Here is a 109,688-nt window from a genome sequence, read left to right on the forward strand (position 1 = left end):
AGCCATTTTTACTTAGGCCTTATTGATAAGAAGTTTGGAAGATCTCTCAGGTCTTTCTGTTGCTTGAGAAAGACCTGAGACAACAGAAGACCTAAGAGAGAAGAAATAATGCGATAAAGATTAATTCCAGCATAATAATTTAAGAATAAATGAAGTTTATACTCATATTGTAAATAAAAAATTGTGTGTTAAAGTATTGGGAGAAAATTCATCTGATGATAATATTGCTGGAGAAATCCTTTTTACCCCTTCCGCTCCATGCATGTAGGTTCCGAATAATTTCGATTGAGACATAGCCCACCTACTTTTAAATACTTCATCAATACATATACGTTGTGTGTTACGTTAGAAGAAGGAAAAAAATAAGTAAATTATTAAGAAATTGAGTCCAAGTAATGAATGCTTCTGTTACCAAAAATTTAGGAAATTTACCATGATAAACTCATTGTGACAAATCGAGCATTTGCAATAGCAAATAACCTCTTATTATGAGACCATAATTCAGAATTAATTAATGTGTACTAAACAAACATAGTGATTAGTACTTTGATTTGATGAGAATAATAATGCTGATATAAACGATCGCTGCAAGCATAAATTGCATAACTGATGATAGCCGGCTAAACACCTATCAAATTTACCTCTGAATTCAGCATTTGAGTTTCATGCTAAGATGTCACTCGGAAATTTTCAGTTTTGAAATTAATATTTAATAATTCTTGGAAATAAAAAATTTCAAATAAATGCTTAGAAAACAATGTAACGGTATAGGCAATGATATCTACTCCTTGCAATAATTATGATTATAATAGATTAAGTAATGGGCCTCATGGCAACCGTTATCTAAGATCTTTATCGCTTTGTATCTGATAATGATCAATTCGGCTCGAACAAGCGTGGGCTGGGGGGAAAGAGAACAAAGTTCTCAGCAAACTCACCATTTCTTGTTTTCGTAATTGCAGATTACATGATATGAGAAACACTATAGTGATATGAACAGAATATCAGAAGATTTTTCTAGTTTATTTTTCTTATTCAAAATACTGCAGCTCTAAATTACAATAATTCAAATCGGTTCATTAATCTTTCCAGTAATGAACACTGTAACCATGAAATTTACCTAGTTAATTTCGATAAAAATTAGTTCATGATCATGAAGCAATGATTTAGTATCTTGAGATTATGCAATTTCATTTTACTGTGACCTTATCAATATCAATGATTTTGAATCTACAATGATAATATGAATCCCATAGTTTCATTTAGAAAATAAATCTGAAATAGCTGGTCAGAATGCACGTGTAAAGAAATATTACGGATAATAACAGATAAGTGCAGAGGAAGGAACAAATTTCAATATACAGAACCTGACTAAACGATTATCTACATTCTTGTTAATCATGTTATCAAATAATAAGCTTTTCAGGAAAACTATTCAGTAGAACATGCACCTATACTGCAACATTTAAGTAGTATATGTATAACCTGGTGTAAAAGTTCAAGTATTATTGCTGTTTCTGCGAGCAGTATGAAAAAAAGCGTTGAAATTGTAATATACAATTGTATAACTGATGCAATATGATCTGTTGTGAAAGCGACGACTTAGCGTTATCTTTACGTACATCAACAGCTGTCCGTATCATGACTACTGAGAACGACTGCTCACTGCAAACCAAGTGGAGAGGCGGCCTCATCATGTTGCACATGTAATGTAGTATGCATCAAATTTCGGACATGGAGGCAGCTAGAGAAGCTAATTTACAAGTTAGGGCATGAAGGCAGCAGTGTGTCTACAACTGTATTGAAATCCACCATTGTATTGAAATCCAATGAAAGTGGAAAAATGCCGATTCGAAAGGATCTTACACCAAAAGAGTTTTATCACTGACAACTTTGACGATATAAAAGAAAATCGAATCAAGACTGCCTATACGGGAAACGCGGTCTGCGGTGGGATTTATGAGGAGTTCTCTTTTCAACTCACGACGGGAAGATTTGAAACCTTTCTGGAAGTTGACAAGAGCTTTCTGTCTAATTGTGAAAAGATTTTTTCATTAAGTTCTATATTTCCTAATTGTAGTAATGTAAGGACCGTGATTAGCTAACAACTCTCTCAGACACACAATAACATATTGTAATTTTGATTTCTTCGAAGTAAATATTTCTGAAACAATCACAAAGAACGAATATGCAATCGGCCAAAAACAGCAGCAATTCCTTTCCTTGGTCGAGTATATTTAAGGTTGAAGTTTCAGTTGGAAACTTTTAATACACGGGCGAGCTCACGATCTTATTGGGAATAATTTACTTGCTTGCTTTCAAGTGACTGCATATGGTACTGAATAGCAATCGAAAGGCATTTAAAGATATTTGTTGATATGCATATTCATTTCTAAAAGTCTGTTTCTAAAGAATAAACCTGACACCTGGGAAATTCAAACAGCCACTTTCAGTTATGAAGTGAACAAATTCATTGCGTTAAATGAAATTCCGAGATAAATCACGAGATATACCGTGAAACTCAATTCTAAATTGAATGAATTGTTATCGATGAAATTCGTACAGACACTGCACATTTGTGAAGCGAATGTATAAATGTATAATAAAAATAACAAGCGTTTTAAAACGGCTGAACTGACACTCGTAAAATTCATAACATAACATAACATAGTGATCTCGGCGCTGAAGCGTAGGCCTGATGTGGCCTGTCGCCGATTCTTTTCCTTTTCGTGCCTTGTTCACAGAAGATCTAATATCGTGTTATTTGACCGGATCTTTTCATGACTGACGATAGTTTGAAGTAGCTACTAGACTTCCACCGGGTTCGATATGGTGCTAGGCATTTCAAATCTGAACATATATTTTTCCATAGCTTTATCTATATAGTCTGTCTATGCATATGTATATATAGTCAATGCGCAATACGGAAATAAAAGAACGCCTCAAGTTGGATGAAACATCGAATTTAATTTCAACAGATGCTATTGGAGAACAAATTTTTAAACGACAGATCTGACACGCGTGAAATTCATACAAATATTACGCACATTAGTAAAATGAACGAATTCACTAATCAAGTCCACCTGCGAGCTAAATCGCGAAAGGTAATGTCGTAAAATCCAATTCAAAACCAATGTAACGACTTCCATACGGAATTCATGCAACCAGAGGGCAGTTGTAAATTGAATGAATTCTTATAAGAAGGGAACTTACGATCGACTAAATTAAGATATTATCCTACAACCCGTTTCCCTATAATCATCTAACTGATATTTAGGAACTGGATTACAGTTGTGAACTGAATAAATTTCGTGAATCGGTGAAACACCGTATTGAATCACTGTCAGAAAACTCAACTCTGATAGAAAATCGACTGTTAAATCGACTCTCGTGCATGGATTTAATGCAGCTGCTCCTCAGTAGTAAAGCAAATGAGTTTCTGGAGTTAAGTAGCTTAACGAGTTGGATTGCAAATATAATTGGACAACTGAAATTTGAAACGACTGAACTAACACCGACGAAATTAACACAGCCAATTCTCGAACCAAACAACGGACGCCCGTGAATTTCATATAATTATTTTGCAGCATGTAAAGGCCATAGATATTAAGGCAATTTTTCGGGAGATTTAGGCCATCTTCCGAAGTTAATCACGAATATATACCTAATTCTGAAAGTAATTAACCTGAGAATGTATTGCAGTAATAGATAAATTGATGATTTGTGATCTTCTGAAGTCACCACGTGGAGTACAAAACATTGTGGAGGCAAAGTGCAAAGGAAATTTTTATGATCTTCGAAGTTATACTATAATAGTCAATTCAATTTCATTCTGGTCACCAACTTCTATCTATTTCTAACCTATTTTTTGGTATACATAAAAATCTAACCTATACATAAAAATGAGTCGTAATACATCAAAGGAAATGAATTTACAAGAAAGTTTTTTGTATTTAATAGCTAGCTTGTTTTTTTTTGTATGTAATAGCTTTTTTAATTTTAAAAATTGATAAAATTAAAATTAGGTAATCAATCGACTCGGGTCAACAACTGGCCATGACCAAAACGTGTTCACTGATGTCGCTAGATCTTAATCAGCTCTTATCGCTGATAAAGATCTCGCCACTCGATGTCAAGTCCACTTATGATACCAAGTATGAGGCCACGTAATGAGACCGTGCAACTTTAATCATCAGGTGGTTACATGACGAATTGATTAAGATAAACTTTTCTCAGAGACTCGCTTTATCTTGCACGACAGGTAATTCCCAGACACAGAGCCTGATGGTGCCATGCTCTATACCTTGCTTTTTGAACCATATCTCGTTATTTATTGCATCGTCTGATCATAATGATCGTATATTGCACATTTGTGCTTTCTATCTATTCGATACGAGCCAATATTAACATAAGGTTAATGCTGTGGCTTGCCATAAATAAATTATCAAATTGGAAACAGCTTTCGTGTAATTACCGGCGACTAATGGCCGATGCGTTTGATCACTGTGAAATAAATGAGCTAATTGCAGTTGATCTGGAGTCTACGAAATAAATTTGTTGTAAATGTTGACCCGTGAAAAGCGCAGCCAATTATTGGCTACTCAATTAACAAAAGGCGAAATATTAAGTGAAAAATATTAATATGATGTAACAAGCTCATTACAATTTTCAAACTCTTCTCGTGCTATATCATCTGTCTTATTACAACACTTCTCTTTAACTTCACTTCTTGTTGTTTGTCTGTCTGCAACAAATCTTGTAATCGATATTTAACACGCTTCTACCTGTCCAATCGATCTGCAATTTGGCACACTTGCACAAAGTTGGAGACAATGCATGAACCAATTGACAGAATAAATGATTTTAAAATTGAAAAATAATTTTATTCAATATTTAAAAAAATTAAAAATAATTTTGTCAGCTACAAATCTTATTATCGATATTTGACACACTTCTACCTGTCCAATCGATCTGAAATTTTGCACACTTGCGTAAAGTTGGAGACAATGCATGAACCAATTGACAGAATAAATGATTTTAAAATTAAAAAATATTTGTATTCAAGTTAAAAAAAAAATAAAAATAATTTTGTTAGCTACAAGTCTTATTATCGATATTTGACACACTTATACCTGTTCAATCGATCTGAAATTTTTGCACACTTGCGTCAAGTTAGAGACAATGCATGAATCAATTGACAGAATAAATAATTTTATAAATTAAAATTCTTTTCATTATTGAAAAAAATGTAAAAATAATTTCGTCTGCCACAAATATTATAATCCATACATGACACAATTTGACCTGTCCAATCGATCTGAAATGTTGCACAATTACTTAAGTCAGAGACAATGCATGGATCAGTTGAAAGAATAAATATTTTTGAAAATTTACAAAATTTTGATGTCTAAAAAAAATTGAAAAATATTTTTTTTTAATATTTGAAAATAAAAATAGAAATTCACAGTACATGTGATGATGTGCAACATCCAAGACACTGGATTCTTCAGAAGTGTTGTCTCTAAAAAGTAATTTTTAAACGCATATTATTTTTTACGATTATATTGCAATAAAATATCAGTCACGTCCGAGCGTTTAATGAGGAGAGTTTTTGAATATTTTCCGTGCAGTTAACCATGAAAAAGCAGGTAATCTTTGCTCGTTTTTTATGACCCATAACAAAAAACTTACGAGGATGAACTCATCTATCTACTCAGGTCGCCATCAATTTTGCAGTAGTTAGTTTAATATTTTATAATAATATTTATCGACGGTAAATCTGTCTACTCACGCACAACAAATATCTCTAGTAAAATAAAATGAATACAAAGATACGCCGGTGTTCGGGAGAAGTATAATTCATTGAAAAGTTCTGTCCTTCAATGCTCGACTCCTGCATTCATACCGACTAGCCGAGCAGATTTGCATGAGGGAAATTCACGTAGCTCGAAGACGCATAGTAGTTTTTTAACCGTTGACAGCAAATAAATAGGCGTCGTATGACTAACATATTCAGTAAACTTAAAATACCAAAACCTAAATTTTGAATTTCAAAACTAATATTGCTGCACGAAAAGTGTGCAAGCTGATCAGTCTTAATGCAATGAATTGAAAAAAACGTTTAAAAAGCACTTAGCTTTTTTTCAAATGATCTAATTTTGAAAAACTGTTAATCAGAAGTTATTTCAAATTGAAAGCAATGAATGGACACTTCGATGAATCTCTTCAAGATGGACGTGATGAATAGGATAGTTCAACCATAATGAATAGGTGGTGTCTCGCTCAGGAACTTGCAATCGAGATGGCTTTGCTTACCATAGATAAATTTGTTCGAGTATGAGTCGATGTCCTTTGAAATAAAAAAATATAACTCAGTACTCACTGCAGTGAGTGACAAAGAGCGCATTTACTCGTCGACGAAAACGTGAAGTCAAGGACAGACCGACGGACGGACGGACATGACGAGAACAATAGCGTCTTTTTTCAATAAATGAGAAAATGCGCTAAAAATTAGTACTTGCAGATCCAGCTTCTTGTTTAAGTACGACACTTTGGGCACCAACACCTTAAATTAAAACAACTTTGTTACCAGGGAACGTAAAAAAAAGAAGAAAAAACTAAAAAATATATGCGGGAGGGGAGTAAGTGCTTCAAAGTGAAAATGTTTAAGATGTGTAAAAATGCATGTGGCAAGTTAGAGCCAGCTCAAAAATTATAAATGTGCCTAAATTTTACGGAAAAAATTATATTCGCTGAAAATGCTCGTAAAACTGAAAATGAAATGAGGAATTCGTTGTAAAAATCATACAGACACGATTAATGTGACAACTTTATACGACCAAAAATTCGATGGTAAACTTAGACAACTAGACATACTTGATGCTCATACATAATATTGTGAGTATGTAGATACTGCCCGCGTTTTCTCATGAATCAAATGATAGAAACAAACTCTTACGAAGTAAAATCGTCCTCTGCACAGGAAGCATGTACCTCATGCACCCGTCAATAATTTAAAAGGTTATTTTGAAAATTATTATAATCCAATGAAAATGCAGGAAAACTGAAAGCAACAGCTTCCTTTTTCATATAGAAATAAATTAATACTCGGCCACTAACCTTTTACTGAACCAGTTTTTCACGCAGGATAGGAAGAAGAGGGAGTCAAGAGAACAAATCGCAATCCGTCAAATCACAAATTCATTATCCTCATCAAATTTCGAGTTACAGCATGCATCACAGCCTTCAGATTCATCTTGGTAGCAGAAAAAATCTTCAAAATTGTCGATATCGAGAAATCTAGACCACAATCTACTGAATCTGTGGCACATAACAATCACCACATTCCACACGTTCCCTCTGTAGAGCTTGAAGATTATTCTGAACCTTCTGCTCCATATGCCTCAAGGATCGCGTTACATCTATGAGCTAATTGCGATTTCTGAAGTTTATTGGCCATCTCATTGATGTACATTGAAATATTCTGAGAAGTCTAGTTATATTCATTGATCAATGGGCCACACGTCTTGATGTTCAATGCTTTATCTACAATGAACCTCATCATCATCAACGCCATATCCACAACTGCAAAAGTGAAGCTGAAGTCTAATCCTTGCAACAGGGTACATGTTTTCTTGAATTTATTGTGTATTTTACGATAGAAAGAGCAGGTTTCAACAAGCTTTGAAACCTTGATTCCTTACTCTGATGAAAGATATATAGAATACAGACGAGTGAAGCACGGTAGTAGTTTCGCCTGAGCAACTTAGAAAATTTGTCTCATATCTGATAGCTGTTAGTTTATTGAAGGTTCAGTAGAATTGTGCAGAATTAATTATTATTGTATTATAAATTAATGCTTAAGTAAAATCACAGCTATATTGATCTTGAAAACGCAAACGAGCGGGGGGTGAAAAGAAACACGGCATCGAATCAAAGTTAAATTATTTATAGATCCCCGCAGTTTCCAGCGCACCCCGAAGCAGCGGCAAAATTCCTGCGAGAGCGTCGGGAGGGAGTGTCGGAGTGCTGCCGCCGAACCGCGCGCGGCTGACAAGAAGTGACTGCCTGCAAATATGGAAATTAAATTTGAGAAAATGATATGAAATCATGCCAGAGCCAGAGTTCTGGATGCTGTAAAATTAATTCAATTATTTGAACAATATTGCGCACGACAATCGCCTTTTTAAAGTTCACGAGTGGTAAAAGCATAAGTGATCATAACGTGTGGGTATAGACCTATGAAACTGAAAGAAAGATGGTCGACCGGCATGTCACTCTAAACAGTGCACTGCATTCCACCTCTACCGCACTAGGCTTCTATAGAGTCCCGCCGACGACGTGAAGGGATCAGCAGAAGACGTAATCAGCCCGCCGTCGGGTGCACACGGGTCCACGGAGTGCCACATCACTGACGGTGTCGTCCGTTGAGAAGCTAGCCGATCTCCATCTCACGATCGAACCAACTACGGAGTAATCCGTACACGAAGAGAAGGAAAGGCGTCTGCATATGGTGGTGGTTGGCGATGAACTGAACTGGGCCGGCTGGCACTGGCAGGGCTGAAATCTCGAGGTTGCGGGTTAACCTCTATATGGCGAGATATGGTGGGTGCAGTTCGACACGTTAAATGGAGATAATACCGCCGGAATGGATTTAAATTTAGATACAGGTAAACATTGTGATAACTTAGGGCTTTACTATAAAATGGAATTACTGACCTTAGTTTTCAACAATTGATTCAGGCATAAATATTAATTGATTTTCAGGTACATGGTCTTCTACACGGCTAATCTCCAACCATCTGTTGCAAGCACCAATGTTAATTACATGTCACGGTGTGGAAATATAAAAAAATATGTTTATGCATATTTGTGCATTTATCTGGCTAGACGATAATTAGCCAAATTGAACACGCTAATTTTTTTCTTTCTGTTGAAAAATGTTAACACTTTTCTTTTCCTGTGTTTGATTACATTGTCACTTTTTCCTTTTTAGCGCATTTTCTCATTTATGGAAAAAATGCACTATTGTGCTCGCCATGTCCGTCTGTCTGTCGTCTGTCATTCCGTTCGTGACCTCAAGTTTTCGTCGACGAGAAAATGCGCTCTCTGTCACTCACTGCAGTGAGTACTGAGTTATATATTTTTTTTTATCACATTGTGGCACTTCTTCCCCTTCGCTCAACATGAGCAAGCCACGGAAACAGGTCATCTTCCTTTTGCTTATTTTCGTACATGCTTGCATATTGCATTTATCTAACATTTCGGGTGTGATTACTTGTTGCGGCTGAGCAGATAGCTTTTGGTCCGAATAACTGACTCCAGTACCTTAGATGAAATTTTATTTCGTTTTGATTGTTTTTCACATAGGTGACTTGTGAAAACACTCGCTCCACGAATGCAATGGAGTAGGCAGCCAGTTCCATGTATGGATAATGATTTTCAAGATCAGTAAAATATTGAATGGCAACTCGGAATTCAAGTGGCACTCTTGAATTCGCAACCACCAAACAAAAACAGCAAAGATTGCGTCGCAGAGATAGGTTCGACAATCTCACTCGTCCTTGGCTGTATCCTCCCTGATCAGTAATCAATCAAAAATTATCTTTCTCTTGCCTATATTGCACTAAGCACTTTTGTTAAATGTTGACAAGTAGATTGAGGTTATTTCATCTAGCGGGAATATCGCGGTTCCAAAAATGGCGGGAAACCTCTAGTCGCGCCGCTCTGAAGGTGATCTATATAATCCACGACTACGCTGGTGGAAGTTCAAACTTCAAAGGCGAAAGTTAATGCAGCAAATTTGCAGTAAGTCAGAAAATACCAGATTTAGGCTCATATACCTGATCTAAAATATTCATACCAGACATCGTCTGAAAATACCAGATTTGTGAAATATGGTATAGAAATATACCAGTTGGCAACGCTGCTGAGAGTGATATGGGATTTATGAAATGAGGTGCTTGTGGTCAGGGTCAGGAAAGCTGCTTCCCGATTTGATTTTATTTTACTTACGTGTCTAGACATGTCTGGAGAAATTTTTAATGCGTGTATATTTCGAGTATCTCGGGGAAGAAAAGCTACAAATCTAGGTCCTTGTTTAAGATTCAACTCGGTAGTTGGCCACCTTCGTGCCCGGGCACTACGCTTGTAGTGCCCGGACAATATTTGCTTAAATACAGCAACATAATTTCACGCTTTATTGAGCGACAAAAATAAAAGAATGACGTTGAGTCATATCAGAAAAAAAATTCTGAGCTAGTTCTGGTGTAGCTAGTCATAGCACAAATGGTGGAAGAGATGTAACTCTTCGAAACCACATACACGCATGCGAAGCATCTAGGGGGCGATGAATCTTCGTTTTTGCGATCTTGGTATTAGGAATGATTCAGAAAAACGTATTAGCTCTTTTTTTATATAATAGTGATTTTTGTGATGTTCAGATATATATTTACCGTCAGCCGCAGAGTTACTTACCATGCGGATTTTAATAACCAAACCATTTTATCATTCAAAATTTTAAGAAATTTTGTCATTTCTTAAATATTTTTCATATTATGGAAACAGCTGAAGGTTGGGTCAATATAACAGACAACACAACAAACGAAATTTACTCTATTCTCTCAATAATCAATAGCTTTCCCTACAAGTAACTGATTAGATTGTGAGCAGCGCATATTGTCTTTCGCACAACGATGCATTGCGGCCTGTGTAGCCGGTATTTTCATGCTTATAGAGCAGTTACATGTTCTAAAGTGTGGTTTAGCTGTTGGCAAGAGTGTGTTTTTACAAATTTTACGAGGCATTCAGATTCCTTGTAGGCATTTAGCACGCCAAGATAAATAGTTAATTTAATATATGATATGAAGATGATATAGAAATAGCCCATCAATCCAACTACAGCACCATTAATCTCCGTGTTAAAGTCCATGAAGTTTTATTTAGGATAGACAACCTCAAGTGAAGGTTATTATCTTATTAAAAATGTGGTGGGTTTGGTGTCATCAACGAACGACAAAATATGCCCGATATTGACAGAAATGAAATTCCTATTTCTTCTCCAAGTTTGGAATGAGGAATACAAGCGTCATCACCTACACCACCACCATTATCAGTATCATTACAACCAGTCTCATCACCTATTATTTTCGAAAACAGAAGGGTAAGACTTCAGAGAATCTCTGGTTGAGAGGAAGAGACAATATGTTCGGAAGTTTATTTATACTAAAGTTATCACTTAAAAGTTAAAACAGATATACATTAGGACAACTAATTTTTATTGCATTTAATTTTATGGAAAATCTTAGAGTGACCATGAGCATCGAATTATTTTCCCCGATTATCTCCCAAAACGTTTCCCAACGTTCATCGCTGTACAATTTCATAGTTTTAATTTCTATACAATGTGATTTCCCAGCATTCATTTATGTACTAGTTAATTTCCCGACATGCACCACTCTTCCAGGTAATTTCCCAGCATTACTGCTTGAAGAATTTTTCAATATTCGTAACCTAACTTGACAAATTTTCAGAAGTCACATGGTGGATACATTTCATTCTGGCTATGTAGAAGTGGTAGTCCAAGTATCACGGACCGACCTGAGAACTTTTTGTGAGTAACCCATCATAACATGAATTTTTTTTAACGTAGAACAAGTTTCAGGTAATTTAATTAACGATCTAAATTCATGGGTTTTATGCAATTCAATTATACATAGTGAAAGCTCGTAAATTAAGATTGCATTCTAAAAATTAGTCTATATATAAAGGATTGGGGGCTGTTACTGCATGTTTTATTCACGGTTACAAACGTGATGCTATGTAAAACCCACACCTAAAAATTATTACCAAAGTTCTGAATTATGAATGAAAAATATTTATTGGAATACGAGATGATGTGTATGATAACCAAGATCTTAATTGTAATGGCATAGACAATATTCGCTTTAAATAATACTATTGAATAAAATAAATATATTATGCAACTGAATAAATATTATTGATTATTATATATTGTAGTATAGATATAGGTCTCTATACTTCCCGATCTCGGGATATTATTTTAGACGTGGAGCTGCCTTGCTGTGAGAACACGCTGATGAGGTCAGTTCTGATGAGCCGTCAATACGGCTGCTGCTGCTTTTTACGGTTTTACCCAGGAGGCATTTGACGTTGAAAAAACGTTGATTATTGGTTGATTTCCGATTGAAATGTTGAATAACCAGAGTTAAACGTCAAATCAACGTCGAAATATGACCGACAGTAGAAGAGCATAAAAAACTTATTTCAATGTTGAAATAACGTCGATATTGGTACGTGTAATGTTGATTTCAGGTTGAAATGTTGAACAATCCAAATTAAACGTCCAATCAACGTCGAAATCTGACCAAAACCAGAAGAGGCTATGTACTGTTAAGAATTCAGGATTGATTTTGACTGAAGACCCAAAAAACTTGGTAACAGGGGCAGTTCTACATCTGAATTCTATTTTTTTTAAGTTCATGTTCTCGTTCCTTAATTCTTGTTCAGTGTCTATCCTCAACTTTTCTAGCTCTCTGTCTCTTAGCTACACACGTCAATAAATTCTCCTACATCAATAAACTTGCCTACATCAATGAATTCACCTACAACAAATTCTCCGACATTAAGAAATTCACCTACATTCCTACAACAATAAATTAACCGGCATCAATTAATTTTCCGACATCAATAAATTTAGCCACATCAGTAAATTACATTACATCAATAAATTCCCCTACATCAACAAATTCACCTACATCAAAAAATTCACCGACATCATTTAACTCGCCTACATCAGTAAATTCGTCAACATTGGATTCACTGACAGCAATAAATTCTACATCCATACATTCACATACGTCAATAAACTCGCCTTCATCCATAATTCATCGATATCAATAAATTCACCATCAGCAAAAAGTTCGCCTTCATATATAAATCCACCTACATCGATACATTCGCTTACGTCAATAAATTTATCTACATCAATAAATTTACATACATCGACAAATTTACCTACATCAATAAATTCGCCTACATCAATATATTAATTAAATTAATTATAAGGGAAATGTAATTAACGAAGGATAAATATGAAATGCAAAACAAACCTACAACCCTAAAACACTAACCATAACCGAGCGTTTTGACACGCCACTACTTTGCATATGACTATAATCGTATTTCAAATTGATTGCCCAATGTGTCATTGTATTTTAACAACATTTTTGTGTGCAGTGAGACCCTGCCTGAACATGTAAAAAATTTCAGTGCTGTACTCAGAGCTGGGCAGCGCTACTTGGAAATGTAGCGGCGCTACCGCTACCGCTACCGCTACATGCTCTAAATGGAGCGGGCGCTACCGCTACCGCTACACCCACTAGATTGTAACGGGCGCTACCGCTACCGCTACAGTAAAATGTAGCGCGCTACATTAGCCGCTACACTGGCCAAAATTATTGAAAATCTCTAAATATTTATTGTTCTGCTATTGGGATTTACTCATTAACATTTAATGATAATAAAACATTTTTAAAACATATCGATGCAACTTTATTGCAATTAACCTAACCGAACTAGTATGGGTTACCCCAGGGTTAGATACAGTAAAAAAAGTTAGTTATTTTTATGTTTTACCTTCCCTACATGAATGTGAACTTTAATCTACCAATCTAAGAAATTATCCACATATACATATACAAATCAGTCTTTTTTTGTATATATATGTGGATTATATTTGAGATTGGTAGATTAAAGTAGACATCCATGTAGGGAAGGTGAAACATAAAAATAACTGTGTAAAAATAACTGTAAGCAAACTGAGAGATGAAAAAACCTGTAAGAATGAAACTGTACGAAAGATTTCGGTGTAATGTTGTCAACCTCAGCCTGTTACTAGTGTCAATATGTTAGTTGTTACTTTTTAAGTTGTTACCAGTTGACAACATTACACCGAAATCTTTCGTACAGTTTTATTCTGTAATTTATATTATGTATGTATCATGCTGGTTTTTAAATAATATTTAATACTATTAAGGGGACCGGCTACCCTAAAAATCGGAAATTTTGGCTTTACCGTTTTCTTGACTCATTTTGTAAGAAGCCTTTTTTTAATATGTGCATGGTTTGACTTATATATGGGAGGGGGAGGAAGGTGGGGGGTAAAAATGTGAAAAAAAATGGGAAGAACGCGCAAAAAAAAAAAAAAACAATGAGAAAAATAAAAAATCGGGGCTCTACAGTCGCTAGATATTGCTGTTACAAATCGAATGATATGTGTCTCGACATTGTAGCATGTGATTTGCAAAAGTTATAAACTTTTTAGAGTACCAGTTATATGCCGTTTTCTATTAATTCCTCGTTTTCTTTCATTTTTTTAATTTTACATGAACAAAAAGGTCTTAGATTTCTGTTTTACATATGTGTACCAAGTTTCAAAACGATCCGTCTGTAAAGAGAAAAGTTTTGTTGGAGGGTAGCCGGTCCCCTAAGGAAAATCTAAAGGCTTTATCTATAAATGTAGCGGTAGCGCTGTAGCGGCAAAACCTCGTATCGCTACTTAAATATGTAGCGGGCGCTACCGCTACTGCTACATTGCCTTAAATGTAGAGGCGCTACCGCTACCGCTACTGAAAATGTAGCGGCCGCTAGTAGCGGCCGCTACATGTAGCGCGCTACTGCCCACCTCTGGCTGTACTTCTTACACTTTAGGCTTATAATTTGTCCGCAAAACCGTCCAAATGTTGTTTTTGTGTGACTAACATTTAATGATTATTTAGGCAACAAACAAACTACTACGACCACTGGACAGCAAATTTGAAGCTATAATGAACATGGGCGACGAAAAACGAAGAAAATGTTTAAATACTTCCTCGGAATGATTTCATTCTATCATCGATTCGTTAGACTTTTCCAATTTCACTGGCCCTCTTATGGATTGGCTGAGGTAAGATGTATAAGAACCTCTGCATTGGTCAAGCGAAACGGAATCACGTTTCGAACAGCTCTTACTTTTAAGCCTGTACTGAAATTATCAAAACCAACCAGGCCTTCCGCTGTACCTACCAAAACTTCTAATAATTCAGTTGGTTGCGTACTTCTTCATTATCGTGATGACATCCCTCACCCAACATTCTACAGTAGCAGGACGCTATTGGATAGAGAAAAACGCGACTCGAAATTAGAGTGAGAATGACTGTCTGTTGTGTCCGGTATCAATAAGTTCAAATACTACCTGTTAGGTAGCTCATTAATTCTCTAAGTTGATCACAATCCATTGATCTATTCAAATAAACAAAAAGGCAGTAACGCCTGTCCGGTGTACTGAACTCTCATCCTTCAACCTTATAAATTTCGTTCAGTCCATATCCCAGGGGCCAAGGATCTTGGAGCTTTCATGTTTAATAGGCTAGAAAAGTAAGAAACCCTAGCGAATGTTTCGCTAGTGTGATTGTTAGATTTTGTATTTTCCGTGTTGTAGTCGATTTTCTCGATGTATTTCTGCTAAGCATGCATGGATTATCCATGTTGGGTCAGTATTTTGATGGAGCGCCATTCATTTATCACCGCTTTAAAGTTAGATAGTCAGGTGCGTTGATTATAATTATTAATTATTTTTTTGCGAAATAATTATGAGCAGGACATCAGTAAGGTAATTGATGTGTCGCAGTATACGCCATATATCAAGCAAGCCCATCCTTTAGTTGTAAGCAAAGCCAAGAAAGGCGTGGAGGCAGTAGACATCTCTCATGATCACGCTGATTTGAATTAAGGGTAGCTGTTAAGCCCTGATCAAGCCGCCTGCCCTCCAGAGACCTTTGCAGTGATTTCGATAATCCTATATAATTTCCGAATTTGTGAATAACATCAGCATACTTTCCCTATGTAATCAAGATTCCCATTTTTCTATAAGAAGCACTGACATCATCGCCTTTTCATTTCATTTTTTCATCATCGCCTTTTCATTCATTCAAGCACTGACACATCGCCTTTTCGAGGTTGGACGAGATCGTCCAACCTCGTAGCAAATGCCAAACAGACCTACGGTTCTGCGAAGCCGCTTGCTCTTTTAAGCCCCTATATACATATATATACATACAGGTTTCATTGAAGACCAGAGAGTATTTCTTATTGACAATTTTCTTATTTTTCTCGATTCGGCGAATTAGGCTCTTGATAGGAAGTGAAAATCCAAATATCAGGTTTCCAAGGGACATTTTATTATAATTTTACGACGTTTCGAATGCAACTTCATTCATTATCAAGTAGAGGACGAGTTTTGCAACAAGTGACCTTTGTGGAGTGACCAGCGCGTCATTTATCCTCGTAGAGTTTTGTTAAGGGACCTAAAACCCGCCTCCCTTTGAGGAGCTGTCACAAAGTCATTTTTCGACGTACAGGGACGATACTTATACCGTTCGATGCGCAAGAAAACAACCTTTAAGATGAGATAAGCATCTCATCTATCATGAATCTTATTTCTATGTAAAAAAAATCCAGTTTGGAGACATCGTGAAGCATGTTGAAGATGTTGCAGCCTGTACTGCGCCGGCGAGCTGTAGCCGCGCTGCTGCTGGTGGTTGCCGTGTATACGCTTCTGCTGCTCAGAGTTGATCTCCAGCGTCCGCTTTACCCATTAGGTCTGCAGAGTATTGCCTTGATATGCTGTTTGATGTGTGACCATGCAAATGTAACTTTGTCCTGACATAATGTAGCTTACTAAAACTGAATTCAATTAAATATGTTGTGATTCAGATATTACCAAAGGCTAATTGTAAAAGGCTAGGTGATGAACATCAAGCTAGGAATGATCATGTACAGCAAATAATTGTACAACTATTCACGAATCGCCCAATACATAAAGTGGAAAATGTTGCCAAGGTTATTTTATAATTAGCAATAAAAAATAGTCAATTAAGTGGAGAACAATATCTATAGCGTATATGCTTCATTCGAGTATTATTGAAATGTTGCTGCAAGTCAAACTTTTTTTAGGAACGAAATAACGTGTTTATGACTGTGTCCATATACATTTGATTGTGAATTACATGCTTGTAATTCTTCAATCAGAATCACGCAATGACCTGAAAATATCGTCGGAGTTGAAGATTCTGATTGTGGTGTGCAACAGTGAGTACTTATTGAACGCTCGTGCAATAATGAATCAAGGAATTCAATCTTCAATATTTTAGACATAGTCAGATACATAAGCATTGTACTAATTTTCGCAGTATTTTTCTGTAATTGATATTCTTGCACACAAGATCAAAGTAGACCGTGTTTTTAAAAATAATTGTTTTGTGTTTTCATTCTGATACTGATGTAGGACGGTAAAAAATATACCCGTATCCAAGTGATTAGAATTATGTAGAAATGAACTTCAATGGACATATCAACCCAATCACGACTTATTTTGCCCCAATTGTTTGCAATTGAGGGTCAACCCATAGATGCATTGAGGATCGTTTCAAATTCATACCATCAAAATATTTTGTGTCATCAGAATTATTCCAAAACTATGGACTATAAATTTTTCTGAACGATTCAAGAATATAACTAGAGAAGACTGACGGAAAATTCATGAGTCGATCGATCTGCATGGCCTGAACATGTAATTTTCTTCATCAGGCGACTCAAAGGCTCTACTAGACTCATCGGACAGGCAGTTACAGCAAGCCAAAGTCTCCATGAAAGCGGCAGTTTTTCTGTCACGCAGGCGTATTAGGTGAGTCTATAAGTGAAAAGAATGAGTTGCATCAATTCTACAGATTGATTAGTCATTTAATTATGCAATCATGATCTACGATGTATGGACGAGTAACTCATAACAAAATATCTTGTTGACAACGCTGTGCTGCACGATCAAGGAACATTTCTTCAAACTTACACCACCTTATTCGCAGGATTTGTTACATTCCTTTTTCATCTTTTCCCTGGTGTTGGTGTCAAGGAATTTCATTCATTTACTAGATAGAGTGCCATAATTTGGAGTAAAACACTTCTAAAGTCCCAATAATTGTACGGCGCTGACTCCAGTACGAATGGTCCTCAGGTTCCATATCGTGAGCGATTCGCAAGCCGTCTTCGACGAGCTCGTCGCTGCCGCTGAGGCCTGGCCAACGGCCTACAGAGAGAAAACCTCGTTCCAGGTGAGGTTTTGTGTATTAATTCAAAATTATTTATCGTGATTTAATAATTCATTTCATTATATACTTAGGTTTAAAGATATCTCGTAATTCCATACTCATTACTTATTGAAAATTTAATTAAGTTAAGACCTGTGCTCCCTCTACGACATTTAAACGTAAAAGGTGAGAAAAAATATTGGCAGTCAAATTGATTTCATTCTCCGTTCCTTTTTAGTAGATCACCTTGATAAAGCAACTGTATTGATGCTTTTTGTTGGACGAAACATGCCAGTAAACTTATTAAGTTGAACCCCTGCAAAGGAATCGACATACGGAGAAGCTGCAATGGACAATTTATATATTATAGTGGGTGCAAAAAGCATCCAACAAAAAGGGAAAACCTAATTTAATTAAGCTTATTCAACAAAATACCATAAATAAACACTATTCCAACGTAAATTTACATGGGAAATACAAATATCCTAACCAAACAACAATATCATTAAATAATGACTTGATTACGTTTGAAAAGATGATTGACAAGTGATTGCAAAAATATATATATATTTATTAAGTTCAACCTGTAAGTTTCAAAGCCTATCGGGATTTTATTACCACGTTTTTCTTAGCTCGCTTTCGTGTCCCTCTGTCTGTGATGATCAAATCTTGCAATCGATATTTCACCAACTTTCCCGCTAGCTAGCGCTCTGAAACTTTTAGGGAAGCTCAGCTACCGGTAACAATACAGTAATCAATGATTTGTTGCGCGTTTCCAGGCGTATTTTTACCGAACCTTTTTTTTACAGCATCGCACCCAGATAAATACGGGAACAACAATGTATCCCCTCGAATACTATTTTCTTCAGAACTTTGAAAAGAATTTTCTTTTGTGCATTTGCGTGGCCAACTGAAATGAAATGAATATTATGTAGGATGGTTGACCTTTGTGCACTAGTTATAAACTCTAAAGGAACTCACAAGCAGGGGTTGGGAACCTTTAATGCACGTCATCCTCGAGAGGATATTCGTCTTTAGACTGCGTATATCGATGATACGCTTCGTATCATCGATACGTACGTCGAGTCAAGTAAATTGGCTCGCAACAACGTTTTTCATGTGTAGCAACGGACTAAAAAGGAGAAAATAAAATACTTAAAAAGTAAAAAGTAGAAAATAAAATGTATAAAAAAATTTTTTAAAGACCACGTTTTTCATGTGGACTCAAAAGTAGAAAATAATTTTTCGGCAGCTACTGATCTCTGTTTGCTTTCATTCTCTTGGTCTTTTGTATTTCAGTTAAAATATTTTACAACATCTAAAACGAAAAACGTGGGGGCGCATATATATTTAATTGTTTGGTGATTACTTGATATGATGAATATGATGGTTCATTGAACATTTGATAAGTGTATTGCTGATATAATTCGAAATAGTGGTTGAATTCAAAATTGAAATTAAGGCATGCCTAAATGAAGATGCGCCCCACGTTTTTCGTTTTAGATGTTGTAAAATATTTTAACTGAAATACAAAAGACCAAGAGAATGAAAGCAAACAGAGATCAGTAGCTGCCGAAAAATTATTTTCTACTTTTGAGTCCACATGAAAAACGTGGTCTTTAAAAATTTTTTTATACATTTTATTTACAACTGTATGAACTTTCACTCGATCTGTCTTTTGACTTCGACAACGTGCTTCTCGGAATCAATCCGAGATCCTACTCCTCTCGGTTGAGTTTTATTAAAATTGTCTAATGTCAGGTTGGTTATTAAAGTTCCCAAAGTTCCGAGTGGTTTAATAAGGACATGCAGAAGGTTCTCTAGTCTGAATCAATGACAAATTGACAAGGGAGGATTTAGAAACGACACACGAAAATATTTCAAAACTTATATACTTAAGGAAATTAACTATCCCAATACAAAACTTTGACACGAGGATACGATTTCATCCCAATTTACGGGCACTGTCTAGCACAAGTTGGGAACAAATTTATGACAAGGCAAGCTGTCCTTTTACAGGGCTATTCCGTTTTAATCAGCCTACTTATTACTGCATATGGGATATTAATGCATGGCAATTGACAAGATCTACGTCCTAAGCTGGAATCTAGGTGAGTGGCACGACGTACCAAGGAAATGATCACGCTAATAGCAGATTGATTCTCTATCCAATAATAACTCTGCCCCCAGTAAATTCCCGACTAGTACTTCACCGAGCTCGGGACGCAGGGAGGTAGTGGTCGGGACGGTGCTTGACGTGGACCATCGGCTTTCTCTTTGTCGGGGGCACCTCTAAGGCAGTGGTCAGAAGGAAGGACATTAAACGAATACAGTTTAAACACTTTACTTATGAACGAGAACTAAGATACTAACATTAATCAAAGGAAGAACAACTTCTGAACAATACAAAGGGCAGGTGAATTACCTCTAAATATAGACACGTGAGCGTGCCTAAGCAAACTAGATAGAAGTAACGACGTGAAGCGTCAACTCTCAACAATACCATGGGTCCTCGTCGGCTTCCTAAAAGCTCACACCAAACACACGGCAGGAGGCACACCTTCGTGCCCCACTCAACTTAGGAAGTTCAAAATTCCCGTGGTAGAGATGGCCGTGGAGGATACCGTGGCGAAGCCCCACGAGGAAAGTAGTAGGCACGTAGTGCTACTAGATGCTAGTTCGACTAGACAGAAGAAATGGCTCCGGAGGTGACATGGTCAGTGACACCATGCAGGCCCACCGGCGTACCTTAACAAAAGGGACATGTTCAATGTCAGGCTGTAGGTGCTGCAGCGCCAGGGCGTTTAAGCGAGCAGACCGTTGGGGCACTGACACTATCAACAAATGAGAATAAAATGTATAAAAAAAAATTTTAAAGACCACGTTTTTCATGTGGACTCAAAAGTAGAAAATAATTTTTCGGCAGCTACTGATCTCTGTTTGCTTTCATTCTCTTGGTCTTTTGTATTTCAGTTAAAATATTTTACAACATCTAAAAACGAAAAACGTGGGGCGAGCATGTTAGGCGGCGGCTCAAAGTCGTGCTGGTCAAACCAATGTAATTTACGTTCTGGAGAAGTCTACAACCTTCTTTGTGGCAGGAATATTTGTTCTGCGTCTTCAATGAAACCTGCATTAAAGAACAGCTTCTGCCAAACTTCACAAATATATACATACATACACGTGAGTTCCAACGTGTATTTCTCACAAGAACAATACTTTAATTTGAAAATTGGGAGCGGCATTTTGGCCAACAATATTGGTAACGGGTTTCGCAAATATCAGGGCTATGTTTCTCGAGTTTGTGCACAACTCATGGTATTTTCTAACTCTATGCATCTATGATCGTTTGATTACAACCCAACGTGAACTTTTTCAGGGAACTAAATTCCCTGATATTATTCATTATTGATAAATCGACTAGGAAATTCACGTTCTTTAAAAATTTCTTAATATGAGTGAGGTAAAAACGAGCTTATTTTGCATTCCCCATTCGAAAAAAATGTATAAAAAAAAATTTTAAAGACCACGTTTTTCATGTAGACTCAGAAGTAGAAAATAATTTTTCGGCAGCTGCTGATCTCTGTTTGCTTTCATTCTCTTGGTCTTTTGTATTTCAGTTAAAATATTTTACAACATCTAAAACTACCGGCTCTTACGGGACAGCTACCTGGAGGGCATTACATATTAAGCCCTGCCCCTTGCATATTACGCCCTGCCCCATATACCGGCTATGAATCCGGCATTTCAACCGGCTTGGCGTTTCCGGGACTTCCGGCCCTTTAACCGGCTATGTGAGAACGGGGCATAAAAGTTTCAGAGCGCTAGCTAGCGGGAAAGTTGGTGAAATATCGATTGCAAGATTTGATCATCACAGACAGAGGGACACGAAAGCGAGCTTAGAAAAACGTGGTAAAAACATGAAATATTGCAACTAGCAATCAACATATTGCTCGCGCAAATACATTTCAGAAGCCTACAAAGGCCAGACCTAGCCGCAAGTGAAAACGCCAGGCGATTAAAATCACATCCACAATTATTTAAGCAACCCTTCCTAATTTTATATTTACCTTAATAATTAAAAAAAATCTAGGCGAATGACTGAACGCGATAATAAACAGAAATTATAACACCAGAGCTAACAAGCTTTTTAGTCTTACGCAACTTACCGGCTAAACAGCAAAACGAGGAGCGGCAAGTGCGCGTTCCTCCACGACTGAGATAGCAGAGCGGCAAGTTTGCCGGCACGCATGACGTGACGTGTAAGTTTAGCGGAAAGTAAATTTATAGCGAGCTTTCCCTCACACTCTTCTGCAGATCGGCGTTGTTTCGTTCCCTGGCAACGGTGCAGATTGGCGTCGTTCCGCCCTTTTTCTCCGAGCTTGTGACCGTAAAAATGTGACCGGGAATGTAGGTTGTCGTGCTTCTTCCGAAGACGATGAAAGCTCTCCTTGTCGGCGTATCGGTTTCTCCGCTGTACAGGGTGTCCCAAAAAAAACGATACCCAACTTTGAATGGCTGTAACTCGAAAAGTAATAGAGTTAAAAAAATTTGAAAGGGCAGAATTTGTTCCCTATGTTCTTCTCCATCTCTCCACCAAAAATCAGACAGACCGATGTAGCCATAAGCGTTTGATAGAACTTTCAGTGACATGTGCTAAAATCGTGCTTGCGCAAAGTTTTAGTAAGATCATTATGCATAATCATTACGTTGTCTTGGCATGTTTTCTTTTCGCTGTTTTATTTTTTAGCGCATTTTCTCATTTATGAAAAAATGCACTATTGTGCTGGCCATGTCCGTCTGTCCGTCCGTCATTCTGCCCGTCTGTCTGTCCGTCCGTGACTTCATGTTTTCGTCGACGAGAAAATGCGCTCTCTGTCACTCACTGCAGTGAGTACTGAGTTACATTATTGGTATCTTTGGTGAGACAAAAACAAGGCAATCTTTGGTTAGAGACAATCTTTGGTTTTGAAATTCTCTCTCACCAAAGATTGCCATGATTGTCTCTCACCAAAGATTGCCATGATTGTCTCTCACCAAAGATTGCCATGATTGTGTCTCACCAAAGATTGCCATGATTGTGTCTCACCAAAGATTGTCATGATTGCCTCTCACCAAAGATTGCCATGATTGTCTCTCACCAAAGATTGTCATAATTGTGTCTCACCAAAGATTGTCATGATTGCTTCTCACCAAAGATTGTCATGATTGCCTCTCACCAAAGATTGCCATGTTTCTGTCTCACCAAAGATACAAAAACTGGAACTCGGTACTCACTGCAGTGAGTGACAGAGAGCGCATTTTCTCGCCGACGAAAACATGAAGTCACGGACGGACAGACAGACGGACAGACGGGCGGACAGACAGACGGACATGGCGAGCACAATAGTGCATTTTTTTCATAAATGAGAAAATGAACTAAAAATCAAACAGCGAAAAGAAAACATGTCAAGACAACGTAATGAGTATGCAAAATGATCTTACTAAAACTTTGCGCAAGCACGATTTTGGCACGTCACTGAAAGTTCTATCAAACGCTTATGGCTACATCGATCTGTCTGATTTTTGGTGGAGAGATGCAGAAAAACATAGGAAACAAATCCTGACCTTCCAAAATTTTTTAACTCAATTACTTTTCGAGTTACAGCCATTCAAAGTTGGGTATCGTTTTTTTTGGGACACCCTGTATATGCGCTCAAATATGACGTTCGGTTTTCTTCTTTGTTGCTAATTCCATAGATGTACGTATATCGATTTCTTCTCTGTAGTTATTCCCTCAATACTTATATATATATATATATATAATTCTTCACCGTCACTGTCCTTTACACTCCACTGCTTATGACCACCAACTTGATCACTCAACCGTTAATCTTCAAATCAACCACACTTGAGAGCCTCGAACACGAGACTTCCTCACAAGACGTCGCTGCCGGTACTCACTACTCACTCACCACTCTCTCTCACTCCCTGATTGAATCTGAACGCCGCTAGCTCCTACCTCGTCCCTTATATAGCCCAGTTCGCAACCCGCGTGAGGCGTCGCTTGCTTTTTCCCTGGACGACCCGAGTTTTTCCCCTATTCCCTACTCGTCGTACATACTATTATCACATCCTTTAATATCCTATCACATTATCCTACAGCTCGACCGTAATGACCACGTTGCTCTTTATCAATATATTATTTTCCCCACATCTCTACCCAATGCGACCTAGGCTTTATGTATATTATCTACGGATATATATAATCTTATTCCTAATCAGACTTCAAAATTGCAATTTTGTAAAAGTGAAGGTTCGAAAAGTATCCATCATATAGTAAACAAATTTACTCAATGCTTCGTCATGTGACCTTTTGCAGTCAAAACTGCTTATAACTGATTGGAATACTTGTTGACAAGATTAACAAATATGCTAATAGGAATTTTAGCTCCCTCTTCCTTGCATATTTCTTTCAATTGGATAAGATTTCTTGCATCTCTCACTTGTACCTTCAATTTCCATTCCCGCCACAGATTTGCAATCGGATTGAGGTGATTGGCTTGGCCATTCCAATAACTCAGCATTTCCCTCCCCTTAAACTATGCTAGAGTTTCCCTAGCCGTGTGCATTTGGGTCATTGTCTTGATGGAATATCCAAACTCTAAGTAGGTTCAATTATTCGGCTGGCTTCACGAGACATCTCTCAAGAATGCCCCGTTACACATCGGAGTTCATCCTTCCTTCTGTAGTTTCCAATTCCCAGGGCCTGCAAAAGAGAAACAACCCCAAAGCATTATGCTGCCACCACCAAACTTCACTGTTGGCACGGTATTCTTCGGCTGAAGCACAGAGTAGATCCCAAAAATGAGATGATTCCACTCACGGTCACCAAGAAAAACCCCTCTCTCGAAGGAAATTTATGTAAAGAACCGCCGGAACTTTGCTAAAGAACACGTGAGTGAACTTTCAAGCTTTCAGTTCCGACCAAACAACTCAATTTTAGTCTCATCTGAGAGATGAGACTAAAATTGAGTTGTTTGGTCGGAACTGTGTCAGTCGTATTTGGAGACAGAAGAACTCTGCGTTTCATCCGTAAAATACCGTCCCAACAGTGAAGTATCGGGGCATTCTTGAGAGATGTCTCGTAAAGTCAGCCGAAAAATTGAACCTTCCTCGAGGTTGGATATTCCAACAAAACAATGACCCTAAGCACACGGCAACTCTATCAAAATTTTGCGGGTAGTTAGCTTCTGAATTAAAGACGCCTTCAGCTCGCCCAGCACGTAAATTAGCGGCTCTTATATGTCTGCATTACGCTCTTGTTGTAAGAGTGAAATAAGCGTCCGATTAGAATCCGGTCTCAGTCCGAGTGAGGTTGGAGTTTTCGTAGGGCGCGCGCATTTGGCACCTGAGAGCTTCGGCAGAGACACGGCCGAATCAGAAAAGTGCTTTAAAAAATGCCCCTCTCTTCCCCCCCCACCCAATTGGGGGTGATGGAGGGGGCATTTGATCCCTCATGTAATGGGAGAAAGGGAGGGGACATTTGAATCGCTGTACGCGTACGTTTTATGTATGTGCAGACCCGACTGAAACATAAAAAATGTATCACCGTGGCACAATGAAGCAAATGGCAAGAAAACACGAATTTGAACCGGGAGAAATATCACTTAATACAACTTTCAACCCAGTATGGAATTATAGAGGGATATTAAACTAACCAGTAGAAATAGCCTATTGGAAAGCAGGACCTGAAAGCTTGGAAAGGCCAGGAATTTTCTACTTTCAGTTCATTATATACATATCTTATTCCTTTCCAGCTGTGATTGGTTGATGGGATTGTGATGTGATCTCCTTTCCAGCTGTGATTGGTTGATGGGATTGTGATGTCATCCTTTCCAGCTGTGGTTGGTTGTGTCCAAAAGCCCCGCCCCAAATATGGTATGTTTACACCAGTACTGGTTAACTTAATACTTAAAGTAACTTGACTTAATACTTGACTTAATCATTATTCATTACAATTAAAAGGCCTGGAAAATGTTTAAAAAATCTATTGCAAAGAAAAATAAAAAAAATCAATCAAACAAGATACAACTAAATAATTCCATAACAAATCTGAGGTACTACTCCATTGAAACAGTTTGTCCACTTTTGATCCCCTTTGCCTTTATGTTAAGTCACCTGGCAGAGCTTCCCACCTTGGGGTGGAAAGTTTTTTATAAATGAACTTCTATTCCTAGAATTCCACCCTGTTTAAATTTCAACCCCACGTTTCCACATTACCCACAACAATCTCTAATATTTACCAGAAGACAAGATTCTACTACATTGCCCAAACAAAACAATCTTCAACATTCACTAGCACTCGACAATCAACATTCTCCAATATTCAACACCGCTCAATATTATCCCACATCGAAACATTCTAACACATTCACCGGCAGAGCAAAACATTCTCTCACCGTACCCAGTATTAACTACATCACTAAACATATTTTGATGAGCATTCTTCCGCAATAATCATTTAAATAAGTCCTAAACGTTATCCCAAAATATTTGCAAACAATAGACTAGTGTATCTACAGGAACCAGACGGATGAAACCATTTGTAAAATTTTAACCATTTCAACATAGCGCAAATTCAAAATGGTAGCTAATTTCTGTGTTTCTACTTACGAAATACATAAAATTTTATTACTTGTTCACGATAATGCAATTCAAGGCGAGACGACACCCGCGTGCATTCACATACTGTGTAATTTGCCATCGATTAGTTTTCTTACGGCACGTCACTCGTATGTCCGGTCTATCGAACTGATTTGCACGACACTATAAACTTCTGCCTACAGTGGTAGTAAAGAAGAAGAGATCAATTGCTACCGTCGAAATTCCACTTGGAATTTGTGATCTTCCTAACATTGCCATGTTCAATGGAAAGTTCGGAAATTTATCCTATATCAATATATATAATTTTTCGAAAATAACCAATTCATAATACTTCGATTTCACTCTGGTACCAAGCCCGATGATACAACGAAAAAAGCATATAATTGCAAAAAACGAGCAACTTGGTTGGAGCGTGGGTCGACCTTGCCCCGAAACAGCCACAGTACCAGTGTGGTCCGCTGCGGTCTCTTAGTTACTTACGAGTTATTCGTTGTATTTTTTTTTTTGTACGCATTTTTTCGCAACGGCTCTGTGACTGCCTGACGGGTGAAGACTAAACCCAACCATGCAGTCGAACTCTTGACTGAACTGGCATTTCCACATAAGGATCCAGCTTTTTAGATGAATTAGAAATTAGAGCCTGAAGTATTTGGACACGAGCAGCTAAAATAACACGCTATACTTCAGGATAAAAATTTCCATTACTGCCAGCTCCCAAATCTTTGAAGCTCAACTGAGTTGTCTAGAATACCGGCATCATGGCGCCATGCCGACTATTCACGCGGTGCCGGTGTCATGATTTTCATTGAACTCCACTTAAGAACCATTGTAGAGGAAAACTAAGAAATTTGTAGTTTCAAACAATATTCAGCTTATAAAATCTTTTATTTTTAAGTCTAATACTTCACAAGATCACTTTTCCCACTACGATTACATGATTGAAATGAGCAACGTTCGCCGTTCAACATGTGATCATCACTATAGTACCACTAGCGAAGTGCCGCGGGGCGGCGGCCGCCGGCGAAACAAACGAAATTACGAACGTCTAGCGTCTTGTACGCGTCAACTCACTCCCTCTAGCTGCATCGCATTGAACAGGAATAATATTTAAACATTTAACGAATCTAGCAACAAATTTTGCCCTGCGAACACGATCGAGTAACTATGGGGAACACGAACCGTAAAGTATGGACCAGTTTGTCATCGATGTCGTTTGAACTAATGACTAAACTTTTTTTTAATTCGTTCAAAAAGTAGTCAGGTGCCTGAACAGAGTTGGAAATTTTGCATGACACTCACGCCCAGTAACGCCCAGTAACGGCCATTGAATAAAACGATCATAATTCGCTGGTGGAATTATTTAAACCGCAGCAAAATATGATACAATTTTGAACCTCACCTGAAAATATTGAAATTTTGGAGACCTTATTTGAAGAATCGAAAGTACATGGTTCAATAACTGTCATCAGGTAATGCACTGTCACCACAATATCAAGCAGTTTCATCCCAAATCATAGCGACCTGAACATTTAATAAAAGACTTCTATGGCCCTGAATGAAAAAGCCGAACGTTCATCTGTTGCTTCTCTGACAATTACCAGCTTATATATGTATTAGTTAACTGTGTTATGATATGGATTTGAAATTTATCTATTGGAGCTACAAGCATTAATTTTTTACTGTCACGTACTTATCAAGTATTTTTCTCCTCTAGCACCCCTAAATCACATATTCTAAATCACATATTTTTAAATATAGCAAAATAAATTGAGATATTTTTGTCCTATAATTAATGAAATTACTATCTAACTGCTACGTAAGCTCAAAAAATTGATAAAGTCAATTCTGATTTCGTATCATCGTATGCTGTAACTAACGTACGCGTGTACGTACATCGACGCCATTCCATGAGCGGGTGAAGGTCATGGTTCGCTCAAATACTAGCGTCTGACATGAGACAGCCTGGCTAGCTGCTCATTTTAGTTATGTTACGCAGATTCAGCCCAACAAGCAATCGACTCTCGCAATTAGCTCCTAATTTCGAGCCTAATAAGGTAGATGGCCGATTTGCATCTGATTCTAAGTCGATTCTATGGAATCCCTAGCGACCCTGCATGGAATCTAAAATTAGACTGGGTTAAGGGCAACTCATGCGTGGTTTCAGGAGAGAGAGATTGAGTTATTGGAATGACAAAGCCAATCACCTGACCTCAATCCAATTGAAAATCTGCGGCGGAAATTTAAACTGAGGGTTTAGAGGAGATCGAGAGATTCAGGAAATTTTATTCAATTGAAAGAAATATGCAAGGAAGAATGGGCTCAAATTCATATTAGCATATGTTTTAATCTTATGAACATGTATTCCAATCGGTTAGAAGCAGTTTTGTCTGCTAAAGGTCATACAACAAAGTATTGAGTAATTTTGTTTACTCTGAGTTGGATACTTTTTGAACCTCGACTTTTGCACAATTACAATCATTAAGTCAACATATAATGATATTTTTATTTTGATATAATATTCGTATTTCCCGTGTAAATTTAGATTAGAATAGTGTTTGTTTATGTTATTTTTTTAATAATCTTTATTTAAATAAGGTTTTCCCTTTGTGTCCGTTACTTTTTTCACCCACTGTACATCATAACCAAACATTTTCAGTTCGTGGCTTCGTGGTACCCGCCGGAGCACGAGGACATGAAAGGCCTCTTCCGCCCCTGTTCGTCTCAGCGACTCTTCCTGCTGCACCTGCTGCCGGAGGAGTCCGCCGTCCTCTACATGGACAGCGATGTCATCTTCCTGCGCCCGCCTGAAGAGTTCTGGCAAATTTTTCACGAGTTCGACGAGAAACAGTTTGCTGCGGCTGCTGTCTATGTCGGTTCTTACCATCACATACCAAAGGTTGCGTACATATGAAAATAGTCATTAATATTTATAACATTTTCACTACGCCAAAATGCTTAAGGAACGAGTTTTTCCCTTCATGCGAAAGCGTGCACAGATTCTACAATTTTGTGTGTAATCGAATGTGTGTAAAATCGATACGATAATTTTGTCTGAGTTGTTGAACTTTGGAGACAATTTAGGAACGTGTGTAGATGTGCCTGAACTTCCCGGTGCAAATATCAGAAATATAACGTGGAAGAATCTACTTAAAAACACGATATGATAAATTATAGCCAACAGTACAATATTATTTCATAACTTTTATGATTGAGCTAATTCGTCCTTCCGAATTTCCCTTCAAAATAAATTGTGAGCAACAAGGCATAACACTTGTGTGAACTTGTCACAGCAACATAAACACTTGTGATTAATATGACAAGGGCTGCTTATCCTTTTCATGAAACACAGGACGTGCGTTACAGCGATGTGGGGTTCAACGCGGGTTTGATGTTGTATAACCTCACCCGCATGAGGCAGTTCCCGGCGGGCTGGGAGGACCAAGTGCTCAACATCACGGCCGAGTACCACAGTAAATTCAAGTACGGCGATCAAGATATACTCAACATCTTTTTCGGCAAGGTGAAGTTCACAAATAATGATGATTTTAGGTTAAGATTTATCGATAATGCCAAGTGGTGTGATATTATGCATCAGGAAAATGCAGAACATTAGTGACATCACTGACATGAATGTGGATTCGTGATTATGAATGAAAAATACGAGTTATGATAATTATCTATGTTACATGGGAATGGAGCGCATTTTCCAGTCACGGCGCAATTCGTTGTACACTTCCTGATACGAAGTTTCACATCATCTATTTGATGATGGTGTGAGTTATATTATAGGAAGGCGTGTAGTGAGACACTGCGCTGATAGCTATTTACGGGTTAGTGAGCAAAAACATAATTAAAACTTCTGCATATACCTCCGGAGCTTTTAAATTATGATTTTTACTAAGTATGTCATCGTCTGGAATCTAAGTCATTCAGAATAATTGTTGCAATACAGTTCAGGTCTCACTTTCGCCCCTTGGGATGTGAATGGAACTTACGAAGTTTTTACTGCAAATTGGACATCATTCCCGTCTGCCCTGAAATGTTGAACTGTGGTGCAAAGGCGGTCCACGGAACAGCGGCATCATTTTACTCGCCCGGAAAATTGATGGTGAGCTCAAGACTTTATCTACTTCAAGTTTTATAGTTATAAGTTGATCCAATGATGAAATGAGGCAACAATACACAGTAATAAAGCAGCAAATTATTCTAATTCCAGGATTTACTTGATTAAATTCACGAATGAATCAACTCTTTCAGAATGGGAATAATTCCGTGTTTATATATAAAAATTGTAATTTCAATAGAATTCAGAGAGATTAGGCGTCATTTATTCGAAGAATGTTTTTTCTCGTATAACGGTAATTCTTTTAAATAAAAAGGTTAGGTTTTTTGCGTTTGTCTTGCGAGGAGAGACAACCGCACACTATATAGCGGTTGTTTCAGCAACAAAGGGTCTATTGGCAGACGCTTAATTTATAATAGCATAATAACATCTGTTGTCTTGGATCTATAAAGAGAACGTTATTCAACTGCATATTTAGGCACCATTTTAATAATTATCGCAGTTGTCGGAATTTTTTTCGGAGATTTTTTTGATAATCTGTTGATATTTATTTTATAATCTTTCCCATTGTTGACAATTTAATTAGACAAATCATGTTACCAGTTTAATATAAAACATTCAAGAATATCTTGATTAGAAGATTAATGACTATTCGTGATTATCGTTTTAACCTTTTATCATTTACAGACATTCTTCGAAACGTGGAAGGCGATGAAAATGACGCAGTCCATCGCTGAATTCCAAGCAGAATTGAGAACAAATTTGGCCGCCACAAAACCTAAAGATAAATTTGGCTGTCACGGACGTGACTACATCGACCGAATTCTTTCACAACAACTAATTTCGAATGATGTTTCTTAGACGGATAATCGCTAGCAGCGAACGCTCAGATATTCACCCATGATTATAAACAAACGGATTATTAACAAGCAGTATACTTAATACACTTCACATTGTGCGTTATAGGAGCTGAAAGATTGCTTGATCTACTTCCCCTTTATCCGTAGCCGAATAAAGTCAACTGAACGATTCGCAATTTTCACTTTAAACGTTCAATGATTATACCTTTGTATTCTTATCCTAACCGGTTTGAAGCAGGTTATTGGCCATATAATTACTTATATAGAACTTAAATATCTTACGAATATCAGAAATCAACATTATGAAACAATTGTTTGATGTGTTAAAAAGAAGTTATCGTTGATGTGGGAGCGCAGCCGTGCACCACCAATTTTGTGCAGCAATAAGCCCTGAATCGAACGCCTTGGATCTCTCCGGACATCCACCAATCAGCCGTGAACCACTCGGCTTTGTCCTCCGGCCTTGCATAGAACCTGCCGTGCACCACCAGGTCGTGGATCGAATATGACTCCCGGGCATCGTTAAATAACGTAATTTTACGTTCACCGCATCTGAGGTTAGATGTCAGATAGCATAGTTCTGTTGCAAAATTCATCGTCCTGCAACAAGTGGCCCTTCGACCGAGGGCTGGTTCGACGCACGGCCTAGATACGGACGGCTTGAAGTGATGAATTAAGGCTACGTTCCGGAAGGCAGGAATCATGATGGTCCATTACATCCAGGGCAGTGGTGGTCTTTGACAGGCGACCCAGTGATGTTTTCCTTCAACCTTCTATTTGCGGAGTGATTATTGTGTAAAACTTGTTTCGATTGATTTATACAAAAGATTACTGTATTTGTTTGTTGGTGTTAGAAATTATTACTAGTACAGCAAGCCTTAAGGTTGATAGTCAAGTCAACAGCTAAAAACGACAGCTACTCATAAATAGGCTGTGAAAAAACCAACCGTAATTTGTACCTCACTGATATGTGAGAGTAAACGATAGGTAGCAAAGCCCAGGGATAATTATTATGATAAATAACGGAGAAATTTAAAATCAAGTTGTGGACCACATCTCGATCTGTGTGACGCTTGGCACTTGCCGGGAGGACGATTTGAAATTTAATCGATTTTTATTTGTGCGAGGCTAATAACATATTTATATCGTCCGGTGTATCATTAGTTTCATATACCTCGACCTGCATGTTTTGTTACAAAGCTAAGTAGCATAGATAGAAGATTACATAAATAATTCATCCCTTCAGTGATTTGATGAAATTCATTGCATGATATTTTTTACGCAAGTATTTTCACTAATTACGTCTTTTCGTTTAAAGTAAACTGCATGATATTAGTTCAACCACAGCTTGCGTAAAGTTTCATTTAATTTTGTTTTCCAATTTAATTTGGAAAACATAAATTTTCAACGAAGAGTTTGATTTTTAGGATTCCGCTTGAGAAAAGAATTAATATTTGCTCCGTTATTAAGTCTAACTGCCTAGTGATGACATCTGCCAAATTTCGGACCGGTTCAATATCATATTTTTATAACACCGTTTAATGTCTGTGAAGCGCACTTGAATTTAAGATGATAATTTAGTGCCTAGAATAACTTTTTTGAGAGTTTGACTAAGAAATATTTCATCTGATATTTCCTAAATTTGAATCGCCATCGAGGAACTGTATTTATCAATGAATAGCTTAAAAGCAGTTGTCTGAAAACGTTTCTTTTTCTTACAAAATGTCTGATGTTATTTTTTTTATTAGCTATGACATTCAGTGGCTGTATAATCCAAGGGAATTTAAAGCGCGCATGAATGGTGTGTACAATTTGTAATCACTGAAATAATTTTTGAAATGAAAAACTAGTAATCGTCTACACGACGAAAGTGGCGATGGATTTAAAACTTGATGTCAGTAACTCATTTGCTTCTCACGTTTCATTGAATTCTGAGTATAAATGAGAAGGAACCAGGCTCCTCTCAGCAAGTTTAACTTTGTCGCTGAATTTGAAACAATTGCACGCACATTTTCTGACGAATATGAATTAAGTTAATGACGTGATAAGGACTGACGTCATTAAAAAAGAGCCCTTGATTTTTAGCTGGCAATTTCATAAAGGAGAAATCGTTCTGGATATTTCGATATGCGTTAAATGCCGGCTCAATTATAATTGCACCTGCTCCACCTTTTTATCCTAGTAAATTATCACAAAATTTCTATCATTGCCGAGTTCTAACCGATTAAAATTTATTCACATTTGTGAATACGCGTGTAGAGCAGAGTAGGTCGTGAGGCACATTAGCCGCCATCTAGTTTTATTTCTTGTGTTCGGAAGTGATGTTCTTCGACCGTAAAGTTCGATGCGATCCTGAAATTGTTTTACATCTCAGGGGCGACTGAGAAAATAAATAAGGTATAATTCAAAATAAAATCACCCCTCAAACATTTTAATTCCATTAGATGGCCGGGAGTGCATTAATTCAATAAATTAAGTAAAAGTTTCATGATTCATAGAAATTAACTAGGAGTCGCTTCATAAGCTTTTGATCGTGCATTGAAACAGAATTTTCCGTGCTCATTTATTAAGCGCTACCTGAAGATCGGGATACGTGACTAAGGTCGTGACTCATGAAGGATAAGTAAGACACAGCTGTCTAGATAACATATCTGGATATACCGGGTGGTCATATAAAAGCGTTACGATACAGGTAGAAGCTACGGCGTCGACCGTAAAATCGGAGAACTCAACCGACGCGTTGCTCTAACTAGGGTTCCCAGACCTTATATGGACTTCGGCTTCCGCCCACAACTAAGGTCATGATCGCGTGATCTGTCACGTGATGTCTTCCAGATGCTGACTCGTTTCTAGTACTGTTCCATCAATCTCTATCAGGTCAAGTGAATAATACGTCCCAATTACATATGATCTAATCATATAATATAATTATAATGATATAATGAGACGCCAGATTCACAGCGGACACCCCCCCCCCCAGCAGGCATTCGGCGGTTGAATCAACTACCTATTACGACGTTGAGATCGGGGTTAAAGGAGGTTTAGAATGAAAATTGAAGCAACATCTTTCATTAAACGTCGTACTGACGTTACAATGCAACGTTGAATCAATGTTGCTACTACGACGTTGCTGCAACGTTGAATTCTATGGTTGAATCGACGTTGAAAAACCTATCTATTACGACGTTGAGATCGCGGTGAAAAGAGGTTTAAAATGAAAATTTAAGCAACGTCTCTCATGAAACGTCGTACTGACGTTACAATGCAACGTTGAATCAATGTTACTACTACGACATTGCTGCAGTTGAAGTGTTCATTGCTGCAGTGAAGTTGAATCAACGTTGAAGAACCAACCTGTTTTTCGTCCGTAGCAGGATTCGAGCCCGGGATCGCTGGAGACTGCGCGACGCCATATATAGCAACCTTGACCGCGGCAGCTCGCGTGCATGAGCAGTAAAATAAGCTAAAGAATTGTTCGACTCCTTGAAAATTGAAATGCATTCTCTGGTCATTAATCGTTCGCTTATATATATGTATTTTATTCATTGTCGGTGTGATAACAATAGTTCCATGCTGGTAAATAGCTAAACATTAAACGTACCGATATCGACCATTTTTCAACATTGAAATAAGATTGTTTTACGTCCGTTCTAGCTTTGGTCAAATTTCGACGTTGATCGGACGCTTAACAATAAATAAACATTCAACGTACCAATATCGACGTTGTTTCAACGTTGAAATAAGGCTGTTTTACGTCTGTTCTAATTTTGGTCAGATTTCGACGTTGATATGACGTTTAATTTTGGTTGTTCAACATTTCAACCCGAAATCAACCAATAATCAACGTTGTTTCAACGTCAGATGCCTGCTGGGCCTTTTTCTGGAAGATCGTCCCCTATCATATATGGACACAAAATCAAGTAAACACCTTATTCAATACCTCCGGTCAGAGTCTTATCTCATACCTTGAAAATACAGTTATGAAGGTTGTAACAGTAATATAAGGATAACGGTTCCTTAATTCACTTAATAGTATTAAAAAAAATGGAGTATGGCACTTTTAAGAGACAAGAACAAGTCCATATCCAACGCAATTTGAAAGAAATCCCAACTGGTAATATTGCAAACACCTTGTGGTATATAACGCCGCGTTCCTCCATTCATCGGATTATTGTCCTCGTGACACATAAGCTGATTAATCTGCCGACTCAGCGTCTAAAGCAAGCTCTCAGTGACACCGTGGACTCATAGCTAAGTAGGTCTGCTTGTAAACAAAGTTATGAATTATTAAATTCATACGCCATCAACGCAGTTGAAAGTTGTTATGACTTTGTATTACTCCTATCTTGATCATTCATTCCCTCTCTCTCTCTAGAGAAAATTATTACAACAATTTCCATTGTAAAATTTACACACTGAATACATTAGCGTACGGCGGGAATGCAATTATAATCCATACCTACCTTCGAATATCAAAATAATGAGAGCATCATAAATCTTGAATTCAGATTGTAACACTAAATGATAAGGATTAACGCGTTTACAGAGTATTGGAAGAAATATAGATAACCGAATTTTCACCTCAATAGAAACATTTTAAATTGATAATGAAAATTAGATCCACATACTAGGATTGATTCATTCGCTAACACCGAGTCACTTCAATTAGATGCATTAACTTCGAATGAAACACATTTATAACATATTTATTATTGGTGATCTTTCATTAAATCACAGAGAAAATTGCTTGTACAAAAGTCATCATATTTCTCAAAATCTTCAAATAATAATGATATAAACGCATCACAGAAATCAATATTAACATAGGTCTTTTTCATTAATTTTATTACATTGCTAATGCAAATGCCAGCAAAGTAGCAGACATTTTAAATTGACTGATCAATTTGCTACTGCTAATCTAATCGGGATGCTTATTGATTTATAATTAAAAAAAATTCTAAAAATTCTAATCGGGATGCTTATTGATTTATAAGTTAATAACCAGTTAATCATCACTTTTTAACTTGAAATGCAACTCAAATAAAAAAAAACTCAAATCATAAAGTGCAAAACATTAAACATCGTTTATCGTGTAAACGGTGCAAAATTCGATATAAAATCATTTACGATTTAATACAGTTAAAATGAAACTGTTTAATTAAAATAAGAATTATGCGTTCAAATGACGACAACATGTTAATTTCAACCGTGTGAAATATTACATTCGAGTGGTAAACACAGTAATTGTATCAAACCATTTGTCATTCGCAGCGCTTAATTCAAATACAATATAATATTTTTGAACAAACAACATCTCATAAATATTCAACATCGTTCGAATTAGTGGCAAAATGTAGATACATACATGAGCAATTATAGTTACTTTAACAGTAAAGTTGTCAAATTTTAACTTCGATTCGTCACACTTGAATGACCTCAGTGACAAAAATCACCTCTGTCCGATAATGTCACAGTATATCCCAAATAAAATTTAAGGGTGGTGCACCGATGATTAAAGGTGGCGATAGTAGTTTATAGGTGGCGTAACGGTGAGTGGCCAGGTTTGCCAAAAATCGACAATAAAACATCAATAAATCGAAAGGGTGGCGAGTAAAGGTGGCAGTCATCTATGAATCATCGCTGATTTGTAATGTCTGAATAATCGATAGCACATTGCAGGCAAATCTCTTTTAAGCCACTGAAAACCGTTTGCCTACACAATGCACGAAGGTATTTGCCACAGTAATTTATCCAACGTAGAAAGGTGTTATTGGATTGCGGGTCATTCGAGATCAAGACGAAACCATGACTTCGTTTTGTGTGCTTGGCTTTTAAGAATTAGTTATGTTAAGAAAATTTTGCGTGAATTAGGTAGTCACCAATAAAGCTGAGAGAAGCAAGGTGTTCACAAAGTTATTGAACCAAAGTGGAGCCACTGGGCATGTATCAGACTGTTCCTGATATAATTGTCCGAGGAACAATGAAAAAATTTGATTGCAATATATACAGTTTTTCCATACATGACGGCGAATCCAATTTTTCATGTTCACCTGAAATGTTGCGTAAATTTATTAAGAATTTTGCGTATGCACCAACTGGCTGTGTTGGAAATATTGCGATCAATTGAGACTACTTAGTCTATTATTAAGTATAAATTGTATGGGTCGATTAAGTGTGTTCCATTATATTTACAATATTCTCAAGTTGCCCCATTTATCTAAACTCAAAAGGCACGTTGACGTAGTCAACAGCGGCTCCTCTTCCTTGTAAAGCACAGCGGCTCGGCATCATGGGCAGAGAGCGAGAGAGCGACGTGTGAGTAAGCACACGTTCATACCGGTTGGCTTGACGCGCGTCGACGTTGAGCTTCCAACTAATCTTTACCTAGTCGCTAGTCCTGCTTGAAACGTGCTTTCCGGGTAATTTGCTTGTCACAAAAGTATCCTTTTTACGCAGAGGATACGAGTAAAAATTCGGTTATCCATCCTGACTTCGATTGTGAAATTTAATATACAGTCAGATAATTCTTTAGATTTTAGATTAAAGACTAAAATTCTTTAGACTAAAGATTAAGCTATAGAAAAATTGTGACTAGAAGTGGTGCAGGTAGTTCACGTCTGATATTTCAAATAATCGTGTAATATCAATTCCTTACTTCACGTCAGAATATTCTTGGTGAAAATATATCGAATTAAGCCGCTGTCAAAATTGGTGTAATGTTGACATTATGAACTTCGATACTTATAGCATTTTCCCGTAGCCTTTACTCTGAGCTGAACCATCGTTCGTTACGGATAAATGAAGTTTCTTTCAGCGAGTGTTTACTCGAATGTAGTAGCATGTTCAAATAAAATTGGTGATGAAGCCATCTAATCATCACGGTGGTAGCATTAACTTTGCTCATTTGATGAAATTAATATTTGCAATACTTCAGTTAGATCTTTTAAAATTACTCGACTGCCATGGCCTCTCCGATGGCGCAACGGTAGAGGCTCTGCTTCGCGTGTGGGAGACCGGAGTTCGAATCCTGCAGGCAGGGACTTCTTCAAGTCGATTTCTCACGAGGTATGTGTATGATACTCTGATTATATGTTCCTGCTACATGTCTGACATTGTTACGTGTACTGCCATGGTAGATTTGCACACGTAGCACTTAGAATGGTGATTGAGTGATGCAATATCAGTAAATGCAGAAGCATCGGATTTGAAACTAAAGGAAAATTTTTTATTGAATTCATTTTAAAGGTGGCCACTGGTGGCCCATTGATGCGCCACCGGTGCCAATGGGTAGTTATTGATGTACGAAGAGCTTTACGGGTGTGGTGGCCATTGGCAGGTTATAGGTGTGGGATAGGTGGTGCACGCCACCCTTAATTCACTGTATAAATCATATAAGCTCCACCTATGGGGTCCGCCGATAGCCACCATAAAAACATAGGTGCTCCACTCTCAATTTTTATTTGGGATCTTGCATTGACAAGTCTCATCAAGATTGAACTGCATGAATCGCCTTATTGCTATGTATTTTAATTATATCGCTTGTCTAATTTGGAGATCTCACTAATGCCATCGCTGAACATGAAGTCATTTTGCTTACGGACTTTGCGCAAGCTCAGCAAACATTGCTTGCATCGTCATTGAATTCTATGAGCTTAAAGCAATAAGATTCCCGGTAAATTGCGGTCGAATTCTTTAAGTGAATTATGAGATCATTATTCGGCATTAATTCTAAGCAATATGAAATTATCCGAATAGAACATTTCGCACGACATGATAGAGCGCTAGAAAAGTTAATTTATAACTTAACACATTTATCATAATTCCAGATAGATTTATATTCAACTCAAAATAGTCTAACTTTAACAGGTTACTCCAATTGAATCGAAAGGTCATCCATAAATGTTACACTCATCACCAGGGTCGACGAGCAAGCTGCAGCCGTCTCGAACGATGGCGAGCAAATGACCAGATAGCGCCTTAATTCTTCCAGACTAGTGATCTCGCCTTTCAGAGAACCCCTGGCACCAGAAACTCTATAGCAGTGCTGGTAAATGGGAAACTAACAGACTGATATTAACTAACGAGTCCACCACATTTGGCTGTGTGCATTCACGCAGACGAAACGCTCCAATAGCCGATAATGAATTTAGACATTTTAGCTCCCACTTTTGGTGCTTCCGAATTGAGTATTTTATAATCCTTGCATATTTTTGAACAGAGGCTATGCTTGAATGCAACCTTTAGCTCTTATTCAATTGGAATTTTAGATAGATTTTGCTTTTTAGCTTTGTTTTTGTTTGTAAGTTTAGGTTCGAACTTCTATGTTTTTTTTAATTTCGACTCCCAAACGAAAGCAGGATTCCGAAACGTTTTTTTTTTAAGAAATCAGGTAATTTTTGTGAAATTTTCCTTGCTTTTGAGTTTCTAGGAACAGATTTGAGATGGCACTATAGGAAGCCAATCTGGTCATCCCTCGTGATAAGCAGGATCAACGATAATCGACTTCACTCGATCGATATTGTTACCGAGCCAATAATGACTTGACTCAATCGTGTAGCAGTCTAAAGTGTGGTTTAGCTGTTGGCAGGAGTGTATTTTTACTAATTTTACGAGGCTTTCAGATTCCCTGTAGGTAGGTGTTTAGCTCATCCAGAAAAAAAATAATTTTAATATATTATAACAATGATATTATTGAAATAGCCATCCACACAACTAAAGCATCAGTATTCTGCGTGTTGAAAACCATTAAGTTTTATTTAGGATAGACAACCTCAAGTGATGATTGTTATCTTATTAAAAATTTGGCGGGCTAAGCGTAATCAACGAACACCAAAATATGCCCGATATTAATAGAAATAAAATTTCTATTTCTTCTCCAAATTTGGATGAGGAAAACAAGCGTCATCACCTGCACCACCACCATTATCAGGATCATTACAACAAGTCTCATCAACTATTATTTTCGAAAACAGAAGAGTAAGACTTGAGAGAATCTCTGGTTGAGAGGAAGAGACACTATATATCCCGAAAATTTAATTTATACTAAAGTTATCATTTAAAAGTTGAAATAGGTATACATTAGGAAACCTTGTTTTTATTGCATCTTATTTATTCATTTTTTTTGAAAACCTAAATGTGATCATGAACATCAAATTAAATTCCCCAATTAACTCCCAAAAGTTCCCCAGCATTCATCGCTGTACTAGGCAATTTTCCAGCATTCATTTCGGTACTAGTAAATTTCCCAACATGCACCACTCTTCCAGGTAATTTCCTAGCATTATTGCTTGAAGTAATTTTCAGTATTGGTCCCCTTGAAAATATTTCAGACGTCACTTTGTGGACAACTTTCATTCTAGTTTTAGAAGTGACAGTCCAAGTGTAACGCACCGCCTGAGAAGTTATCTGTGAGTAACCTAACATAAGAGGGATTTTTTGTAGAATAAGTTTCAGATAATTTAATTGCCGATCTACCTTTATGGGTATTTGTAATTCTATTATACATACTGATAGCGCGTCAATTATGACTGCTTTTTAAAATTTAGTATTAATATGATGGATTGAGGGGCTGTTACTTCATGTTTTATGCACGGTTACCAACGTGATACTCTGTGAAACTCACACCAAATAATTATAACGGAAGTGCTGCATTATATTTTTATGAATGAAAAATATTTAATGGAGTACAAGATGATGTACATGATAATCAATTCATTAATTTTAGAGGAACATTTAGTCAATATTCGTTTAAATTTATATTATTAATGAATATATAACAATTTATGACAATTTATGATATCTGTCTCTATACTTCCCGATATTATTTTAGACTCGTAGCTGCCTTACGGTGAGAACACAAACACGCTGATGAGGTCAGTTCTGATGAGCCGGCAATGCGGCCGAGCAAGTGCGTCGTTGCTGCTGCTGCTTATGGTGGTCTTATATTTTCTGCTCACGCCGAACTTGCGGCTACCTTTTCTTGAGAACACTCTTGGTAAGGTCATAGAAATTCGTCTCTATCATAAGTTTTAACATGCAGGACCCTTGATATTGTAATTTTGGAATAATATATTAAAGATATTTAGTCAATGAGATGAGACAATTTTTTTCATAGCTGCTGTGTATCATTTCAACTTATGAATATCGGATCAAATTAATAAATTGCCTCAATCTCGATTCATATAATTTTTACTGGCTCTCAATAATTTAAAGTTCCTCACAGGCTTTTTGGAAGAACCAAACACAGAAACTTACAGTTTCTGCATCATATTGCACTGTGTAATCGATTGTTCTCTGACAACAATTATTTTCAGGTATTAGTTGAGTCTCTGTTAAGATAATTAAGATAGTTCAACTATTGATTCTAACGTTGAACTCACATCCAGCCTGTGATACATTTTTCATTCGTTCAGCCAAAGTTCGTTTTTTCCCATACAAAAGGAGCTTGAATACTCAACGCTTCAACAATGAACTATTCGCGTTTTCTGGACGTCCAAAGCAATGCAGGTTTTTCAGCAAATTAGGGAAAATTAATATACTTTACCGTTCAAATTTTCACTGACACCTGAAGAACATTTGTATTTTTCTATCAGAACCACGCGGAGGACAGCAAATTCAAGAGGAGATCAATATAATCCTGGTTATTTGCCGCAGTGAGTATTGCATTTTTGAACTGGTGACTTGACAAACTTTTTATTGTGCATTTACAATACAGTTAAAAAATATTTTTAATTCCAATATCTAGATCTCATTCATGTACAAATAATATTTTGTTCACAGGCAACTCAAAGAATCTGTTGAATTCCATTGATAGACAATTACTGCAAGCAAGCGTGGCCATCAAAGCAGCCGCGTATCTCTCCCTTCAACGCATCAGGTGAGAGTTGTAAGGCATGGTTATCTCCACATGGTGTTAACCTTGACAGTCTCGTTCATAGGCTGTTGAAAAATAGGGGTTAATAATCCTGCGTCTATGATAAAGAAATTGATAAGCATGAGTCTAATGCTTTCTCAACCGCCTGCTGCTGTACGTTAACTCGGTAAAGGTAAAATAGTCCTTCACTATATTCCCTTTGATGCCCCCAGTATCTATAACGAATTTTGATAACGTCTTGGCTTCTGCCAGGGATTCGCTAAACTAGACTTATGTTATTCTGGGTATTTTTATATCGAAATAATTTTCTGGTAATATAATTTTCTTATATCCGACTTTATTGTCTTCCAAGAGTACGATAAGATTTGGCTGACGCCGAGTCATACAAAGCTAGCAGGCTTCTTAGATGCTGAACTTCAATCCGTGCCACAGGTTGTATGGAGCGGCTGATTTACTTGTTCCCTGTGTTCTAGAAGACACCTGCTGTGAAGTCGGCTCGCATCCAAATTTCATTATCCTACTCCACAATGAATGGTTAAAGTTTACCAAATAGGCGACTTATTCGGCATGGTATTGTGTGTTGTTTCTATTTCTATGTACTGTGTGTCTGTGTCCCATTTTCAACGGTTAAATTCCGTTCGTCCGCATCTCCGAATGTCTCTGACGGTATTTATGAAATATTCCTTCATTCTATTGTCTCATAGTTCAGCTTTTGCTGTGGTCGACAGAGATTGGCTCAAGCATTTGGTGCCTTTCACAATTAAATCACATGGTGCTTTTAACAGTTAAATCACATGGTGCTTTTAACAGTTAAATCACATGGTGCTTTTAACAGTTGAATCACATGGTGTCTTTCACAGTTAAATGGGGATTGAGTTGTGGTGGGCAGGTTGCGAGTACCTGGGAATCATATAAAGAAAACGAAGTAATTGTTTCCAGTCTGTAGGTCATGATGCTTTTGCGACAAAATATTTGTGCACCATAAAAACGACGAGTTTCTAATTCAAGTTCTGACTGTGCTAATTTGCTTTGGGCTAACGAAAGTAAAATTTAATTGGAAATTATTTTCAGATTCTTAATCGTGAGCGACTCCCAGGATGTCTTCAACGAACTGGTAGCTCTGACTCAAGCCTGGCCAACGGCCTACAAAGAAAGAATCTCTTTTAAGGTGACACTTCTCGTGTCCATATAAGGCGTATCTTGATTTGAATTTAAAATCGAAATAATCTCGGCACTAATTAATGCTATTGTTTGCAAGTTTTTCAATAACATTAAAAGTTTTAGAAGTTGCAGTTCATGTAGAAGTTATGTGAAAGTAAGAATTTGAATGCTACGAGCGGTTGGATTGACAGTCGAATTTTCAGTAAACAAGTACCTATAGAATTGATGTTAGTTTTCAAATTTGTAGTGGTAGAAGATGATTAATAATTTATATCCGAGTTATCTTCAGGTATGAGATTCATTGATATATTATGTATTTCATTCTAGAAGGTTAATGAGTTAGCTGAATCAATAAAATTATATATGTTTATTTCTACCTTAGAAATTGCGCACTTTTCATTAGAAACGTTCAGTACTCCGTCAAACTGTAAATTGGACAGATTAAAGCAGAAATTTGTGTATAGTTAGTTATGCTATTCATAATCAATTTGTTAATATTTTTTTGTTGATTTATTTATATAGTAATCGAGAGGTCACTAGTTTTTTATGAATAGAGACGAATAATTCTATGGCCTACACAAGTTATCGTGCAGAATATCCTTTAGTTGTGCATATAGTGCAGATTTCACGTTACTTCAAATCATGTAAATCGGAAACACGCATAGATGAATTCAACGTCAAGAATTAGTGGACACTTCAATTGTGAATACACGCTGCCACCATCCATATCGCTGAAAAATAAATTCTAAACACCATATTTACGTAAAATAAATCGGTAATTTTAGGCTCTCAGATAATTTATTATTTAATATAACCATTTTGAAACTTTTAGTTCTTGGCCTCGTGGTACCCACCGGAGCACGAGGACATGAAAGGCCTCTTCCGCCCCTGCTCGTCTCAAAGACTCTTCCTGCTGCGCCTGCTGCCGGAGGAGTCCGCCGTCCTCTACATGGACAGCGATGTCATCTTCCTGCGCCCGCCTGAAGAGCTCTGGCAAATTTTCAACGAGTTCGACGAACGCCAGTTTGCCGCCGCGGCTCTTGACAAGCGAGATTATAATTATATACCGAAGGTGAATGAGCTTAGTATAGAAAGCATATTGCATATTTTCTTTTGCTAACTGTACGCATCCGTATGATATTTCAGAGAGTGAGTCAATTTTGAAAATTAGGCTCCTAATTATGCTAAATTGCCATAAATGTACATGGTTTCTAACAATCTCATTCAAGAATGGCTCTGAAATTTCGCATTCACAAATGTTTATTTAAGTCAAGTTTATTTCGATTTGCAAAGCTCTCCTCTAATATAAACGGCTATATATACATATTTTTAATGTTGTAGCTGCTTGTAACAAATAATGAAAAACTAATGAAATAATGACATACTTATCTTCGGTTGGAGTTCCATCTTTTCTCCATGAGTGTAAAAACATGATAAACAAATGTTTGCGAAATTAATTTTAATTTCTTTGTACCCTCAAAGAGTGTAGAGGTGTTTCTCATGGGAATATACATCAAGCTGACCGCCTGAATTGCTTCTCATTTTTGCAGGAGGTTCGGATGACAGATATGGGGTTTAACGCAGGTTTGATTCTGATGAATTTAACCCGCATGAGGCAGTTCCCGGGAGGCTGGGAGGACCAAGTGCTCAACATCACGGCTACATACAGCGATCATTTTCAATTTGGCGATCAAGATATACTCAACATCTTCTTCGCCAAGGTAAGTCGACGTCCCATGACGCATGACAGTTTAACACGCTAAACACGTTCGATTAAAATTTCAAAAAAATTATCGCTTCTTACCCGGAATTTTTTAGTTTTTTATTATGGTAAATTGGCGATTTAATAAAACTGACCACATGAATAATGGTCCTTTCATCACTAGATGAAACCATAACGGTCGCTCAAGAAACGTTTTTTACAAGCAGTGCGAAGTGTTGTTTGTTTCAATTATTGTTGTAAGCCGCTTTTGCTCAGCGGTTAGCCCCACTGGTCATAAGTTCCGTGGTCACTACTAGCCCATTATCCATAATTTCGACCTTTTATGAAACACTATCTGCTGGAGGCTACCGCTGCCTTTTCATTGCCCTACTTCGAAAATTTGATATTACAACACTTCTCTTTAACTTCACTTCTTGTTGTTTGTTTGTCTGTCTGTCTGTCTGTCTGCTACAAATCTTATAATCGATATTTAACACACTTCTACCTGTCCAATCGATCTGAAATTTTGCACACTTGCGTAAAGTTGGAGACAATGCATGAATCAATTGACAGAATAAATAATTTTACGAACTAAAAATTTTTTTTCATTAATAAAAAACATTTAAATATAATTTCGTCTGCTACAAATCTCTTAATCCATATATGACGCAATTTGACCTGTCGAATCGATGTGAATTTTTGCACCATTGCATAAAGTCGGAGACAATGCATGAATCAGTTGACAGAATAAATAATTTTGATAATTTACAAAATATAAAAAAATGTGAAAAATAATTTTTTTCAATATATGAAAATAAAATTAAAAATTCATTGTACATGTGTAACATCCAAGACACAGGATTTTTCAGAAGTATTGTCTTTAAAAAGTAATTTTTAAACGCATATTATTTCTTATTGGTGTCACAGGACTAGTGTTTCTGAGTGTGAGGGCCACAATTAACAAGTCTCGCTACTCTAATATTTTATTACTTATCACCACTCTAATATTTCCTTACTTCTAGAGATTTATGATGAATACAAACCTCTTTATCCATACAATGCCATCAATGTTCCGTAGATAATGCAGTTTCTCATCAATATGACATGGAATATTCATGTTCTAACGAACGAAGACTTATATGTATATGGTCTACGGGTGGCGTGACCAATATGTTAGAGTCTTTCAATGACTAAGCCGGGATTCTACATACCTCGTGATTTTTCATTACAGTTCAAGTCTCATTTCTACCCACTTGGATGCGAGTGGATGGGGCGAGCTTTTTACTGTGAAAGGAAAAAACTTCGCGCCTGTCCTAAAATGATGAACGAAGGGTCGAAGACAGTCCATGGAGCCGGGGGGAGCTTCTATACTAGAGGAAAATTCAAAGTGAGTTGAAATCTATTTTAAACATAAAATAAATCTTAGAATGTATTTTTTATCTAGCAAAATAGTTAAAAACTTTAATATGAATTGACTAGTAATTAAAGTTAAAGATCTCTCTCGTGACAACACAACTCATCACTCATCAAACCAATCAAGTCTGCCATTTACATTTAGAAGTTAAATATGGATTTAATTTGAATAGGAAAAGGAAAAATGCGATATTCGATAAAACTGAAGTCTTTTTTCTCCCTAAATGATTATTGAAACTTACACCGTCATCTATCTTAAAAACTTATACCAACAAGCCAAATATGTTGAAGCAAAATTTTGGCAGACATGACATGTGATTCAGGAAAATACGGATTCTTTTTCTGTGGAGTGATTGCACGGTTATGCACCTTAATATACGTCCATTTTCACGTACCTACCTTATTTTCCTGAAAAAATTCAAATGTATTTTGAACCTAATCTTATCAACATTTGAAGACAAAGTGGCTCATAGCTTCATGTTTTTAGCGCATTTTCTCATTTATGGAAAAAATGCCCTATTGAGCGTCATGTCAGCCTGTCCGTCCGTGACTTCACGTTTTCGTCGACGAGAAAATGCGCTCTCTGTCACTCACTGCAGCACTGAGTGAGTACTGAGTTATATTTTTTTAACTTGATTATGCAGTATGCACAAGAGCGCAGGAAAACTTGGTATGCCTATAGATTACGTAGCGTGCCCGTATTTTTATTATATTTTCTGAAGGAATTACCGATGTGTTTAAGCATTCCTACTCAAGTAAAGGCCCATTGCGTCACGATGAGCCGGTGATGCAAGGACCGTACGTGGGCTAGCTAAATGTTAACTCTTGCACTACATCCCTAACAAAATTCGGGGTATGCTTCAGCCTCTGCCCCAGAGTTGCTATGTTCGCGTTAGAGTTATTCTGGGTCAGTTGGCCACCTGATCGCAATCAGCGACTAGTCAGAACCTCCTTGCCGACTTTATTGTGTCCTGAGAGTAGGGCAAGAGTTAGCAGCATAAGGACCAGGCGCTTGTAGCTGTCTGATTCGGGGACCGGAATGTAGACCAAAAAGCGGACAGTGAGAAGCTGATTTACATTCGGTCCGAGTCCTAGGCGGTTCCTAATTCAGGGTGGCCACCAACTAAAAATTTTGATAGGGATATTCCCTTTTTGTTTCAAATTTGTCTAGGGTTCTATTAAACGTCGTCGACGTCAATGGTATTCTAAGTATATTTTTATCGTCAGAAAACAAAGGATTTGTCTTTGCTTTAATTACCAATGTATACAGGTGGAATAACTGTCATCAATGTTATTCGTCTTTGCGAGGAATATATAAGTAATAATTCTCGTGTTTTGTTCAATGTGTTGAACATGTCATTTTCTAACGGGTGGTAAAATTTATTATTAATTACAAATCTTGAAGAGCCTCCAACAATAAACATTGAATATTGCCGTGATAATTCAATTATTTATTGACAGCTATTAAGCATGATGTTAATATTTCTATACTTTTCAGGCTTTTTATAAAGCGTGGCAAGAACTGAACATGACGCAGCACGTCAATGAATTCCAGGCAAATTTGAGAAAAAATTTGTCTACAGCTCAAAAGGATAAACATTGCGTAGAACATGAATACATTGACCGGATTCTCTCACAACAACTTGTTCCAAGTGAAAACTCTTCGGCTAGGTATCGGTAGTTAGTATAAAATTAAGCGTGGAGACGATGCATAATTGCTTTTAACTTAAGTCTAAAAAATTTTTTCGTCAGTTTATGCTTTTATGAAATTAATATAAATTGGTTTAAATCTTGTAACAGTTTTTTTAGTTTGTAGTGAAATGTAAATTCACGTTTCCATAGTTTTCGTGCGAATTTTGCACAATCATTTAAACGATTAAAATTATGCTTCCTGCACCGAGTTATAGTCAGATAATTCTACAATAAATAAATTAACCCAACAAATTATCTTTTTCACGTGAAAGACGAATATTAAATTTGTTTGAGCAGATCTCAAAATTCATTCATTTTTGCATCTCATCAGTTGGGTTTCTTTTAAGAACTATTCTACGAGATTTAAACTGATTTTAATACCTAATTTCTGTTGTAATCACACAATGAATAGAGAGAAATAATTCACCGTTTCGTCATTGTGACGTAGATGATGAATGATTTATAGGAATTAAAATAACGAGCCAAGCAATGTTTTTTTATTTTTATATAAATAGTTTCTTAATCTTCTAATTGTCTTTAAGGCATTATACTTCCTTACGAGGTGCGTAATAAATTATGAGTATTATATTTTTGGAAATGTTTAATTTCTAACTTGTTAGATGTGATTTTGTTTACGCTTGATATTTGCACTGAGAGAAATGGAAGAGTCTGGATGACCAATTTAGATGAGTCAACCGCTGTCCAATTAGCGATGCACTTTGCTGACTCACTTGACCGTAACAAAATTGTAAAATATATTATGAAATTCATTTACTCTTTGTTTATTCTTTAGTATTATTATTTTAGGTATCGTCGGTTCTTTCGGCCATTTCCCGTAATGAAATGCGCGGTTAGGAAGTGAACGAATTTCTCAAATTAAGTGAAATTCGGTGCCGAATCATCGTTGTTATCACCCGTAATCACAAATTCTGAAATGGTTGAACTACTCTTCCTGCTGCGCCTGCTGCCGGAGGAGTCCGCCGTCCTAGCTCTACATGGACAGCGATGTCATTTTCCTGCGCCCGCCTGAAGAGGTCTGGCAAATTTTCAATTAGTCCAATGAGTCGAGCAGTTTGCCGCGGCAACTGTCTATGTCGCGGGTTACCATTATTTACCAAAGGTGAAATAAATTAACATGTAGGAATAATTATTTATTATTTATGAGTTATATAAATAGCAGTTCTGGAATCCGCTTTATTTTATGACAGCACAGCAACTTCTTATTTCACACTGAAATATTCGCACCTTAGTATCCTTATAGTATGCGTTTCGGACGCAGCAGTCCGAGGCAGAGCTGGAGCGACTCCTCTGCATTCAACAGCTTTCAGCTTCAGCAGGCAAGTCATCTTAGCCGCTAAGGTTAATATGGCCAGTTTGTAATAACCGCACTTAAGGCTTCAGTTGGGCCAGTAAAAGCACGATTTTACTGGTCATGAGCGCATCTCTGGAGGAGAGGGACGCAGGTGAAATTCTGAGATACACCAAAAATTTCACTAGGTTGCTCAAGGTAAACCGATATATGCTATTTTCTGTGAGTATAAACATATAAGGCTTTCGCTACGTGTACAATGTATTTACCTACTATGTAGCCAAAAGTCACCTAATGTTTGATGGCCACTCTGTCTTGGATCGAGCAGCTTCCTTTCAATCGAGTCTAGGAATGATATTGAATCGCCTGAAGAAACAATTAATAATTGTTATATGTTTATTGATTAAACATTCATGGGTTGAGTAACTACAAAAATTTTCGTTTTGTAACAGAAGTTGGTTGTATTAAATGAAGTGTCGAGCAGAACGAATTTCCATCAGTGATTTATATATTTGAACAGATGTATACCGAGAGAAATAAAACATCAAAATGTGCATTGTTCTACGAAACTGAATTCTAGTCCCATAAAAGAGAAATACTCTCCTACGATTCTAAATTATTCAACTATAATCAACTCCCATTCAACATTTAACCATCGAAAAAAGGCCGTTAATGACGTATTAATATAATGATGAAAATGCTGGAAAATCATTAACAAATAAATTGCGGTTATTAATTGATATATACTATCGCTAGCAATAAACAATACGTACACACTAAACCGCTTATATAAGCAGCAGTATAGAAGCAGTAATACTCACTGCGACAAAGCACCATCACTATTTTGATCGCCTCTTGGTCTTCGCGCAGTTCTGCTAAGAAAATAACGCTCGTCAATGAAACGTGGGAAGCAGAAACTGACGTCAGAAATATTTCCTCATACATCGAGAATCCGTTCAAAATTTCTAAATATATTGATTAGGCACAATCTATTATAGTTAATTATAATCCTCATATATAAGTTTAGGTTTCAATTCCGTTCTCTCATATGTTGCATTCTTATGAATGGTAATCTTAATGTTATCATTGTAAAAATGGGAGACCAAAAAATGGAAGCTTGGAACCATGGTATGGAAAAACCAACTGATTATTGTCAACCTAATGATTAAACTTTTCTCTGGTGTACATGAAATATCAATAGGTGCACCTAATACCAATTAAGTACACTCAAATGTTGCCATTAAAATGTGAAAAAAAAACTTGTAGACTTGACTTTTCGACCAGCAAGGTTTTAAGCAACCTTATAAGCAGAGAGCTTCCAACGAGGTACCTACGGATTTTGCGATGCTACTGGCAAAAGATGGATGCCACATAGTAATGTGGCATCTCTTATATGAAGTTTTTTAATTTAAATTAATATACGATGAAAGGTTCTGTTATCGAGGAACTAGCCCGCATAACTCGTTTTGATTCTGTTTCAATGCACGATCGAAAGCTTATGAAACGACTTGTAGCTAATTTCTTTGAATCATGAAACTTCTACTTAAGTTAATGAATCAATGCGCTGTTAAATTCTACATAATTGAGTGAATCAACGCACTCTTAACTTCTACTTTATTTAATGAATCAATGCACTCCCGGTCATCTAATGGAACTAATATGTTTGAGGGCTGATTTTATTTTGAATTTTACCTTATTTATTTTCGCAGTTGCATCTACGACGTAAAAAAATTTAACTCAGTACTCACTGCAGTGAGTGACAGAGGACACATTTTCTCGTCGACGAAAACGTGAAGTCACGGACGGACAGACAGACGAACATGACGAGCACAATAGTGCATTTTTTCCATAAATGAGAAATGCGCTAAAAAGGCAGTGCCGCAAAACTTTACTGTCGAAGTACGTCAGCCTTCCGTACACAAGCATCCAAATTAAATGGTCCCTAATCTGCCTCACGACCTACTCTGCCATACACTCATATTGCCCAAGCTAAATAAGTTGGAATCGTTAAAAATTCTGCACTGAAACAAATGTTGTGATAATTTACTATGATAAAAAGTTAGAGCAGGTGCAATTATAACTGAGCCGGCATTTGTCGTACATCGAAATATCCAAGACGATTCTTCTTATATGAAATTGCCAGCTAAAAATCAAGGGTGCATTTTTAGAGAATTTTCTCATTTATGGAAAAAATGCACTATTGTGCTCGCCATGTCCGTCCGTCCGTCTGTGTCTGTCTGTCTGTACGTCCGTGACTTCACGTTATCGTCGACGAGAAATGCGCTACCTGTCTCACTGCACTGAGTACTGAGTTATATTTTTTGATTAACGTCAGTCCATAACACGTCATTAACGTCATTCTTATTCGTCAGACAATGTGTATGCAATTGTTTTCAATTACGCGGCAAAGTTCAACTTGCTGAGAGAAGCCTGGTTCCTCCTCATTTATTGTCAGAATTCAATGAAACGTGAGAAGCAAATGAGTTACTGACATATAATTTCAAATCAATCTCCAATTTCGTCGTGTAGATAATAATAAGTTTTTCGTTTGAAAAAATGATTTTAGGGATTGAAAATCATTTGCGCCATTCATGCAAGCTTTAAGTTCCCTTGGATTATAAAGCCACTGCAAGTCATAGCTAATAAAAAAATAACAACAGACATTTTGTAAGAAAAAGAAACACGATTCTAAAATAACACTGCTTCTTTGACAACAGATAATTTATTCTAGGCACGAAAAAAAATCTTGAATCAAAGTTCGTTTCATAGACATTAGACGATATAATAATAAAAATATGATATTGAACCGGTCCGAAATAATCTTTATGTCATCACTAGATAACTAGGGAAAATAACGGAGAAAATATAAATTCTTTGCTTTAGCATAATCCTAGAAATGTAACTCTCGATTGAAAATCGAGAGATAACTAGTAAATTGAAATTTGCCAGAGTTCTTCAGGCGGGCGCAGGAAGATGACATCGCTGTCCATGTAGAGGACGGCGGACTCCTCCGGCAGCAGGCGCAGCAGGAAGAGTCGCTGAGACGCGCTGGGGCGGAAGAGGCCTCTCATGTCCTCGTGCTCCGGCGGGTACCACGAGGCCACGATGGCTGTGCAGAGAGGCAATGCAGCTAGCATTCTAACGGCGGTCAGAGAAAAGTTCGACGTGGGCCCGCTCCTCGCTCGCGTCACAGCTCAGTGACCCTCGGAGTCGGTGTAGGCCACCATCAGAGGCGTTAAGGTCGGGGCCCTGATCATTGACCTGAAACCATTCCCTGTTTTTAATTAATAAAATCAATTCCTTTTTTTTTGTTGGAATGGTGAGTGTGGGAGGCCTTTAAAAAAAAAAAATTACAAAAAATCCTAAACATCTTTCTCGCAGTTATTCTATAACAGATAAGACAACCTGAACGTTCACTTAAATCACAAGCGGCTGAAGGCTTTAATTAATAAGAAGGATCAACGAATGACCATAGACGCTTCCAATATTTGGGTCGACGTTGCTAGAACATTTCTTACGAAACTCTTAAAGCTAAAAATCCTTACATTAGGGTTACTTAATATCAATGTTTTTATTAAGGGTCTAAATGAATTACATAATTAAAACCAGACATGAAACAGAAAATAAATTACATTGAAAGAGTGGCTTGCAGAAGCCGGGAAACAGTAAATAGCAAGCAACATGAAGAATCTATATTAGTAATACTCCTTTGCTTCTCAAGTTTTCTCGTGGATATTTATTTAAGTTAGTGACATTAAAATCAATCAAGCATCTTGGTGGCTGTTAATATATGCTGAATGCAATTAAGTATTATGACGTTGTTCTTTTAATGGTTGGGAAAGATATATTTGATTTAGTATCAACTTGGATTTTGAAATAGGGTGCCAGGATAGCTGCTCCCCGATTTTGTCTAGACATGTCTGGAGAAATGTTTAATGCGTGTAAATTTCCAGTGCCTCAGATAAGAAAAACTACAAATCTTAGTTCTTTTTTACAAAATTAACTTGAAAGTTGACCATCTTCGTATTTGCTAAATTAATATTTAGCAAATATTATACAATATAGTATTTGCTTAAATACAATGACATCATTTCAATCTTTAATGATTGAAAAATAAAATAATGATGTTGAGTACCACATCATAAAATAAAATTCTAACCTGGTTCTTGTGTCGCAAACCATATCACAAATGGTGGAGTAGATGTAACTTTTCGAAACCATTTCAGAAAAACGAATTAGCTCTTTGTTTTCTATGTAAAATTGATTTTTTGTGAGGTTTAGATGTATTTACACAGTCTGCAGCAAAGTGACTTGCCATAACGATTTTAATAATCAAATCATTGTATCATTTAAAATTTTAAGAAATTCGGTCATTTCTCTACATTTTTCCCATATTATAAAAACAGCTCAAGGTTGAGCCAATGTAACAGACAATATTATCTCAACAAACGAAGTTTACTCTCTTCTCTCAATAATCAATAGTTTTCCCGTGACTGATTAGATTGTGAGCAGTACATTGTCATTCGCACAACAATCGATGCCAACGATCGTGTAGCTGCTGTTTTCATGCTCATAGAGCAGTTACATATTCTAAAGTGAGGTTTAGCTGTTGGAACGAGTGTATTTGTACTAATATTGCGAAGCATTCAGATTCCCTGTAGGTGTTTAGCTCATCCAGGAAAAATAGTAATTTTGATATATTATAACAATCATAGTATTGAAATAGCCCATCAACGCAACTAAAGCACCAGTATTCTCCGTTTTGAAGTCCATGAAGTTTTATTTAGGACCGACAACCTCAAGTGATGATTGTTATCTTACTAAAAATGTGGTGGGATTGGTGTCATCAACGAAGATGCCCGATGTTGTTATAAATGAAATTTTTATTTTATCTCTAAGCTTGGATGGGGAATACAAGCGTCATCACCTACACCACCACCATTATCAGGATCATTACAACCAGTCTCATCACCTATTATTTTTGAAAACGGAAGGGCAAGAATTGAGAGAATCCGTGGTTGCGAGGAAGAGACAATATATTCCGAAAAGTTAATACATACTAAAGTTAAAAATTAAAAGTTAAAAAAGGAAACATTAGGCATAGCCTTGTTTTTATGCATCTAATTTATGGAAAACCTTAGTGTGGCAATGAACATCGGATTTAATTCCCTAATTAACTCCCAAAAGTTTCCCGACGTTCATCGCTGTAGTAGACAATTTCATTGTTTTCATTACTGTACAACTTGATTTCCCAGCATTCATTTCGTTACTAGTTAATTTCCCAACATGCACCACTCTTCCAGGTAATTTCCTAACATTAATGCTTGACGTAATTTTCAGTATTAGTTACCTTAAAAAATTTTCAGACGTCGACATAGTGGATAAATTTCATTCTAGCTTAAGAAGTGACAGTCCAAATATCACGCACCGACCTGAAAAGTTCTCTGTGGGGAATTAACCTACCATAGGAGGGATTTTTTTTGTGGATCGATTTTCAGATAATATAATTGACGATATAAATTTAGGGGTTTTATGTAATTCTATTATACATACTGATAGCGCGTCAATTATGATTGCTTCTTAAAATAAGTTTTGGTATGTTGGATTGGGGGGCTGTTACTTTGCGGTATATACAGGGTTACCAACGTGAAACTCTGTGAAACTCACACTTACTAATAATTATTGCCGAAGTGATGCATTGTGAATGAAAAATGTTTAATGGAGTACGAAATGAAGTGTATGATATTCAATTTATTAATTTTAGAGGCACATTTATTAATATTCGTTTAAATTATTATTATTAATTGGAATTAAATAATTTATGAAGATATATTATACACTATACTTTCCGATGTCGGGATATTATTTAAGACTTGTAGCTGCCTTACGTTGAGAACACGTTGATGAGGTCAATTCGAATGAGCCGGCAATGCGGCCGAGCGGCTACGCTGTTGCTCCTGCTTATGATGGCCTTGTATGTGCTGCTCACGCCGAACATAAAGCGACCCTTTCTTGAGAACAACCTTGGTAAGCTCATAGCAATTCATCGCTATCATAAGTCTTAACATGCAGAACCCGTGATATTGTAATTTTGAAATAATATATTAAAGAAATTTAGTCAATGAGAAGAGACAAAATTGTTTTTATGTCTGCTGTGTTTCATCTCAACTTATGGATATCGGTACACATGAATAAATTGCCTCAATCTCGATTCATCTAATTTTTATTGGCTCTCAATAATTTAAAGTTACTCACACGCTTTTTGGATGAACCAACTACAGAAATGTAAAATTTTTGCATCAAATTGCCCTGTGTGATCGTTTGTTCTTTGACAATAAACATTTTCAGGTATTAATTGAGTCTCTGTTGAGATAATTATTAGAGTTCAACTATTGATTCTAACGTTGAACTCACATCCAGACTGTGATACGTTTTTACGTGTTCAGCCAAAGCTCGCCCTTTCCCATAAAAAATGAACTTGTATACTCAAAGCTTCAACAATGAACCATGCGCGCTTTCTGGTCGTCCAAAACAATGCAGATTTTTCAGCAAATTTGGGAAATTTAATATAATTTACTGATCAAAGATAAAATTTTCACTGACACCTATAGAACATTGATATTTTTCTATCAGAACCACGCGGAAGACAGCAAATTCAGGAGGAGATCAATATAATCCTGGTTATTTGCCGCAGTGAGTATAGCATTTTTGAACTGGTGATTTGACAAACTTTTTATTGTGTATTTACAATACAATTAAAAATATTTTAATTCCAATATCTAAATCTCATTCATGCATAAATAATATTTTATTCGCAGGCAAATCAAAGAAATTGTTGAATTCCATTGATAGACAATTACTGCAAGCAAGCGTGGCCATCAAATCAGCAGTATATCTCTCCCTTCAACGCATCAGGTGGGAGTTGTAGAGCATGGTTATCTCTACATGGTGTTTGCGTTGAAAGTCTCGTTCATAGACCTTCGAATAGGTGTTAACGTTGACAGTCTCGTTCGTAGGCCTTTGAATAGGGGTTTAGGTTGGCAGTTAGCAAGTATCTGGAAAGTTAATCCCAAATGCAACTGTCAGAGCAAGCATCCGGAAACCTATCCCCAAATCCAAGGCAGTTTCGTTCATAGACCTTCGAATAGGTGTTTACGTTGAAAGTCTCGTTCATATGCCTTTGAATAGAGGTTTAGGTTGACAGTCACGTTCATAGACCTTTGAATAGGGGTTTAGGTTGACAGTTTCGTTCATAGACCTTTGAATAGGGGTTTAGGTTGACAGTCTCGTTCATAGGCCTTCGAATAAGGGTTTAGGTTGACAGTCTCGTTCATAGACCATTGAATAGGATTAGGATTTTAGGTTGACCGTCTCTTTCCTAGGCCTTTGAATAAAGGTTTAGGATGAGTCTAGTTCATAGGCCTTTGAATAGGGGGTTTAGGTTGACAGTTTCGTTCATGGACCTTTGAATAGAGGTTTAGATTGACAGTCACGTTCATAGACCTTTGAATAGGGGGTTAGGTTGACAGTCTCGTGTAAAAGGCCTTTGAATAGAGGTTTAGGTTGACAGTTTCGTTCATAGACCTTTGAATAGGGGTTTAGGTTGACAGTCTCGTTCATTGGCCTTTTATTAGGGGTTTAGGTTGACAGTTTCGTTTACAGGCCTTTGAAAAATAGGGGACTCACAGCCAAGGAGTCGCTACACTAGGATAATAGTTATTCTGTTTTTTTGCCATTCGATCGAAATAATTTTCTGATAGATATCTTATATCCGACCTTATAGTCTCCTGAGAGTACGATAAAGGTTGGCTTATGCCGTGTCATACAGAGCTAGCAAGCTGCTTAGATGCTGAACTTCAATCGGTGTCACAGGTTGTACGTGTGTAGCGGCTGCTTTATTTGTTCCCTGAGTTCTATTGTAGACACCTGCTGTGGAGTAGTCTCGCATCCAAATTTCATTATCCTACTCCCCAATAAATGGTTGAAGTTAACCAACTAGACGACTTATTCGGCATGGTATTGTGTTTTGTTTCTATTTCAATGGACAATGTGTCTGCGTCTCATTTTTAACGGTTAAATTCCGTTCGGCCACATCTCCGAATGTCTCAGACGGTATTTATGAAATATTCAGTCATACTGTTTTCTCCATAATTCAGCTTTTGCTGTGGCCGACAAAGATTGGCTCAAGCATTTGGTGCCTTTCACAGTTAAATCACATGGTGCTTTTAACAGTTAAATCACATGGTGCTTTTAACAGTTAAATGAGGATTGAGTTGGGGATTGAGTTGTGGTGGGCAGATTATGAGTACGTGCGAATCATTCCGATTCATTCAAAGAAACGAAATAATTCTTTTCACTCTGTAGGTCATGACGCTTTGGAAAACACATATTTGTGCACTATAAAAACGACAAGTTTCTAATTCCAGTTCTAACTGAGCTAATTTGCTTTATATTGACAAAAGTTGAATTTAATTGTGAATTATTTTCAGATTCTTAATCGTGAGCGACTCCCAGGACGTCTTCAACGAACTGGTAGCTCTGACTCAAGCCTGGCCAACGGCCTACAAAGAAAGAATCTCTTTTAAGGTGACACTTCTCGTGTACATATAAGGCATATATTGATTTGAATTTATAATCGAGATAATCTCGGCACTAATTAATGCTATAGTAGCAAGTTTATCAATAACAGTAAGAGTTTTAGAAGTTGCAGTTCATGTAGAAGTTATGTAGAAGTAAGAATTTGAATGCTACGAGCGGTTGGATTGACAGTCGAATTTTCAGTAGAAGAACCTATAGAATTGATGTTAGTTTTCAAAGTTGTAGTGGTTGAAGATGATTAATAATTGAAATCCGAGTTATCTTCAGGTATGAGATTCATTGATTTATTATGCATTTCATTCTAGAAGGTTAATGAGCTAGCCGAATCAATGAAATTATACATCTTTATTGCTACCAATCTTTAACGCGTGAAAAGTAATCTTTGCAAGTCATGAGGCAGTTTGACATTTAACCTGTCTAATTTCGTCTTTAAACACATATCAATCAATACTTCTTCATATTCAATTTGTAAAGATATTATTTGTTGATTTATTTATATAGTAATCTAGAGGAAATTATATAGTTAATTATATAACTATACTAGAAACTATATATTATATAGTTTCTAGAGAAAAACTAGAATCACTAGTTTTTATGAATAGGGACGAATAATTGTACGGCCTACACAAGTTATCGTGCAGAATATCCTTCAGTTGTGCATAGTGTAGATTTCACGTTACTTCAAATCATGTAAATCAGAAACACTGTAGCGGGAGAATTGCGCCCCATACACGACGTTACTGGATCTCTGCCTACGGGCCCTAGCGTACGAGGATTAATCAAAGTGGCTCAGCGAATCTTCACAGGACACAAGGTATATTTATATTTCACGGAGAACTCGCAGCCACGACATAGGACTACAAACTTAATTCATTCAAGTTTACAAGTACGGACATTATACAGACAATTAGACACAGATATTTACAGACACTACAAAGTGTAGTGGCTCGGGCAAAAGTCGGCTGCCTACTCGTAATCAGCTTCTTTCTTTTCTTTCTTATTTATTCTTATAGGAGCACTGGAAACTAGACCACAAAGCCCCTTGCCTAAACTGGGTTTAATTAGTACCTAACTGTTTAACAGCTCTGAAAGTGAAAACCTGAAACAACTCCTAATCAGCTACTTCTCTAGAACACCATCTACTCATACTTTTTCTCATCAGTCTTTGTCAGAGAGGTGCGGCGGCTGAATAAAACTAACAGCGTTTTAAGCGTGGCCAAGGCTGGCCCGCTACAACACGCATAGTTGAATTTTAGGTCAAGAATTAGTAGACACTTCAATCAATCGAGAATACTCGCTGCCTCACATATCGCTGTAAAATAAATTCTTAGCACCGTATCTATGTAATTTTAGGCTCCCAGATAATTTATTATTAAAGATAACCATTTTAAAACTTTCAGTTCGTGGCCTCGTGGTACCCGCCGGAGCACGAGGACATGAGAGGCCTCTTCCGTCCCTGCTCGTCTCAGCAACTCTTCCTGCTGCGCCTGCTGCCGGAGGAGTCCTCCGTCCTCTACATGGACAGCGATGTCATCTTCCTGCGCCCGCCTGAAGAACTCTGGCAAATTTTCAACGAGTTTGACGAACGCCAGTTTGCTGCCGCGGCTCTTGACAAGCGAGATTATAATTATATACCGAAGGTGAATGAGCTTAAGATAGAAAGCATATTGCATATTGTCTATTGCTAGCTGCGGGCATCAGTACTATATTTTAGAAAGTCAGTCAATTTTGAACATTAATTAGGCTCCTATTGTTATGCTCACTTGCATAGATGGTTTAAACTGTATATGATTTCGAGTAATCTCATTTATGAATGACTCTGAAATTTCACATTCACAAATGTTTATTTAAGTCAAGTTTGTATAAATTTGCGAAGCTCTCTTCAAATATAACGGCTAAATATATAAGTATATAGTATATATATAATGTTATAGCCGCTTGTAACATATAACGAGAAGCTAATGAAATAATGGTTTACTTATCAGTGGTTGGAATTCCATCTTTTCTTCGTGAGTGTAAAAACTTGAAAAACAAATGTTTGCGGAATTGATGATTTTCTTTGTATCCGCAATGAGTGTAGAGGTGTTTCTCGTGGGAATATACATCAAGCTGACCGACTGAATTGCTTCTTATTTTTGCAGGAGGTTCGGATGACAGAAATGGGGTTTAACGCAGGTTTGATTCTGATGAATTTAACCCGCATGAGGCAGTTCCCAGGAGGCTGGGAGGACCAAGTGCTCAACATCACGGCTACATACAGCGATTATTTTCAATATGGCGATCAAGATATACTCAACATCTTCTTCGCCAAGGTAAGTCGACGTCCCATGACACATGACAGCTTAACACGCTAAACAGGTTCGATTGAAATTTCAAAAAAATTATCGTATCTTACCCGGATTTTTTTTAGTTTTTTTATTATTGGTAAATTAGCGTTTTAATAAAACTGGCCGTATGAATTATGGTCCTTTCATCACTAGATGTTGGAAACCATAACGGTTGCTCAAGCAAAGTGTTTTTATAAGTAGTGCGAAGTATTGTTTGTTTCAATTATTGTTGTAAGCCACTGTAGCTCAGCGGTTAGCCCCACCGATTTAAGGAGCTAGCGCGAGCCCATGAAAGTTCTATCCATGAAAGCTCTATTAATTTCTTAGCGGGTGCGCGGCGCCTAGTTGCCGTCATAGGTGGTGATTGCTGCATGGCCTAGGGTTGATTTCCATAAGCGAACCCTGGGTATATGGTACCTGGGAAAATTTCAAGACATTAAGGTAATGATCAGTTCATCAAGTCAACCAAAAGAAAAGTTAGCATTAGCGGAGTTCATTGGTGAGTCCCATTTGGTGAAAACAAAATAGGGGTTAGTAAACTGATATCGATGAGTCGCATTCCATCCCACGAAAAACGGTGAAATTGCTAATCTCGATATTTTACATTCGACACAAGGGAAAAGACCTAACTAACTCTTTATGAATGTATCTCGATACGGCCGTGAAAAGGTTTCTGTTGAGATAAAAGTCATAAAACACTGAGTTCACACTATATTCAGTAAACATGTCTGTACAAATCGTTGTGCCCCTGTAGTCCTTACCAGTGCGTAACTAGAACATGATTGAATGAATCCTGGATGCTTGCATAACCTAAAGTATGAAAAGCTCTAAATGAAAAACGAAAAATTATTACTATGCATTATTACTAATATGAATAAATTTACACCATTCCCTTACATCATATCGACAAGTCTAATCTGAAAAAGGGAAAATGATTGAAATTATTTTCAATGTTTCAAGAAAATTTAGAGCTAGAAAGGCCTTAATTAATTGGTAACGATAGTTAACAGATACATTGAGTAAGTTCCGTGGTCAACAATCGACCGTTGTCCTTAATTTCGACCTTTTATGAAACACTATCTGCTGAAGGCGACCGCTGCCAATTTTCATTGCCCTACCTCGAAAATTTGATATTTCGTATTGGTGTCGCATGACTAGCGTTTCTGAGTGTGAGAATCACAATTAACAAGTCTCCGCTACCAAGTTTATCATACATTCCAATCTAAAATTTTGTTACTTCTATCTATATATATGATGAATATAAACCTATTTTACTATAACATGCCATTAATTTCCGAAGATAATGCGATTTCTCATCAATAGGGCATGGAATTTTCATGCTCTAACGAACGAAGACTTAATGCTACGGGCGGCGTGATCACTATTAGCGTATCTCAATGACTGAGCCGGGATTCTACCTCGCAATTTTTCATTACAGTTCAAGTCTCATTTCTACCCACTTGGATGCGAGTGGATGGTGCGACCTTTTTACTGTGAAAGGAAAAAACTTCGTGCCTGTCCGAAAATGATGAACGAAGGTTCGAAGACCGTCCATGGAAGCGGGGGGAGCTTCTATTCTAGAGGAAAATTTAAAGTGAGTTGAAATCTACTTTAAACATAAAATAAATCTGAGGAATGTATGCTATATCCAGCTAATTAGTTAATAACTTTAATGTAAATTGACAAGTATTCAAAGTTCAAAAGCTATTTCGTGACCACTCGTCACTCTTCTAACCAAGTCTGCCATTTGCATTTACAAGTTAAATATAGATTTAATTTGAGTAGGAAAACGAAAATGTGATATTCGATAAAACGAAAGTCTTTTTTTCTGCCTAAACGATTATTGAAACTTACACCGTTATCTGTCTTAAAAACTTATACCAACTAGCCAGATGTTGAAGCAAAATTTTGGCAGACTTGACATGAGGTTCAGGAAAATACGGATTCTTTTTCTGTGGAGTGATTGCATGGTTACCCACCTTAATATACATCCATTTTCACGTACTTATTTTCCTGAAAAAATTCAAATGTATTTCGAACCTAATTTTATCAACATTTGAAGACAAAGTGGCTCATAGCTTCATGTTTTTAGCCCATTTTTTCATTTATGGAAAAATGCCCTATTGTGCTCGTCATGTCCATCCGTCCGTCTGCCAGTCTGTCTGTCCGTGACTTCACATTTTCGTCGACGAGAAAATGCGCTCTCTGTCACTCACTGCAGTGAGTACTGAGTTATATTTTTTAAACTTGATTATGCAGTATACACACGAGCTGTGGAAAACTTGGTATGCCTATAGATTACGTAGGTGCCGATATTTTTATTATATTTTCTAAAGGAATTACAGATGTGTTTAAGCATTCCTATTCAAGTAAAGGCCCATCACGTCACGATGTGCTGGTGATGCAAAGGGCCGTGGGCTAGCTAAATGTTAACTCTTGCACTACATATATTCCCTTCTGTTTCAAACTTGTCTAGGGTTCTATTAAACGTCGTCGACGTCAATGGTATCTTAAGTATATTTTTATCGTCAGAAAACAAAGGATTGGTCTTTGCTTTACCAATGTATACAGATGGAATAACTGTCATCAATGTTATTCGTCTTTGAAGGCATATGGTAACAAGAATTACCTGCTGCAGAGAAATGGTTACGGCGAATACTGTAAGAAAATTCGAAGATCCCTGAAAGAAGAGTCTTAGACTTCCCATCTAAATTTATAAACTGAGAGAATGGCCTCTCAGAATTAACAGAGAGGCCATTGAGAGAATTTTGATAATATTATTGCAAAATTAACCTACATAAATTTTACTATTTGCGCTTTCTTAGCACGCAAATTTGGAGAGGAACTGAATGTTGAAATTAATGATGGCTACTCTCCTTTGATATAATTATCCTAATGACTATTCTATTCTTTATAGGTTTGATTTTATTATTGTTTTATATTTTCATTCATAATTCATGCTCATTTTAGTAGGCTGCGAGGAATAAATAAGTAATAATACTCGCATTTTGTCCAATGTGGTAATAACAAATAATTTTCTAACGGGTGGTAAAATTTATTATCAATTGCGAATCGTGATGAGCCCGCAATAAAGAAACATTGAATATTGCCGTGATAATTCAATTAATTATTGACTACCAAGCATGATGTTAATATTTCTATACTTTTCAGGCTTTTTATAAAGCGTGGCAAGAACTGAACATGACGCAGCACGTCAATGAATTCCAGGCAAATTTGAGAAAAAAATTTATCTACAGCTCAAAAGGATAAACGTTGCGTAGAACATGAATACATTGACCGGATTCTCTCACAGCAACTTGTTCCAAGTGAAAACTCTTAGGCTTGGTATCGGTAGTTGGTATAAAATTAAGCGTGGAGACGAGGCATAATTGCTTTTAACTTAGGTCTAAGAATTTTTTTCGTCAGTTTATTCCATTTTGAAAAAAAGCTAACATGGTTTAAATCTTGTGATATTTTTTTTTTCATTTTACTTTGTAGTGAAATGTAAATTCACGTTTCCATAGTTTTCGTGCGAATTTTGCACAATCATTTAAACGATTAAAATTATGCATCCTGCACCGAGTTATAGTCAGACAATTCTACAATAAACAAATTAACCCCAAAAATTATCGTTTTCTCGTGAAAGACGAATCTTAAATTTTTTTGAGCAGATCTCAAAATNTGCACACTAAACCGCTTATATAAGCAGCAGTATAGAAGCAGTAATACTCACTGCGACAAAGCACCATCACTATTTTGATCGCCTCTTGGTCTTCGCGCAGTTCTGCTAAGAAAATAACGCTCGTCAATGAAACGTGGGAAGCAGAAACTGACGTCAGAAATATTTCCTCATACATCGAGAATCCGTTCAAAATTTCTCAGTCCTATGAATAAGTTTTCATATTGTCTAGACACAATCTCTTATAGTTCATTATAATCATCATATATATGTTTAAGTTTCAATACTGTTCTCTCATATGCTGCATTGTTATGAACGGTAATCTTCACGTTATCACCGTAAAAATGGAAGATCAGAAAATCGAAGATTGGAACCACGGTATGGAAAAACCCACTGATTATTGTAAACCTAACATTTCAAACTTTTCTTTGTGTGCATGAAATATCAATATGTGCATCTAATACCACGTACACTCAAATGCCAAAAAAAAAAACTTGTAGACTTGACCTTTCGACAAGCGAGGTTTCAAGCAACCTTTTCCCAAACATCTTATCAACACTAACAAGGCATTCTCTATTTTTGACAGTTTGGTAGAAATTCGATCAGTGTAGCAACCATGGATGACAATGCCAAGGCATTTTTTATGTTCATATTCACGCAATACTTGTACCTAATGTAGCGATCTGCCGATTATTTAAATCCGAAATGGAGAGCGGGCGCATAGTTACGTATAGCCTGCACCAAGTTTGTTAATCACATTATTTTTTCTGTTAAATATTAGCATTTCTCAAGCCGGTCATCAAATCGGAGACGAGTTTTTATCTGGAATTTAAAAGTAAAGAAAATAGCCAAAAAGTTCACCATTTCTTATAAGAGAAAACATTTCGGAGTACAGCTCCATCGTCAGTTCAAAACCTAGAACACAGGTAAAACAATTAGTAGCCTAAAATGCACATTCAAGCAATTCACCTAAACTTGACACAAGAATTAAAATCGAAGATAAAAGAAATAAAAATGAGATAACATGTAGAGAAGGTACTATCTATTTACAATTTGTAGAGGATAGGAACTGAATGCGGCATTTAAACTGGGTATCTGTTTGAAAATATAAAATGATTCTAAAATTCGTAGGTCAGAAACACCGGTTGTGGAGGCTAAAACTCTAAAATCACTATTGGACACCGGGACGTTGCACTGCTCGGCATGAATACGTACGGCTGAATGAGGGAGATGCGCAGGTATGTACCCTGGGGCCATACTTTCAAAATTCGCTAAATGAACGTAAGTACTTACGCTCTATTTTCTTGTCTATGATTGGTGGATTTTGCTTGAAAGGCCGTCAATGATTGGTTCAGGAACTTACGATCTCTTAACTTTTTTTGAAAGTATAGGCCCTGTTCTATAACTCCTGCCTCTATGCTCTGCAAGCCTAGTATAAAAATTGCGCAATGTCATACCGACATACGCAGATGCGCACTGCGCACAACTATATTGATAGACTAGGGATGATCGCAAAAGAACAGGGAGAGGATCTTTGTACTTGAAAAACGAGCTAATTTTAAAATTGTTCACCAGCAATATATTAAGATTTAAATTCGGGAGGTAGTTAGAGAATAGATCTTTCAACTCCTGGGCCATCGTCACAGATGCGGGACAAAGTAAGGAAAAGAAGAATAAACACGATTCCTATCGTCACGTTCAGGAACCACTTCAGCATATTGTTTGGACAAGAATTTTTTAATTTGAGTATGCACCAATTGTGAAGGAAACCCATTCAGTGAGAACATACTGCGCAAATATTCAAATTTAGTGTGCATACTATGGAGAGTAGAGCAAATTCGGAAACCGCGGTTTAATAATGTTTGAATCCCATTTAATTTGAAACGAAAAGAACAGAAGCTAAAAAAGCTGAGTTACTTGAGTTCATGTTCTACTGAGCAGAAAAAAACGCATCAAAATATATCATTAAAGCATGTGTACCTTAAAGGTGGATATTCCATTACCACACTAGCCTATGAGGTTCACTGATCTGAAATCACTAGCCACTGAAATTTCGTAAATTCTGCACCTTTTGATTTCATACCTTGAACAATATGACTTAATTATTCAAATTAATTCTACAATATAACATTTCTCCTAAAGAACGTACCCTATGTGAAGATAAATAAACTTCTTAATAATAACAAATAATGACGAACATTGTCTAACATTTCATTTGCACCGTAAGCATGAGAGCTTCCAATGAGGTATCACATTTACGGAATTTGCGATGCTACTGGCAAGAGATGGATGCCACAATGTATAATGAAACACCTGTCGAAACTAAATCGCACCACGGCGGTACCCATATCTGAAGTTTTTAGCGCATTTTCTCATTTATAGAAAAAATGCACTATTGTGCTCGCCATATCCGTCTGTCTGTCCGTCCGTTTTCGTCGACGAAAAAATGCGCTCTCCGTCACTCACTGCTGTGAGTACTGAGATATATTTTTTATTTAAATTAATGTACGATGCCAGGCTCTGTTATCGAGGAACTAGCTTGCATAACTCGCTGTTATGCTTCTGTTTCAATGCACGATCAAAAGCTTATGAAACGGTCTCTAGATAATTTCTATGAATCATGAAACTTCTGCTTAATTTAATGAATCAATACGCTCTTGAATTCTACATTATTGAATGAATCAATGCATTCTTAACTTCTACTTTATTTAATGAATTAATGCACTCTTAACTTCTACTTTATTTAATGAATCAATGCACTCTTAAATTCTACAATTTTGAATGAATCAATGCACTCTTAACTTCTACTTAATTTATTGAATCAATGCACTCCCGGTCTTCTAATGGAACTAATATGTTTGAGGGCTGATTTCATTTTAAATTTTACCTTATTTATTTTCTCAGTTACCTCTAAGACGTAAAAAATATAACTCAGTACTCACTGCAGTGAGTGACAGAGAGCACATTTTCTCGTCATTGAAAATGAGAAGTCATGGACGGACAGACGGACATGGCGAGCACAATAGTGCATTTTTCCATAAATGAGAAAATGCGCTAAAAAGGCAGTGCCGCATCAATCTCTACTGTCGAAGAACATCAGCTTTCCGTACACCAGCATCCAAATTAAATGGTCGTTAATCTGCCTCACGACCTATTCTGCCCTACACTCATATATTTACCAAGCTAAATAAATTGTAATCGGTAAAAATTCTGCAATGAAACAAATGCTCTGATAATTTACTAGGATAAAAAGGTGAAGCACGTGCAGTTATAACTAAGCCGGCATTTGATGTGATCGAAATGTCAAAAAAGATTTGATTTTTTTTTATGAAATTGCTAGCTAAAAATCAAGGGTTCTGACCTAACGTAACGTCAGTCCTAACCACGTCATTAACTTAATTCATATTCGTCCGACAATGTGTGTGCAATTGTTTCAAATTGCGCGACAAAGTTCAACTTGCTGAGAGGAGCCTGGTTCTTTCTCAATTGTAGTCAGAATTCGATGAAACGTGAGAAGCAAATGAGTTACTGACATCAAGTTTAAAATCCATCACCAAATTTGTCGTATAGAAGCTTATTAGTTTTTCATTTTCAATGATTTCAGTATAATTGAAAATCATTTGCGCCATTCATGCAAGCTTTAAATTCCCTTGATTATACAGCCACTGAATGTCATAGCTAATAAAATAAAATAAAAAAGAAATAACACCCGATATTATGTAAGAAAAATAAACACGATCCTATAACCTCTGCGTTTTTTTAGACATCTGCTTTCAAGCGATTCATTATAAAAAGTTCCTCATTAGTGCACGTTTCAAATTCACGAAATAGCAGACGTAATATTTTGTAGTTAAATGCTTAGAAAAGTTATTCTAGGCCCTAAAAAATCATCATAAATTAAAGTGCGCTTTATACACATTAGACGATGTAATAAAAATATGAAAATGAACCGGTCCGAAATAATGTCCAAATACTAGACAATTAGACCTAATAACGGAGCACATATAATTTATTTTCTTTGACAGAATCTTAAAAATGTAACTCTCGATTGAAAATATTTTGTTCGCTAAATTAAATTGAAAAACAAAATTATATGAAACTTTGGGCAAGCTATGGGTGAACTAACATCATGCAGTTTACTGTAAATGAAAAGATACAAGCAGGGAGCAGGGAAAAAACTTGCGTCGAAAATATCATGTAATAAATTTCACATGTCACTGAAGTGATGAATTATTTATATAATCTTCTATGTATGTTACTTAGCCTTGAAACAAACCATGCAGATCGAGGTATATGATACCAATGATACTTCGGATGATATATATGATATTATTAGCCTCGCACAAAATCGATTAAACTATTTCTAAAAGTTCTATGCAAGTGTCAAGCGTCATACAGATCGAGATTTGGTCCGACGAGAGGACTTTCTCCCTCCATGCATGTATAAGCTACTTGCTAATTAAGGTGCGGGTTACTCATCATAATAATTTTCCCTGGGCTTAGCTAACTATCGGAAAATCTCAAACTTCAGTGAAGTACAAGTTTCGGTTAGTTTATGGTTTCATGGTTGATTTTTCACAGCCTATTTATGAGCAGCTTACAGTTTTAGCTATTGACTTGACTATCAACCCTAAGGGGTGCTGCACTAGTGATAATTAATAACAACAACCCTATCGAAATTCGAAGACCTGTCAGCCGCTGGCACACGGACGCCCCAATACCCCCGTATGGCGGGAACTTCGATTGTTCGTGGGTTTCCTTGTTCAGACTCTGACCAGCCCCATCGTGCGATAGCGTCATCAGCGTTTGACCAGGGGCATCATGACGAAGCTTGACCAGCTGCTCTTTTTAAGCATGTTACGCAGATTTGGCCTACCGGGCAATTGACTTCCAAAAGAAGCTGGTAAATAGAAGCAAAACACCCTACGTGGCCGACTTGCTCCTGATTCACCCCTAAGCCGAATATAGTTCCTCTAAAACGACCTTAATCGGCACGAAAATTTTGACAGGGAAAAAACATTCTAGTAATCTTTGCGTATAAATCTATCGAAACAAGTTTTCACACAATAACCACTCCGCAAATAGAAGGTTGAAGAAACACGTCGCTGATAAATTATTTAAAACTCAAAATTAAAAAAAAATCGACCATACAATTGTTTCAGAATGTTGATTTCTGAAATCTGCTAGATATCTAAGTTATATATAAGTAATTATATGGCCAATAGGTACCGTGCTTCAAACCGGTTAGAATAAAAATTCAAAGTTATAATCTTTGAATAGTTCCGTTGACCCTATTCGGCCACGTATAAAAAGGAAGTAGAAAGAAATCTTTATACGTGAAAGAAATCTTTCAGCTCCTAACGGGCAATGCGAAGTGTATGATCGAAGTATACTGCTCGTTAAAAATTCGTTTGTTTATAATCAGGGGTGAATATCTGAGCGTTTGCTGCTATCGGTTATCCGTCTAAAGAACATCATTCGAAATAAGTTGTTGTGAAAGAATTCGGTCGATGTAGTCACGTCCGTGACAGCCAAATTGATCTTTAGATTTTGTGGCGGCCAAATTTGTTTTCAATTCTGCTTGGAACTCAGCGAAGGACTGCGTCATGTTCATTGCCTCCCATGTTTTGAAGAATGTCTGTAAGAAATAAAAGACAGGAAAAGACAGTCGCGAATTGTAGTTTATCATTAATCATCTAATCAAGATATTCTTGAATGTTTGATGTTCTACCTAAACATGATTTTTCGACTTAAATTGTCAACGAGTTGAAGGTTTAACAGATTATCAAATAAATTCTCCGAACAAAATTCCGACAACCGCAATAATTATTTCATGTTGCCTAAATCAGCAGTAGAATAAAATTCTCTTTGTAGATCCAAAACAACAGATGTTATTATGCTATTATATAAATTAATCTTTTGCCATTACGTTTTGTTGCTGAAATAACCGCTTGTGCACGGTTGTTTCACCTTGCAAGACAGATGCAGAAAATTCTATTTTTTAGTTAAAAAATTACCGTTATGAAGGAAAAAAACACATTCTTCGAACTAACAACGTATCATCTTTCATAATTTCATTGAAATGACAATTTCTGTCAATAAACAGGAAATATTCATTTACATAAAAAGTTGAATCATATGCAAATTTAATTAAAATAAATCTTGAACTTAGAATAGTTAGCACTTGTATTAATGTGTTTCGTTAATTGCCTCGTTTCACTATTGGATCAACTTGTAATCATAAAACTTAAAGCAGATATACGAGTTTGGTCCTCGTTTTACTATTGGATCAACTTGTAATAATAAAACTTAAAGCAGATATACGAGTTTAGTCTTGAGCTCACCATCAATTTCCCGGGCGAGTAAAATGATGCCGCTGTTCCGTGGACCGCCTTGGCACCAGCCTTCAACATTTCATTCAGGGCACAGGCGAATGAAGTTCGATTGGCAGTAAAAAAATCGTAAGTTCCATTCACATCCCAAGGGATAAAAGTGAGACCTGAACTGTAAAAAATGCAAATGAGAGTGGTGTCATAGTTATTAAAATGATATGGCGGAAAAACTTTTATAATGCATGCATGTAGAATGTTCACACACTTTACATATTTAAATACATATTTCCTTTAAATATTTGTATCCACAATGGGTTTCTCGCACCCACCCCTCCCGTAACAGCGCCTACGTAAAATATGGCACAAATCGTCTTTGGCACTATGGAAATGGCACTATGGAAATCTTTCTATCGGTAAAAGTTATAAAACTTGATGCTTTAAATTAAGTATAGATATTATTTAATATTACCTTGTCGAAGAAAATGTTGAGTATATCTTGATCACCTAATTTGAATATACTGTGGTACTCGGCCGTGATGTTGATCACTTGGTCCTCCCAGCCTGCCGGGAACTGCCTCATGCTGGTGAGGTTATACAACATCAAACCCGCGTTGAACCCCACATCGCTGTAACGCACGTCCTGTGTTTCATAAAAAGGATAAGCAGCCCTTGTCATATTAATCACAAGTGGTTATGCAGCTGTGACCCTTTGTTGCTCACAATTTATTTTGATGGGAAATTCGGAAAGGACTAAAGAGCTCAAACAAAAACGTTATAAAATGATTGTACTGTTGGCTATCATTATTCATTCCATGTTTTTCGAGTATAGATTCTCTCACGTTATATATCTGATATTTTCAAGGGTAGTTCAGGCACATCAACACATGATCCTAAATTGTCTCCATAGTTCAACAACTCGGACAAAATTATCATATCGATTACACACATTCGATTGCACACAAAATTATAGAATCTGCGCTCACCTTTGCATGAAGGGAACAACTCGCTCCTTAAGCATTTTGGTGGAGTGAACATGTTATGAATTTCAATGACTATTTTCATATTTATGCAACCTTTGGTATGTGATGGTAGGAACCGACAAAGACAGCAGCCGCGGCAAACTGCTTCTCGTCGAACTCATTGAAAATTTGCCAGAGCTCTTCAGGCGGGCGCAGGAAGATGACATCGCTGTCCATGTAGAGGACGGCGGACTCCTCCGGCAGCAGGCGCAGCAGGAAGAGTCGCTGAGACGCGCAGGGACGGAAGAGGCCTCTCATGTCCTCGTGCTCCGGCGGGTACCACGAGGCCACTTCTTCAGGCGGGCGCAGGAAGATGACATCGCTGTCCATGTAGAGGACGGCGGACTCCTCCGGCAGCAGGCGCAGCAGGAAGAGTCGCTGAGACGCGCTGGGGCGGAAGAGGCCTCTCATGTCCTCGTGCTCCGGCGGGTACCACGAGGCCACGAACTGAAAGTGTTCGAACATGATGGATGTAACTTATGCATTGAAGCTTCTCCCTCATGTTTTTAGAAGAGATATAACATTATAAGAAGGCAGGGTGGCCCAGTGGTTAAAGTTCAGAGTACCAAGATTGGCGCAGAGAGGCGCGGGTTCGATCCCAGCTCTGTGCGCCAGTTTCTGGTCAGAATCGGCAAGGAGGACGGGCGGTTATGCACAGCGAAATTTTAACAGTGAGTTGCGAGGTCGAGACAGCAAAATGCTGTGAATGTTCTGCGATGTTATTATTATTATTATTATTATTATTATTGTCATTATTATTATTATTATTATTATCATTATCATTATCAATATTAGTTTTATTATCATTATTATTATTATTATTATTAACATTTTTTGTCAACTTCCGTCCCACATGGGGCATTCCTAGTATTGCTGTGAACAGCTGGACAAGAACTAAAAATTTATCTATCTCTGGCGTCTATATTTTTCTCAGCTTTGGAGAGCGCAGGATATTCCTTCAAATACCAGAAATTACACAATTCTTCTATAAAAAAAACATACAAGATATTATTCAACATGGAGCCTGAAGTTAATTGAAATTACGCCCTGAATAATTACGAATTAATTCACACATACTAATGTCGAATGCAGATACCATTGCCAAATACACTCAAAGATATAATAATAGCACTACAGTGAGTTTTAATGCGGAATGAAAAGCGCACCTGAAACGAGCTTCTCTCTCTGTAGGCCGTTGGCCAGGCCTTAGTAGAAGCGACGAGCTCGTCGAAGATGGCTTGCGAGTCGCTCACGATATGGAATCTGAGGACCATTCGTTCTTTAGTCAGGGCCTTACGTTATTATTGCAACTTATCAAGTATTTTACTCTAGATTTTGGTAATCTTAGTTGTATTTAAGGGTTAGCTCGTAAACATGGGTTCATTAGTTCAAAAGAAAGAGGAGAGATCGAAATAATTGAATTCCTGCTGATAAGCTGGTATGGGTTTGGAAAAATATTCCATGTTTGCATAATTATGTACTTCACTGTGTGGTTTATCGAAATATAATAGGTCAAGATTGCACATTGAATACTAGGTAAATGACTGCTTAAAATAAATAGATTAAAATAACTCATTACATGATCTCACCTACTACGCCGGCGTGACAGAAAAATTACCGCTTTGATAGACACTTTGGCTTGCTGTAACTGCCTGTCAGATGAGTCCTGTAAAGTCTTAGAGTCGCCTGTTGAAAATACTACATTTTTAAGCAATTCGTATGAATTTTCTTCTCAATTTTGCGACAATTTCTGTAATTTTAACCACGGATAGTTTGAAAAAATTTATTAATAAGATAAACACTTTAATCCGGTACGCGAACATTAATTTCCGAAAAATATTGCGAAAATCATTTTTAATTCCGTATAACGAGGATAGATTTAGCTGCGCCACTGAATATTAATTTCCTATCTTTAATAGTTTTCCAGCGTTCAATACTCACTGCTGCACACCGCGAGCATAATTTTTAACTCGTCCAAAATTTCCAGGTTTTTGCTTGATTCTGAAGGAAGAATAACATTATATTAAATTGTTGAATCGGAAAGCATAGTTTTTGTTAATTGGAAAATGTATCTGACTTTACGAAAAGTCAAAATCCGCGTTGGCTGAGAGCACTGTTGCACGAAACTCTGTGAACTTGAGGAACTAAATCTAGACAAACGTACGCATGCAAATTCTTTTTCAACAATAATATGAATGGTTTATTATACATTATACACGATGATAATCGACATGAGACACATGTTTCGCTTGAGTTTTACTCTGACTCATGAATTGTTATACAATGATTTACTACAAATAAATATTTCATGGTTAGTATATTAATTGCCTGACTGATAGCCTGCGGTTTGCAACAGCAACATCACAACAGCAGTGCTAGACTGCCACATTATGTCAGGACAATCTTACATTGACATGGTCAAACATCAAACATTATACCTATTATAGGGCAATAAAATTCTTCAAAGCAATACAATACTTCAAGGCTATACAATACTTCAAGGCAATAAAATTCTTCAAAGCAATACAATACTTCAAGGCAATACAATACTTCAAGGCAATACAATACTTCAAGGCAATACAATACTTCAAGGCCATACAATACTTCAAGGCCATACAATACCTCAAGGCAATACAATACTTCAATGCCATACATTACTTCAAGGCCATACAATACTTCAAGGCCATACAATGTTTCAAGGCAATACAATACTTCAAGGCGAAACAATACTTCAAGGCAATACAATATTACAATACTTCAAGGCAATACAATACTTCAAGGCAATACAATACTTCAATACTCTGCAGACCTAATACGTAATGCGGACGCTGTAGATGAACCGTAAGCAGCAGAAGCGCGGACGCGGCAACCACCAAACGCAGCAGCGTTTCTGCTCGCCGGCTGCTCTGGCGCCGCTGCACCGATCGTAGCATATCCTTCGCAACCCTCTCGAGATCTTCCATAAATTGCTATGCGTCTGCAAACTTGAAATATAGGACAAGATTGACAATAATTTATTCTTAATTCATGGGATGAAATCTGATAATTTTTGTAAAATGAAATCTGGGATGAAATCTGATAATTTTTTGTAAAAATCCAAAAAGGAAACTCATTTCAGTTAAGGAAGAAACGTTAGAAAAATGTTGCTTTATCGTGATACCAAATTAATGGTCGTTGGCGACTCGCGGAAAATATCCTACTTTCGATCTTGGAATATGCATTGCGCTAGCCTTTACAATCAAAATACTACGAAATTTAAGCAATATTCATTGTATGATTCAATATCTCAAGAAGAATAACCGGGAATTTAGTTACTTATGGAAGAGTTCACTTCGTGCGTTAAATCAAATGGTCACAGCTGTTGCCTCGAGACCCCTTCAACAGTCTGAATAGGGAAAATAATCCTATATGATTGAAGAATTTCGTTCCATATATATTGTTATCCAAAATTCCGCTGCCAATTTTTCACGTGTGTTGTAATAATATAAAAAACGTTCAAACCGACATAGTATTCCATTTCAACTCCCCATTAAAGTTCTTTGCAAATTTTCTTTGGTTCATTTCATCGAACAAAAATAGCATTTACTGTCCCGAAACAAAGGATTACAATTTTCATTGCAACCCTACTTCCTTGATGTTTCAATTGGCTGATATTTCATAATAATCCATATTTTTCAGGTGTTGCGCGGGAAGTATTGTGAAGAAACTGTCGATTAACCACAAAAGATAATAAAAATTCTCCTGTCATCAGAAAAACAGCTAAAAAAACATGTAAAGTATTTAGCCGATTTATGAAGTGTCGGAAATACAATTTTGTCCATGAATGTTCAAAAAATGTAACTCAGTACTCACTGCAGTCAGTGACAGAGAGCGCATTTTCTCGTCGACGAAAACGTGAAGTCACGCAAGGACATACAGACGGACAGACGGACGGACAGACGGACATGGCGAGCACAATAGTGCATTTTTTCATAACTGAGAAAATGTACAAAAAATTTGCTTACATTAGAAGCAGTTGCCTCATGAAGTCTCCTGATTCAAATACGACATCGTAGTATGTTACGTGGGGAGAAGAAACATATATGTTGTGTGGATGGATTAGCTTACAATAGTATTGTTTCAATTAATGTTACAAAATAATTATTTTTCTGTTGTAGAGGAAATAGATTTATTGCTGATTTTTAAGTTGCAACGTATTAGGGTTAGGATTTTGATTTTGTCATTTGTAGTTTTCAATCACCTTAGCCGTGACCTCCAGCAACATTGCGTTTTACCTGATATTGTGTCTTGTGTTCTTGCCGTGGAGGTACGTTAATCGATAGCTCTGTGATTATATTTGTGTTTGTTCAATTTTAGAAGTGAATAGTTTCGTGTTATTGATTATTTGTGCTTGTTAATTTGTTTGTTTATTATATATTCATTCTCTAGTTAGTTATATCAAGCGTTATTTTTGTTCTATTTCAGGAAGGCCTCGATGTTCGAACTTGATACATGAGCCCAAGTTATGAACTCTATATTTGGACGTGATTAGTGAAGTGAAAGTGAATGAACGCACGATCAAAGTCAGGTTAGGATTAGGGTGTTAGGTTTGTTGTGTTTTGTTTCTATTTATTCATTTTTAACTATATTTACTTGAAACTGTTTATTCATTGAAAAAAATCCTTGCCCTTGAAAAGTTTATTAAAGTCTTAAAGAACGATCACGTGCTATGTGTCGGGGAGACGTTAGTTTGACAAGAGATAGTCCCCCAACACTGTGAAACTCAATAAATTTTTAACTTTACAATTAGACATTTCAGGCACAACTTCTGCATTAATCACTATTCCCACTCACTTCTTCTGGTGTTCGGTCAACTTTATAAAATACACAACGTGTCCGTTACCGAAAAAATGCACGTTACTCCCGAGGGAATTGTTTTGCTACTGGCGTAGAGACGACTGCTTTATCAACTTAAATTAGACAACACTTAATGTGCACATGAGTACGCTTGCAGGTGTGTTCTTACAAAGACCATGTTTATACAAAGACCATGTTTAAACAAAGACCATGTTTAAACAAAGGCCTTTTGTTATTTAAAATGTCGGAAAGTTACATTATCTTGTAAATGCAAAAAAAATAAATACAGTGTAACATAAATGGCAACGATGATATTGTAAGTTAACCCATCCACACAACAAATATGCTTCTCCTCTCCACCTAATACCATCTAATATTATACGATGCGCGGTATTGCCTTGACGTACATCGTAACATTATTAAAACTATGTAAATTAGTGCATAGTACATTAGATTAGTAGATTAGTATCATTTGTGCACATGCAAACGCTGCGTGTTTTCTTCAAAAGTCCTTCAGAGCCCTTTTGCTATTCAAAATGTTGGAGAAGCGCTATATTCTCTTGTGAATGCAGCATAACAAAATATATAGCAAAAACATACGAATAAAATGTAATAAGTAATAATGGATATCTGCTTATATTTTTATTACAATTTGTTAGGTGACATGCCAGCAAACGCTATGGAAACTAAATAGAGTTTTACAAGTACCAGATGGATACTTCTGTCATTTCTTCTCATTAGAGATCAGAAATACTGCTCGATATTTGAGCAGAATAAATTTATTGTCAGGCAAGTTTTAGGATACGACTGCCAGATTTATACGTTTAAATATTTGCGTCAAAAAATTACTTTTTAAAGATAACACTTCTAAAGAATACAGTGTCTCCGATGTTACGCATTTACAATGAATTTCTAAATTTATTTACATATATTAAAAAAATTAATTTCTAAATTTTTTAATATATGAAAAAATTAAATTTTCATAATTACTTAATGTGTCAATTGATTCATGCATTAACCCCAACTTTACGCAAATGTGCGAAATTTCAGGTCGATTGGACAGGTAGAAGTGTGTTGAATATCGATTATAAGATTTGTAGGTGACAAAATTATTTTTTCAATTATTTTTTTTCAATTTTTAAAATTATAAGTTCGGTCAATTGATTCATGCATTGTCCCCGACTTTACGCAAGTGTGCAAAATTTCAGATCGATTGGAGCGGTAGAAGTGTGTTTAAGATTATTAGACTTGTAGCAGACAGGCAAACAACAAGAAGTGAAGTTAAAGAGAAGTGTTGTAAAAATTAAAGTCGTTTAATAATCACGCCCTAACGTCGGCGTTGAATCTAAATGGATACTGAACAATAGGCTTCTCCTATTTGTTGGACTAAGTTTACATGAATTGGATTTCACGGCAATTATTTATCCACAGTGAATTTCTTAACGCAGACGATTTTCCTCGCCTGAAGTGTTAAGAAATCACATGATGAAATATTTAAAATCCCAAATTAATGCTCTACAAATTTTGAACGGCGAAAAAATTCTCAAATACGAATGACAGCTAAAAATTTGAAGTTCAATAAAAAGCCTGAAAAATTACCACCTAACGAGGCTATTCCCCCCCCCCCTTCTTTTTCCCATGTAAACAACTCAAAGTTTAGAGAGTTTACCAATTAATTATAAAATATTTATAGATATTACACGATTTTTTATCTCATAAAATATGCCAGTAGCTCGCGTCAGTTCGCAACCTTAACAATACATCACAATCGTTGAAGAATGAAGTTTTAAGCGAGTTGGGGATAATATTCTTCATGTTAACAGGCCAGTCTTTTCCATGTGTTTCGTTTCAGAATTAATTGATCAAATAGGTAAATATTTTGGAGTAGATATATTCATGTCAGAAACTTTTGATTTACCTTATGAGTTTTTTCTAGTGCTTAGTGCTTTTTCTAAAAAGAAACTGAATTTTTTAACATTTTAAACACCTGTCAACCCTCGAACGACGTCCCTTCCAAAGTTTATTGGAAGTTTTGCGGTTTTACTGCCATTCACTGCTTGGAAATTTAAACCAAACCTGTATCACCTTATCTCGCTAATTTTTTATTTATAAAATTGAACTTTCGTGCTCAATTTAGGATTTAAATCCTGTAAAAGAATTCTCTGACCTAAGATTTATTTTCAATATTCGAAAACTTTCAGTATTTTTTAACAAGTTAATGCCGTAGAACCAGAATTCAGAGAGTTTTACAAGTATTGCAATCAAATTGAATGATTGCCAAAGAAATTTAAAAAAAACGGAAAACTTCATTAACAAAAATGAAAACTGGCACAGCTCAAACAAACTGGCACTTAAAGAGCGATGACGGCAGTGAATGGCAGTATTGCGGAAATGACAGCTCCAATCACTGTCGGCTTTAGTAGAAATTGTCAACTGGGTATAAAGCTTGAAAATGGCCGAAAAAATAGGCCACATACTAAGGTAATCATTAAACCAAATGCTAAGATAATCAAGATGATTGATGAACATAGTTATTGATACTTATAGAGTGCGGATATTACTTGTACGATCTGGCAATCATCAAATTTCCAAATAAGAAGAAAACAACACCTGCGCCGCTCATATTTGGACAACTGTTGTTCACCAGATTACAAAGTTCAGCTTTCGCCAGTAGTCGAGAAATTTCGTCAGGGGTGACTTGTGTCTTCACTCTCACTGACCAATAAAAAATTAAACAGAGATTATCGAGTAATATAGAAAGGTCATTATTGCAATTAGTTATGAATTCGTGGGAATTTCCGAAACATATCCATTTTCTCAAAGGCTTATAATATTTGAAAGGCTAAGGATGATTTAATTCTACTGCTGAGAGGAGAAAATATTTCCGCCCAGCTCTGGCGTTGATTTTTCCACGTGACATTCAACTGTGTGGTACTCAGGATACGTGGTTTTATGTAGCAACTGTTCCTGGTTAAAAGGAAGTCAGTTTTTTTTAGAACTTCAAATCTTATTATGACCTGACTGTAATTATATATTATACAGACTATTCTTCCACTCATCATGAAATTTGTATTGAATTTATATAATTGTGCGAATTGCATATAACATAAAAAAATTCATACACAATTGAATGCCAAAATATGGCAACTGATAGAGAAATCGAGTTGTAAATGTTTTCAAATGTTTAAAAATTTTGTTTAATTGTACAGGCCCTGCTTACTACGTCTTGATAAATAAGATTAATATTTCCTTGTTGAAGGATCGTGTTACTTTATGATGATAAGACTGGTGTCTCTGAGCCTGTACAGCCGGGGAGCAAAAACGCTGCTGCTGCTGCTGGGAGTTGTGGTGTCAGCACTTCTGCTGCTCACGGTTGATCTCCAGGGTCAGCTATACGCAGATAGCCTGCACGGTATAGCATCAATTCATTGTTCTATGCCTGGTAGTGCCGAAATTATTATTAATTCTGTGACTTTACCTCTTTAACTATACTTTAATTAGGCAATATTTTATTTATGAAGCTGGAAAAGATTAAAATTTCTGAAGCTGGAAACGATTGTCTACGTATATATATATGTTTTTGTTGGTACAGCCACACCAGATTTCTAATTCATTTGATGTTCGTATATCAGAGGGTTAGTTTACAGACTAATTAGACTAATTTAGGTTAGTTCATCAGTCGACCCACTGCTGAATCATAAAAAATGCCAGACCATGTTGTAAAATGCATCAATTAAGAAATATTTGAGAATGAATACAGTAATTTAATTTTTTTGTCAGTTACAATAGAAAATTTCTAACTAATAAAATCGTTATCGAAATCCTGTATGATAACGAAAATTCTTCAATGTGATTTTCTTTCAGAATCACGCACAGACCTGGAAATCTCGCAGGAGCTAAAGATTATGCTCGTAGTGTGCAGCAGTGAGTATTGAATGTTCGTAAACTATCGAGTCCGCACATCAATTATTATACAAGCGTTTATCAATATTAATATTCATTTAATGTTGAATACATTTTACTCGTGCTAAATGTGTTATTCTAGTAGTTGACATTCTCATTTCACATTTAAAAGCATTTTTTATAAAAAGAGGAAGGCGTGTTTGTTGTAGGGTAAAGTAGACTGGAAACGGAAAAAAAATTTTGTATATTGTGTTGAAATTCCAACAATTATATATAGGGAATCTGTTCCAGTTGTAAGTTCTAACCAGATTACGCTCTATTCTGCTGTAATAGTTGGCAAACGATGCAATAATGCTGAGAAATTAAAAGAAATAAAATCTTAGAAAATATTCTTTATTTCATGTCGCCAAAATTTTGTGTGCGATCGTTGATGATCGCTAATACATCAAATTATTTCTAAAAGGCTCCTCAACGACCCTGCTGGACTCGACGGACCGGCAGCTACAGCAAGCTAAGGTGGCCATCAAAGCTGCAATTTTTCTATCTCACCGGCGCATTAGGTGAGGTCTCATGAGTAGCTACACATTAGTTTCTCTTTTCACGTTAAAAAATCACTGACGATCAGTATTAGTTTTATGTAATCTTAACAGTTGTCCCCCTGTGTAAACCTACCGCATCAAGCGAACGTTCGAAATCCCACAAGCCACAACACAGTTGAGCGCGGATTGCAGCAATGAATTGTATGGGCCAACGTGGAAGATTTTCTCAACTTCAACACAATATTTGCATATTTCTGATAAATTCGAAATTTATCATTTCATCTCCAAATTTATTTGAAGAAAGAGGAAATTTTTCTAGACCCCTCTAATGTAGTAATTTTAGTCTCAAAACTCTAAGTATAACACTTATAGATGGAATGATGTATTTGATTCTCAGGTTCCTTATCGTGAGCGACTCGCAAGCCATCTTTGCCGAGCTCGTCGCATCCACTGAGGCCTGGCCGAAGGCCAACAGAGAGAGAAGCTCATTCCAGGTGAGATTTCGTGTTCCAAAATTAAGAACCCATAGTTATGCGAGTTTCGGCAATATCGATTCCACTTGTTGCAAAACTGCTTTTTCTCATTGAGCTGCCGCAATTCTGTAATATGTAGGTTCCCCAAGTTCCCATTTCGGATATTCTCCCTATTTAATAAAAATGTATATCCGGAAAAAATAATATTATGACTTCACATGATAAAAGTCTGAAACGTGAGTATTCGATACACTTTAAAAAAGATACTCGTATACGGTATAAAATGTTGGAAGAAAGTACGAAAAAAATGCAAATAACAGTTAACGTTCAGAAATATTACGGGAAATTTATGTATCAGGTTTTGCAGAACTGAATATTAATGGTTTAGTCCAGGACATTAATTATTATGTATCCTGCTAATGGTCGGAAAAGCTAGCACGTATTGAAAAAGCACGAAACGAATATACATTTAAAAATTAGCAATAATTGTAGTTTGAAAAGAGGCTCTTTACAGTGGTAGTTTTAACAGTGGTAGATTAACATCTGGTATCCCTGGTTTCCTTGGTATTTGTTTCGGACGTAGCAGTCCCAGGCCACGATGGATCGCCGCGTCTGATTATCGCGTATCCGCTCTCATCTGGTGAAATGTTATAGATGAAATCCTTCCGTAAATATTGCACAGATGTTCCATACACGAGAAATACTACAGACTTATTCCATGAACTATGGAAGACATTCAGTTACTTACGTGCATGCTTATAGCAGAATGAAGTGGATGGAAACTTAGGTAACGTACGTGAAGGTGTTCACAGGTTAGAACAAAATCTGTTGGCGAAATTCGCTTAGAAACCTAGAAAAGCGTTTTTTCTTCTCATTTCAATTTAAATGTGGTTATTAGCACCTTTTTTTAGCTAGATTTGCCTGATTCGTCACCATGGTAAGATGACAGTGTATCGGATTTGAACGATCGGCGAGCTTATTGAGTGTTCGGACTTCACAAAATATTCATCATAGCTTCCCTGTTATGAAATTTTTTTTAATACAATTTCGCAAGAATCTTCAAAAATTTAGTCAAATGACCTTCCAGTCATTGCTGCTCATGGGCAAGACCTAAATCCTGACGAATAATGAACATCAGCAGATGCGATGGTTTGAACGCTCAAAAGTCCCTATCGCCCGCAGTTCCATTAGAGCGGCCAAATACTGCCAGAATTTTATTGAGTATTATTTAATTTAGCAAATCCTGCTGCACCTTAGAGAAACAATTGACATGCAAGAGAATCTATTGAATAATTTATCTTTTTCATGTTTAAACACTTGCAGTTCGTGGCCTCGTGGTACCCGCCGGAGCACGAGGACATGAGAGGCCTCTTCCGCCCCTGCGCGTCTCAGCGACTCTTCCTGCTGCGCCTGCTGCCGGAGGAGTCCGCCGTCCTCTACATGGACAGCGATGTCATCTTCCTGCGCCCGCCTGAAGAACTCTGGAAAATTTTCAATGAGTTCAATGAGGAACAATTTGCTGCAGCTGCAGCTATCAATGGACCTTACAATCACATTCCAAAGGTGAGATAAATAACATTGAAAAGAACATGAGAATTGCTACAGGTCGGATCTACAACGGTTGTGCTCTCGGAACCATATAATCTCATACCATGGGCGAAATGAAAGAGCAAGATTTTCAGATTTGATATTTATGATGCATCCGAAAAAAGCTGTTTTTATCATGAAGGTTTACGTACAGAAAATGTGAATTGATGTAGAGTTTTAGTTGTTCCACTTGGAGAACCATCAAGAAACCTGTACTTAAGAATGAACCTTAAGGAACATATCGGGGTGAAATCTATTCGAGTATCTCGCGATAAATTATAGATAATCTGTGGAAGAAGAAATTAATAACATAAGGTCACTAGCCGGGCTAGGCAGTCTCTATAAATATTTTTCTATAGCCAGAAAAAAAACGTTTTGTCGAACTATAATAGGATGTGCGTAATGAAAATATAGCGAATACCGTAAAATAAAATACTAATGCCACATTTCACTCGTTGCTTCTGAAGCATAAGTTTAATTCGGCCATGAATGCTATTAAAATATAATGAAGCTTGAGAATCGTTTACAAGGTGAATAATAATCTATTTCACGTCGCACAGGAAGTGCGTTACAGCGATGTGGGGTTCAACGCGGGTTTGATGTTGTATAACCTCACCCGCATGAGGCAGTTCCCGGCAGGCTGGGAGGACCAAGTGCTCAACATCACGGCCGAGTACCGCAGTATATTTCTGTACGGCGATCAAGATATACTCAACATCTTTTTCGGAAAGGTGAAATTCAAAGTTCGTTTGTTTCTCCAAGGTATTAAATCCCCATCTGATCTTTTATGCGCACGTTGAACGATGTCTAAGCTTACAGAAGATGAGTGTAGTGCTGTTTACTTTAATTGAAAAAACATTGCCTGGACATTTTACGGTAAATCAAGCATAATTGATAATCACAGCACGGATCCTTTTATCGAAATTTCAGACGTTGAAGTCAAACATTAACGATGTTTATAATATTTGGCCTGGAACATATTATGAACGGGCTCATGTTACCTCTACAAAGTTCGACGACACTCACGAGATGTTCTTTGTCCACAGTTCAGGTCTCACTTTCATGCTCTAGGATGTGAGTGGAACTTACGACCTGCGTACTGTCAACTGCACTTCATACACACCTGCCCTACACTGATGAGGGCTGGTGGCAAGATAGTGCATGGTGTTTCTGGGTCTTTCTATACCCCCGGCAAATTCATGGTGATTATTAGCCTTACTCCACTACAAATCAAACACATAATTATATAGTCAATACTCTATTGTCTGCAAAACTTGGCATATAATCGAAACTTAATAAAGAATTAAAAATCAGCAATGTATCAAATTTTACTTTGATTTTATTATCGAGAGTTTCAATCAGGAGTGCAGGCAATATTTGCAGAAGAAAGTACGTCAAATGGCAATAGTGCAATCATGTCAAATGACCAATCAGTGGAATGCAATTAGGTTTAAGGGTCAATACTTGTTGTCTGCTAGAGTGGTTTTGAAAGCATATTAATATTTTTTAGTGGATATCATATGAGGCCACTGCTTTCATGTACAAGGACTCCGGCCTGTGTCTGAAAAACGTGCGTCAGACATTGGTGAGCTATCGAAAAACTATAATTCGCAGACTCTAACTATGTATTTGCTTCGATAAATCGGTAATTTTTATTGTTGAGAATTATAGAGGGTTTATTAACGTCCTTGGGATCTGAAGCAACAGTATTGTACTAGTTTCATTGCTAGAAACAGTGACCAGACAATATGAAATTACAGTTCGATATCTGGCAAACTAAACATAATTTCTTTTTTGTCCAGCTTAGTGTCTTGTGATGTTGTAATTAAAAATCGTACACCAAGAAATTACGAAAACATTTCCAGAAATCGCAATAATTATATGAATATATTATTCTTATTTGCTGTTAAATAGAGTAAGACGCTTCATATGTTCTATTACATCCAGGCTTTCTTCAAATCATGGGAGGCCCTGAACATGACGCAGCCCCTCGCTGGGTTCCAGGCAGAATTGCGGAAAAATTTGGCCGCTGCAACACAAAAAGATGTCCGCAAGTGTCGGGAGCGGGAGTACGTCGACCGAATTCTCTCGCAGCAACTAATTTCCGGGAATAATAATTAGCCAACAAATGTTCGGCGTTTGTGTGTTCCAAATGAAATTTTTTCTGATGCTAAATCTGCTTCACGTTGCACTTTTTGATGATGGGCTAATAGTCTGAAATTTTTTAGAATTTTTCCATTTTTGCAAAAACTAGGAATTTTTTTGCTTCTGTTTCTTCGATTTTTTAGACAAGGTAACATACCAATGAATAGCATATTCATCTCGAACGAAAAACGCTTTATAAGTATCGAATTAATTTGGTAAATTTCTCCTGCCTATTAAATTCAAGAACATCATGACGAATATTTAACTTTTGAGTGTCAGATCCCATTATTCTTGACTGATTGTGGAAGAGTTAAAATATCTAAGATAAGTTAAGCTGCCGAGGATAGTGTGAAGCCGGAGACGGAAGGCTGCGTATCATAGCGACCGTGGATCAGCCAACCTATAGGATCAGGTCCTGGACCTGAGCTCACGAACCAAGTTAAAAAAATGTATTTATAGAAAAGTTCCGTCTTTTGATGTCGTTGGAAACATGAACAAACACATACCATAACCTCCGCATTAGATTTCTTACGAATTCTTTCCCCGGGGTATTTGAAGTAAATATCATTATTGAGAAATCTTTGAACCAGCAAACAATTCAGCGTTAAATAATAAAAGTTTCTACTACTTGTTTTCCTTGCAATTTAACTCTGATAAAGAGTATTACAATTTTTCATACATCTGCTCATCTCAAATTAATCATATTTTGCTATAGCTGCATGAAACAAGCTCTGATATCTATCAAAAGAGGCGCTCTAAATATCCTGACCATAGACTCAAACATTTTAACTGAGAAGTTTTGCTATATAGAAGCCTAAAAGAGTTACTAAACGATCAATTAAACGATTAAATCAACCGATTAACGCGTGTTTTAATAATTAAGTTCAATCAGGCTTTCAATTTTTTGACCCAAAGCTCCTTCACAGAAATGGACCCGTGCACATCTGTTGATAGCTTCAAAGATTTCGGCATTTTCAACGCTTCTACGATTTTATCTATCTTGTTTCTCTTGACTAATAATTTTGTTTCGGTTTCTGTACTTTTTTCATTTGTGATAAAATATTCTTTAATCTTCCCATAATTCCTGCCAATTGCCGAAAAATTCGATTAAAAACTTAAAATTCCCGATGGCAGCTTTCTGGAAGTCCATATTTAGTGAGAGTGGACGCCAAGGTTTCTATCTGGTGACTGCATGGCGTAATTTACCAGCTCCCAGTAATGAAACTAATAAAATAATGTTCCGTCATTTCTCAAGGATACCTAATTTTTTTTCCAATTCTCAACAATAATTAAAGTTTTATTGAGATTTGAGATGACATGAATAGCCTCTTCCGCCCCTGCGCGACTCTTCCTACTGCGCCTGCTGCCGGAGGAGTCCGCCGTCCTCTACATGGACAGCGATGTCATCTTCCTGCGCCCGCCTGAAGAACTCTGGCAAATTCTCGAAATTTTCCGCGAACGGCATTTTGCCGCAATGATCCATGGACCTAATGATCATTTCCCGGGCGTGGACTTAATTATCGGTAAATTCAGATTAAGGATGGCATTATATTCTCGGGGCTCACTTACAGAATTCTAAAAAAAAACACTGAATTTTAATAAATTAGTCTCAGTGAAAAATATTTTATTTTAGAACAATCCTGACGTGACAACGTTTAAAATCTGTTTCTACATTGATTACAAAACGCAGGGCATACGGTACAGTAATATGGAGTTCAACGCAGGTTTAATATCTCTTAACCTCACTCGAAAGAGGCAGTTCCAGGCAGGCTGAAGACCAAGCGCTCAACATCACTGCCGAGTACCGCACTACATTTCTGTTAGTGTAGTGCATTTTTTAACATTTTTTTGGCAGGTCCATTCCGCGTCTTACCAATCGCCTAACCATTTTGAGACCTCTTTATCAGTTTGCAATAGTAAAAGGATTTATTTATACATAATGTGTGAGCCAAAAATTACCTTCAATGGCATTAGCTGGAGAAAAAGCATAAAAAGATCTATGGATATACGAGTATTGCTGAGGATAGAGTTAGACTAGATAGAGTTACCAGTTATATTAATTTCCTTATTCATTGTTTTTCACCTGTTTTATACCAAAAATGTGCATAAAACGGTAAAAAATACAAAAACTCACTTACAGTAAAAATAATTGGATTGTAAGGTACAAAAAAGTCATTTTTCATACAAAGTTCAAAAACGTTAGTCCAACAATTTTTTTTTTCGACGAGTGCCTCAAATTCAAATAAGCTGAGAAATTTGCCACAGCTTTTCTGTCCATTATATTTATCAAACATGAATTTAGTGACAGCGAAGTCTTCAGATTTCAACTGAATTTGTGTTTCTTTATCATTTGGCCAGTGAACAGGTAAATGCTTACTATTACTTTTTCTGGTAATATTTCTTCCAGATAATAAAAGGTTTAGCTTCGCACATTAGACTCTAATATCCTCTCAACATTATCTCGATCTGGAATAGAGTTTCAGTTTTTAGTTTTTCTTCTTCGAAAGCTGTCATGAAATTATAAAATAGCATATCTAGTAATTAACAAATGTAACAGCCTTAATACACCAAAAATACTTGAAAAATTGACAATATAATCTTATAACACACCTACCTTTAAACTCTTTGATAACGATAGTTCAAATGTGAAAGTTTAGTGTAAACTGTAAACGAATTCCACAACTTTTTCACTTTGACAATGGAGCAGGCTTGGAGTGGTCGAAAAATATGGAACTAAACCCGAACATCCTGAACAATCAAGTTACTAACTATCGAGTGACGCATGAACTAGGTCGATAACTAATCACCCATAAATATATCGATAGCACAACATCGATAAATAATCACACCATATAGCACAACAAACCCCTTTTGATTTTGAGCCAATGTTACACTCAAAAAAGCTAATATTACCCCAGCTGACGGTATTAAATCTACTCGAGGCTGTTTACAAGATAGAGGAACCTAGGTGATTCAAAACTATATAAGTATAATAACTCTTTTATTTACTTAAATTCAGTTCACTAAATTTGTTTAAGAACATTTATCCTTTCCAGCCTCAGATACAAAGTTTATTAAGGCATAATAGTGTTAACGTCCGTGCTAATATTTTCATAATAAATTAGCTGCTGGGAGAGAATTCGGTCGATGTAATCCCGTCCGACACACCCAAATGTGTCTGTTCGGTTTACAGCGGCCACATTATTCTTCAGTTCTGCCTGGAACGCAGCAATGGACTGCGTCATGTTCAGGGCCTCCCATGATTTATAGAATACCTGAAATAATAATAAATATGATGCTAAGTTTGACTGGCAAGTCTTAAAAATCTGAAACAAACGCGTTAATTATTTAAATATGTCGTCAAGCACGTGCAAATAATAGCGTCCTTTGATTATTGCTTATTCGTGGCACACTGCCTCCTTAAATTTAAAATAAAATATTGAATTATAACAATACAAAAAACAGTCATAACATCAGACTCCCAGTATCTTTGCGTGCAATTACGGAAGTAAAGATGCTTATTTTCAGCCTATAGATCCTCTCCCAGGTACCAATCCATTTACATTTTGGATGCAAACTGCCCAATAAATCCAAGTGCAGAGATGCTGTTATCCATTTCATTCATGACAAAATTATTCGCAAATTGACATTTATTTATTTCCTCGATTTGACATCATCAAACTTCAAATGGATACTTTTAATGCACATAAATACATTGAACATTTATGCAAATGATTTATGCAATGCTTCAGCTCGCCTTGAATTTTCCTGGCAAATGAAAAGATGCCGCTGTTCCGTGAACCGCCTTGGCACCAGCCTTCAACATTTCAGGGCAGTGGCGAATGAAGTTCGATTGGCAGTAAAAACTTCGTAAGTTCCATTCACATCCCAAGGGATAAAAGTGAGACCTGAACTGTAAAGAATGCAAGTGAAAGTGTCGTCATACTTATTAATGTGAAAGGGCGGAAATACTTCCAGAATGCATGCCAGTAATGTTCACGCACTTTACATATTTAAATACATATTTACTACTTATTTGTATAACTCATTGGATTTTCTTGCACCCATCCCTCCCGTAACAGCGCCTAGCTACAACAAAATTGTAGAAATGGAGGGAGGCTTTGCAGCTCCATGAGCATTGTCAAGCCTTAATTATAGGCAACTTATGTTGGGAAACTTATGTTTATGTTCGGCAAGTGGCAAATGTACAATCTTTTCGGTAATAGATCTATAATTGATATCAGTATAACACATAAACTCACACTCGTAATTCATTCACAATATCGGTAGGTCAATTGTCGTTAACTATGGAAATCTTTCTATCGGCATACGTTATAAAACTTGATGCTTTAAATTACGAATAGATATTATTTTATTTAGTTTTACCTTGCCGAAGAAAATGTTGAGTATATCTTGATCACCTAATTTGAATATACTGCGGTACTCGGCAGTGATGTTGATCACTTGGTCCTCCCAGCCTGCCGGGAACTGCCTCATGCGGGTGAGGTTATACAACATCAAACCTGAGTTAAATCCATCATCGCTGTACCGCACGTCCTGTGTGTTGTGAAAAGATAAAATAATTATATATTATATATTTAAAATAAATTTTGTATTCAAATTTAAAGTGCGAGATAAATCTCTCGTTTCATTTTTGTTCAGAATCATATGCATATTTTTCAATATCCGATGCTCTGATTTGTGAGTAGCGTTATGCAAAATGAGCGTCAGCATACGTATAAATGACGTACGTCATGTAACTTCTATATCCGTGTTGCATGAGGAGTCGCAATGCAGAGGAGTCGCTCCAGCTAGTTCAGCCTGGGACTGCTACGTCCGAAACACATAATAAGGAAACCAAGGTGCGAAGATTTCAGTGTAAAACAAGAAGTTTCTGTGCTGTCACAAAATAACGCGAATTCCAGATCTGCCATATATAATTCATAAATACTTATTCCTACATGTTGATTTAATTCACCTTTGGTAAGTAATGGTAGCCAGCGACATAGACAGCAGCCGCGGCAAACTGCTTCTCATCAAACTCGTTGAAAATTTGCCAGAGCTCTTCAGGCGGGCGCAGGAAGATGACATCGCTGTCCATGTAGAGGACGGCGGACTCCTCCGGCAGCAGGCGCAGCAGGAAGAGTCGCTGAGACGCGCAGGGGCGGAAGAGGCCTCTCATGTCCTCACAAGTGTTCGGTTATGATGTATATAATTTGTCCATTACAGCTTCTCCGTATTTCATTACCGTTGCAGTGGTATAACTTGATAATTTGCTGGTATGTTTCGTCTAACAAAAGGCATCAATACAGTTGCTTCTCAAGGCGAACTGCTAAATATGAACGGAGAATTAAACCTGATTAAACCTGGATCAAACCTGTTTGTCAATATTTTTTCTCATCTTTTACGTTTAAATGTAGTGAAGAGAGCGCACTGAAATGAATTATTCACCAACGGTAAATAACGTTGAATTGAAATACAAAACCTCACCTGGAACGAGGTTTTCTCTCTGTAGGCCGTTGGCCAGGCCTCGGTGGCAGCGACGAGCTCGTCGAAGATGGCTTGCGAGTTGCTCACGACCAGGAACCTGAGGACCATTCAATCGTCCCTGAGTCAGCGCCGTACAATTATTGGGACTCGATAAGTGTTTTACTCCAAATTTTGGCACTATATAAAGTGAAAGAATGAGATTCCTTAGCTCCAAAGGAAAGATTAACAATGAATATAACAAATCCTGCAAATAAGGTGATGTAAGTTTGAAGAAATGTTCCTTGCTCGTGCAGCACAGAGTTATCAACAAGATATTTTTTAATGAGTTACTCGTCCATATATCGTCGATCATGATTGTATAATTAAATGTTGTCAATGACAAAACACGCTGAAGAGAAAGATGCAACTCATTCACTTCACTCAGACTTACCTTATACGCCGGCGTGACAGAAAAACTGCCGCTTTCATGGACACTTTGGCTTGCTGTAACTGCCTGTCAGATGAGTCCAGTAGAGCCTTTGAGTCGCCTGATGAAGAAAATTTCATGTTCAGGCCATGCAGATCGATCAACTCGTAAATTTTCCGTCAGTCTTCTCTAGTTATATTCGTGAATCGTTCGGAACAATTTGTAGTCCATAGATTTGGAACAATTCTGATGATACAAAATATTTTGATACTATGAATTTGAAATGATTCTCTAAGTTTTATGGACTGTAACACAGTTGCAAACAATTGGGGCAATATAAGTCGTGATTGATTTGATAAGTTTATCACCGTTCATTTCTACATAATTTTAATCACTTGGACACGAGTATATTTTATGCCGTCCTGCATCAGTAGCAGAATGAAAACACAATAACAATTGTTTTTATAAGCAGAGTCTACTTTAATCTTGAGTGTATCAATATCAATTACAGGAAAATACGACGTCAATTAGCTTCAAGTTGAAACAAGGTTGATAAATCTGACTACACTATTGAAGATGAATTCTTTGATTCAGTATTGCACGAGCGTTCAATACTCACTGACGCACACCACAATCAGAATCTTCAACTCCTCCGATGTTTTCAGCTCATTGCGTGATTCTGATGAAAGAATTACACGTATATAGGCACAATCACATGTACATAGACACAATCATTAACACGTTATTTCGTTCCTAAAAAGTCTTTGACTTGCAGCTCCATTTAAATAATACTTGAATGAAGCATATACGCTATAGATACTGTTCTCCACATAATTGACTATTTTTGATTGCCAGGTACAAAATAACCTTGGTAATTTTTTCTACTTTATTTATAGGGAGATTCGTGAATAGTTGTACAATTATTTGCTGTACATGACCATTCCTAGCCTGATGCTCATCTTCTATCCTGTTCCAATTAGTCTGTGGTAATATCTGAATAACCACATAATTAATTGAATTCAGTTTTAGTAAGCTACATTATATCAGGACAAAGTTACATTTGCATGGTCACACATCAAACAGCATATCAAGGCAATACTCTGCAGACCTGATGCGTAAAGCGGACGCTGGAGATCAACTCTGGGCAGCAGAAGCGTATACAAGGCAACCACCAACAGCAGCGCGGCTACAGCTCGCCGGCGCAGCGCCAGTTGCAACTTCTTCAACATGCCTCACGATGTCTCTAAACTGGATTTTGGTTTTTACCTAGAAATAAAATACATAATAAATGAGATGCTTGGAGATAAACTGAGCCAGTTTTATTGAAGCCATAAAATGATGTTTTCTGTAAAGATTCCTAAGTATGTTTCGTTATCGATATACCGAATTAATAGTATTTGGAGATTCGTTGAAAAGTTCACATTTTTCGAATGAGGAATGCAAAATACGCTTGTCTTTACCTCCATCATAGGAAGAAATGTTAACAAAACGTGAATTTCCTAATCGACATTTCAATAATGAAGAATTAATATCAGGGAATTCAATAACTCGCACAGAAGTTAACTTTGGGTTTGTAATTAATCAAACGATCACAGTTACTTCGAGTTAGAAAATACCCTGAGTGGTGCACAAACTCGGAAAACACAGCCCTGATATTCGTGAAACCCGCTACTAATATTGTTAGCCAAAATCCCGCTCCTATAATTTTACAATTAAAGTATTGTTCTTGTAAAAAGTACACGTTCGATCTTACACGTGTATGTACTATTGATGCTCAAAAGAGCAAGCGGCTTCGCAGTACCGTAAGTAGTCTATTTGGCATTTGCTACGAGGCAGGACCTCGTCCAACCTCGAAAAGGCAATGTATCAGTGCTTGAATGAATGAAAAGGCGATGATGAAAAAATGAAATGAAAAGGCGATGATGTCGGTGCTCCTTATAGAAAAATGGGAATCTTGCTTACAAAGTGAAAGTATGCTGATGTTATTCACAAATTCGGAAATCATTATCATTGCAAAAAAAATTGCAAAGATCTCTGGAGGGCGGGCGGACTGATCAGATCTTATCAGCCATCGTTCAAATCAGCGTGATCGTGAGCGAAGCTTACTGCCTCCTACTGCCTCCTTTCTTGGCTTTGCTTATTATTAAAGGATGGACTTGCTGGATCATAGGATGCATACTGGCGACACATCAATAACCTCACTGATGCCCTGCTCATAATTTTTTTCGCAAAAAAATAATTTGCAAGTACGAATTAAAATCAACGAACATGACTATCTAACTTTGAACCGAAGACAAATGGATGGTGCTCCATCAGTAAAGCTGACCCAGCATGGACAATCCATGCTCAGCAGAACTACAACACAAAATTCACCCACATCGAAAATTCGCCTACATCGAAAATTCATCCACAGCAGAAATTCATCAACAGCAAAAATCATGCACATAAAAATTTTATCCAAATCAAGAACCCTGCATCTAAAATTCATCTGCACCCAAAATTCACCTACAGCAGAAATTCATCTGCATCAAAAATTCACCTCAATAAAAAATGCACTTTCATCAAAAATTCGCTTCAGATTATTATCCACAAAGGGAAATCCACTTGATAGAAATCTCTAGAGCATTGACAGGATATCAAATGAAATTTTCATTCAATCTTCAAAGGCAAAATCATAAAGAATGAACACTTCTGTATGGGCAGGTTGAACAGCCTCCGTTAGCTCTACCACTTGCGGAATCAACTCCACTCAGACACGTGTCTGAGAATAAAAAACTCCACAATTGATAGCAACTCACGTGTCTGAACAGAACACTGAGAATCCACTGGCATGAAGAAACCTCCAGCACTCTTCACGCTGATCAGCCTGTTCTACTCGCAAGATCCACACTTCTTCTCAAATAAACTGAACGACTGTCTAAGATTCATTCAAAAGAGATAGGTAAGCCACAAGTCATCAATACAAAACTGATGAGCTCCGGAAGGTTGTGAGAAATTATAAATTTCTCACCGATTATTTCTGTAATTTCCAAGCTAAATATTATTTCCAAATAATATTCCATAATAATAAAGGTAATCTTGAATTATTTATTTCCGACGCAGTGCGGTTGCCTCTTGTCCAGCTTGTGCGGACAAGTCAATGTCCGAGACTGGGCGAACAAGCTCGTCAGATTTCTTAGATTCATTAAGCTGTTCCGAGCGGTGGTCGTCAATCTGTGATACTTGCGAACTTCAGTTTTTGTGCCGTCAACTAATCAGTGTCTCCAGAAGCTTCATACTCGTCAGTCATTAAGTATTTCTCTAACTTCCTATAAAACCTGATTCGCTGTCCCTTAGTTTGTGCGAATGCCGTGTCATTTTCCTTTTGTTTGGTTTGCAATACCTGTGCTTATTTTTACTCCTGTGGGAAGTTGGACACATATTTTAAGTGTATCATTTTAAACAAATTTATATCAAATTTCTATCAGATTAATATCTAATATATTTCAAATCTATAGCAAAGTTTAAGTTTATCTCAAATATATATCAAAGTTATTAAATATATGGTATGATAAATATATATAGCTAATCCCAGCAAATAATTTAAAATTGTTTCAAAGTATAATCAAAGTTTATTAAATATCGATAGTTCTATATCTGCATATAAGCTTAACATTATATTACTACAATAGCAAAGGAGTTTCCCAGACCTCAATACAAAATAGAAAATTTTGCGGTTCTTTGAATTTTACTGTATTAACAAAACGAATTTATTTAAATTCACGTTGCAAAATTTACATTTCTTGTGAAAAATTTACCCTTCGAAGATGAAGAAGCACTTAAATATGCTTACAATATTGAAACATTCACTAATATTTGATTAACACCATAAGCAAGGAAAATCGTAAATGCGCTTAAAATAAGATGTCACTTCTGTAGCTCATGCGAAGCTACTGGCACGCCATGGAAGCCGCGATCTAGTTAGATAGAACAGGTGCGCGGGATATTGATTTGGAATTATAAGTCACCCTGATACATATTAAAATCACACATTCAAAAAAGTAATGATACCAGATGATCGATCCTATCGGTGTAATGGCTCATAAAAAAATATTTTTCATTCTGCCTCTGTGAGAGACCAAAAAAATAATGAAGTTGTTTTTAGTCAGATTCTATCTTACAAATTTATTGAATTGAATATTTCAAGGTAGTCAATTGATGTTGAACTGTTTGATGGTTGATTCTTTTATGAATTTCAAACTCATTTTTTCTAGCCACTTCCCTTATGACGTAGAAGAAAATCCGGATCGGCTAATCCTGATGAAGTACGAAAGCTTTACCCACAAGAGGATCCAAAAGGATCGCTGATCTGCTACACGGGCCAAACAACCCTTTACCAATAACAATCTACATGAATTCTTAATTGCACACAACCTAAAGTATGTACAAATATTAAAACGATTTACCACGGATGAAAAGGTGTAGCAGATTAAGTCTAATACCAACAGAGCATCCACTTGACTCGCACTGTAATGTCCGAAACGAATGTTTTTTTAAAACACACACAAAAAAGGAGCTTGTGAATTTGTTCATGATCGCCATTCACATAAACATCAGAACCTCATTCATTAAAACATCATGAACCTAATTGCTTAGAACGCCTTGATCATCGTTCATTAGAACGTCATGAATATTATTCGTTAAACAAGAGGCCGCTTGCTCCAAATTATGCAGCTGTGGTCAACTGCATGCATGAGAGTTACTTTCTGAGAGTAACCCAGTTTCTCTTAATGATTAGTTAGATTTCGATGCAACATGAATTAAACCCACGCTGAATCCCACCTCGCTGTACGCACGTTCTGTTTGTTATGAAAGTCATTTGTATGTAACAGGTCATAGATTCCAAAGCTTCATTCTACCGCGAACATTTTACCTTTGATGTCCCACTTCAATTTTTGCTTCAGAAGCAACGAGCGAAATGTCATCAGCGCGTATGTTATTACTGTTTGGCAAATCATCGTATTCTGGTTTTAATTGAATATTTATAAGGACAACCGATTTCAGCTAGTGGTAACTTTCTTCGTCTCATGATCATTTTCATTGAAAATGTTATTATTCGAGTTTTTTTTAGATTTTACCGAAGACATAAACACTGGTATCTTGATGGTCGCGGAAGCATCACAGCCACGACTCTACCGATTGGCAGTCATGAGTACACTATCGTATGAAAGAATTAATTTCCACGGTCAGACCGTATTGCTAATGTATCATACGCATCCATTCAGTACAACGTACTTGCCCCTTGGTTCTCTTCTCGTATGTGCTTGTATGGTTCCACAAACTAACTGTAGTAGCCCAGAAATGCAGTAACTCTCATTTCCTCTTTATTGTTATTTTTGTCACCTTTAAGTACGAATGTGTCTCCAGGTCCGTCGTTACCTGCGGCCGCAGCAAACTGTTGCTCGTCAAACTCGCTGAAAATTTGCCAGAGTTCTTCAGGCGGGCGCAGGAAGATGACATCGCTGTCCATGTAGAGGACGGCGGACTCCTCCGGCAGCAGGACGAGTAGTTCAACCATTTCAGAATTTGTGTTTACCTGTGATAACTACGATGATTTGGCACTGAATTTCACTTAATTTGAGGAATTTATTTACTTCTTAACGCCGCCTTTCATTACGGGAAATGGCCGAAAGACCCGACGATACCTAAAATAATAATACTAAAGAATAAAGAAAGAGTAAATGAATTTCATACTATATTTTACAATTTTAATTGTTACAGTCAAATGAGTCAGCAAAGTGCATCGCTATTAGGACAGCGGTTGACTCATCTAAGTGGGTCATCCAGACCCATCAATTTCTCTCAGTGCAAATATCAAGAGTAAAAAAATCACATCTAACAAGCTAGAAATGAAACATTTCTTAGAAATATAATACTCATAACTTATTCCGCACCTCGTGACGAAGTGTAATGCATTAAAGACAATTTAGAGATTAAAAAACTATTGACAGTCGCCACACATTGCTTGGCTCGTTATTTTCGTTCCTATAAATCATTCATCATCTGCGTCACACAATGACGAAACAGTGAATTATTTCTCTCTATTCATTGTGTGGTTACCATAGAAATTAGGAATTGAAATCACTTTAAATCTCGTGGAATAGTTTTTATTTAAAAGAAACCCAACTGATGAGATGCAGAAATGAACGAATTTTGAGATCTGCTCAAAAAAATTTAAGATTCGTCTTTCACGAGAAAACGATAATTTTTTGGGTTAATTTGTTTATTGTAGAATTGTCTGACTATAACTCGGTGCAGGATGCATAATTTTAATCGTTTAAATGATTGTGCAAAATTCGCACGAAAACTATGGAAACGCGATTTACATTTCACTACAAAGTAAAATGAAAAAAATATTACAAGATTTAAACCAAGTTAGCTTTTTTTCATAATTGCATATACTGACGAAAAAAATTCTTAGACCTAAGTTAAAAGCAATTGTGCATCGTCTCCACGCTTAATTTTATACCAACTATCGATACCAAGCCTAAGAGAATTCACTTGGAACAAGTTGCTGTGAGAGAATCCGGTCAATGTATTCATGTTCTAGGCAACGTTTATCTTTTTGTGCTGTAGACAATTTTTTTCTCAAATTTGCCTGGAATTCATTTACGTGCTGCGTCATGTTCAGTTCTTGCCACGCTTTATAAAAAGCCTGAAAAGTACAGAAATGTTAACATCATGCTTGGTAGTTGTTAATAAATAACTGAATTATCACGGCAATATTCAATGTTTCTTTGTTGCGGGCTCATCACGATTCGCAATTGATAATAAATTTTACCACCCGTTAGAAAATTCTTTGTCATTACCACATTGAACAAAATGCGAGTGTTATTAATTACTTATTCTTCGCGGCCTACTAAAATGAGCATGAATTATGAATGAAAATATAAAACAATAATAAAATCAAACCTATAAAGAATAGAGTAGTCATTAGCATAATTATATCAAAGGAGAGTAGCCATCATTAATTTCAACATTTAGCTCCCCTCCAAATTTGCGTGCTAAGAAAGCGCAAATAATAAAATTTATGTAGGTTAATTTCGCAATAATATTATCAAAATTCTCTCAATTGCATGCCTCCATGTTAATTCTGAGAGGCCATTCTTTCAGTTAATAAATTTAGATGGGAAGTCTAAGCCTCTTCTTTCAAGGATCTTCGAATTTTCTTACAGTATTCGCCGTAAGCATTTCTCTGCTGAAGGTAACTCTTAATACAAGGCCTTCAAAGACGAATAACATTGATAACAGTTATTCCATCTGTATGGATTAGTGAAGCAGAGACCAATCCTTTGTTTTCTGACGATAAAAATATAATTAAGATACCATTGACGTCGACGACGTTTAATAGAACCCTAGACAAGTTTGAAACAGAAGGGAATATATGTAGTGCAAGAGTTAACATTTAGCTAGCCCACGGCCCTTGCATCACCAGCACATCGTGACGCGATGGGCCTTTACTTGAATAGGAATGCTTGAACACATCAGTAATTCCTTTAGAAAATATAATAAAAATATCGGCACCTACGTAATCTATAGGAATACCAAGTTTTCCTGCGCTATTGTGTCTACTGCATAATCAAGTTAAAAAAATATAACTCAGTACTTACTGCAGTGAGTGACAGAGAGCGCATTTTCTCGTCGACGAAAACGTGAAGTCACGGACGGACAGACTGACAGACGGACACGGATGGACATGACGAGCACAATAGGGCATTTTTCCATAAATGATAAAATGCGCTAAAAACATGAAGCTATGAGCCATTTTGTCTTCAAATGTTGATAAGATTAGGTTCGAAATACATTTAAATTTTTTCAGGAAAATAAGTAAGTGCAAATGGATATGCATAAATGGATAATGCATAACCATGCAATTACTCCAAAGAAAAAGAATCCGTATTTTTGACATGTTTACTGAATATAGTGTGAACTCAGTGTTTTATGACTTTTATCTCAACAGAAACCTTTTCACGGCCGTATCGAGATACATTCATAAAGATTTAGTTAGGTCTTTTTCCTTGTATCGAATGTAAAATATCGAGATTAGCAATATCGCAGTTTTTCGTGGGATCGAATGCGACTTATCGATATCAGTTTACTAAACCTATTTTGTTTTTACCTAATGGGACTCACCAATGAACTCCGCTAATACTAACTTTTCTTTTGGTTGGCTTGATGAACTGATCATTACCTTAATGCCTTGAAATTTCCTAGGTACCACATACCCAGAGTTCGCTTATGGAAATCAACCCAAGGCCACGCTGCAAGCACCACCTTTGACGGCAACTAAACGCCGCACACCCGCTAAGAAATTAATGGAGCTTTCATAGGCTCACGCTAGCTCCTCAAATACGGTGCCGCTAGCCCGGTGGTGCTAACCGCTGAGCTACAGTGGCTTACAACAATAATTGAAATAAACGGGAGCGCAGCCGTGGGTAACAAAATTGACTCGTAAACAGGCCCTGGGCCCAACGCCAACCATCAGCATGCAATAGCTACACATAGCCTCAGATCAATGAGCTGTGTGTAAGTGACTCGTATCACCACACCAACTTTAAGTCAGCGCTGTCTTACTCCACAAACCACTACATCCAATAGTCAATTGTAATCTGGCTCTGCTCAACAGATTTTTACTCCACACCATCCCTTCTTACTCGTGCCGTAAGTCTTAACAGCCGCAGACCACTACGGCTGACAGTAAATCCGCTTTGCACAACACAGCCACTGCTTCACAGCGCCGGAGCACAACTGGCCGGAGTGCAACAGGCCCTACCTACAACGCCTTACGATAGGTTAGGTTAGGTTAGAAGTAGGGCCGGGGTAAGGCGTCGTAGGTAGAGCCTGCTGCGTTCCGGCCGGTTGTGCTCCGGTGCTGTTGAAACAGTGCCTGTGACTGAACGGCGCTGTTGTGGTGGGCGCTCTGTGCCGCAAGCCGTGAATATGCCAGGCTGCGTGAAGTACAGCCACGCTGCAGTTTGGCGCTTTGACCACGGCTGTTGTTGCAATGGCTTGATGCTATTTGGCCTATTTACTCACTTCCGTGAAGGGAAATGGCAGCTATGGCTTTAGGCACGTTATAGAATAGAATAGAAGTGTCGGCGTTGAAGAAATAGGCCCATGGCCTGTTGCCGATTCTTGAACTTTTCGTGACTTGATTCACAATGGATCCGGCCTTTGGAACCCGATCTTTCCATAGCTGACGATTGATTGTCTTGAAATCCTTAGTGTACACCAATCGTCCGAGGACCCTAGCTGAACTGAAGAACAACATTCGCGTTGCTATTGCTGACATTGGTCCAGACATGCTTGAGAAGGTGGAGCGAAACTTCCGATCTCGTCTGACAAAATGTATTGAATGTATTGAACAGCATGGAGGTCACCTACAAGATGTAATATTCAAGAATTAAACTTGTAAGTAAACCCAACGAAACTTTAAATGTAGCTCTTTGTAAAAAAGAAAGAATTAAAACGCTATCTTTAATACTTTTTACTTTGTGATTTTTTTAAAAGAGTAAGTTCCCACGCCGCACCCTGTATATAACAGGTCAAAGATTCCAAAGGTTTAATCTACCGCGAACATTTTACCTTTGATATCCCACTTCAATTTTTGCTTCTGAAGCAACGAGCGAAATGTCATCAACGTTTATGTTATTATGGTTTCGCAAATCATTGTATTCAGGTTATAACTAAATATTTATAAGAACAAATGATTTCGTTTCGTGGTAATTTTCTTCATCTCGTGATCATTTTCATTGAAGGTGTTATTTTCGAGTTTTTTCTAGATTTTTCTGAAGACATCGACACTGGTTTAATTAATGATGGTCGCAGAAGCATCACAGCCATGACTCTACCGATCGGCAGTCAAGAGTACACTTTTGTTGACAAAATCAAGTTCCATGTTCAGGCCGTATATGCTAATGTGTCATACACATCCATTCAGTGCAACTTGCTCCTTTGTTTTCTTCTCGTATGTGCTTGTATGGTTCCACAAAACAGCTGTATAGTAGCTCCGAACTGCAGTAATTCTCATTCCTTTTTAAAACCATATTTTTCACCTTAAACTAGAAACGAATGTAATTGTAAGGTCCATTGATAGCTGCAGCTGTAGCAAATTGTTCCTCATTGAACTCGTTGAAAATTTGCCAGAGTTTTTCAGGCGGGCGCAGGAAGATGACATCGCTGTCCATGTAGAGGACGGCGGACTCCTCCGGCAGCAGGCGCAGCAGGAAGAGTCGCTGAGACGCGCAGGGGCGGAAGAGGCCTCTCATGTCCTCACAGAATTTTATTTGTAATTAAACTTTTATTAATATTATTTCGATATCAGTCAGATAGATTTTCTCAATAATTATTTTTAGGATTTATCTTGTTAATTTTTATGATAACAACTAGCGAAAACCGAAATACTCCTTCTTTAATAATCAATTTTTTCAGTCAAAAATTAAAACGGTTATGAGAAGTTGCTCAGGATCAGTCATGTGTGGGTTCTCCTCGCAAGTCTTTTACCGAAACTTCGTAATAAAAGCACACCTCAATCGTTCCGGCATAAAATGATGATTGTATTTAAACAATATGGCATGCGCCATGGATCTTGTATCCTTAAATAATATTCATCCTGCGTCCATCCATCACCGGGCAGCGACACTCTGATGGATTTTTTAGCAACCAACGATTCCATATTAACTTGGCTGTGTAATTGCTCACATAAATCTTTTCTTTTCTGTTTCTGTGAGAGTCCAACAACTTTTGAAACGACTTCTGATATGCTTCTTTAATAAAAATTTGTTCAATATTGGACCAAATCGGGGCTGTTAATAATGTTAAAATGGTTGATGGTAGATTTGGTTACTAATTTCACAATTTATTTCTTCTACTGGGGAATCACAAGGAAGTCGCGACATTTAGATTATTTAGTTAGGCACCCATAATTATGTCATTGCCTAGAAGAAAAACCCCGAAAATTAGGTCTAGTATTATAAATAAAATATTATTAAGTATCTCGTTGAAGTTATAGCAACGAATTATATTAGCTGCATGGATGGGCGGTCTCAAAACCTCAGTGTATCAGGATAATTAAATCGTTATCATTACCATTGTCAGCAAATCAATATCATTATCTTCGAATAAATGTCATTATCATCAAATCATTATCATCAAATCATAATCATTACTATAAAATAATTGCCATTATCATCAAATCATAATCATTATAATCAAATCATTATCATTATCATCAAATAATTATCATTATCATCAAATCATAATCATTATCACCAAATAATTATCATTATCATCATCAAACAATTTCAGTTATTCATTAAGATTGATGCGCTATAGAGATTCTGACGCCCGATAGAATATTTTAATACAAAATTTTTATATTACTCGATCATTATTGTAACATTTTCAACTTCTCTAAATAATTTTAATTAATAATATTTTTGAAAAAATCATAGTCCCATATATAAAAATATTGAACGTTGAATTTCCATTGATAAATTTGGACGAAATTGATACTGCCAAGCTTAGAATTTAGAGTAATCTTAAATTTTTCCATCATTAAATATTATTTTTTGCAAGCCCATTCTGCGAAATCGCCGATATTGGTAAAAATTTCTCGTAGAGGTAATATCTGCAGTATAAATATCGCGGATATATTTAAAATAGCCCTATAGCATACCAGCACTTGACACCATACAAACAAATACAACCTTACGAACTTCAAGTTCAATCAAAAGCTAGAATTTTCGTTGGCTCTCATTATATGCTATTCGTTATCTGTCAACTTAAACCCAATGCACAAATAATGTATCCTGTAATTAAAAAAAATATATATAGGTATGACTAACCGCCCTGTTTTCAGTTCATTATGAATTGTTTTTTTTTTTCATATGATTCAACTTTCAAACTCAAAAAAAATATCCTACCTTGCAAATTAATTACAAACATGTTCGATTGAGCAAGATTGTTGCAAGTAGAATATTTTTTTAATGCAATAATGAGAACTTTATTATCATACAAAATTATTTATTGTCGACTCTATTTTGCGTATACTATAATTTTTTCGATCATAACTTACAAAATTCGTTGCGAAATCATCACCTCACTTACCCATATTTATAATTCAGGCTGAAGTTTCTTCGCTTAGCCCACTTATTATAGACATCTTCAACTATTTATTCCAGTTTGTGCCGTTAATAATGTCGAAGACTTTGTTCTCATAACACACAATATGTCAACAAATTTAGTATGCCTCTATACATTTCATAAAAAGTTGTTTCAAACATGAATGCAGAAAAAACTATGCTATAGTTACTGGTAGGTGGCTTCCGGTTCTTTTTTTAGCCGCCACGAATTCTTGTCTTTAAGCCCTAAGTTTTGTAGCCGCCAAATGTCTTTTTGCCGCCCCGATTTCTTGTCGTTCTGTTGTGGGATGATAATTCCATGGCAGAGCGGGCCCAAGAAGTTCGAGGAATTATACAGACACCGCCTTATACTGTCTGCTTCACGCTCCAACAAATATCTATCTCTGCTGTATCATTGAAGCCCGTGATATCAACCTTAGTACAATGTGGCAGTGAATTAAATATTCGTGGTATCATGAATACAAATGTACACATTCAAAGTTCGTGGCTACCGAGTTGTTTGCGGATGCGCTTTATACTCATAGTAGATGTAATGGAAAATTCACTGATCAAGAAAATTCTGTTATTTGATGACAGCTTTTACCGGTTTTCTCAGATGGATATATAATTTGTTCATTTCATAGCTGTCCTTATCAATCACCTTAACAATCAGCTGAAGTGAATATTTCACTTCATCGTGGACATAATAGTCTATGTCTTCTTTCTTCTCGCTTCGAATCACCGACATGTGGAACAGCCTCCCCAATGACATCGTTGGCGCTCCAAGTATGAACGCGTTCAAGAACAGACTAGATAAAGCTATGCAAAAATATATGTTCAGATTTGAAATGCCTAGCACCATATCGAACCCTGTGGAAGTCTAGTGGCTACTTGAAACTATCGTCAGTCATGAAAAAATCCGGTCAAATGAAAAGATATTAGATCTTCTGTGAACAAGGCACGAAAAGGAAAAGAATCGGCGACAGGCCACATCAGGCCTGCACTTCAGCGCCGAGATCACTATGTTATGTTATGTTATGTAGAAAGCGGACTCCTCCGGCGGCAGGCGCAGCAGGAATTAGAGTCGCTGAGACGCGCAGGGGCGGAAGAGGCCTCTCACGTCCTCGTGCTCCGGCGGGTACCACGAGGCCACGAACTGCAAGTGTTGGAATATGTTGGGCATGAATTGACCTCAACAGATTCTTTATATGTCAACTTTTTTCCAACCTGCTTGACTATTTCCTATAATCTTCCTATTTTACTTGTCTTGTAACTTATTTTATTCACCTATTGAATGAACCCAACATCATGAATGAGGCATTTTACTGTGATAAAAGATGTGGCATATTACGCGAAAGAGTACGAGTTTTCAGTTTCATGTAAAATTGAGCAACTTCAGCCGTTGCTAAAATGCGTTTTCCGATTAAAACTGAAATGATTCAACTCCAATTTTCCCCTTCAGAATTTTATTCATTTTTCAGCATTGCAGTGGCTGCATGAATTTCAGAGTTGTTAGTTCAATCATTTCAAAATTTTTATTTTCCAGTGTTAACTACAATGATTCAGCACCGTATATCACCTAACCAGTTGAATCCATTCATTTCCGAACTTTTAATGGCTTCAATAATGTCAGTTATATACTTTAGAACGTGTGGCCGTTCCAAAATTATGTTCTCCAATATTAAAGAAAAATCAGTGAAGCCGTTTTAAAATAGCATTTCCAGTCATAACTTTGATAATCTGATGTTCTAATGCTGTTCAAATAAATAACTTTTAGATTCAACTTATAAATTTGAAAAAAATAAAAACAGAAATTTATTCACTTTGAAACGGTAATAATGCAGTTCTAATGTCATGAAGGTGGGTTCAGCTGCTGCTCCCGAAAAAGAATTACTATGCAAATAATTTTTTTTATTTAACTCGAACATTCTCTCAAATCTAGAAACCTTTTTTTTACTCCTAAACGACAAAAATGCTGTTCAGAATATCTCGAGTGTCAGTTCAGTCGTTTTAAAAATAGAATTAGTATGAATCAATTTCCAAATATAACTTGAAAATTCCCCTAAACCTGAAGGTTTATTCACTTTGAAACGACAGGAACGTTGTTAAAATTTCAGGAGAGTCAGTTAAACCTTCTCTGAAATTTAATTTGTGTTAAATAAATTTTCACCTTTAACTTCAACCGATTCCGTTCAGCTGTTTCCTAAATGCGTTTCCCGGTTAAAACTTGAATAATTCAACACCAAATGCCATCATACTCGAGGGTTTCTTTCACTTCTCAGCTGTACAGTGGCTGCATGAATTCCATAGTTAATAGTTTAACCATTTCAGAATTTGTATTTTTCGGTGATGACAACTTTTACCTGTTTGCAATTATTCTACACTGAATATCATCTTACTCGAGGTATTCATTCACTTCCTTACTGCGCAATTGCTACATTAATGGCATTAATGTCGTGGCCGTTCCTAAATTTGATTCTCAAATTTTAATAGGAGTCAGTTCAGCCGTTTCAAAATTTTATTTTTGTTTAAACTTTTATGATTCAACATTAGTTGTATGTTCGACAGCTATTCAAATAAATAATTTTTTAGATTCAAATTTAAAACTTCCTGAACCTAGAAATTTATTAATCTTGAAACAGCCAAAATACTGTTCAAATTTCACGAATGTCAGTTCAGCCGTATCTGAAATAGAATTAATATAAATTATTTTTTGGATTATAATTTAGAATTCCCAAACCTATGAATGTTACCGACTTTAAAGCGGCATAATTATTGATGTTCAAATTTCAAGCGTGTCAGTTCAGCCATTTTTTAGATATAATTAGATAAATACATTTGCAACTTCAATTTCAGCCCTTTCCGATCCTTTGTTTCCCAAATGTGTATATCGGTTGCAATTAAAATGATTCAGCACAAAATATTACATCACTCGAGGATTATATTCGCTTATCAACTGTGCAGTGGCTGCATGGATTTTATAGTAGTTTGTTCAACCATTTCAGAATTTGTGTTTACCGGTAATAACTACGATCATTCGACACCGAATATCACTTAATTTGAGGAATTCATTCACTTCCTAACCGCGCATTTCATTACGGGAAAAGGCGGAAAGAACCACCGTTACCTGAAATAATAATACTAAAGAATAAACAAAAAGTAAATGAATTTCATACAATATTTTACAATTTTATTACGGTTAAATGAGTCAAAACCGTGTATCGCTATTTGTACAGCGGTTGACTTATCTAAATGGGCCATCCAGACCCATCCATTTCTCTCAGTGCAAATATCAAGAGTAAAAAAATCACATCTAACAAGCTAGAAATGAAACATTTCTTAGAAATATAATACTCATAACTTATTCCGCGCCTCGTGACGAAGTGTAATGCATTAAAGACAATTTAGAGATTAAAAAACTACTGACAGTCGCCACTCATTGCTTGCCTCGTTATTTTCGTTCCTATAAATCATTCATCATCTGCGTCACGCATTGACGAAACAGTGAATTATTTCTCTCTATCCATTGTGTGGTTACCATAGAAATTAGGAATTGAAATCACTTTAAATCTCGTGGAATAGTTTTTATTTAAAAGAAACCCAACTGATGAGATGCAGAAATGAATGAATTTTGAGATCTGCTCAAAAAAATTTAAGATTCGTCTTTCACGAGAAAACGATAATTTTTGGGGTTAATTTGTTTATTGTAGAATTGTCTGACTATAACTCGGTGCAGGATGCATAATTTTAATCGTTTAAATGATTGTGCAAAATTCGCACGAAAACTATGGAAACGTGAATTTACATTTCACTACAAAGTAAAATGAAAAAAAAAATATCACAAGATTTAAACCATGTTAGCTTTTTTTCAAAATGGAATAAACTGACGAAAAAAATTCTTAGACCTAAGTTAAAAGCAATTATGCCTCGTCTCCACGCTTAATTTTATACCAACTACCGATACCAAGCCTAAGAGTTTTCACTTGGAACAAGTTGCTGTGAGAGAATCCGGTCAATGTATTCATGTTCTACGCAACGTTTATCCTTTTGAGCTGTAGATAAATTTTTTTCTCAAATTTGCCTGAAATTCATTGACGTGCTGCGTCATGTTCAGTTCTTGCCACGCTTTATAAAAAGCCTGAAAAGTATAGAAATATTGACGTCATGCTTGGCAGTTGTCAATAAATAATTGAATTATCACGACAATATTCAATGTTTCTTTGTTGCGGGCTCATCACGATTCGCAATTGATAATAAATTTTACCACCCATCAGAAAATTATTTGTTATTACCACATTGGACAAAATGCGAGTATTATTACTTATTTAATCCCCGCGGCCTACTAAAATGAACATGAATTATGAATGAAAATATAAAACAATAATAAAATCAAACCTATAAAGAATAGAGTAGTCATTAGCATAATTATATCAAAGGAGAGTAGCCATCATTAATTTCAACATTCAGTTCCCCTCCAAATTTGCGTGCTTTGATAAAATTTATGTATGTCAATTTTGCAATAATATTATCAAAATTCTCTCAATGGTCTCTCTGGTAATTCTGAGAGGCCATTTTTTTCAGTTAATAAACTTAGATGGGAAGTCTAAGCCTCTTCTTTCAAGGATCTTCGAATTTTCTTACAGTATTCGCCGTAACCATTTCTCTGCTGAAGGTAACTCTTATTACAAGGCCTTCAAAGACGAATAACATTGATAACAGTTATTCCATCCGTATGGATTAGTGAAGCAGAGACCAATCCTTTGTTTTCTGACGATAAAAATATAATTAAGATACCATTGACGTCGACGACGTTTAATAGAACCCTAGACAAGTTTGAAACAGAAAGGGAATATATGTAGTGCAAGAGTTAACATTTAGCTAGCCCACGGCCCTTGCATCACCAGCACATCGTGACGCGATGGGCCTTTACTTGAATAGGAATGCTTAAACACATCGGTAATTCCTTTAGAAAATATAATAAAAATATCGGCACCTACGTAATCTATAGGCATACCAAGTTTTCCTGCGCTCTTGTGTATACTGCATAATCAAGTTAAAAAAATATAACACAGTACTCACTGCAGTGAGTGACAGAGAGCGCATTTTCTCGTCGACGAAAACGTGAAGTCACGGACAGACAGACTGACAGACGGACACGGATGGACATGACGAGCACAATAGGGCATTTTTCCATAAATGGGAAAATGCGCTAAAAACATGAAGCTATGAGCCACTTTGTCTTCAAATGTTGATAAAATTAGGTTCAAAATACATTTGAATTTTTTCAGGAAAATAAGTAAGTGCAAATGGATATGCATAAATGGATAATGCATAACCATGCAATTACTCCAAAGAAAAAGAATCCGTATTTTCCTGAACCTCATGTCAAGTCTGCCAAAATTTGGCTTCAACATCTGGCTAGTTGGTATAAGTTTTTAAGACAGATAACGGTGTAAGTTTCAATAATCGTTTAGGCAGAAAAAAAGACTCCCGTTTTATCGAATATCACATTTTCGTTTTCCTACTCAAATTAAATCTATATTTAACTTGTAAATGCAAATGGCAGACTTGGTTAGCAGAGTGACGAGTGGTCACGAAATAGCTAATGAACTTTGAATACTTGTCAATTTACATTAAAGTTATTAACTAATTAGCTGGATATAGAATACATTCCTCAGATTTATTTTATGTTTAAAGTAGATTTCAACTCACTTTAAATTTTCCTCTAGAATAGAAGCTCCCCCCGCTCCCATGGACGGTCTTCGAACCTTCGTTCATCATCTTCGGACAGGCACGAAGTTTTTTCCTTTCACAGTAAAAAGATCGCACCATCCACTCGCATCCAAGTGGGTAGAAATGAGACTTGAACTGTAATGAAAAATTGCGAGTTAGAATCCCGGCTCAGTCATTGAGATACGCTAATAGTGATCACGCCGCCCGTAGCATTAAGTCGTCGTTCGTTAGAGCATGAAAATTCCATGCCCTATTGATGAGAAATCGCATTATCTTCGGAAATTGATGGCATGGTATAGTAAAATAGGTTTATATTCATCATATATATATAGATAGAAGTAACAACATTTTAGATTGGAATGTATGATAAACTTGGTAGCGGAGACTTGTTAATTGTGATTCTCACACTCAGAAACGCTAGTCCTGTGACACCAATACGAAATATCAAATTTTCGAGGTAGGGCAATGAAAAGGCAGCGGTCGCCTTCAGCAGATAGCGTTTCATAAAATGACGAAATTAAGGACAACGATCGATTGTTGACCACGGAACTAACTCAATGCATCTGTTAACAATAGTTACCAGGCCTTTCTAGCTCTA

General features: G+C 36.7%; 3 protein-coding genes across 3 annotated transcripts; 2 read left to right on the forward strand and 1 right to left on the reverse strand.

The window, feature by feature from the left end:
• Nucleotides 1–17,652: 17,652 nt before the first annotated feature.
• Nucleotides 17,653–32,005, forward strand: LOC108666048 (glucoside xylosyltransferase 2). The gene is made up of 6 exons (XM_018152854.2): nucleotides 17,653–17,743; nucleotides 18,071–18,167; nucleotides 29,446–29,685; nucleotides 30,139–30,309; nucleotides 30,742–30,897; nucleotides 31,540–32,005. Exons 1-6 carry the CDS (start codon nucleotides 17,706–17,708, stop codon nucleotides 31,711–31,713), a joined length of 876 nt encoding a protein of 291 aa, XP_018008343.2. The 5' UTR covers nucleotides 17,653–17,705; the 3' UTR covers nucleotides 31,714–32,005.
• Nucleotides 32,006–41,035: 9,030 nt separating this feature from the next.
• On the forward strand, nucleotides 41,036–85,276 carry LOC108666050 (glucoside xylosyltransferase 2-like). Its single transcript, XM_047882823.1, has 9 exons — nucleotides 41,036–41,119; nucleotides 41,542–41,706; nucleotides 42,305–42,364; nucleotides 42,492–42,588; nucleotides 58,352–58,448; nucleotides 82,892–83,131; nucleotides 83,716–83,886; nucleotides 84,202–84,357; nucleotides 85,103–85,276. Exons 2-9 carry the CDS (start codon nucleotides 41,580–41,582, stop codon nucleotides 85,274–85,276), a joined length of 1,122 nt encoding a protein of 373 aa, XP_047738779.1. The 5' UTR covers nucleotides 41,036–41,119; nucleotides 41,542–41,579.
• A 3,772-nt stretch (nucleotides 85,277–89,048) lies between these two features.
• LOC125178618 (glucoside xylosyltransferase 2-like) lies at nucleotides 89,049–96,753 on the reverse strand. The gene is made up of 7 exons (XM_047882824.1): nucleotides 96,615–96,753; nucleotides 91,816–91,875; nucleotides 91,221–91,317; nucleotides 90,791–90,887; nucleotides 90,279–90,485; nucleotides 89,687–89,857; nucleotides 89,049–89,213 (listed from the first exon to the last, which is right to left on the reverse strand). The coding sequence occupies exons 1-7, from the start codon at nucleotides 96,751–96,753 to the stop codon at nucleotides 89,049–89,051; spliced, it is 936 nt and encodes a 311-aa protein (XP_047738780.1).
• Between the last annotated feature and the right edge of the window lie 12,935 nt (nucleotides 96,754–109,688).

This window comes from Hyalella azteca, unplaced genomic scaffold (assembly GCF_000764305.2).
Source record: "Hyalella azteca isolate HAZT.00-mixed unplaced genomic scaffold, Hazt_2.0.2 contig11415, whole genome shotgun sequence".
NCBI classification, from domain to species: domain Eukaryota; kingdom Metazoa; phylum Arthropoda; class Malacostraca; order Amphipoda; family Hyalellidae; genus Hyalella; species Hyalella azteca.

Coding starts and splice junctions, on each gene's coding strand:
- LOC108666048 (XM_018152854.2), top strand. CDS start 17,706: ATGAAAGCGGCAGTTTTTCTGTCACGCAGGCGTATTAG. Junction 18,168..29,445: donor GAGAGAAAACCTCGTTCCAG/GTGAGGTTTTGT, acceptor AAACATTTTCAG/TTCGTGGCTTCGTGGTACCC. Junction 30,898..31,539: donor ACTCGCCCGGAAAATTGATG/GTGAGCTCAAGA, acceptor TATCATTTACAG/ACATTCTTCGAAACGTGGAA.
- LOC108666050 (XM_047882823.1), top strand. CDS start 41,580: ATGAGGTCAGTTCTGATGAGCCGGCAATGCGGCCGAGCAAGTGCGTCG. Junction 42,365..42,491: donor AATCCTGGTTATTTGCCGCA/GTGAGTATTGCA, acceptor TTTTGTTCACAG/GCAACTCAAAGAATCTGTTG. Junction 42,589..58,351: donor CTCTCCCTTCAACGCATCAG/GTGAGAGTTGTA, acceptor AATTATTTTCAG/ATTCTTAATCGTGAGCGACT.
- LOC125178618 (XM_047882824.1), bottom strand. CDS start 96,753: ATGGTTGAACTACTCGTCCTGCTGCCGGAGGAGTCCGCCGTCCTCTAC. Junction 89,858..90,278: donor GCTACCATTACTTACCAAAG/GTGAATTAAATC, acceptor CACAACACACAG/GACGTGCGGTACAGCGATGA. Junction 89,214..89,686: donor TCAACATTTTCTTCGGCAAG/GTAAAACTAAAT, acceptor CATTCTTTACAG/TTCAGGTCTCACTTTTATCC.